This window comes from Dipodomys spectabilis, unplaced genomic scaffold, assembly GCF_019054845.1.
Source record: "Dipodomys spectabilis isolate Male_0828 unplaced genomic scaffold, ASM1905484v1 ptg000125l, whole genome shotgun sequence".
NCBI classification, from domain to species: Eukaryota; Metazoa; Chordata; class Mammalia; order Rodentia; family Heteromyidae; genus Dipodomys; species Dipodomys spectabilis.
In genome coordinates this window covers 9,566,659-9,710,837 of record NW_024870802.1, presented here as the reverse complement: position 1 = coordinate 9,710,837, position 144,179 = coordinate 9,566,659, and the positions used below count along the sequence as shown (strand labels likewise).

At 40.7% G+C, this 144,179-nt stretch overlaps 4 protein-coding genes across 5 annotated transcripts; 2 read left to right on the top strand and 2 right to left on the bottom strand.

The window, feature by feature from the left end:
• Positions 1 to 28,737: 28,737 nt before the first annotated feature.
• LOC122115862 (polyubiquitin-like) lies at positions 28,738 to 29,428 on the bottom strand. The gene is given in 1 exon segment (XM_042689433.1): positions 28,738 to 29,428. A coding segment is annotated over 1 exon segment (462 nt). The 5' UTR covers positions 29,346 to 29,428; the 3' UTR covers positions 28,738 to 28,883.
• A 9,043-nt stretch (positions 29,429 to 38,471) lies between these two features.
• On the top strand, positions 38,472 to 42,364 carry Sfr1 (SWI5 dependent homologous recombination repair protein 1). Of its 2 annotated transcripts, none has more exons than XM_042689636.1 (4): positions 38,472 to 38,520; positions 38,956 to 39,077; positions 39,879 to 40,265; positions 41,220 to 42,364. In XM_042689636.1, exons 1-4 carry the CDS (start codon positions 38,508 to 38,510, stop codon positions 41,409 to 41,411), a joined length of 714 nt encoding a protein of 237 aa, XP_042545570.1. In that variant the 5' UTR covers positions 38,472 to 38,507; the 3' UTR covers positions 41,412 to 42,364. The 2 variants fall into 2 exon arrangements, with proteins under 2 accessions (XP_042545570.1, XP_042545571.1); XM_042689637.1 differs by lacking the exon at positions 38,472 to 38,520 and adding an exon at positions 38,585 to 38,792 and having other exon boundaries at positions 41,220 to 42,363.
• Positions 42,203 to 117,008, bottom strand: Cfap43 (cilia and flagella associated protein 43). The gene is made up of 38 exons (XM_042689407.1): positions 116,944 to 117,008; positions 114,705 to 114,958; positions 111,476 to 111,572; positions 102,564 to 102,731; positions 100,022 to 100,172; positions 95,703 to 95,862; positions 92,406 to 92,476; positions 89,609 to 89,740; positions 87,628 to 87,744; positions 85,172 to 85,252; positions 83,458 to 83,606; positions 81,831 to 81,934; positions 78,310 to 78,450; positions 77,762 to 77,934; positions 76,177 to 76,326; positions 73,989 to 74,119; positions 72,985 to 73,129; positions 70,282 to 70,395; positions 69,515 to 69,592; positions 67,126 to 67,251; positions 66,282 to 66,386; positions 64,346 to 64,462; positions 63,001 to 63,234; positions 60,233 to 60,439; positions 59,216 to 59,305; positions 58,933 to 59,013; positions 58,565 to 58,690; positions 57,929 to 58,048; positions 56,799 to 56,906; positions 55,848 to 55,934; positions 54,528 to 54,616; positions 51,755 to 51,968; positions 50,528 to 50,640; positions 48,146 to 48,305; positions 45,578 to 45,742; positions 43,814 to 43,894; positions 42,960 to 43,113; positions 42,203 to 42,783 (listed from the first exon to the last, which is right to left on the bottom strand). Exons 1-38 carry the CDS (start codon positions 117,006 to 117,008, stop codon positions 42,617 to 42,619), a joined length of 5,025 nt encoding a protein of 1,674 aa, XP_042545341.1. The 3' UTR covers positions 42,203 to 42,616.
• Positions 117,009 to 122,767: 5,759 nt separating this feature from the next.
• Positions 122,768 to 131,565, top strand: Gsto1 (glutathione S-transferase omega 1). Its single transcript, XM_042689586.1, has 6 exons — positions 122,768 to 122,935; positions 123,079 to 123,187; positions 126,594 to 126,816; positions 127,809 to 127,907; positions 130,212 to 130,318; positions 131,097 to 131,565. The coding sequence occupies exons 1-6, from the start codon at positions 122,902 to 122,904 to the stop codon at positions 131,248 to 131,250; spliced, it is 726 nt and encodes a 241-aa protein (XP_042545520.1). The 5' UTR covers positions 122,768 to 122,901; the 3' UTR covers positions 131,251 to 131,565.
• The last annotated feature ends 12,614 nt before the right edge of the window (positions 131,566 to 144,179 follow it).

Genomic DNA, 144,179 nt, shown 5'->3' with positions numbered 1-144,179 from the left:
CATTAATAACATCAAATGAATCTAACAACGCCAATGCAGACTATATGGTCAGTCCTAAAGGAAGAATGAGGTTATCTCTTGGGTTGGATTCATTGCAGCAAAATAGAAGGTATTTCTGTACATGTGAGTAAGGGACTTTAATAGATCCATGCACACTGACCAGGCTCATGCAGAGAGTGGGCATGGGGGAATGAAGGACCTAAGAGCGAGGCAGACCCCTGATTCCTTGTGGGTGCCATCAGCCTACATGCTTTAGGTGAGCTCTGCCTTGGATCTGTGTCTCTGCTCTAGGAAAGAACACACAAGAGCTTACTGAAAAATACTTCCATTCCTTCAACAAAGACCTTGTAAGAATTTCACCACATTTAAAGACCTAACAAACTCCAGTTTGTTAGTCTTCCTGATGAACTGTTTCTCCAGAGTAATGAGGTGTCAGAGATGTGCCTCCACTTAAAACATTAACTGGGAAGTGAATATTTCTCAGTTAGAAGTTACTGTAGTCCAGTAAGTCTTACCCAAAGGGGTGTGTGTGTGTATGTGTGTGTCTGTCTGTCTGTGCGTGTCTGTGTGTGTCTGTGTGTGAGGGAAGGGTGAAGAGAAAGGGGCCAAGCTGGTCAGTGAGAGTATAAACACAGGAAAATGTTTCTCCCTGTCCCTCTCCCTCTCCCTGTCCCTCTTCCTCTCTCCCTCTCCCCCTCTCTCTGTCTCTGTCTCTCTGTCTGTCTCTCTCTCCTTCCCCCACTCCTTCCTCCAAGTTTGACTCCAAGAAAATTCTTGGATCAATGAGACCATTCAGAGATTTCACTTTACTTTAGAATATGGGCAGTAGAGGTTTTACAGCGTGATAAACAGCAATGTCTACCCAGCCTCACAGCTTCACTGGAACCTGCCAGCTTCGCTCCTACACTTGAACCTCACCCCTGAGCCATTCTCTGCTCTCCAGTGGGAAGAGGGAGACAGCCAGAGAGGAAATTGAGCTTGAGAGACAAGGAATTAACACGTTTGTATCATATTCTAAATAAAACAACTTTGCCAGAGACAATAACACAGAAAAATCGTGCCACTAAATCTCGGCTTCTCTGTCACATCCACGGACTTTTCTTGTTATTCTTTTCAAAAGACATGTCTTACGCAAAGTGCAGACACTAAAGTCATCAGTTATGCCAACTAATCACTTCAACCATATCTCTGGGGACTAAAGAGCTTCATCTTATTCATTTTCCCCCAATAAAGATTTAATTTAGAAGTGGCAAACCTAAAATCAAAGTTTCAGAAAAAAGGAGACAGGTCAGTCTTCCCGTTACTCACCTGGCTTGCGATTCTGAAGGAACTGAAAACACCTTCAACGAATGCCTTTTCTCTCACTTTCTTCCTCTGATGCTTTCTTCTAGAAATTTGCAGTGCCTACTTTTTTTTTTTTATCCAGATCCAGCCAAGGTGTGTTAAAGCTGAGTGATCTTCCAAAAATGTTCACTTCTCCTTCTCTTCCCACCCCCCTTCCCTTGTTTCTTTCAGCGCTTAGCTTCCAAACAAGTCCTGACAAAGGTGTGTCGTGGTTTACTGCCTTACTCCACCCTTCCAATTATCTGACACTTGCTGGATTAAAACAAAACAAAAAAAAATCTGCCTCCAGGAACCAAACTTTACAAGAAGCAAAAGTTTCTTCTGCCAGTTTAGGTAGATTAACCATTTCTAGCCCCATGGGAAAAGGAAACAAGAGGCCAGAACACAGGAAATGCCCTTCAGAACTTTTTACCTTCTACTGGAGAATTGCTCCAACTTGGCATTCCCCTACTCCAGCTGCGGGATACCCCAGCCCAGTGAGCGTGACTCACGGGGTACCTCAGGCACACCTTAGCCAGGAGATGAGGTCAAAGTGTCTGGAGCCCTAGAAAACTATGGATAATTAGTAGTCAACATTTGTTTTTTCCCTCTCCAAGCCTTAGCTATCCTTCCTTTGCCTCAAGCCAGGTCTTTTTTTCCATCTGAAGAGCAGTTAGTGAACTCTAATGCATAAGATGCTCATGACTGAAAAGGTTATGATGGATTAAGCATTCTAATTTGGGGAGAGGGGTAAGCAAGTAGGTGATACTGACCTAAACCAAGGTATGGACATTAGCCGCCGAATGGAGAAAGGTGCTGTTGTGGAGGGCTAAGACACTTTCTTATCCTTCTAGTCAGGTGATGGTGAAAATCAACAGACATCTAAAGACCTGTGGGGTTCCCAGATGCTCATAACTCCAAGTACATTCTGTGGAGCCTGCAGACCTCCCTAGGGGGTCAATTTGTGAAAGTCATAAAAATTATGACAAATACCTGGATAGCATCTGAATTTCTAGGATCCCTAAAGACTAGTTTGAGACTTTTGGCATTGGTAATATGGGAAATCTGAACCTGGTCCTTTGGGGCCATGTGCATATACCCAGCACCAGGTTTGAATGACTACTTTTGAGCTATCATTCTTAAATTCTGGAGGGGTCATAGAATCCAGTGATAAGCACAGAGGCATAGCACAGATGCATGTCTTTATTCTACACTCACATCCATGGAAGGGCAGCATCCTACTGGGAACCAGTTACCTTGCAGGGATTTTTCCATATAACTTTTTTATATTCTTTGCAGTAGTCACACATGTCTGGACTCTTGAAACAAGCTAGGATTTGACATTCACTTTTGGGGATGTTTTCATTTTCCCAAACAAATCTTAACAAAACTTAACATATCTGCTGTCAACCTCATAGAAGAACTCAGAAAATAGAGAACTTTTAGCATAAATCACTATGCGCTTACATCACATTCATTTATTTATAAATTAATGAATTAAAGAAAATGCTTTGTCTTCTAATTGGAGCCTAACATTGAGCTCTATGTTGGGAGTTTAGTGATGAAATACAATATATCCCCATCTAGTAGAGAGAGACAGGCATTTATTTATTTGTTTGTTTATTTATTTACTTTTGTCTGTCATGGGGCTTGAATTTGTGGCTTGGGTGCTGTCCCTGAGCTCTTCTGCTCAAGACTAGAGCTGTGCCACTTTGAACCACAGCTCTACTTCTGATTTTCTGGTGGCTAATTGGAGATGAGAGTCTCATGGATTTTTCTGTTGGAGCTGGCTTTGAACTGGAATCCTAAGATCCCAGCCTCCTGAAGAGCTAGGATTATAGGCATGAGCCACTAGCACCCATAGCAAGACAAGTTTTAAATGTATATTGGTCAGTTTTGGCTGCTGGAAAACAAAATACCACAGACCAGGTGGCTTATAGAATAGAATTGCTTCCTCATAGTCTTGGAGGTTGGAAGTCTAAAATCAAGGTGTCAGCAGGGTTGATTTCTTCTGTGGCCTCTCTCCTTAATGTGTACATGAGTCTTCATATGGTCTTTCTCCTTTCTCTGTTCACATGCATTCCTCACGTCTCATATGTGTTCTAATTTCATTTTCTTGTAAGGTCAGCAGTCAAATTGGGTCCCATTTTACTTTAATTTCTTTTTTTGGGGGGGGGAGTCCGGTCGTGGAGCCTGAACTCTGGGCCTGGGCACTGTCCCTCAGCTCTTCAGCTCAAGGCGAGCGCTCTACTACTTGAGCCACAGCACCACTTCCAGCTTTTTTTCTTTTTGCTTATGTGGTGCTGAGGAATCAAACCCAGGCCCTCAGCCATGCAAGGCAAGCGCTCTACCACTGAGCCACCTTCCCAGGCCTTAATTTAATTTCTTCTTTGAAGGTTCTGTTTCCAAATAACCATCTTCTGAGGTACTAGGGATCAGGGCTTTATGAATCTTAAGAGGACACAATTCAGTTTGTAATAGCGATTATGTAAAACTATATCATACGAAAGTGACAACTTTGAGGACACTATGAGGCAGTCTAAGAAGATGCATAAATCTTGAGGAGTGTGAGGAAAACAAGTGACATTTAATTTTCAGAGTAAAGGTTGAGTAGAGACTGCACAGGTGATCTGGAGTTGGACAGGGAAGAGAGCCTTTGAGAGTGTTCTCAGGTGTGAGAACATGGTGAGTTAGAGGGCCAGGGACGATGCCCATATGTTTAAGAACATTGGGTGAAGGGAAGACGGCAGGGAGGAGAGGCAGAAAAGATTCTTCTGTTAGCTTAGGCCTCACAGACTATGGTCGAGAAGTTTTGTTTTTGGTAGCTGGCAAACATTCTTCAATGGACACTATATAGAATGTTTGGATTATTAATCCTATGGAAGAAGGGAGTCTGAAACTAATGTTTTCTAAGGCCTATTACATGCCAGGTATTTTACGTGTATTATTTCACCTAATCCCTGTAGGTCTCAAAGAGGTGTGTGGTATTATTAGCTTCATTTTTTTTTTACCTGAGAAAAGTGAAGTTTGAAGAGACAGAGTAACCAGTGTCTCCTGAGTGGTGAAGCCTATTTTCAACTTGACTCTTAAAAAAAATACCTTTAAGTAGTTGTACAACCACATGACTTTTAACTCCTGTTTCCCATGTGCATTGTTCAAATTTGGGTACACCCATGACTTTAAATAGAAAAATAATAAGACAATATCAAAACAAATCAAATCAAGCTGAAAGTGAACATCAACCTAATAAAGAACTAAAACTGTATACATGGTGTGATGTTTTCTGTCAACTGCACTGTAGTGCTGATCTAATTTATTGATAATAAAAGATTGGATAGAAATTGATTAAGATATTAGTTATTTAACTACAGCTAATCAATACAACTGGTATAAGCATATTAAGCAACCATTGGAACAAGCATGAATAGGGTTTTCTTCCTCTAAGGTTTCTATAATACTACTGGGAAAGTATTTCAGTGGGAAAGTCAGACTTATTAATTAATGGAGGATCCTATAAGCTATAAACTTGGATCAGGGGTTATAAACCTGCATGTATGTGTATGTTTATGCATGTTCCTACATATTCACATATGCCTGTGTGAGTCTTGTCCACATAGCCCCATCAATTAGCACACTGAGGGAAGATAACAATAAGAATTCAACTATTCACATTCTGATTATCCAAGGTTCTCCAGTGTATTGTATTTGGCAAAACTGAGTGAGCTTAACTTGATACTCAGAACTTCTATTCCTATAATAATCTTAAATTCCTACAAAATGCTTGATACTAAGGGACTTACCTTTGAAGAGCTAAAGTAACATTTTAAGATCAAACCCCCTGAGCTATGCACCCTCAGAGTAACCCCCAAAGAGAAAATTAGTTCTTGGAAAAACGGCAGGTTGCCACCAACCCTGCCCACCCTTAAGTTGCATAAGTGTTCCATCAGAAAAAGGGAAGTGTGGTCAGGGTGGCCTTAAACCCCCTGAACTTGTGAACTTGTTTAATACTAAAAAAAGCTGTGCTGATTCTATGCTTGGGGCCTCTTAGCAACACCAGTTACCGAGTGCGCGGAGGACCAAGCCCGAGCTTGCAATAAACAACTCTTTACTGTTTGCATTGATCGTGGTCTCTGGTGGTCTGTGAGGGAACATCCGAAAACTGGGTACTTCAACCTTCTAAATGTTAAATTAGCCAGAAAACAACATTCCTGCTAAAATGAAGAAGCAGAAAAACTGAAGTGACTAAGACACCGGAAAGGTGTTTCTTGACTGCAGTTAGAATTGTGTTGATGAGTCACAGTGATTGATTTTTCACTGACTAGAAATAAAAGTTCCTTAAAAGGAGCTGGGCGAGGTGGTACATGTCTATAACCTCAGCCTTCAAGAGGACAAGTTAGGAGGATCTTTAGTTAGAGGCCAGGTTGGGCTACATAGTGAAACTCTGCTTCAAAAAGAAAAAAAAAATCTTAAAAGGCATTCAGAAAAGTAGTTGTATTTCCAAATGTCCATTGACTTTTAAGTAGGCTGAAGAGACTGGACGGAACAAGTGGCAGTTTTTACTGGCTGAGAGATGAAAGAACAATAGACTACTGTGTGTGGCTTGTGTGTTTCTGAAAAGTGCTGCGTAAAGCCAGGTTTGGTATCCTGAGTGAGTGCTTTTGTCAAATGACTACTCATTTCTTTGTAAATATACATTTCCCTTTACTTGTCTGGTTTGAAGGGATGTATCCTAGAGATGGAGTTCTACTTCTTCTGAGGCCTTCCTCTCATAAGAAAAACTAGCTCCACAGGATGTGATGTTGTTATGATATGATTTTTATACTTCATCTGGGGATCCTAAAGGTTTAGGACAAATTCACTCTCATTTTCTAAGATAATAAGATAGTAAGGAGTATAGTGTGAGATAAGTTAGTAAAGATAGTAAGATAGTAAGAAATGAATTTCACCAAAAGGATAAGAAAACACTATTTTATATTTTGTGAGATAATTACAGTATCTACAATAATTGATTCTGCCCTTCTTCGAACAGTAAATCCATGGATTCTTGTTCCTCAACTGATGCCTAAGTATATAAATAAAAATAATATAATAATTGCTCATTCTAAGACTTGAAGAGCGTATTTATGCCTGGTTTCCCTTGGTTAGTACATGCTCTTGAATAAGAGGGTTTGCCTATAAACAATTATGACAGCAGTTATGTTACAATTTTGTTTAGAAGGAGATAGTTGAGAAATAGCAACAACTCATGTCTGTCATGTGTAGGGTCAAGGTTTTCCTCTGCTTTTCCTGCCTATGATGTTTCTTGAATGTTCCCTAATTATAGTTCTTGTGTCTTTGTTATAATAGCAAACCAGCTAGATTAATTCCATCCATTTCCTACCTTACATCTATGGATTCATTTAACCAATTGAAATTCATACGTGTTTGTTGAATGGGTAAGCCAGCACCTGGTGTCTGTCATAAGCAAGGTACAGATACAATGGAAGTTGAGATGTAAAACCTACCTTCTAGGAAATTACAGTGTGACTATGGATATATTCACAACATATACAATTAAGGACAGCATGCAGAGAATGGAAACCAAATGAGAGTTAAGGACTATGGAGAATCCCTTCCAGCTGTGGGTGTCCTTAGAGCTGGGCCTTAAAAAAGATGGGTGGCATTCAGAAGCTGAGGGAATTTCAAGTCTAAGGTCCAGTGGGAGTGACAGAGACACAAGAAAGAGGAAGGCTTGGGTGGAGTATGGTAGGACACAGAATGAGCAAGCCCAGCAGGGTGGGGCTGGAAGGTTAGTATGTGCCAGCCCCATGACAGGCAATCTAAAATGCCCATTTGAGGAGTGGTGGTGTCATTCTAAAGGTGAGGGGAAGTTATCAAAGATAAGAAGAGAAAAGAAGAGCTTGAGAAAGAATTCATTTGGTGGCAACATAGTGAGATAGAACACAACACAATAAGACAGGATAGGGAGCCTCAAGCTACCATAGCCATAGTTTTGTGAAGGCCCTGAGCTTCAGCAAGTCAAAGATGAGAAAAAAAGGGCCAGGCACTGGTATAATCCTAGCTACTCAAGGGGCTGAGATCTGAAGATTAAGGTTTGAAGCCAGCCCAGGCAGGAAAGTCTGTGACACTCTTCTCTTTAATTAGCTACCAAAAAAAAAAAAAAAAAAGCAGAAAGTGGAGCTGTGGCTCTAGTGATAGAGCACTAGTCTTGAGCACAAAAGCTTAGTGACAGCACCCAGGCCCTGAGCTCAAGCTCAAAAATTAACACACACACATACATACACACACACACACCAAAAATAAAGTAGGAAGGAAAGGAAAGAAAGAAAGAAGGAAGGAAGGAAGGAAGGAAGGAAGGAAGGAAGGAAGGAAGGAAGGAAGGAAGGAAGGAAGGAAGGAAGGAAGGGGAGGAAGGGGAGGAAGGGAAGGAAGGAAGGAAGGAAGGAAGGAAGGAAGGAAGGAAGGAAGGAAGGAAGGAAGGGGAAGAAGGGAAGGAAGGGAAGGAAGGAAGGAAGGAAGGAAGGAAGAAACAAAGGAACGAAGAAAGAGAAAGAAACTGAGTGTGTGTGTGTGTGTGTGTGTGTGTGTGTGTGTGTGTGTGTGTGTATGGGGGTGGAGGGCAGTACCAGTCTGGACAAAGAATGCATTTAGTGATTGCTGTTAGATGAAAGAAATGGCAGGGATTCAGATGCTGCTGAGATTTTTCTAAGCCAACCACTGACCACAGCAATCTTCCTCTCTGCTAAGCTACATGTTAGAGTTTTTATTCCAGTGGAGGTTATGAAAACACACCAGGACTATTCTCTCTGGTTTGAACTCTTCCTGCCACCCCCCTCACCTTTTTTTGCCCTGTGTTCATGCCCTACCACATTATAAAAGGGAGATTTAAAACAAACGACTCAGTCAGGTGCCCTGGGGTCATGTCTATAATCCTAGCAGTTTAGGAAGCTGAGATTTGAGGATCTCTGTTCTAAGTCAGTCTAGGCAGGGAAGTCGATGAGACTAATCTCCAATCTTCAATTAACCACAAAAAGCTGGAAGTGAAGCTGTGGCTCAAATGGTAGAGTGTTAGCTTTGACCAAAAAAGCTAAAGGACAGTACCTAGGCCTTGAATTCAAGTTCCAGTACCTGCACAAACACACACACACACACACACACACACACACACACACACACACACACACACACACACACACACACACACACACACACACACACACCCCAAACACTTGGTTTTCTGTCTTGAATTTCGATGAAGACAACAGGATAATAGAATCAGCTATTAGAATATAATATCGGTGAGGGATACATTTAATTAGTTTAAAAATCTCATACCACATCTCAACTAAATTATCTGAAACTTGTTTCTAATTGTTCAACAAGTATAAATTAGTTTTATCGAAATACAACAGTGACCTAAGAGAATATGGGAGGCATTTATGCGAGCAGTTGCTCCTGTTTTGCTGTGGTTTGAATGGGCCTCACAAAGTTGTTGTGTTGGAAATTTAAGCTCTGGTGCCACAGGGTAGACAGAGAGGACCTTAAGAGCTATCAAGTCATGGAGGATTGTCTTTCACAAAGGGATAAGGCTGAGATCATGAAAGTAGCTTCTACTGTGTTGTGTTACTGCCAGAAAACTCTCATGGATGCTGGTCCCTCCATCTTGGGCTTCCCATATTAATTTTTTTTCTTTTTCTTTTAAGTTATTCACTTTCTGGTGTTCTTCTATAACAGCACAACACAAAATCAAAGGGTAATTTTTTTTCTTGGGTGCTAGAAGATTCTCCTTTAGTAGCAGAAGTAATGAAAATCCTCTGGTTGAGTGGGAAGTCACTTCCAGCTGAACTCCTAGCAATGTTTATCTGGTAAAATTAAGCTTCCTCAAGAACTGGGGCAAGCAAATCATCTGCACTTTATTTGTTCAAAAATGTCAAGGGAGGAATGTCAAAAGCATCAAGCAGAGGAAAGTTCAGTGTTGCTCGTGGAAAAAGGTGTGCTGCCTTAAGTGAATTATTAAAGTAGACCAATTGTTTGAAGTTTGTATTAGACTTGATCTCCATTAAAGAGCAAGAAAACCCAACTCAACCAAACAGTAGGAAGTCAGCTGACAGCTGGATTTATAACGGCATTTCAAGGGCTTTCAGGCCAAAGAGCTGCAGAATCTGTCAGGCGATGAATATTCTCTTGTGCTGTAGGCCATGATTCAGGAGATGGGCTTGGTTTTCACAAACGTGTTCACACAAAGACTAACTTCATTAACATGAAGACCGCACCCTATTATCTGGTTTGTGGTTGCCAGTATATTCCTCGCATATATGTCTTCGGCACATAGTTCACTCAGAGTTGGGTCCTCATGGCTACAGCTCATTAACTGAACATTCCAGTGATTATAATGCTCAGCTAAAGGTTTCTGAATCTTTTTTTGTTTTGTTTTGAGAGCCCTGGTGTTTTATCCACACACCAGAATGCATGCAAATCATATAATTTATGTTCAATAAAACCCTTTTGAATGTTGTAAGAGTGTGCTGTTGCTTTCTTGGTTATTTTCAGTGCTGGGAATAGACTGAGGGCCTCACACAAGCCAAGCAGGTGCTGTACCACTGAGTTCCACTTTCAGCCCTAGGAATTTTAACAAATGCATGTAGTTGAGTAATTTTCATCATAGTCAAGTATAGAACAAGCCCTTATACTTTAAAATTCCCTTGTGCTCATTTTGTCCTCTCTTATCAGCACTGGCTGATCTGTTTTTGGCTTTATAGTTTCTTGTTCTTTCCAGAATATTCTTTACATGGAATCATAAAATATGTGTAGCCTTTTTGAGTCTGGCTTTTCCCATTCAGTCTTTGAGATCTTTCTACATTGTTGTTGTACATTGTTAGTTTGACTTTTTGCCACTAATATTCCATTTTTGGTATGTGAATTTTATATGCTCATTTGTTGTTGATGAACATTTGGATTCTTCCTCATTTGTCAGTTATGAATACAGGATTTTTTTTTTTTGTCGATTGTGGGGCCTGAACTCTGGGCCTGGGCACTGTCCCTCAGCTCTTCAGCTCAAGGCTAGCTAGCACTCTACCACTTGAGCCACAGTGCCACTTCTGGCTTTATCTGCTTATGTGGTGCTGAGGAATCGAACCCAGGGCCTCATGCATGCAAGGCAAGCACTCTACCACTGAGCCACCTTTCCAGCCCGAATAAAGCAATGTTTATAGGCCAGTTTTACATGACTATAAGTTTTCATTTCTCTTGTACTTAGAGTGGAATGATAGCCTAGGTAAATATATATTTAACTTTATAAGAAGCTGACTAATTGTTTTCTAAACTATTTGTACTGTTAGGAATAAGAAAACCCTAAAGTACTCCAACATGTGCTACTTAGTGGAAAAATAGTCTTAGATCAAGGTCTCAGCCCCCACCCTCCCTCTTCTATTCATGAAGGCTTTACTGTGAGAACTCTTGGTATTTCCTCATCTATGTTTACCCACCAGATCCACTAAAGAGAACACAATTGGCTTCCATCTCTATGCTTAAATCTCACTGTAGAGTATAGAAAAAGACATGAGAATGCAAACACCCTTGGATGGGCTTTGTCATCCCCGCCCCCCAAATGTCTGTCATTTTGGCTCATCTAAATTCCCCCCCCTCCCCAAATCATTTTACAACCTAGTTTCTGTCTCCAGGTCCATTCATTCCCCTAACAATTATTACTCATCTCCCCAAATGTTCATTTCTCCGCTAGGGAGACAGTATATACACATCTGAGTCTCCCTGTCTAGGTAATCACAGACTTGTAATTTCCTCCTGTGAACGTTAATGCATTTGTGTGTCTTATCTCCTGGTAACCATCTACTATTAGCTTATTCCAGCGAACTTTCAGAGGCTAAAAGGAATCTCTTCCTTTGCTTTCTCTAGTACCACTTTATTTTGAGTTCCCAAGAGCAATGCATGAAAAGTTTAGTGTTCTGCTTCCTTGTCAGCTTTTTGTATGATCAGGTTGTCTCATGTTGGCCTTGAGCTGAAGAGCTGAGGGACAGCACCCAGGCCCAGACTTCAAGTCCCATAACCAACCAAAACAAAAGACAAACATTTTTTTTAATCTATGTGGGGTTACATTTGCCATTTTCTTAAGTCCAACTTTTTTTTTTTTTTTTTTTACTACGAATCATGTTTTTGGTTGCCGTGTCTAAAAAAATCTTTGTTTAATTCAAGTTCACAAGGATTTTCTTTTCTCCCTATCTCCTTCCCTCCTTTTCTTACTTTTTTTTGGGTAGTACTGTAAGGTGAATACTACCATCCCTTGCTCCTTCATCTGTCCATTTATTCTGGATTTATTGGTTGAAATCTTAACTTTTTTAGATTGAATTGCTTTTTCACATTTGCCAGAACTCAACTACTTGTATAAATATACATCTGCTCTAAGCTGTCTATTATGTCTCACTGGTTTGCATGTCTAAACTTCCTTAATAACATACTATCTTGATTACTGTAACTATACAGTAGGCCTGAAATCTGAAAGTGAAAATCATCCAAATTGTCAATTTTTTGTTATTTATTAAAATTACACAATTCTAAATTTTTATTGTGGGTAAATTGTATTGAATCTGGAAGCTTTTTATGAATTCTCTTCATTAATATTGTCTTTTTTGATGAGGTGCCATATTTGTATTCTTTTATTTAGACATGGTTTCTTTTAGCTCTTTCAATGTATTAAAAATAGCTGATTTAATGCTCTTGTTTAACAAATCTGATGTCTATGCTTCCTCAAGAGATACTTTATATTAATTGTGTGTGTGTGTGTGTGTGTGTGTGTGTGTGTATGTGTATTGGACTCATTGTCCATGGAGTAGCATACTTAGCAAAAGCTCTATATTAAAAACAAAAACTAGGGAAGGTGGCTCAGTGGTAGAGTGCTTGCCTCACACGCATGAGGCCCTGGGTTCAATTCCTCAGTACCACATAAGCAGAAAAAGCCAGAAGTGGCACTGTGGTTCAAGTGGTAGAGTGCTGGCCTTGAGCTGAAGGGCTCAGGGACAGTGCCCAGGCTGAGAGTTCAGGCCCATGACTGGCAAAAAAAACCAAAACAAACAAATAAAAACCTAAAACATGGGCTGGGAAGGTGGCTCAGTGGTAGAGCGCTTGCCTTGCATGCATGAGGCCCTGGGTTCCATTTCTCAGCACCACATAAGCAAAAAGAAAAAAGCCAGAAGTGGCGCTGTGGCTCAAGTGGTAGAATGCTAGCCTTGAGTTGAAGAGCTGAGGGACAGCACCCAGGCCCAGAGTTCAGGCCCCACGACCAGATCCCCCCCCCCCCAAAAAAACTCAAAAACTAGCCAGTGCTGGTGGCTTACACTTGCAATCTTAGCTACTCAGGAGGCTGAGAGCTGAGGATTGCAGTTTAAAACCAGCTAGGGCAGAAAAGTTTGTGAGACTCTTATCTCCAATTACTACTCAGAAAAAGCTGGAAGTGACACTGTGGCTCAAGTGGTAGAGCATTAGACTTGAGCAAAAAAAGCTTAGGGACAACACCTAGACCCTGAGTTCAAGCCCCAGGACCAGCAAAACAAACAAATAACAACACTCCCCAACTATATATGAATCATTATTTCTTGTTTCTTTGCATTCTCATAATTACCTTGATGGCTTTGAAAATTCAAAATTTTAAATAATAGTATTGCAATTCTAAAAATCAGATTTTCTTTCCTTCTGGAGAAGGTTTTGAGTGATATTTGTAACTATTCTTGCTCTGGGTGTATATGCTCACATTCCTGTTCATATACATAGCCTTCTAGATTCCCAGAAATAGGTTGGAACCTTCTGAAGCATGGGCATTATTTTTCTCTCCCGCTTTTCCTTTAAAGCTTTTTGGTGAGTCCATTTTTTTGTTGCAACTGTCACCTATTGCTTCATGCAGTTACAGTGTGGATAACTGTTTGTAAAGGGAAAAGGCTTCTCACATTGAATGAGCTCTGAGTCAGGTTAAATAAAAATCTTAGGGCTGGGAATGTAACAGTAGTAGAGTGCTTGTTCGCATGAACAAGGTCTTGGGTTTGATCACTATCATTGTAATAATAATAATAGTAATAATAACAGAAAAATAATACACAACAATCTCACAAGTAGAATGTTTCAAAGAACCACAAAACAAGTAAAAAAAAAAAAAAAAAAAAAAACTCTGTAAATAAGGCTTCCAATGAGCTCTAATCCCATTTTACACTTTCCAGTGGCTTCCAGACTTCTGATTTTCACCATGATTATGGGCTGTTGGTTTTTGAGGCTACCATAGGGTTGGGAGGGGGTGGAAGTAGGGGAAGTTAAAAATGCCACAAAACACGCTGTTTTTTTAAAGTCATTTTCTTGAATAAATGCTTCTAAGATTTGCCATAAGACTGATTAATTTCCTAAGTTCTAAAAAAATACATTGATTATGATATCCCTGTGTTCCCCAGTTACCACATTCCTGTATGGAAAATATTAAAAGGTTCTTATTTTGCCATCTTCGTGGATGTAACTCTTAGTTATAGGGGTAATAAGATGTATGCTGAAACTTGTATTCCCTGGGTAGGCTCCAGTTGTATGTTATATGACTTATTTTCCCTTTTATGTATAGTTAAATTCGATTATTAATATTGTATTAAATTTTTTTGTGTCCCTATTCCTGAGAAATAGCCATTTGCAGATTACTTTTATTGTAAAATTCTTTTTCTTTTTTTAAAAACAAGATAACAAGAGTACCCTAAAATAAGCTAACTAACAAGGATAATGGGAGATGATGAACAGTTTCGGAGATAAATGGGAAGGTATTCGCCATGACCACTTCAATGTGTAAAATATTCTCAGGTTACAGAAAGAATTTTGCACAGACCTCTTGTAATAATTCTACATATACTACCTATTTTTTTCTTTCTTTCTTTCTTTCTTTTTTTTGTCAATTGTGGGGCTTGAACTCAGGCCTGCGTGCTGTCCCTGAGCTCTTCAGCTTTATACTGCCTATTTCTGACTCCCAAATATTCTGAAAATTCTTGGTTAATTTTTCTCTACAAGACTAAAGTCAACTAACATTCACTACAGTAATAATGATTAGTATTCTTCCATGGGGAAATAACCAAGTTCTGATATGCCACCCTACAATTTGTCAGTACATGTTACCTAGAGAGCAAATATCTCAAATATTGTTGGATCTGACAATGGAAGCCCAAGCCTTGACCAAAGAGAACATATACTGTTTTCTTTTCTTTTTCTTTTTTGGTCTGGTCGTGGGGCCTGAACTCTGGGCCTGGGCGCTGTCCCTCAGCTCTTCAGCTCAAGGCTAGCGCTCTACCACTTGAGCCACAGCACCACTTCCGGCTTTTTTCTTTTTGCTTATGTGGTGCTGAGGAATGGAACCCAGGGCCTCAGGCATGCAAGGCAAGCGCTCTACCACTGAGCCACCTTCCCAGCCCCGTATACTGTTTTCTTATTATTTCATGATGCCACTAAAAGAAAAAAAATGATGGATTCTGTTTCAAATGAGATCAAAGACACCTGAGTTAGATTTCATCACTGCTAATCATTTCTCTGACAAAAGAAGTGCCATAAAATGAGTCAGAACTTGTTTTTATTGAAGCAGTTTCTGCATAACAGAAAAAACCCACTACATCTATTCTAGGGCAAAAAGTGGGCATTCCAGAGCAGTTAGGTCAGAAAAGAAGAAAACCCATTAATAGAGGGCTAAATTTGGAACATTCAAAAATATTATAGTATTTGGAGAAGAATGAACAAACAAAGGAAAACAACTTTTGCTTGTTTAAGCATGTAGATATCCTAAAATGGTCACACTATTGCTTTTTTTGAAGAATTTCCACATGTGAATGAGATGTAAAAAGCTGAAATAAGAATTTTCTCCCACAATAGCAACAATAAGAAGCCAGAGGACTGTGATAATAAAAAATTCCTTAAACATCATATATTTGAAAGACAGCATAATTAGAACAGAACAATACTTTATAATATTTTTACTAAAGCTTACATGATTAAAAGTTATACTTATTTAATCTATACTAGGCATATCAGCCACAGCAGGAAGAATACCTGAAATGAAGTATTAAAATTTGAAAGAAAATATGATCATTTCTGATTATTTCAAGTCTTGTACTTCTTTGACCTACAGGTACAGAGCTTAATTAACTCTTTTTTTTTTTTTTTGCCAGTTCTGGGGCTTGAAATCAGGGCCTGAGCATTGTCCCTGGACTTCCTGAGCTCAAGGCTAGTAATCTACCACTTGGGCCACAGCACCACTTCTGGCTTTTTCTGTATATGATACTGAGGAGTTGAACCCAGGGCTTCATGCATGCTAGGCAACCACTCTACCACTAAGCCACATTCCCAGCCAATTAAGAGTTTAAGTTGTAAGAAAAAAAAAGTTTAACTAGAGCCAAGAACATCCAATAGGTAATTATATATATATATATATATATATATATATATAATACTTCAATATAAGTATTTATAATAATTCAGTGTAACTTGCAAGATATACTAAGAAGTGATTGATAATATCTTACCATCATTTAAATTATAATGCTGTATAGATCATTTTGGAAGGAATACTTGGAATCCTTGAAGAATATCCCCAGACATCATTGAGAATAGCCAAGTTGATTACAGCCATCTAGATTTACAACATGGAAACTATCAGTGCTCAAGGGCTGCCTGTTTTTCTTAATGTTAACTTGTGGGTAGAAAGCAAGACTCCAACAGAAAAGCCCAAATGAGTACTTTGCTTTGTGGGAATGAAAAATGAAAGATGAGCCTTTTGATTTTCAATTTTCTGGTTTGTCTAGGTTCATTCAGGCATCTGAGAAAGGATGAGAAAAATCAAATTGCTTATGTAAATTTTAATTTACTTAATTACTTTCATGGGAATTTTCTTTTTTAGGTTTGAAGAGATGATGCCTGATGTAAGACATGGGAATTTTCTCTAATGCACAAACAAATGGAGTTAGAAAGGAGTGGAGTAGGAAGGAATTTTCATCAACTTGAAGATCTGGAAAGTCAATGGGCAAAAAGAATTGCAACACAAAACACTTGGAAGTGTTTCAGAAGAACATCTCTATTTACATTCTGTATTAGCTTTACATTATTGTGACAAATAGCCGGGAGAAACAAACTAAGGGAGGAAAGACTTTGGCTTAGGTTTCAGAGGTTTTGGCCTGTGGTCCGCTGGCTCTGTTGTTTCTTGGGGTCACCATGAGGCAGAACATTATGGGAAAAAGGGCAAGGCTTCATCTCATGAGCAGAGGCAGAAAGGGGTTGGGGAACAAGGTATATCTTTCCAGTATGAGACCCAACTGATCTACTTCCTTTAGCTAGACCACACCTCCCAATTATATCATCATATTATTAATCAATCAATGGATGAATCCAATAATTAGGTCACTTCTCAATAGTTGGATCCACCAGCTAGTCAGCAAACATTCAACACATGAACCTTTTGGGGGAACATTTTATAATCAAACCATGTGCAGACTAAGAAGAAAAAAAATTTGGTTGTTATTCATTTGTTCCCTTGTTGAGACAAAGTCTTACTATGTAGCTCAGGCTGCCCGTGAAATTTTGTTTCTTTAACCTTAGCTGAGATCGTAGGTCTGGGCCATCCTTCCCACTTTTATTCCCAGGAAATTCTTTGTTATTTGTTTGCTCGTTGAGACAAAGTCATGCTACACAACACACACCTGCATCAAACTTGCCAAGTAGCCCAGGCTGGCCTTGAACTTATAATCCTCCTATCTCAGCCTCCTGAGTGCTAGGATCATAGACAGGTGTCGTCATGCTGAGTTTTATTCTTACAGCCCATCAGATCGCACTTTGTTCAAATCTGTGAGCTCTCATCCTAATGAGCTTTTTCTGGGCCTACAAAATGCATGGGACGAAATTCAGAGATCACGGGCTTTTTGACAAGATCTGCATTTGTGTTAAACCTCAGAGCAATGAGTCCTTGAGATGGCTGTGGATTTCCCTTCCTCATATAGAGATGGACATATTCTGCTCCTGGAAGCTGGATAACCAGTTAGAGAAAGGAAAGCATGAATCAGAAAAAACACCACTCCATAAGCAAGACTAGGTGGAACAACTGGGCATAAACATAGTTTCAAGGGCCACCCACTTTTTTTTTTTGGGTCCGGTCGTGGGGCCTGAACTCTGGGCCTGGGCGCTGTCCCTCAGCTCTTCAGCTCAAGGCTAGCACTCTACCACTTGAGCCACAGCGCCACTTCCGGCTTTTTTCTTTTTGCTGATGTGGTGCTGAGGAATCGAACCCAGGGCCTCAGGCATGCAAGGCAAGCGCTCTACCACTGAGCCATCTTCCCAGCCCATGGGGCCGCCCACTTTTAATACCTGGCTGGTTTACTCTATGAAGCCAGGGTCTGATTGCTCTTATTTCTCTTCCTGGGGGAGATCTGACCACTTTCCTTTGTATCTCCTCCTTAGTACCTGGCCATATTATTATATCTCCACCTCTAACACCTTTAGTGCTCTTGTTTGTTTGCTTAACACCCTCAGAGAAATGGACTGTTTTTTTATTTTATAATTTCCTGTATTCTCAAATCCAGACACAGAACATAGAGCATTCTATAAAACTTCTTTACCGACTGGCATTCTCAACTTCTACTGTCCACCTCCATGGATTCCCTTTTGGTACTTCAAACTCAACATGTTGCAAATAAGCCTTGTTACTTCTCTCCTCTCTCTGTCCCCTCCACCTAGCCATGACTCCCGTAAGCCATCTCTGTATCTGTAGTGCCTGCTCTGCATGGAGCTCTTTATATCTTCATTGAAAATGGAATGAGGAGAGAGGAAAGGAAGAACAAGGAAGAAGAATGAGGAAAAATAGTAAAGAAGAAAATCATGAAAGCTGCAACAAAGAGAGGAGGAGGATAGGATGGAGGTGGTTCAGAGGGTGAGAGAGTCTCCCCAAATAGGGGAAGGAGAATGAGGATAAAGCCTGAAAAGGCGACTTCTAGCACGTTTCCATCTCCTTCCATTGACTCCCCAGTGTTTTCTTAACTGCATCCAATTTGGGTTAGAGTCTCAAAGTTTTGAAGGTGTGATGAGAAAACAGGCTTGTGGGACTGTTTCCACTTTATCGCCATTCCTGCAGATAGTATCAGCAGCTGGTTTCTTTTCCACTATGGAGTTAGTTTGACTTTATAGAATGAACAGCTGGCACAAGTTAAAAGTGTGATCAGACCTTGTGTTTTCAATCTCATTGTTTTTGTTTTTGTGGGCCTCACACATGATAGACAAAGGCTCTACCCCTGAGCTACCAGCTCTGTAGTTCTAAGACACATTCAGAACCAAGATGTAGATTCATTTGTTTTTCCTCATGGGGAACCATTCCTGTCTTGCCTGAAGAAGGTAGATGGACAAGTTCTTGCTTGCTCTTTGGGTCCTGGAGTTTTTACAGTCTTGTAACTTATTGTATGTTTTCTTTTAGGGGGTTCTGTTGCCAGCTTATTTTAAGTCTGATGCTCTAATCTCTTTGAATGATGACATGTCATAACTGTAACCCCAAGACATTTTCAGGTAAAGACAAGACACAGGCACTCCTTGATTTTATTTGTGGGAGGTACATTGAAGCCCACAAGGGAAGTATTAAGAATGGCTTTATCACAGACTTGGTGTATCCATTCTGACATCTGGTAGTTTTGAAGGGTGTTTAGATCTGTGGAAAGAACATTTTTCAGAGAAAAAAATGGTTTGCAACACTTGTTCTAGAGAGGCTTTGAGGACTCCTGTGAGATATATATATTTATATATTTACAACCAGTGAGAAGTACCCAAGGCAGCTGTCTTCACATACTGATATCAATCTGTACATAGCTTTCTGGGATCTCTGGGAAATTTTCTTTTCCTAATAGAAACTCCCACAGTCAGTACTTGAGGCATTTTGTGAAAATGAGCACAGTAAATCTTTGCCAGCTGAAACCTGGAACCTAAAACCAACCAACTTTCCTTCCTTCCTTCCTTCCTTCCTTCCTTCCTTCCTTCCTTCCTTCCTTCCTTCCTTCCTTCCTTCCTTCCTTCCTTCCTTCCTTCCTTCCTTCCTTCCTTCCTTCCTTCCTTTCCTTCTTTCCCTTCCATGAACCCTCATAGAAATAAATTATTTACACTGTAAAGCTCTATTAAAGGTTTTTTTTGTAGACTTTTAAGTATAACTGAATATTGAAAACACAACCTAGCCTGTTGCCTTTGGGCATGGTACTCAGAAGGAAACTAGGTGATAGTATAGATTAGGGCTCAGAACAGCCCCCATAAGATTCAAAGTATTATCCTAAAAAATAGAGCTCAGAGGCAAGAATCATTTTTTTCATGTAAGAAGAATAGTGCATTCATTCTCCTGCCCTCTTTTCTTCCTTTCTCTCACTCCCTGCCAGTTTTGAGACAGGGTCTTGGTATGTAGTCCAGCTGGCCTCAAGTCAATCCTGCTGAATCTGCCTCTGAAATGCTGGGATTTCAGATGTGTGTCACTATCCCTAGGAATATATCCATTCTTTTTTTTAATATCGTTATCTTTAAGTAGTTATACAAATATTTTGCCATTTAACAAAGCAGTTTATGAATATGATGCATCTTGATCAATGTCACCCCTTTCAACATTCTCACCCATCCCTCCCTTACCTACCCCTTTCCTCATTCTTAATTTTGTAACATCTATGAATTCTTTTTTTTTATTGTGAGAATACCATACAGAGGAGTTATAATTACATGGGCAAGATAATGAGTACATTTCTTATCAAGCATTGTTGCCTCCTCATTGTTTCCCCTTCCCATCCCTTCCCATACTCCTCCCCTCCCCCCACCCGATCCTCCCTCCATCCCCCACCAAAGTTGTTAAGTTTGTTTTTCGACATAATGACTTGTACATCTCATTGTTGCAATGGGTCCACCTGTATCCCTAGTTAAACGATTTGTTTTTTTCCCTTCCTCTCCACAAATTATACCAACATCAAAAACAGTGAAAGTAGGGGTTATACTGTGGGGGAGGGACATACAAAGCAACAAAGAAATCATCTTATAAATATGATAGAAACAATTGCATGAAATGAAAAACAAAAACAAAAAAAACATTTGAATACTTGTCTTGGGGTTAATTCCCCTAACATCAACTTATCTGACTTTTTCTGGTTGACTCAGACATATACTAATTATTGCAAATAAGGGAAACCATGGGACCTATGTTTCTCTGGGCCTGGTTTACTTCACTTAATATAATTTTTTTCCAAGTCTTTCCATTACCTAACAAATTGGGCAATGTCATTCTTTCTAATGGAGGCATAGAATTCCATTGTGTATATATACTACTTGATCCATTCATCTACTGAGGGGCATCTGGGTTGGTTCCATATCTTAGCTAAGGTAAATAATTCTGCAATAAACATAGTTGTGCTGGTAGCTTTAGTGTGGTCTTGTTTGTGATCATTTGGGTAAATGCCCAAAAGTGGGATTGCCGGGTCATAGGGGAGCTCTATGTGGAGTCTTTTGAGGAACCTCCATACTGCTTTCCAAAGTGGTTAAACAAGTTTACACTCCCACCGACAATGCAGTAAGGTTCCCTTCTGTCCACATCCCCTCCAGCATCTTTGTTATTAGAGTTCTTGATAATAGCCATTCTAACTGGGGTGAGGTGGTATCTCAATGTTGTTTTGATTTGCATTTCTTTTATGGCTAGAGAGGTTGAGCATTTCCTCATGTGTCTATTGGCCATCCTTCTTTCCTCTTCAGAGAGGTTTCTCTGTAAGTCTTTAGCCCACTCAGCATCTATGAATTCTTGACTCGTCTCATTCATCTACCCCTTTACCCCTTGACTCCACCTCACCTCTATTCCTTTTTTTTTTTTTTTTTTGCCCATCATGGATCCTGAACTCTGGGCCTGGGCGCTGTCCCTCAGCTCTTCAGCTCAAGGCTAGTGCTCTACCATTTGAACCACAGCACCACTTGCAGCTTTTTGTGCTTATGTGGTGCTGAGGAATCAAACCCAGGGTCTCATGCATGCAAGGCAAGCACTCTACCACTGAGCTACCTTCCCAGCCCCACCTCTATTCTTAATAAAGCAACTCAACCACCACCTCTATTCTTAATAAAGCAACTCAACAAATGGAATGGCTTTGAGATGGATTCTGATATTCCAGAACTCATGTTAACTCCATAGATAAGCCATGTGTTTGTTTTTAGAGTTGGTACTTGTGCAGCTCTATTTATCTAAACATTATCTGACAACTTCCTTTCAGAAAGCAGAGAACAGACCTGACTTGGACTCATGTGTAGGATGCCAATTGACATCTTTTTTTTTTTTGCTGGTCCTGGGGCTTGAACTCAGGGCCTGGGCTCTCTGTGCTCAATTCTAGTGCTCTACCACTTGAGCACAGTGTCACTTCCAGCTTTTTCTGAGTAGTTTATTGGAGGTAAGAGTCTTACAGGTTTTCTTGCCTAGCCTGGCTTTGAACCTGTATACTTAGATCTCAGACTCCTGAGTAGCTAAGATTACAGGTGTGAGCCACCAGCACCTGGCACCAATTGACATCTTAAAGCCTTTTTAAGCTTGCCCTAAATCCACAAGACATGATACAGCACTGGATAAGAATGTTTTCAGAAGGGAAGGATAATTTTATTCAGGATATTTTCTGTGTTTAAACAACACTTGTGATGCAACGATGGAAATCTTTAACAACAAAGGTGAATGCATAGGAAGGAAGCAGAATTCAGGCTCCTCTGAGAAGTGTGAGTTTTGTGCAGAGAAGCATGGAGTAGGAGAAGATCTGAGTTAACAAATGCAAACATTCACTTTTGTTTTGCAGTAACTCAAACTCAGCCAACACACATGCTGCTTTGTTTAGCTCCTGGAGGAGTCTTGTTGAGTAAGTAATCGTCATCATAATTATAGGTGCAAGAACAGATATTAAAATGTTTAACAATAACTTATTTCCTGGTAGTTCTAAATAATACCCCATGGTCACTGTTTTCATTTTTCTTTGGAGAAAAAGTTCACTAAATCCTGAATAAACAGGAATGTAATCTTTCCCAAGGCTTTGTTGAAATCCAAAGTCAAGAATATTATCAAAGCCAACTCCAGCATTTTATGATATGACTTTCCCAACCCTGCAAACCAGACAATTACAATGAGGTGATAATGTCAAAACTGTCTGGTTTTAAGTGTTGGGAAACCCCTTCCCTAACAACTTTGGGCTGTCTTTTCTTGGGTTGTTTTATTGTACTTGGGAGACTGAAGTGGGCCTCAGTACAGTGAGCAGTACCTGACTACTGAGTTACCTCCAGTCTCCAGGATATGTTTTGATGTCATTATTGGTGGTATTATTATTATTAATTATTTGTGCTGTTCCTGGGGCTTGAAATCAGAGCCTGGCCTGAGTTTTGTCCCTGAGCTTTTATGCTCAAGGCTAGCACTCTACTACTTGAGCTACATCTCCACTTTCAGCTCTTTTAAAATGATTAATTGGAGATAAGAATTTAATGAACTTTCCTACCTGGGCTGGCATTGAGCAATGAGCCTTATAATTCAGCCTCCTGAGTAGGACTGCAGGCATGGACCACCGTTTTCTGGATTGATATTATTCTTGACTTTGGACTTCTCTTCATGAACTATTTACATAGCAAAACTTTGGGTTTTTAAATTTTAATTTAATTTTTTACATGGTACTGAGGATTGAACCCAAGCCCTCATGCATGCTAAGCTAGCACTCTGTCATTAAGCCACATTCCAAGCCCAAAACTTTAGTTTTTTGGTTTTTTTGGGGTCTGGTCGTGAGGCCTGTACTATGGGCCTGGGTGCTGTCCCTCAGCTCTTCAGCTCAAGGTTAGCACTCTACCACTTGAGCCGCAGCACCACTTCCGGCTTTTTTCTTTTTGCTTATGTGGTACTGAGGAATCAAACCCAGGGCCTTAGGCATGCAAGGCAAGCACTCTACCACTGAGCCACCTTCCCAGACTTTAGGTTTTTAAAAGTAGACTTGAGGGGCTGGACACTGGTTGCTCATGCCTGCAATCCTAGCAGCTATTCAGGAGGCTGAGATCTGAGGATTGTGGCTCAAAGCAAGCCTGGGCAGGAAAGTCTGTGAGACTCATCTCTAATAAAACTACCCTGAAAAAGCCAGAAATAGTGCTGCAGCACAAGTGGCAGAGCACTAGCCTTGAGGAAAGAAAGCTCAGGGACAGCACCCAGGCCCTGAATTCAAGCCCCAGGACTGGCACCAAAATAAATACATAAATAAGTGGACTTGAGGAAGTGGCACTGTGGCTCTAAGTGGTAGAGCACTAGCCTTGAGCAAAAGAGCTCAGGGACAGTGTCTAGGACCTGAGTTAAAGTCCCACGATGGGCAAAAATAAAATAAAATGAAATAAATAAATAAAAATAGACGAGTGTATCTGGTGGTCTTTTTTTCTTCCAACATGTCATCCATACTCCTTACATGTTGTTCCATTCAATGACTTAAAAGTAAGTTGATCTCTTCTCCAGTGCTTATACCTTACACTTCTAACAAAGTTCCTTCCAGAGTCACAATGTAATCATTGTGACTCTTCCCTTGAGTCTTGCATACTTATGAAATGTGACCACTCGCTACCTGCTGTCTTCATGAGCCAGCCCTGGAGAACAGCTGTCATCCTTTCCCATCAGGTATTAGTCATTTCTGAGACACTTCCCTGAGGAACACAGGAAGGAGTAAGGAAAGAAACTGCCATATGGATCCTCTCCACATGGACTGCACCAAGGCAGGAACTAGCACATACTGTCCTGAGTCCTGGGTTAATCACTGCGTGACTCAGAAATCGTCTGTGTAGTGGCTGAGTGTAGAAGGGTGCATGGCAGGACATCACAAGAGGATCTTTCACTGGAATCTTGACACATCTTCCAATAGCCAGAGACAAGTGGAAGCTAGCCCTGAAAATTTAGGCCAAGGAGCCAACCATTACCCAATTATTTGGTCCTAAATTTTTATTTTAGTGTTCCTTAATCTATGCCATTGGTTCCTGTCATAAGAAGAACTTGTATCCTCTCCAGGAAATAGCTGGAGTTATAGAGAACACAAAATCAATTAGCAATGGGACAAAAAATAGAAACTCTGTGTTATAGAAACTCTATGAAGGGCTGGGAAGGTGGCTCAGTGGTAGAGTGCTTGCCTTGCATGCCTGAGGCCCTGGGTTCCATTCCTCAGCACCACATAAGCAAAAAGAAAAAAGCTGGAAATGGCACTGTGGCTCAAGGGGTAGAGCGCTAGCCTTGAGCTGAAGAGCTGAGGGACAGCGGCCAGGCCGAGTTCAGGCTCCACGACCAGACCCTCCCCCCCCAAAAAAATAACTAAATTCTATGAAGCTAAGAAACCAAAGACAACTTAAAGCTATCTATTCAAGTACAAAGTGAACAGTTGAATAAAGGAGGGTACTTACCACTATACAGCTGTCAAAAATCCACACAACAGTCAGACATCAGTGGCTCACATTTATAATCCGATACTCAGGAGGCTGAGACCTGAGACTAGAGGGGTTTAAAATCTACATTTGAAAAGAAATGTTTTCCTAAAATGAGAGGGAGAGACAGTTATGCTCTCTATGGATGTTGTAAGGTTTTCTTTCTTTCTTTCCTTCCTTCCTTCCTTCCTTCCTCCCTTCCTTCCCTTTCTCCCCCTTCCTGCCTCCCTTCCTTCTCTCCCTCCCACCCTCCCTCCCTTCTTCTCTCCTTTTCTTAGTGGTAATAGGGATTGGGCTCAGAGCATCACACTTTCTTTCTTTTTTTTTTTTTTGGTCCAGTTGTGGGGCCTGAACTCTGGGCCTGGGTGCTGTCCCTCAGCTCTTCAGCTCAAGGCGAGCGCTCTACCACTTTAGCCACAGCACCACTTCCGGTTTTCTGGTGGTTTTTTGGAGATAGGAGTCTCACAGTCTTTCCTGCCCGGGCTGGATTTGAACCACGATCCTCAGTTCTCAGCCTCCTGAGTAGCTAGGATTACAGGCATGAGCCACCAGCGCCCCAGCAGAGCATCACACTTTCTAGGCTAACATTCTACCTGGGACTGAACTGCAATCCTTTTACCTGTCTCCGGCATAGCTATGATGATAGGGGAGAACCATCACCACCATACTTCGATGAAGTCTCACTTTGTTCCTAGGCTTCCCTTGTAACTGTGTTCCCTCTCTGCTTCCCAAGTAGCTGAGATTACAAGAATACACTACCACATTTGGCCTGCAGTAAAATCTTAAGTTCCAAAGCTTCAGACAATGGGATATTGACAATAGTAGATCATGTACTGCTGGAAGCATTCTATACACACACACACACACACACACACACACACACACACACACACACAAACACACACATCTTAATTTTGAAAATGATGATTTTAATTGGCTTAACCTGTGAAACACCTTGAACCAACTCATAGAGCACCATTGTAGTACAGTGGAGAACAGTGTAGGAATATTTAGTGCCCTGAAAGAGATGAGAAAATCCTGTCATCAAGCATCTTGTTTTGCAGTGCTTCTGTCCACGGGTCTCTATCTGTGGCTTTGAGGTAAGCCTCAGAAATGTCACCATGAATTTTACCACTGGGATGAGTTGTCTGGGTTCTGTTAGTCACTTTATATGCAGCATCATATTTCATGAGTAGATGTCATGAGAAAACATTCAGTGGAATTATCATAGAGTTTGTCAGAGGGCAGAGTTAGAATGTGCAACCAGTTGTGTTTGATTTAATGTCTATTCTCTTAACTGCTGTTTTACATAGTACTGTCTTCTTCATATCCAAGAATGGAACAATCTCAAGCTTTGGTACTTTATATACATGGCAACTCTTAGGTAGTTGTTTAAAACTTGCCAATCATAGCCGGGTACTAGTGGCTCATGTCTGTAATCCTAGCAATTTAGGAGGCTGAGATCTGAGGATCATAGTTCCAAGCCAGCCTGGGCAGGAAAGTCTATGAGACTCTTATTGCCAATTAACCACCAGAAAACCGGAAGTAGTGCTATGGCTCAAGTGGTAGAGTGCTAGCTTTGAGCTAAAGAGCTGAGGGACAGTACCAAGGCCCAGATTTCAAGCCCCATGACCAACAAAATAAACAAACAAAAACCCAACAACAAAACTTGCCAATCATATTTATTCATCTGACAAGGGTCTGTATTCTATGGTCAGGTTACACAATTGGGGAATATTTTTCACAGAGTTAGTTTAACTAAATTTATAGACAATATTCCAGGTTCGCTATGCCATCCCATCCATTCTCATACCCATCCATTCTCTAAGTGCTGCCAGGATGACCTCTTTAGCCATCTTTATTTGTTTTTTTTTGGGGGGTGGGGGATCCGGTCGTGGGGCCTGAGCTCTGGGCCTGGGCGCTGTCCCTCAGCTCTTCAGCTCAAGGCTAGCGCTCTACCACATGAGCCATAGCGCCACTTCTGGCTTTTTTCTTTTTGCTTATGTGGTGCTGAGGAATGGAACCCAGGGCCTCAGACATGCAAGGCAAGTGCTCTACCACTGAGCCACCTTCCCAACCCCTTTAGCCACTTTTAAATCTTCCAGTACTTCCAGACTTCTTGAAAAACCCAAATCCTGATCTTCATCCATACCTCTCTAGCTTCATCCCACCCCACTCCTAGCATCGGCCTTACCAAATTACAGACTGGAATCCCCATAACAGGCCACCTCTCCTTATCATGTTACTTGGTTCTTTTTGCCTAGACAGGCATACACATGATTCTCTCTTTCTCTTTCTCTTTCACACACACACACACACACACACACACACACACATTCTCTATCTGGTTAATTCCTGCTCCCATCTCAAGACTACGATTTGGCCACATCCCCATTTCCTCTCACTGGCTCCCACTGGCACAGATTCTTTTATTCTCTTCCTCTTCAAAGTTCTCTAGTCCAGTTGGATGCTTTCTATTCTACCCTGAGGTGTCATAATACATGTTTTACTGTGAGTTACTTAAGAACAGGGACTGTCTCTCTGAGTTCTGTATCCCTAGCATTCCAACAAAAGGCTTTATAGGTTTGGGGTTCAGTTGGGAGGTGCTGTGCTAAGGGTTCATGGAAAGTGTGAAGGAAGTTCATAGAAGGCCTGGTCAAGGAAGGCTTCATGAGAAAAGTGCTATGTGAGGACTTTCCTGATGGAAACCTCTTGCTTTTCAGTCAATTAATCTGCATGTGTTTGGTCAGAGAAAGAGGGGGGAGGGGTGGCAGGCAGACAGACAGACAGGCAGACAGATAGCACATGCATGCGCATGCCTGTGTTGTCTAGGCAGAAAAAACCTGTAACGTGATAAGGAGAGGACCCACCTGTTCTGGGAATTTCAGCTCATAATTCAGCAAAGCTGAAGATACAGATGGCTGAAGAGGTCGTCCTGGCAGTACTCAGAGAGTGGATGGGTGTGGGACTGCAATGGCACAGAGAACGTGGCATGCAATTCAGAAATCAGACCAGCTGGATGGAGTGCAGCCTGGGGGCTGGGTAGCTTGGGTAGCTAATAGGATAGCTGGAGAGAAGTGACAAAAAGACAGACTTAGACAAATGAAGTGGATAAATGAGACAAATAATACAATGTATTTTTTTCCTAAGAAGTAAGACTTATGTCATCCTTTCATGTCATCTTTGAAAAGACTCATATTTCTGTACCTTTTGTAGATGTTGTACTATAGGTACAATTAGCAGAATTAACAAAATCACTATTCTTTTTCTAAGTTTTAAAAAAATTGATTATAATATTGCATATATTTATTGAGTACACTGTGGTGTTTGGGAGCACATATATTGTAGGATGAAAATCAATATGCTTTATATACTGCCTAACATGTACTGACTTCATCCTGTGTTATCTGACTTGTTTTCCTGGAGCTGAAATTATGGGATGTTTCTATGATTCTTGCTTACTTCCCCTCTCTTTTCTCTGCCCTAAAGTTGGTAAAGACCTCAGATCCAAACTCCTTCCTACCCCATGCTGCTGCCACCCTGATATCAGAATTAAGGAATCAGAGAAGAGACTTGTGACAGCAGCAAAGAACATTCACGTTCATCTTCAATGAAACTTGTATTCAAGCAAAATCTTGGAAGATTTTTTTCCCCAAATTTAATTACATCTTTATTAATTATAAAATATGTATTTTACAATCTTTTTTTATCCAACTGTATCCAAAGGCCTTAACAACAAGAAGTATGCATTCCTGATTAAGAAATCACAATTTTCCCAGAATCCAGCACAAAGAAAGTGTGCTCAGGATTCATGGTGTTTGGTTTGTTATTTATATCTCAAAACCCAGGTTGAATGTGAAAAACAATTAGTAGTATGGAGTGAATAAATCAGCAATTAGTTTTGGAAAATAGTATTTTAGAACACTGAATGATGTGTTTTTTGGTTTGTTTTTTTTTTTGCTATCATGCAACAAAACCTTTATTAACATTTTGAACAGGTTCAGCTAATACTGAAACTGGTTAATTTCTAAACTTAAATTGGGGCAAATGGCTACAGTGCTGAGTAATGCCATCTTTGGACACTGGGAGGGTAGACTGTAAAACTAATAGCCACCCCTGAGACGGAGAACCAGATGCAGGGTAGACTCTTTCTGGATGTTGTAATCAGAAAGAGTGTGGCCATCTTCCAGCTGCTTGCCTGTGAAGATCAGCCTCTGCTGGTCAGGAGGGATGCCCTCTTTATCCTGGATCTTGGCCTTCACTTTCTCAATGGTATCAATGGGCTCCACCTCCAGGGTAATGGTCTTGCCGGTCAGGGTCTTCACAAAGATCTGCATACCATCTCTCAGACGCAGGACCAGGTGCAGAGTGGACTCTTTCTGGATGTTGTAGTCAGAAAGAGTGCGGCCAACTTCCAGCTATTTGCCTGCGAAGATCAGCCTCTGCTGGTTGGGAGGGATGCCCTCTTTATCCTCAATCTTGGTCTTCACATTCTCAATGGTATCACTGGGCTCAACCTCTAGAATGATGGTCTTGCCAGTCAAGGTCTTCATGAAGATCTGCATTCTGGCCTGTTACCGAAGACAAAGAGGCTGAGAATTGCCAATTATTTGGACACAGCAGCGCAGTAGCTGCTCCTCACAGAGAAGTCGCCTTCTCTGAATGACGGTTTTGCTTAAGTGCAAAAATCATTGAGTAAAGACTACTTCCCCCTCTTTTCTCTCTTCTCCATTTCTTCTCTCTTTTCCTGAATACTTCTTGATAGAAAATAGTTGAAGACTCATGAGAACTCCAGTTATGAGTGTAGCAGTCCATAAATGTGTCTTGTAGTCTTAGCTTGAGAAGTTATTGATTGAAAGGAGATGGGTTTGTAAAGCTTGCCTTGATAGCTCTTAATTAGTATGCAAATGTTTATTTCTAGTCTCCTAAGTACTCTCATTGGTCCACATAATTCTTAGCTGTAGTCTTTCAAACCTGTAATAACATACCATCTTGCCCTCATCAAAATCCAGTCACTTTGGGTACACATCATCACATCATCTGCTCCTTGATATTCCTGATTTTGTTTTCTGAAATGATTTCTCTTGCTTAAATTTGTTTTTAGATCTTAATCTTATTGTCAGGAAGAAAATATTTGAAGTCAGACTAATTCTTACTGTCAAAATGCAAAATGTTGGGCAGATACTGGTGGCTCACACCTCAAATCCTAGCTACTCAGGAGTCTGAGATCTGAGGATTTCAGTTCAAAGCTAGCCTGGGCAAGAAAGTCTGTGAGACTTTTATCTCCACTTAACCACCAGAAAATGGGATTCTATGGCTCAAAGTAGTAGAGTGCTAGCCTTGAGTGAAAGAGCTCAGGGACAGCACCCAGCTCGGAGCTCAAGCCCTACAACTGGCGGGGAAAAAGGCAAAGTATTCATAGGAAGCAGAGGCGTACTGGTCAGTAAAACTTGTTGATTTATTTGGTTTGAAAACTAGTGGCTGAAAAAGTCTCTCCCTAGAAACAATTATTAGCATGAGGTGAAATCATCTTGACATCTCTTTAAAATCTCTGAGTAGAAATCTGAACTGACAACTGATAAGCTTCTCCATCTCCCTCCTTCTCTCTCTCTCCCTCTCTCTCTACTTCCCTCTCCTGCCTTTCTCCTTCCTTCCTTCCCTTCATCCTTCCTCCTCCCTTCTCTCTCAGGGACATTCTGCCAAAAATTCAAATTCACTTCTTTCTGGGTTGCTTAATTGCACCAGCTTTATGCTAATTATTGTTGTATTACAGATTTGGCAGCTCTACAAAAACTTCAACTTGTACATGCAAGTTCAAAAACTCTGTTTCAATGGTTCAGAGTTAAGCTGGGAAGGCATTTCAGCCAATGCCAACCTGGAGTGATGCATGCTTTTATTTTTTAACCTGTGAGTTGCTTATAACATACAGTTTCGTAGGAATTTGCTTAACAAATGTGGATGTGATTAGTTGTGGGCTCTCCAAAACCCCAGACTCTACTCCTTGGTATCCTGGGGTGCTGTCTGTGAGTGGCAAACTCAAGAGACTGAGAAGACCATCTTTGTTGGTGGGTGCTACCCTTGCCCTTGGCATGAATTCTACTCAGAGCAGATCTTTTTTTGGGGGCTCCAGTTGTGGGGCCTAAACTCTGGCCTGGGCACTGTCCCTCAGCTCTTCAGCTCAAGGCTAGTGCTCTACCACTTGAGCCATAGCGCCACTTCCGGCTTTTTTTCTTTTTGCTTATGTGGTGCTGAGGAATGGAACCCAGGGCCTCATGCATGCAAGGCAAGCGCTCTACCACTGAGCCACCTTCCCAGCCCCATCACAGCAGATATTCAGCAATAAAAGATCTTTCAATAGAAGATCATAGCAGATCATTTGCTAATAAAATTCTTGCATTTTCAATAGCAGGCATTCATATTCTCCTGTAATTCATTACAGGAGATATAGAAGAAAATAGACAGTACCTTGGAGATAGACTAACCCACTGTTACCATATATAAGGGAGGAGAAGGCTGGGAAGAGTTGTAACCGTAATCCTATTTATTTAAAAAAGTAGTTGAAGTTGACCATGATGGCTCATGCCTTTAATCCTAGCTACTTAAGAAATCAAGGGGATTATAGTGCCTAGCCAACCTAGGCAAAACAGTTAGGAAATCCCATTTTGACAGAAAAAAATCTGAACACGATTGGGAGTTTTTGGCATACTATCTCAAAAATAACCAAAGCAAAAAGGCTAGAGGTATGGCTTAAGCTGTAGAGCACCTGCCTAGCAAGTGCAAAATCCTGAGATGAAACTAGCACCACCAGAAAAAATATTTTAAAATAATAAAAAGAGTTGAAAGTACTTGTAAGAAAAGGACAATTTAGCTGGGCCCTAGTAGCTCATACTTGTAGTCCTAGCTATTCAAGAAGCGGAGATCTAGAGGATCATAGTTTAAGGCCAGTTAAAATAACTTGCTATTGAGAGCTATTGGCAGCATCATTAAACCTCATACATTACTTATTCATAGTCACAGAGTTAAAATGGAAGTGGCAAATTGGATGACATTGATGTTAGTAGGAAGTGGTATGATTTGAACAGAGCGGAGAATAAGTCTGGACACAACCTTTAAGATAGGTGGGAGATCAATGAGGAAATGACTTTGTTCTTTTCAGCTTGCCAACCTCTGATCATGCCTTACATTAGGTCTGTGAAAAACACATCCATCTAAGCTCAAAGAATGGATTCAGAGGCACAAAGTATAGTGAAAGGGAGACTTTAATGTTTATTGGTAGTCTTTCAAGATTTGGTATCTGGTGGGCAAAGACACCAAAAGCAGTTACAGCAAGCATTTTATCTTAGTGTACAGGCCCCTTCCCCCAGTTCCGCATTGGCTGAGTACTATGAAGTGTACAGTCTTCCTGGATGTTGCTTACATTTCATTATTTTCTATTGGGTAATTTTAACATCTGCATGCACCTCTTAAGATTTGTTGCATTTTAGAAGGGGTCTTTGGTTGTCTCCATCACCCTTTGATCTTTGTTGGTGAGGAAGGCTTTTCTGGCTATTTGCTTTGGGGCACATAAACAGTTTTGAGTTGCTTTCTGATTTCATTGTGGTCTACTTCCCACCTGCTAGTTGCCCCCTTCAAATGTTGTGTTTGCTTAGGGACTTTCCAGGTATTTGAACTTTATGGTTGCCACAATGAAGAGAGTCAGGCCAGATACCTAGCTTTGAAAATAGATCACCAGTAATTATTTCTTCACTGGTGATTCAAACCTCTTGGTCCAGGGCTCTGCAGTCAGTGTGTTTGACACGTAAAGGTTGATGGTGGGCATCTGTGACATTTTATATGGTCATAGGCAGTGGAGACCTTGTGTTTTCTCCTGATTGGAGGAGTGGTGGGAAAGGGATTAAGTTTTAGTCTAATCTCAGAGCCTGAACAGAGGCCAGACAATTTCTGTTTAAGCTAAATCCACTCATTTGATCTACTGTTCTACTTACCATAAAAGTTTTCCAAAGAATAGAAGAGTAGAAGCAAAATGCTTGTATTTACCCCTCCCCCTCCAACATGGTAGAATTATTGTGCCTGATTTGCTGGTACTATTAGATTCTTTTGCTCTTTCATCTAAAAAATGTTGTCAAGAAAAAAATTTAAAAATCCTCAGCACCAAAACAGTAATGAGAGGCAAAGGTAGAATACCGAGCTGACGTGTTTACCGGCACTTCAAACAGATTTCGATACTGTGAAATTATCATGGGGGTTGTTATCTCTCAAACTTCAAGGTGGTTAAAGATGATTATAAGACAAGTTCTGTTGCTGAAGAATTTGCTGACATCTAATGCTCTTTTTTTTTTCCTTCAAATGAATACAAGGGTGACACTTCTAATAAAAGATCTGAGAATGTGGCCCTGAGCAATGCTTTTATTCCCATTACTTTTTCCACAATCTAACTTCTGTTCTACTCTTCCCCTCACCCACCCAAATGCTTACCTCCTCTCTCACCATTATTAATCTCACCTGAATCACTCTATTCTTCTCCAAGTGAACACACCCAGGAATAGCAGTGAATCATAGACATTCTTGTTTCTCCAGTCTGTGGACTTGATAAAATGCCAAATCTGGTAGAATGAAAGGACAAGAATGTCAAGTGAAAGAAGCTCTTGAGGTTTTGTGTTCAGTGCATTATTCTGAATTTTAGTTATAAATTTTCTAGTTGTCTGGTGATGAAGTATTAGCGCATGATAATGTTGACCCTCCCTGTACTGCCACATTCCAAGTAACCATACTCTCAGTAAGTTAATCTCTCAACTAAATCAAGAGGTCTTCTATCTTTTTTCTTTTTTTGGGGTGAGGGGTCTGGTCGTGGGGCCTGAACTCTGGGCCTGGGTGCTGTCCCTCAGCTCTTCAGCTCAAGGCTAGCGCTCCACCACTTGAACCACAGCACCACTTCTGGCTTTTTTCTTTTTGCTTATGGGGTGCTGAGGAATGGAACCCAGGGCCTCATGCATGCAAGGCAAGCGCTCTACCACTGAGCCACCTTCTCAGCCCCAGGTCTTCTATCTTGGGATTTAAAATTCCATCTTTTTTGCTCACAGAGGTCATCCATTGATAACAAAGTATTCAGTAGCCCGTACAAATGAATTAATTGCACACTTGCAATGCCAGATGAGATTTTTGGGTAAAAGAGGAAATATTGTCAATTAATTATTCACAAGGGAAATCTCTGGAACAACAGAGCACTAAAATCTGTATACAATGGATCTGTCTGTAGGGTGCATCTGGAATTTATGACAAGGGAAACCTAGAGAAAAGTTTTTGAATGGGGTTTTCAATTCATGTGCAAATAAGAAAACTATTGGAAGAACTATCATAAGTCACTTAAGAAAATTAAGTGAATTTTCTCTAGACTATTATTAATTTGGATTATTTCATTTGTCCTAATGGATATTCAAAATAATTATGTAGATTTTACATTGTTCCTCCCCTAGGTGGATTTTAAATTTAGTTCATAGATATGTATGAACTCAAAATATATATTTATATATATATATAGTTTAAAAATACCTGTAGATATTAGCCATGTCTGTATGGAACACATTTCATTTTTGTCAATACAGAAAAGTCTGTGAATGGAGTTTAGATAATCTTGCAGTTAAGATTTAAAAATAGTGCTAAAGCTAAGAATTAACAAAATAAACCTACTGAAATTAAAATTTGATATTTATTTTTAGTAGCATCAATTAAAGAGGTTTCATCTTAACACTGAAATGAAAATTTCAATTGTGGCTAAAAAGTCTTCTGCATGTATGTGTGTGTGGTGGGGGAGAAGTAGGGAAAGAAAGACAATTCACTATTGTTTTCTTGCCATTAAAAATAATAAAGTAAATCTCATGAAGATTTTCAGGTCTATGTCATTATCCTCCCAACAATAATTATAGACTAGAATGTAAGAGCATTTTACCAGTCCCTGATGAATAACAAGGGAACCAGCAGTTGCCTTAGGTATTGAAGAAATTTAAAAACACAGAAAGCTTGACTTTGGTTCCTATTGTAACTGAGTTCTTTGTACTTAAATAGTTCTCTATGGTTGGGTAAGGAATCTGCTTTCTGGCTTACTATTAGAATCTCTGGCACTATTAGAATCCTTTCCTCTCTGCCTGCAGTTTCACATGAAACATATAATGTCTTATATCAGAAGCACCAACTCTTTTCAGACAATAGATTTCCAGTCACTAAAACCCTGAAATTATTTCCTAGGATTTAACTAAAGGTACATGAAACATATAGGTACTAGTTTTCAGTTTTTATTATTTTTGCACTGCTGGTGATCAAACCCTGGGCCTCGTGAATGCTAGGCAAGGACCCTGTCACGTACCTGTCTCCAGACCTACAGGGCCTATTTATATTCTAAATCTTTTGCATCAAATTGAGAGTGCAAGGTAGGTTTCTAATTTGGCAAGTAACAAATAAAACATAAACATATATGAGATCATAGAATTCTAAAATTCTAGTATGTCAATAAATACACATTTCTGAAAATACACATTTTCCTCAGTACTTGTTCTAAGTTCTTTGGAAATCTAGTTGAGCAATTCCATTTTAATGTACCAGGTCACCTAAAAAACAAGTCAGATCATTTGCAAGGCAAGATGTTGTTTTCCTTTCTCTAGCCAACAAAAACTGCCCTAAGCTTAGGTTGTGATGATAAAAAAGGATTTGGGAGCAGCTGATTTTTAGGGACTCATGAGAAAACTCATCCTTCTCCCCTGAGGCATAAAGAATACTGAGTCTGCATGGGCATCTAGTGTCAAGACAAATCATTTTAATTTTTTTTTAATTCCCAAGGAGATTAATTCATGCCAACTAAGAGGAAAAAGTAATGATACAAATTGTGATCTGTGGGTTTGTGAAGTGACTAACACCTGCATCATAAAATCATGAGTTTTAGCTTTGACTTTATAAATTCACAAGCACACATAATTTAGGAGTGGAATACATGTTATGACTTACGTGAAGGCTACAAGTTTTCAGCTATAGTTTAAATTGTGTGAGATTTTATGGATTTGGACATCATTTAGAAAAATTTCTGTGGTTGGGGGAGAGGAGGGCTACTTGTTGAATGGTGAATGGCATTGTTTGGGCAATTAGGGAATGCTGACTATACTTGACTATATAAACTAATGACTAAGTGCTATCTAGATATCTAGAATTGTTCTAATTGCCTTTCATCAATTCTCACTTAATTCTTCAATATGGTGTTGTAAGGTAAATCATTCCAGAAGCCACATTTTAAAATATAGAATATTAGAGTCTTTATTATACAGTTAACAGGCTGCAGGCTGCCAGTTGTTACAAAAGGCTGTAGCATGCAAATACACATAACACAGCTAGGAAACATGCTAAAGAGGAAAGAAATAACAAGAACAATACCAACAAGCCAATTCAGCTCCAATGGAGCGCTAAACTGGGACTCCATGATGACTGGAGAGGAGCTAGGAGACAGGACACAGGACAGGATCATAAAGACACACTTGGCATGGAGTCCAGTGGCTAGGCTGGTTGGGGCCTAAATAGGTCAGTGCAGGGGGCAAATCCTCAGAAAATTCCCAGTCCCAGGCACTGGACTAACAGATTCAGTAAACTATCAGCCAAGTGCCTGCCCTAGCCTCCAGGGGTCCAGGCACACCCATTAAGTGGGAGGCAGGTGATTGGGGGGGGGGGGGGGAGGGTCCTTCCCCCAGCATGAAGACAAGATGCCAGACTCTACAATCCACCATGTGGCCAATATGGCACCGACCAGACCTGGCCTCCTTACTTCAATGGGAGAAATAGGTGCTATTATCTCCATTTTACAGAGGAGGAAACAAATGCATGCAGACATTAAATTCCAAAATAGATACGCTTTTGTTGCCAGACATTTAGGTCAATTAAGTTTACCTTGATCCTTGTAGCTGGCAAGAGAATTCAGGGATGATAGGATCATAGTAAAGGTGAAAGTTCATTAGAAATGTGGCAGAGAAAGAGAGCATGTGGCATACACGTGCCACAAGAGAACAGTATTCCAGCCAAAGTTAGCAGCCAACTTGTGCCATTTTCTTTGTTATAGAGATTGGCCTCTGATTAAACAGGGAGAACTGGAGTTCTTGAAAATGGTTTTCTGGGCTGGGAATGTGGCCTAGTGGTAGAGTGCTTGCCTAGAATGCATGAAGCCCTGGGTTTAATTCCACATACACAGAAAAAGCCAGAAGTGCTGCTGTGGCTCAAGTAGTCGAGTGCTAACCTTGAGCAAAAAAAGCCCAGGGACAGTGCCTGGGCCTTGAGTTCAAGCTCCAGGACTGGCAAAAAAAAGAAAGAAAATGGCTGACTGGTGCATCTCATTTCTGTTTCCTCCAACAATGGTGATGCCAAAGACCAAAGATTGAGTGCGCTGTCCCTATTTCCTTATTATTATTATTAATTTGTCCTGTTCTTTAGCCGTCTCCTGTGCCTATTTCATTGTCAGGCAGGTTTTGGCCTATCATCTTGACACCTGCAAATTATATGGGTCAAAAGTTCCTGACTGCTTTTCTGTTAACTTAGTATCACTAGGCAGTTCAACACCAACACTGCATCGCGATGTCTTCAGGTTCTGTACTTATACCTGACTGAATGGACTCAACTTCCTTCTTTCTGGCTACTTCTGTGACTTGCAGATGTTAGTAGAGACCATGTCAATGCTTAAAAATGGCCATTCAATAAGAGCACGGAAAACACTGGCCCCCGAAAATGCCCAACTTCTAAGTGACGTCACTCAAATGCCTCGCCCTCGTCCCCACCTAAATTGGTTTACTTTGCTGCTGCCTAGCAACAGAACACAACACGGGAAGCGGAGGCTTCAGGCCGAGGCCCGAGCGGCTCCAGACATCTCAATTCCAGCAGTGAGCGCGGAGCTCCAACGCATGCCCGGCCCCTCCCGCCTCAGGCGTAACCCTGAAGCGCCAAGTCCAGCCAGGGGGCCGGAGAGTCGGCAAGGCAGGAATGGGGCCCAACAGGGGTGCGGGCGCAAAGAAGGCCAGATGTGTGCGGATCCTTGGGCGGATCCCCAACGTCTTTGGTTCCCAGCAGGCTGCTCGTTTGCGGCCTCTGCCTCGGGAGAGCGTACAGGCTTTACACCGCACTCGCCACCCGCCGCGCGGCCTGCGGGCCCGCCAGGTCCGCGCCGGGACCTCGGCTGTGGGAAGAGCGGAGAGCTGACTGACAGCAGCCGGGCGGAAGGGGCCGGACCTTCCTCAGGCGCACGCCACTGACGCACAACTCGGAAACCGGAAGAGGAGGCGGTAGACCAAGAAAGAAAGGAAGGGAAAGCCGCGAGCGGAAGGCGCGCCCCCCTCAGGAAGCTCAGTTCCCGCTCTTTCCAAACTGAGGTTTTGCGGCCGCGCGCGCCGTCCGGTCAGGTTCTAGGGGAGGGTGGGATAGAGTCGCGCGCGCGCGCCGATCTGACCAATCATTGGCTTCCACTGTCTCCCCGCGTGGTTCCGCCCTGACCCCGCCCGCTTGGCGGAGGCGGGAGGGCGTGCGCGCGCGCAGTCTCGTCTCTCTCTTGGATGCGGAGCAGAACCGAACCAATCCGAGCGTCTCTCCGCTTCCCGCGAGGCCCCGCCTCCCGCGCAGCCCCGCCTCCCGCGCAGCCCCGCCCCCTCGCGGCTCCGCCCTCTGGGGGGCTGTCCGGTCGCCCTAGCGCGCGCTTTTTGTACGCTGTGGGGATGGCGGAGGGAGGTATTGAGCCGGGCCTTCGCGGGTTGGCTGTGGAGTGGGATGGGGGAAGCTGGAGCCCAACCCGGGCCTGGAGCTCTGCGGGCCGCATCCGTGGTCGGGACGTCCTCTCACTGCTTGGTATTGCTCTGAGTTACGGGCGCTCCTCACGGAACGCTTGGCTGAAACCGTTCTGTCTTCCCAAGCTCCGAGCGGAAGGCGGTTTGAGGTGTTTTTTACAAGCTGGTTAATCTGGAAACAGCGTGCAGACCTCTCGGTGGTGCCCGTGTGCGACGGTAAATGCGGAGCGCGGACGGGGCCCCGCACCGGCCGCCTGGCTTAGCGAGGGTACTCCTGGACGCTAACGAAGCTTCTCTGATGTCAGCAGGACGTTTGGATACAGGAATGGTTAATTTCCATTTTGTAGTTCATTTTATAATTGCGTTTTTTTTTATTTAGACATACACCAAGACTTCCCTTTGAAGATGGAAAGCCCTTCAGACTCCGCCGTGGTTTTACCTACCACTCCTCAGACCCGTGGGATCCCACCATCTCCCCATACAAACAGTTTACGAAAACAAGTAGGAACATCTGTTGCTGCTTCTACTGGGTCTGTGTTTCAGAGTATGCTGGCAGGGGTGCTTTTAAGTAGATTGAAGAATTCGTAGCCTAACGTTCTCCCTGCCAGGTTGACATCTTGAACCAATAATTTCATTTAGTTTCACATCAGGTTCTTATAGGATACTCCAAATGTAGGAGGTTTTAATTTTGTAAATATTGTCCTTGAGAGCGCCAAACAAATGTTACTGGGATAAATGTCTCAGCACTTTCAGAAGCGTGTTAACCCTGCAAAAGTAAAGTGGAGTTAAAAAGAATGAATATCTGGACGTAACTTTTTGTGTGTGTCGGTTATGGGACTTGAACTCGGCTTGGGCACTGCCCTTGCGCTCTTCAGCTCAAGGCGAACGCTCTACCCCTTGAGCACAGGGCCACTTCTGGTTTTCTAGTGGTTTACTGGAGATCAGAGTCTCATGGACTTCCCTTCCCTGGGCTGGCTTTGAACCACTATCCTCAGATCTCAGCCTCCTGAGTAGCTAGGATTACAGGCGTGAGCCACCAGTGCCCGGCCTTGGACATTTTATGATGCTTTTTTATTCATTATTTAAAATTTACTTAGTTGTTCAAAGGGGTTTTCCGTTAAACCTAACAATTTTTTGAGTATAATGCATCTTGATTAATCAATGTTGTGGTACTTAAGATATATGAAAACCGGAAGCCATCTAGTAATACCTGCTATAGAGATGTAGAAATAAGTATTAGGCATTTATTAACATCAAGGGTTGTTTTTGATTGACAATTTTAATGTTATGTTCCATTTTCAGCCTATGAGTGCAACACTTAGAGAAAGATTAAGGAAAACAAGATCTTCATTTAGTTCCTATTGCAGTGTGGTGAAACGTCTTAAAGTAGAGAATGAAGAAAATGAGGCTGTTTTAGAAAAACAAGCATCTTCAGCAGGTGGAAACTCTTTTAAGCACATAGACAGTGAGTGTGAAGAAAATAAGTTTTTTGAAAATAACTTCAAGAATATCCATGCTTGTGAATCTAAGTTATTTGATACTGGGTCATACACTGCTCTCCAAAATGATTTTGTGGATGAGAATCCTAAAGAAGGATTAAAGGAAGAAAAAGCACAATTGGTGAAACAGATTCAGGAGAAAGAAGAACTTCTCCGGAGATTAAAACTAGTCAAAATGTATCGATCAAAGGTGAGAAGAATTTGAGAACCATTGCATAGTTTTATACAAATTACAAGAGATTAATTTCAGAAATAGAACATAAATTTAGCATAACAAGTAAGCCAAATTTTCAGAAACCTAGCTTCCAGCAGCTTTAACTGAAATATAAGTCATACATGTAGAATTAAGAAAAGGCCTGTCAACCCAAGATAAAGCTTTTTTACAAAATAAAGTCCTATGCAAATGAAGCTTTTCTCTCTGGTTTGTAACCTGTAGTACAGTTAAGAGTATTAAATGTTAGATGTATGTACAGTGGAAACAAATGAATAAAACTTAAAAAGATCACAATGTATAGGAAGTATTTTTAGTAATGGTCTCTTTTTCCTCCCAATAATTAAAATGTCTCAAGCATTTTGTTTGAGGAAACAACAAATATGTATTAGATTTTAGATTTCAGGCTACATTGGTTGAATTACATAGAACCTGGATGGTGGTGATAATCTCTATTAATAGTACATGCCCATGTAATAATAGCCCATTGTCCCAGAGAGGGAGAAGAAGAGTGTTTCATTTACTGTCTTGAACCTTTAGGATTTTTCTAAATATCACTTATAAGACAACAAATGTTGAAAAACAACAAATATTTTTACGTGCAGTTTTGGGTTCATGGCAGAACTGAGTAGGAGGTAGAGCATAGTGTCATCTCTTGAAAATACAGTGTAGTATAAAAACTGAATTTTCATGTAGTTTTTACCTTAATGGTGTGATTTTTCCCTGAGGGCGACACTGGCCTAGATTTGCGACCCAACAATAGCCACGGAACTGAAGTTGAGTGACATTCTTCTATTCACCCAGTTTTTTTTCCTAGGAAGAAGTTCTACTCATCATCTGATTTAGTAGCTTTGATGGTATAAGTTAAAATAGTATGACTATCTCCTTACTGACATACACTTATGGTTTATTTTTTCAACTTTTCTGTTTCAGAATGATCTGTCTCAGTTACAGTTGTTGATAAAGAAGTGGAGAAACTGTAGCCAGCTGTTACTTTATGAATTGCAGTCAGCTATGTCTGAAGAGAACAAGAAACTAAGCCTTACTCAATTGATTGACTACTATGGGTTAGATGATAAATTGCTACATTATAACAGAAGTGAAGAAGAATTTTTAGATGCTTGATTTTTTTTTAATCCTTCAGGATATACTATGTATACATATGTGTGTGTGGATATGTTTGTATAGTATTTTCTGACATGGGCTGCTTGGTTTGTTAAGACCTGGGAATCCACATTATCCAGTGAAATCTGTGGTATGCTCTTAGCAAGCAAACAGGAGTATCAAGGCAGTCAACTGGTGACATGGCATGTGTATTAACAGAAAACAGAAAAAGATGAAGTCTAGTACATCCCTGATTGACTTAGAGGAGAGAAAACTGGCAACCAGTCCTATGTTTTAAGTATTTGAAACCCTCGTACCCCTAATCTTGGGTCTGGGTCTGTCTTTCTGCTCCCCACAATTCCTGTCTCAGAAATAGCATAGGAAATGTTACCAATGGTCACTTCTCAGCCGAATTAACCAAGTTATTTCAGGAATCATTCTAGTACTAGGGTGGGGCGGGGAGAGGGTTGGTCAACAAAATGATGTTGGTCCTGTCATTAACCTTCACTCCCATTCACCATATCACTATATGGATGATCTATTAAAATCCACAGAGCTTTTCCTAAATGGAAGATTTTATAATAGCTCTCTTGTTTTACCTGCACCAGTGTATAATGGACATATTAATGTTTACAAATTGCAAAACAGTGACGCGTCAATATCACTTAGAGATTGTTGTCAGTAATCCCAACAATACCCCTGGTAATGCAGTCTGCAGGCTGTGGAAGGGCAAAGAGATTTCCTTATTGTAATTAACATCCTGTATATGAGTAGAACAATAAACTTCTTTAGAACTGGAAGGCACTTTTTTGTGTTTCCTAAACACTATTGATTAGGACACAAAATTGAGCTCTGTTAGAATAAGAACTGATTGTGTATTCAAAATATGTCATAATTTACAAATGATTTAAAGCACTGAAATAATTTACTTTGTTAAAATTGATAGAGATTAATGTTAAAAATTCTAGTATCAAGCAAATAAAGAATATTTTCTAATGGGTTGAAAATCTTGTTCTTTACTGAATAAAAACAATTCATGGTGCTTTACACATTTATGCAGGATACTAATTTGTTGATTAAGGCTAAAACTTAACGATTTGCTCTTAAAAACCTGCAACAGAGGTGATTACTTAGATTTCCTGATTCAAATAAACAAAAAAGAAATCATTTTAACCCAAAGGATTTTTCCAAAGGATTGTTTTGGCCTTGTGTTTTCTGCTGGGGTTTTACAATTGAACAAGAGCAGGAAATGTTCTCATCCTTAGTCTTTCAACTTCCGCTTGCAGTACTGAAATCTGTTCAGCTTGCTGTTTGGAAATGCTTGTCAGCTTCTGTTGTTGTAGCCTGCTTTCAAATTGTTCTTTGGCAATCTTTTCACAAGTCAGCATAGTCCCTACCCCAGAAATGAAGAAGAAAAGAATTGATTTATTGTCAGTGCTTTCAAATACAGAAGAAACACCCACAATCAATTGTGTGGAAGAAATACTAATTGCTATATTAACTATTGTACCAATTTCAAGAGAACAGATTCCTTTGAGAAACCTATGGTTGATGAAAGGAAAAGCTTACCAATTGAGTCACAGATTTCTTTTCTCTCAGAGACAGCTACCAGCTCGTTCTGTAGATTGCAGCTTAGATTATAATTGGCTGTATCTTTTTGATTGCTGACTTTTCCGAGTTTTCTGAGTAGCTTTTTGCAGTGCTCAACATTCTTTTTGTGGGTCTGAAATTTGTTTCCCACAAAACCCCAAGAAAAATAATTTTGAAACAAGTTTAAGTTACTTTATATAGATGTTATTATATTTTAAGTACATTATTGTCACCAACATCACACCCTATCTCTAGAGTCTGTCTGCCATGTGCTCTGTCCATAGTTTGTTGAAGGATTATATTTTAATACTACAAACAAAAGAAGCTAAAAATTAAATATCTAAAAAGCCTTGTGGTTACTTTGTTTAAATCTTATATATGCTATATAATCAAATTGAGCATTTGTTTTTCAGTTAGGATAAGACAAATACAATGCCAAGGAAAGATCAACACTTTTATTACATTAATATGAATATCCACTAGTACTGAGGTCTGGGACTTGAAGTTAGGCCTTTGTGCTTCTACTCTGCTTTTTTTGCTCACAGCTGGCACTTGAGCCATGTCTCTACTTCTCTGCTCTTTGTTAAGAGTCTGGGGCTTTATCTACCTAGGCTAGCTTTGAGCCTCAATCCTCAAATCTCAGCCTCTGAGATACCAGAGCCTGGCTTCCCAGAGGTTAAGTGTAGTATTTACTACATTAGTTAGGGTTGCACAAAGACAAAATTGAGAGACCTCTAATAAAAGTTTTTTGGGGGATCAGAGTTCATGGTTGAAACACTGAATGATTCAAAACTGTTGGGATTATAATGATACATATTTTTTTTGAGACTGACCTTATCTAGAACCTGGATTGTTTGCTCCATTATTCCAATCTGAAGAGCAATCAGACTCTCATAGTTTGGTTCATTTAGGTACTTTAGGAGAAAAAAAAAATGAGAACATATATAAGGATATTTTTCTTTCTTTCGATTGGTAACTTCATTGTTTTGGTTTTGAAAATTGTTTTTCATAACAAATATCTAAGATTCATTTGATTTTTGTCCTGTAATGGTTACTTGTATTTAGCCATCAATGTACTATATATTAATTACTACAAATTCCTAAAGTCTGTTTTCTTCATTTATTTAACTTTATGAAGTTTCACTTAAGTCTCACACTTACAATGTTCTAGACTGAGGTAGATAGAAGGATCGATAACATGAGCTAGACTTGAAGAAAAAGAAGTGATAGAAGTGACTCATTGCCAGAAGATAGATACATCAAGTGTTGGCAAATACAAAGGTAGTTTGTGATGGGGTGCAATGTCTTTAGGCTTAGGAAATCAAAGAAAGGCTTTGTGGAGAGGGGCTGTTTAATATTTAAACCAAATCTTGACAAACAGGTTTAGGGTGTGAAAAAAGAAAAGAGAATCAGAACTATGAACAAATTCTAATCCACTTGCTTTGGGAACGCTGACAATAAGAACACAAATATTCCTTTTCTTGACACAAAGTTAAGTTGGAAGATACCACCCAACTAAGGACTTGAAAGCTCATAAGAATTAAAATGTTGAAAAGGGCTGGGTGCCAGTGGCTCATGCTTGTAATCTTAGCTACTCAGGAGGCTGAGGTCTGAGGATCATGGTTCAAAGCTAGCCAGGACAGGAAAGTCCATGAGACTTATCTTCAATAAACTACTCAGAAAAAGCCAGAAGTGGCACTGTGGCTCAAGTGGTAGAGCCCTACCTTTGAGCATAACAAGGCTTAGGGACAGAGCCTACGCCTTGAGTCAAGCAAGCCTCTGAGTTCAAGCCCCAGGAATGGCCAAAAAAAAAAAAAAAGTTTAAACAGGGTACTCATGCAATTAGTCAATTAGGAAGAAAAATCTGACAGCAAATTACCAACCAATATAAAAATAAATGAATTTGGGAATTAAAGTGAGAGAGTTGGGGAAAAGGAGGGAGGGAAAAAGGAAGGAGGAGGTGTGGGGAAAACACAAGGTTATGAGACCATATGACCATCTACACCACTGAAAATGGAGATCTGAACTGGGATGGAGGCAGTGAGAAAGAGGAAATAAGTTGAGCCTAGGAAAGAAGACATAGGAAAGAGGGAAATCTTGGATTCGAATGGAATTGAATTGGAATCCAGAGATCTTGGATTAAACCTTCAGATGTGCTCATTTGTGTTACAGCTCAGGAAGAACCTTAAAAGTGGCTACATTTAAATGATCAAGCAAAGGGATTCCAGTTAAAGAGGCAGAGAGGTTTGATGTGGGAAGAAAACCAGGAGGAAAAGAGGAGCGATAAAGCTAGTCCAAAGAACGGGTAACTAAGATAGTCAAATGTGACAGAGAATTAAATAGGAAAAAGAGAACTGGGTGTCACAATTAAGAAATCCTCAAGAACTGTAAGCAATACATTACTGAGTCCTGAAGGCTGCAAATATAAACCAGGGCGGGTGGGAGAGGGAGAAATCAAACATATTCATATGTTTATTAGGAGATTCTTCTGGTTTATAATACGCTTGCATTATGAAGGTTTCTTACAGAAACCCTGGTTAAATGAATAGATCACATTAATAAATGAAATGAAAACTAAAGGAGAGGAGAGAACTTACCTTTTGACGATCTCTTGAAAAAAACAGCATCTGAATATCCCAAGCCTTCTGATTTAGATCTTCCATTTCCATCTCCATTTTCTTATGCTCCCATTCAATCTGATATATCCCTTTGTGTACGTCTTTACTTTCCATCATACTAGCTACTTTCTTTTGTCCTTGAGTCTGAAAAAAGACATCTAATACTTCTAAGATTTTTGTATACAGAATTATGAAACTTTTAAAGTTGAATGCTATTGTAAGACCACATGTGGGCCAGCAGAAATAATACTATTTCCATTTTTTAAATATAGCAAATAGTAACAAAAATGACCTCAGCAGAATCTGATCACTATGAAACATGATAGTCACTAAATAGGAGGGATTATCAGATGCACTTACATGACACGGCCAACTGACTATATGCCAAGGATTGGGCCGGAATACTGTTTGCCATCATCTAATCTAACCCACTGTGTGCATTTGAAAATGAACTCCTTGCTCTCCCACCTGATGCTATGGATAAAGCATTGGAGCTAACACAGACCATAGTATAATCTCTTTAACAGCTACTGGAAAAGCAAGAACACATTAGTGTTTTGCACTTCATTACATAAGCCATGAGATTTCTTGAGGCCACCTAGGAAGTAAATATACGAAAAGAAAGGTTCAGGGGAATTTGGGCCCACACCCCAAATCCAACTGTAAAAGGTCTAGCCGAGAAAGGAACTAGTAAAGAGACCATGGAGGAGCTTCCAGTAGAGTAGGAGGAAAACAAGGGGATGGTGTCCTAGAAAGATCCCCAAGGAGGAAGACGTGTACTGTATCAGTTGCTTAAAAAGAGGAGTTTCAGTGGAGGGTTGGAAAAGGACCTCCTTGGTGGAATCCAGTAATATGAAGTGGACTACAGCCTAGAAAAACAGTGAGGGAAAGGAAAGCGGAAGGAGATGCAGCTCTAAAACAGAATATTTCCCTGCACCTCAGTGCCTGGATCATCCGGGATTATTGATGAGGAGGTGGTGACCTGTGCTTTTGGAGGATACTTAGTGCCACTACTCTCTATATTCTGGATGCTGACAGTTACCTCTCTGCTTATTTTTCAATACTGCTTCCAAGAAAGCATTAGTGGCTTATGCCTGTAATCCTAGCTACTTGGCTGAGATTTAGGGATTGGGTTCCAAACCAGCCTGGGCAGGAAAGGTATGAGACCCTTACTTCCAATTAACCACCAAAGATCTGGAAGTAGAGCTGTGACTCAAGTGGTAGAGTGCTAGCCATAAGCAGAAAAAGCTCAGGAACATTGTCCAAGCTCCACATTCAAGCCCCAGGACCAGTACAAAAAGTCCCAGCATATTGACCTCTGCTGGGGCAATATATCCCTCCTCTCCCATAGTTGAGAACCATTGTTTTAGAGAAATGTTTGAAATTTAGGTTTTAGAGCTTTTAATGACAAGACCCACAGGAATGATCATGGGAGAGGGTGGCTGAAGTACAATGGATAAAAGATTAATGATAGAAGGAAATTCAAAGAGTTGAGACAGCAAGTTATGATCAGAAGGTGAAAATAATAGGGAAGAATAAGAAGTATGGTAATGTATAGTCTGGTAGCATGAACTTCAAAAAGCTACATTTTGTAAAAATTATAAAATGTTAACTAATGGAATTCTCATTAATAAATTTATATATTCATTCTTTAATTATCTATTCTCTCATAAATACCTTGATTTTATAGATAAAGTGGTTTCACTCTTATTAATCTAAAATAATTTTATAAAAATATTTCTGAATTCTTTTTTTTTCTTTTTGTTGGTTGTGGGCCTTGAACTCTGGGTTTGGGTGATATCCCTGCACTCTTCAGCTCAAGGTGAGCGCTCTGCCGCTTGAACCACACCACCTCTTCTGGTTTTCTGAGTGGTTAATTGTAGATAAGAGTCTCATAGACTTTTCTGCCAGGGCTGGCTTTGAACCGTGATCCTCAGATCTCAGCCTCCTCGGTATCTAGGATTACAGGCATGAGCCACCGGTGCCCAGCAATATTTCTGAATTCTAAGCCAGTGGCTCACACCTGTAATCCTAGCAGCTCAGGATCTTACTCAGTAGAGTAAGATTAAGAGACAAATGAAACAAAAAAACAGAAGGAAAATGGAAGCAAGGGCCAAAAAGTTCTTTGAAAAAAATCATCCAAATTGGCAAGGTTTAGCTAGACTAAAAAACAAAACAAAACAAAATGTCTAAAATCACTCAAATGTCTAAAATCAGAACTATACTCAGAGATACCATTACCAAATACTACATAAGCTAAAAGCCTTGTACACTGAAAAACCATATAAACAATGTATAAAACTATGCCAAATTAGAGTGAATATTTAACCCTATGGTCTTAAACTTTCTGTATCTTAGAATTATCTGGAAAGCTTTCAAAAAATGCCCATAAGCATGAGTATAAATGCACACATTGATACAGTTATTCAGAAGATTCAAATGTGTAGTTACTGTTAGGAATCACAGACTTAATTGAACTAAAGTGAGTTATCATGGGAATGAAAACATAATATTAAATATTTAATACATCATAGAAAGTCTAAGTACCCGAATCACAGAATTCAAGTCTTCAATTATGTTCTTATTTATGAGAATTGCATCTGAATACTCCAGAGTTAACTGGAAATTCTCCAATTCTATTTGTCCTTGCTTAAGAAGAATTTGGATGGTCAAGTCCAACTGGAATCTCACTTTGTCCTCCTGTAATCTAAATTGAAAAAGATATTAAAGCAAGTACTTGCAGTGTGTTTGTTATTAACAATAACTAAAAAATCACCTGTTAGCCAGGTGATGGTGACTCATGCCTGTAATCCTAGGTACTCAGGAGATTGAGACCTGAGGACTGTGGTTCAAAGCTAGCCCAGGGAAAGAAAATAGTGAGACTCTTATGACCACTAAAACTACCCAAAAAGTCAGAAGTAGAACTGTGGCTTAAGTGGTAGTAGGCTAGTACTAGCTTTGAGCACAAAAGGTCATGGACAGTACCCAGGCCCAGAGTTAGGCCCTAGGACCCAAGGGAAAGCGGGGAGGTGCGGGGAGTAGAAATGATACCAAATGGTGTTGAAGTTATTGGAAGCTATTGAATGTATTAAAAGGTATTGAACATATCAAATGGTATTAGCTATTGAAGTTTTGACCTTAGTTGTAGATTTCTGACACTATATTAAAAAATAATGCCCATAAACACGAGTATAAATGCACACATTGATAAAATTATTCAGAAGATTCTAATGTGTAGGTACTGCTAGGAATCACCGACTTTATTGAACTAAAGTGACTTATCATGGGAATGAAAACATAATATTAAATATTTAATACAACAGGCAATCGTTTATATCACAGAAAGTCTATGATATAGACTGACGCTAGTGGCTCATGCCTGTAACCCTAGCTACTTGGGAGGCTGAGGTCAGGTGGAATGTGCCTGTCATCCAAACAGCAGGAAGCATAAACAGGAGGATTAAAATCCAGGCCAACCCAAGGTAAAAAGCAAGATGCTCTTTCAAAAATAATCAGAGCAAAAAGGACTAGAAGTGTGGCTCTAGTTGTAGAGCACCAGCCTAATAAGAATAAAGCTCTGATTTCAAACCTTAGTTACACAAAAAACAAATCTATATGAGAATTACCAAATCTATATCTATTCATGTTCCCCTCTATGGCATATATCTGAAAATTATTTAGAATGATAAATTTTGGAACATCAAAAAGTATTTATCCATATGGCTATAAAAACAGCCTTATTGCTAGGTGCTGGTAGCTCAAGTCTGTAATCCTAGCTACTCAGGATACTAAGGTCTGAGGATTGTGGCTCAAAGACAGCCTAGTCAGAATAGTCCATAAGACTCTTATTTCTAATTAACCACCAAAAAGCCAGAAGTGGAGCTGGGGCTCAAGTGCCAGCCTTGAACATAAGAGCACAGGGATAGTACCTAGGCCATGAGTTCAAGTCCCAGGATTGCCACACACAAACAAAATGGCCTTGTTGAAGCCAAGACCATTCAGTAAAAAACCCAACACAATCCCTGAAGAGAAACCAGTAGCTGGTAAATGTCTACTTGGAAATTATAGCCATCTCCTGTTACCCATACAATAAACAGGGCTTGAGCCCCAAAGTAGAGGCAGATTTAACAAATATGATTGTTTTTCTAATACTTGCATCATTGTATTCAGAGCAATAGAACCCATGACAGATTCCATTGTAAAACAGTCTTATGAAACAGTAGTGTGTGTGTGTGTGTGTGTGTGTGTGTGTGTGTGTGTGTGTGTGTGTGTGTGTGTGTTGGTCCTGGGGCTTGAACTCAGGGGCCAGGCAGTCTCTCTGAGCTTTTTTTTTTTTCTCAAGGCTAGCACTCTAACAGTTGAGAGTTGAGTCACAGCTCCACTTCTGGCTTTTTTTGGAGGTTATTTAGAGATGAGTGTCTTATGGACTTTGCCATGTAGCTTCATCCCATGAACCTCAGATCTCAGCCTCATAAATAACTAGGATTACAGACATGAGCTGAAGGTGCCTGGCCAGAGTGCTTTTATTTGTTTGTTTATGTATGTCAGTTGTGGGGCTTGAACTCTTGTCCTGGGTGCTCTTAGGCTCAAGGCTAGGACTCTACCACTTGAGCCACAGTGCCACTTCCGGTTTTCTGGTGGTTAACTGGAGATAAGAGTCTCTCGGACTTTCCTGCCCAGGCTGGCTTTGAACTGTGATCCTCAGATCTCAGCCTCCCGAGTAGCTAGGATTACAGGTGTGAATCACTGGTGCCCAGCTTCAGAGTGCATTTTTTAAAGTAGGAAATTTCAGTGCAATAATGGGATTGAGACAGAGATGTCTGCCAGGTTTGACCCTGTAAGTCAGTAGGCATTCTCCCTTCATGACCCCACCACATAATGGAGCCCAGCTCAGGCTGGGAAGGAGTGAACCCCAGAGGTTGACATTACAGGATGAGTTCGCGTAATACTCTCTCAATCTCATGTTGAACACTTTCATCATCCTCAATTCTCTTCCGGAGGAAAGTTCCCATTTCGGTTAAGCCAGTTGACTTCTGCTTTACCTGAAGAAACCAAACAGCAGGTATCACAGAACACGGAGAAGCCTTTGTCTAGAGAAAACGTGTCTGCAGTTTTCTTTACACAACTATCACAAGCTTATTTTCCCAAGAGATTAAGAAAAATTTAAATCCCTGTCCATAGGTACTGTGAGCTATGTTCAATTTACATGTGGCCTTCGGTGAAAATTTTGAAAATCAAGAACATTAGCAACTAGGAATTCTTAGTATACCTTAGGTGAGATGATAGAATCAGAGATACTTGAACAAAAGCATGCTAATCTCTGAACAAAAAGCATGCCAGCCTAGTGTATAAAGACACTGAGTTTTGGGAGGGCATCTGAGCAGTGAACAAGAAGAGGCCAGAGGAAGGATTCTCTTCTCAACTGCACACATTCTCCCTTTTTACCTTGTGCCATGCTTTTTTCCCCCTTCTGTTTAAGCAAAAGTATATAGTTGGCTATGGAAAAGTAATTGCAATTCTAATCTGTGCATGATAAAATCATCTGTTTCAGCGATGTTCAAGAGAAATATAATCTAGGCCATGTTGATAATTATCCTATTTTTTAGCCTTTGAAATTGCACAAAGTAGTGGGTTTCATTGTGCCATATTTATACACTTGCCTCACATAATTTTAAATTTTGCACTCAGAAGTGAATTGAAGCAGAGGGGCTTAATTCTACTAATATATGTTACTGATTACAATATATCAAAAATATTATCACTCAAACTATAAGCAATATAAGAATATTAGTGAGACATTTTCCACTTTTTTCTTCATACTAAGTCTTCTAAGTCTATGTGTATTTTCAACTTATACCATATCTCAGTTAGGACTGCCCACATTCATTTCAAGTGGACAATAACCATGTCTCTGGAGACCATTTTAGGCAGTTCATATCTATAAGCATAGGCCTGTACTTGGCCTTCAGTAGCAGTAATCTTAATGGTTTATTTTACCATTTTATGATTAACATTACCAAGTGCATCTCTAAATAACTGGCCAAATAATTGGTTAGCTAAATAACTGGCTTTTCTGAATGCACCAATGAATATAACTATATATTTGACACCAGTACCTTAGTACATTAAGAAGAAAATAAAAATGATGTGACATACTTTAAACTCATTTTCTACTTTTATTCTTCTGGTTGCACAGAAATGTTCCCAGGTCGAAGGGTCCAAGCCTTCTGGCATATTAGTGATATTGTCTAAATCATCCATGGCTTTCATTAACTGGACAAAGGCATCCTTATTTAACTTGCCAGATTCTGGTCGCTCTCCAAAAGGGACAACACTGGCTGAATCTGGTTGTGTTTTATGCTTGTGAACCCTGGTTTAATCAAGAACAGCCCATCAACCTTTCACATTCTCACAATCACACAAAATCCAATATTAAACAACAATACCCTTCACCTGGGCATGACACATTATACAGCAATTTCCCTTGGCACCTGGGTGTTGGTGGTGGATTATTCCAAGGAGAGAGAAACACCCACTTTGACTTTCTTTTTTCCCTTTTTTTCTTCCACACACTCTAGCTCCACAGACATGATCTCTGGCTGTGGTTACATTAGTGCTGGAAGCTTTACGTAGGCTAGAAAACATCACACATCTTTAGATTGTGAGCAGGCAAATAAATTCCTAGAGAGGAGAAATGTGGGTGTTTGTCTGTCTGATATGTTCTCTCTGTGTCTGTCCCTTTAGCTCTCTGTCTCTCTCTGTCTCTCTGTCTCTGTCTCTCTCTCCAGTACTCTACCATCAAGCAGTGTCCTTTTTTGCTTTGGTTACTTCTGAGATAGGGTCTTACTTCCTGCCTGGGCATGCACCTGGACCACAGTCTGCCTATTTACGATTCTTTCAAAGCTAGGATGACAAACATTCAGTTTGGATGATGATCAAGGAAGAGCTCCCTCTCTCTCTCTCTCTCTCTCTCTGCCTATACTGGCCTTGAACCATGATCTTCTCTATTTCAGTCTCCTAAGCAACTAGGATTACAGGTATGGGTCACAGAGCAGCATTTACTGGTAGGTTTGTATCAGGATATACTAAGATGAATATGAAACTGGGGAAATGCTCTTTTACCTACACGAGCAGATGAATTTGTGTTTTGGGTTGTAGTTAAAAGGGCAGAAGGGCACCAAGGGCATGGCAAGCCCTTACTGTAGAGATGCTTTGCAAAGCACAGTTAAGAGTAATATTGCTATCCCTGTCTTAGGTCTGATGGGTGGTAGAGTCAGGATTTAAAGCTAGTTCTACTTGACAACAAAGCTTGGAAGATCTCACTTCTTTACTCAAGAAAAAGTATGTACATGGGCTTATAGTATTCTACTTTAAAAACACAGAAACCAGCCAGGTATCGGTCTCACATTAATAATCCTAGCTACTCAGGAGGCTGAGATTCGAGGATTGTGGTTCAAAGCCAGCCCAGGCAAGAAAGTCTGTGAGACTATTAACTCTAATTAACTACCAAAAAGCCAGAAATGGCACTATGGCTCAAAGTTGTAGAATGCTAGCCTTGAGCATAAAAGCTCAGGGACAGCACTCAGGCCCCGAGTTCAAGTCTCAAGACTGACAAAAAAATTTATAGAAAGCAAGACATGAGGCATGTTCTAGGTTTGTTTTTTTGGGTCGCATGCAACTTGTCAAAGTGAGTGCCTTTGTATCGCAGATACAAATAACCTACACTTTTTTTTTTTTACAATTTGCATAATTTCTAGGCTCCATTTAGCTAAAAATCTGAATTAATGATGCTGGAAATCAGCAAAATATCCTACTGCTACTCTTTGTAAAAGCAAAAGATATTTTAGAATTCTTTTGATAACCATTATTTCTAATCATTTATATGGGGATATTGTTCAAACTCTGTCTTGAGGTTAATCACATAAAATATTCAGAATCAACTTATGGTCAAATAAGTTTGGAAAACACTGCTTACTTTATTTTATTTATACATAAAGATTCTATTCTAAGAAGTTCTACAATACTGGGTGCTTGTTTTATACAGTATTTCCTCAAATTTATTTGGTCCTAGAATCCTACTTGATACAAATCTATAAATACTTAGGACTGTTTATAAATCTGCATGTCACTAGGATTTAAGAGAAAGTACTTCCACGTGTAAAACAGAAATAATAATAGCACTATAATTATTCATTTGACTTTTTTTTTGTCGGTTGTGAGACTTGAACTCTTCAGCTCTTCAGCTCAAGGCAAGCACTCTACCACTTGAGCCACTGTGCCACTTCCAGTTTTCTGATGGTTAACTAGAGATAAGAATCTCATGGACTTTCCTGCCTGGGCTGTCCCGGGCTGGCTTTGAACCTCGATCCTCAGATCTCAGCTTCCTGACTAGCTAGGATGACAGGTCACCAGCACCCGGCTTATTTTTTACTATTTTTAAATAATGAAATTATCACACTTCACTTCCTATCCTATAATATTGGCATAATCTCCAAACATATTGGTGTTTTATCTTGATGAGATTATGATTAAGACAATTTTTTTTTTGTTGTTGTTGGCCTTTGGGCTTGAACTCTGGGTCTGGGTGCTGTCCCTCAGCTCTTCAGCTCAAGGCGAGCACTCTACCACTTGAGCTACAGCGCCACTTCTGGTTTTCTGGTGGTTTATTGGAGATAGGAGTCTCACGGTCTCTCCTGCCCCGGGCTGGCTTTGAACCGCGATCCTCAGATCTCAGCCTCCTGAGTAGCTAGGAATACAGGCGTGAGCCACCAGGGCCCGGCAAGACAATTTTTTTTTATCTAAAAGTTGTGACACTATTTCCAGCCAAGTGGGGAGGGGGAGGTGAAAGCTTATAAATTATATCTTATAATGCTTTTCTTCACATACTGACTTATTTTCCCTCCAAAACATAATAGCAAAGGAAACAAACCTTGGCCGGCGTTTAAAAAGTTTGTAGAGTATTTCCACCTGATTACTGGGAATTTCAGAGAATTCTTTCTTAAAGCTGCGATCCAGAACCTAAGAATAAACACATTGTTGCCAGGATTGCAATTGTATTCAGATGGCTGTGTGTGTGTGTGTGTGTGTGTGTGTGTGTGTGTGTGTGTGTGTGTGTGTGTGTGTGTATGTGTGTGTGTGTGTGTGTGTGTGTGTGTGTGTGTGTGTGTGTGTGTGTGTGAATTCTGGGGCTTGAACTCAGGTCCTGAGCGCTATCCCTGAGTGTGTGTGTATGTGTGTGTATGTGTGTGTGTGTGTGTGTGAATTCTGGGGCTTGAACTCAGGTCCTGAGTGCTATCCCTGAGCTTCTCTGGCTCAAGGCTAGTGCTCTACCGCTTGAGCCACAGTACCACTTCCAGCTTTTTCTGAGTAGTTTATTGAAGATAAGAGTCTCAGGACATTCCTGCCTGGGTTGGCTTTAAACTATGATCCTCAGATCTCAGCCTCCTGAGTAGCTAGGATTACAGCCATTAGTGCCTGGCTTTCAGATGGCTTTTAGTTGTTGATAATACATTTATTTGTTAACAAAACTTTCATTTGTTGACAATACAGTAGTATTATTTTGATTTTTAAAAAATCCATAAAGAAGAGAATGATAGGAGGGTTGAGGTTGATTGGGATGCATTGTATGTCACAATGAACCTTTCCTTGTACAACTGATGTATGCTAATAAAAAAGAACTCACCACAACCTGGCTTATTAAGTTGTTAGAAGATAATCATTCACTGTGCAAAGATTTCTCAAAGTGTTGTTCTGAATAGGCAACATCGCAGTATATTATACATGCTATTTCATATGAGACATCTTAAACATTATCCAGAAGTTTCCCAAAATAAGATTTACTTACAAAACATACATGTTAACTCCATTCTTTTCTAGTCCCTCTGTTCTGTCTTCTCTATGTTATTCTACCCTATTATTTTAAATGATAGAATTACTGGTCATACCTACTAAATTGATTCATGTCCAACTCACAGGATCTACACTTGGGAGTCTGAAAAGCTTTAAAGGCTTGGTGATCTCCCCACTCTTTTGTACAAGAGGACGCTTAAACCAGAGAAGTTCACAAAAATTCCTTTTACACATAGTGTTACAGAAATTTATGACATAGAATGAAGCTCATTCATAACTGAGAATTATGGTAGAGAAAAAAGTCTATGAGGAAATTAAGCTATACCCCACTCACCCTTCTCCCAACCTCCCAAAGCAACAACTCTACTAGTTTGTCAAACTGTGAGAGGATGGCCCTCACCTTGTCTTCTGCCACTAAATTGTCATAGTGCTCCTTGTACATATCCAGGTCCTCTTTAGCTTTCCGGATGGCTTCTGTTGTCTGGCTCTATAATAACAGAAGGAATAGTTAATTTAATTTATTGATTTTTTTTGTTGGTCATGGGGCTTGAACTCAGGGCCTGAGCACTATCCCTCTGCTCTTCAGCTCAAGGCTAGCACTCTACCGCTTGAGCCACAGCACCACTTCCAGTTTTCTGGTGGTTAATTAGAGATAAGAGTCTCACTGACTTTCCTGCCCAGGCTGGCCCAGGCTGGCTTTGAACCTCGATCCTCAGATCTTAGCCTCTTGAGTAGCTAGGCGTGAGTCACTGGCATCTGGCTTGTAGACTCTTAAAATACATATGTCTCATGGCATATTAAGTATTCATTAATGAATATCCTTTACTAATTATATTAATAAAAGTTGAATCTATTGAAACTTACTTTGTAATGAGAGTTTGGAATTCACTGTCTCTAGGGAACCATGCTTGTCTATAATTACATTTTTATGGGTTGCAACATGATGTTTTCTTTCTATAAGCAAACCCATCGCTTCCATGTTTAGTAAAACTTAAAGAACAATATTCTCTAAAGAATGATTTACAATCTGCTTAAAAGGTTATGTTCCTTGTTCAGGTGTTCCAGGTTGTGCAGTTAAAGCTAGGGCTTTTAAGTATAAAGCTAATGTGGTCTCATTTATGTCATGTTCATACCAAAGTCACACAGTTCTTTTAACTAAATGACTACAGAAGCAGATCCACATAACTTTATTAACAGATCAGAAGGGGTGACCCTGCTGCAAAGTCCCAGACAGGAAACCAAGAAACACATGTGGCTGAGAGGAATGGCAGAAGGAAGGAAGGGAATCTAGATATGGAAGCTCTTGTGTGTCCAGAAAATCTGGAACTCAGCTATCAAGTATTATACTTACTTTCTCCTCCTGCTTCTTAGCACGGTAGTTATTCAAGAACTCTTCTCTGGAGTTTAATTCTTCTTCCAACAGTAAAGAAAAAACCAGATTATTTATTTTCAATTCTTCCTGTGGAAATATTTTTAAAAAAGAAATGTGTGTGCCAATACTTCTATGTAAGAAAAGAATTCTATCATTGGTCATAGGAGTAGATCTAATCAAGTTTATGACATACAAGTAAGAGAAACATTGCAAAGAAAAGGTGAATAGACTATAGACTATTGTAATAACTATTTGGTTATGTCACCTTTTGCAGGGGTGTGCTTACTGCTTACTTAATTGTAGATAATGGTTTTGTAGACTTTTGTACTTTTTTGCTTGGGCTAGCTGCTAACTATGGGTTTCAGCCTCCGGAGTAGCTCCTAGCCAGCATCTGGCTCTTTTTTTTTTTTTTTTTTAAATCAGTTTTTAGATAATGAATTTGTTGCCTTCCTCTGAAGGTGACTGACCAGTGGTTTCCTTTAGTACAAGTTCCTGAATTTTAGTAAAATTGATGAGTTCTAATTGTGGCAATTATTGTCCCTGTATCTTAAGTGGTCTTATTTAGAGTAGACCAAGGATGATATTACCTTGTAGTCTAAAAGTTCCTCATTATCTTGTACAAGATGTTCTAAGTATGTTTTCATTAGAGAATAACCTTGTAGGCTAAAAGTTCCTCATTATCTTGTACAAGATGTTCTAAGTATGTTTTCATTAGAGAATAACATCTTTATCAAGGTATATTTCACATGCTATCCAATTCACCATTTACAAAGTATACTTTGCTGTTTTTTTGCATATGCACAGTTGTATTATAACCAGCTTCACAATCAATCTGAGAATGTTTAATTACTTTGAAATGAAATCCTTTAGCAGTCACTTCTCATGTTACCTATACTTCCCAGAAGCCCCTTCCTCTCCGTCCTTATCTAGACCCTGTGATGGGAAGTGCAGCAAAAGAAGGGGAGGGGTTCGTGAGGTTGGAGAGGAAGCTGAGGTGCACCTGCAAGACCCTGGCACCAGGTAAGGGTGTGGGTCCACTCCCGAACAACAAAGGAAGATCCTTGAGGATTCTTAAAAGAACAAGCCACAGAAGTGAAACTCTTATTTACCTGGTTGACAACCATCTCTGCTTTCACCCTTCTTTCAAAGAGTCTTTTCAAATGGTCATCAAAACTCTGTGTGCTTTCTTGAATAGAGTTTTGCAATTTCTTCAATTCTGCTTCTAAGGACTGAATGGAGGGCACAGAAAATATAATGCTGGTTGAAAACAGTGTGTTTGTATTTTAACACATGGGAGAAGGAGGAAAGTGGACACCGAGAAGCCATTCTGGGCCCTTTGCCCCTTTAACAAGAGATTCCCCCTCCCCCATCCGTTTAAGATACCATGTATCTGGGCCTTTTGCTTTACGCATTAGAAAAAATAAAAAGGTTAAAAAGTCAGTGATCATGGCTAATGATGCAGCTAGAAGCAAGAGACAGAGCAATTTCTCACAGCGACTTGCATGTGGTCTGCTCTGAGCTCATTCAACAATGAGAATGAATGGAGGACAGTGAATGATGCTAATGTGGGAAGGATTGAAACCATTAAGGACTTTGAAAATGCATTGGTATATATTATTTGTTTTAAATTATTCCAACCCTTTACATTTCTCTTCTCCTATGTCTCCAATTTCTCTTGCAGATTTCAGCTAACACACTGTCTTTGAGCTATTAAGGATGGTTATATTAAGTTTTTCTTTTCCAACCTTTCTATACTTATCTCTTTCTTCATTTAACTCCTTGACTTTCTTCTCATACTCTTTAAATTGTTTCTTTTCATCTTCAGTCCACAAGTTATCAGATTTTGACATAAAAGGAGGCTCTGGGATCACCTGGAAACACAAAGGAGAGCATGTGCCATGGCCTACTCATAGATAGAACAGTAGAGGAAAAGCTCACAGCTGGGCCTCATTTGAAACATCTACATGTGGACCATACGTTCATAAGGAACTGGGAGGTTAACTATACCTCTATTGCTGTGGAATTTCTAAAACTGAAGTTCATGGAGGACAAACGTAAGCTACTTTAAGTAGCTCTTTCTAGCACCTTCTATAAGGGTGGTCAGAAACCTCACCATTCGCAAAATGTCTTCCTTCTTGACTTCGAGAACACCTCCCATCATGTCCATCAGGCCTCTTTGTCTGTCGTCGGAGCCCTGGGAAAGAGTCAGGATCAGAGAAGGCAGCTGAGACAGTGACCTAACAGCATGAACAGTCTCCTGCTTGGTGTTAGAATGTCTGCATTTAGGGGCAGGTTGGTGACAGTGGCTTGGAAGAATGAACTCACTTTTAGATGCTATGATCTAGTGTCTTAGTCTTAACACTAGAAGGCCTTGTTGTTTGAACAAAATCACATACCTGTGGATGAAGCCATTGGTCTGTATCCTGGTGCGTGAGCACATCTACTTTGTTTTTTTTCCGAGGCTTAATATATTTTTGGACTTCGATCTGAAAGAGAAAATACAGTTTCCTATTATTAAAGTTAAGACAAACTTCCTTTCTCATCTTGGGTGATTAAATTGTATTAAGGAAATTAGAAGGACAATCAAGCTTCACATCCAATTTCCTATTCTGGAATGAGTTCTAAAATTAGAGGATTAGAAAAAGAGATCCTCATTCCTTCTATTAACTCTTAAATCCTATCTCATCTCTAAAAGATTTTTTTTTTGTCAGTCGTGGGGCTTGAACTCTGGGCCTGGGCACTGTCCCTGAGCTCTTTAGCTCAAGGTGAGCACTTTACCACTTGAGCCACAGCACTACTTCTGGTTTTCTGGTGGTTTAGTGGAGATGAGAGTCTCACAGACTTTCCTGCCTGGGCTGACTTTGAACCATGATCCTCAAATCTCAGCATTCTGAGTAGCTAGGATTACAGGTGTGAGCCACTGGCGCCTGGCTCTAAAACAAATCTTAACAGGGGATTTGATTAAGGGACTTACAGAAATATCAAATTGAGTCAAATTGAGAAGAATGGTGGTCTTGCAAGGGCAAAATCTTGTGGCTTTTAAGGCACTTTTTGGAGCAAAGTATGGCCAAAACAGAGAGCAGCTAGACAAGGAGTCTGGGGCTGGGTGCTGGTAGGAGAGGAAGGAGGAGGACAAAAGGTGGAGGAGGGCAGAGGGAGGTAGAGGGACACCCCCAAAGGCTCCAGTCTTTGGTTCCCACTTCATCTTGCGCTCTGTGTTCAACTGGTCCCTGGACTGTGGGGGATATTCAGAAAAGAAGCCCTCACTCTTTCTGAGGCTATGCTACCTGAGTTCCCGACCTGAAACACAGTACTAAGCAGTAGAGTCACTTCTGGTAGTATAAACAGAAAGCTGAGTGGACAGGATCTGGGAACCGCCCTGAGAGGGGAAAGAACACATGGCTAGCCCGCACCTCGTGATCTTCCACAATGAGGGCTCTTTCTGGCTTCTCACAGTCTTCAAATTCTGGTTGCCAAACTATTTCTTCCAACTCCAGATCTAAAATGATTTCTTTGATTCTAACATTTCTTTCTTTCACACGTGCAATTTCAAACTCTTTTTGTTTATATGCAGCATTAAACTCATTATTGAAAGCAGTTTTTACCTTGTAAATAATATCCTGAAATACAAATAGGTTAATAAAAACATACCACATCTCATATCGTTAACTGGAAATGTGATCGGAATGTTATGTTTTCCCTTTAAGATCATTCTACAAATTAGCTGTTTTTTGTACTGTGGTTTCAACTCAGGGCTTTGAGCTTTCTAGACAGATTCTCTATTGCTTGAGCCATGCCTCTAACCTTTTTTGTTCTGACTATTTTTGAGATAGAGTCTTGCTTTCCTTTTGGGCTGGCCTGGACTGTGATCTTCCTATTTATGTTTCTTGTCACAGTTAGAATGACAGATGTGAGCTTTCCATACTAAGCTCTTATCTCTATTGAGATGGGGTCTCATGAACTTTTTGCCTGGTGTGGCCTTGAACCATGATCATTTCTATATCTGCTTTTTGAGTAGGTAGGATTATAGGTGTGAGGTAAGTGGTCAGAAATTTTCTAAAAAAGAACTATTTTCCTGAGATAATGTTTATATTGAGTCATTTATAGGTTTAATAATCTACAGTAGCATTCACTAGGGTAAGGGTAGGATGAAGTTAACAGTATAATTATGGTATCACAATGTATTTCCTTAAAGGCGATTTATAATTCAATCCTCCAATCTGATGATAACTGCGGTTGGCATTTGGAGGCCCAGTGGACAAGTCTTTCTACTTTTGTGCATGTTTAAGGAGCTGTAGGCATAGCTCCAATAAGAGCACTCACCTAGAGGCTCTGAGTTCAAACCCCAGTATTCCCCCCCCCCCCCCACGTACTTACACATTTTAAAAAAGCTACACAAAAAAGCCAAGTTTAGCCAAGGTGGCTCACATCTACGATCCTAGTTATTCAGGAGGCTGAGATGTGAGGATCATAGTTTGAAGCCAGCTTGGAGAAAAGTCTATGAGACCCTTATTTCCAATTAATCACTAAAAAAGCTGGAAGTGGAGCTGTGGCTCAAATGGTAGTGTTAGCCTTGAGCAAAAAAGCTCAAGGACAGTGACCAGACCCTGAGTTCAAGTCTCAGGACAGGCTTGTGTGCATGCATGCACATGCGCACATGTGCCAAGTTTGGTTATATATGCCTATAATCCCATTTACTCAGGAGGCAAGAGGAACTCAAGTTTGAGGCCAGCTCTGGTAAAAGTAGTGAGACACTATTTCAGAAGTGAAATATAAAACTAGAGGGGCGGGGGAAGGGTATAGCTTAAGGGCTAGACGTGCTTGCCTAGCCTGCATAAGGTCTTGGGTTCCATTTGCAGAACTGAAATGAAAAAACAATGTATGGGTCTTAAGTTGGGAAGCATCCATTCTTTGAAACCTTCTTGGGGGAGATGCAGAAAGATATAGCTAAGAGCGGTGTTAGAAGAATCTTTCAGTAAGGCATCTCATATACAATATTCCTCCTCTGCAGGTAGGAGATACTAATACCTATGTACTGGTATTGGAAACAGGTTTAAGTAGATTGCCCCCACTCAATTTAACTGCTACTGGCTCAATTTAAAGAGGTCTTTTTAGTTACATTTGAGTTAAAGGTATATATCTAGCCTACCAAAGATGAAACCATGAAGTAAGGTGGAAAAGGATGTGGCTAGCACTAGAATGACTTCCTTATAGACAAATGTCTTAGCCAGCAGCAAGAAGTTGAATCCCTGGAGCCTGAATTAGCAAGTTCAGCTGCAAAAGCTAACTTAAACAATGTGAGTACAAATGAGCTGGAACTCCAAGGGTTAGAGGAGAAAAGTATAGGGAGTAAAATCTAGAGCAGACATGGCTGAAGGACTTTCACGAACAGGAAGAGCCAACATTGCATTACAAACTAGCTACAATCTGGGACAAACCAAGAACTGAGAACCAGATCTCATGGCTTATTCCTGAAGCCCAGAATTTACAAAATCTTAGAGAAAAACTAACAAAAAACCCCAAAACCAAAAAAAAAAAAAAGCAAAAAACCAAACCCAAAATAAAACCAGATAGGTGATAATATCTTGACAATCCAAGGAAAGTTTAAATGGTGCTGGGAATATTAAAAAGATGAAATACAAGAATTTCTTTGAGTTGACTAAAAGTCTAAGCAGAAGATGGTCTGTGGTGTCAAACAGTTTAAAATATTCCTTAGAGAACTTATCTCACCAAATCCAGTTTGAATGGATGGAAACAAGTCTCTTTTGTTGTTGTTGCTGTCTGGTAGTATAGGGGTTAGTATATTGAGGCCTCACACTGGTTCAACTTGCTGCTGACATCTCACTATTTGAGCCATGCCTCAAGTCCAGCTTTCTTATTCAATTGGAAATGGAATCTCATTGACATTTCTGCCTGGGCTGACCTCAATCTGCTGTTCTCCCAATCACAGCTTCTTGAGTTGCAAGAATTACAGGTGTGAGCTCGCAGGGATCATTCAGAAGCCGCTCTTGTACATCAGCTCTGTCTAAAGGACACAGGTACTGGCCATCTGTATACTTCACCATGTACTTCAGAAACATCATTTGACTAGCATTAGATTTCAGTGTCATTTTAGAGACTCCTTATGGAGCTTCTCAAAAATCTTGAGAGATTTTCAAGGATAAAGAGAAAATTCACCCACTTTTAGCAATACAATTTGGTTGATTTTCTCCTCTCTGGAATGAAGTTCCAATTGGCTTGGCAAGAAAGAGGTATCCACCCCAAATTCAGAACTCAAACTGCCAAGCAAGTAATCAGGCAAGTTAGTTTCTTTTACTATCTTATTTTCTTCTTCTTCTTCTTCTTCATCATCCTCTTCATGAAGCTTTTTAACCAAGGTCATTGCAGACTGGGTCTCTATAATTTCTTTCCGTAGCTTAATATAGAAAAAGATATTGTGAAAGTTATGCATTAATAAGACTTACCTGGAGAACAATTTTGTGTGTCAACTTTAAGAGGTTAAATCATCTTGAAAACAACTTAATTCAGCTACTGTAGATGAAAATAAAAGCTCTTGAAACTGATAAATTGTCAATAGACCAAAAGAATAAAAATGGTCCTTGATTGTACATATGTGTACTTTTTGTGTCAGGATGATTCCTTCTTGTAAATTTTTTTTTACATTCAAAACTTGTTCCCATAATACTAGAGGATTTAAGTGTGCCATTACGTTGTGTTTCAGAAAAAAGAGAGAATACAAAGTCCTGGCCCAAACAATGCTATACCAAAGGGCCAATTTTATTTTTGTTTGCTGCTTTGAAAGAGATTCTTACTAAAATAAGTTGGAATTGCTTTAGGAAAACCATAATTTGATCAAAATAGACTACTTTATCTTTGTCTGTTATTGCTGATGGCTCATTCTGTAACCTTAGCTACTCACGAGGCTGAGATCTAAGGATAACAGGATGAAGCCAGACCATGCAGAAGTCTGTGAGCCTCTTTATCTCTAATTAAAGAGCTGGAAGTGAAGATATGGCTCAAGAACTAGAGCACCATCCTTAAGAGAAAAGGCCAATTGAGAGCTCAAGGCCCTGAGATTGAGCTCCAGCATTGCACAAAAATATAAAACAGAATTGCTGGTGGTAACAGGGAATAGAAGATGTGCAGGTAAGGACCACCTCTGATCAGGATAGGGATGAAATCTCATGTTAAGTGGTAAGGCCTTTTCCTGAAATGCAAATTCTGCTCTTAGCAGTACAAATGCAAACCAAAAAAAAATTCCAAATCTCATGAAATAAAAAGCATATTCTCATATTTAAGGACTAGCCAGGGTTGTATAGAATATAGACTCTTGATTTATTATATGGATATAAGATCCTATATTCATTAGAACATATTCTACAAATTAGCAAGAAATAAAAAATATAAATATTTGCAATATATAACTTATCTTAAATTGTATCCCAACTCAAATGTGCACGAAAGAGAACCTAAAGGATATCATTTATGTAAACACACCTACATATCTATTTATATTGATATCGTACTTTAAGGCACTCGGCTTCAATCTTCCTTTGCTGCAAAACTGTCTTCAATTCTTCTTCCTCCTCAGCTGTGCGTTCTTTCATTGGGAAGTTCTCAACTGTGCAGGGGATGTGAAAGCACTTGGGGAGAAAACCAAGATGAAATGAATCCATTTTTAATACAATTGTGGGTGCAACAGCACTGAGAGGATGCTTTCTGTGATTAAAATGAACTTAGAGATCATTGTGCTGGGAATCAAATTGACAATGGAAATCTTCAATAATAAAATTGTGGAGTGTTGGTTAGGTGGATAGAGCTTTAATATAACATGTGACATAACACATGACAGATAACATCCCATCATGTTGCTCCTTCTTCCCATAATGCTCTGGGTTCCTGCTGAACCAATCAGAAGAGCTGAGGCAGAGCATATACAAGTTATTAAGCACAAAGTCCAGGGGAGGAAGTTTCTATACTGTAATAACTGCTCTCTGAGAGAGGATCCCATTGGACTCTCAGATCCATGGACCCTCTCTATGGACTCTCTACTCTACTTTTGCTTTCAAACAAACTCGTTCTTAAATATATATGTATGTGTGCGTGTGTGTGTCCGTGTGTGTATAAAACATACATCTATGGATGCTATTAATATTGGTATGCACTTTGTGTGAAATACTGGGCTTTTGTGAAGGATTTCTTTTTTTTTTTTGTCGTGGGGCTTGAACTCTGGGCCTGGGCGCTGTCCCTCAACTCTTCAGCTCAAGGCGAGCGCTCTACCACTTGAACCACAGCGCCACTTCCGGTTTTCTGGTGGTTTATTGGAGATAGGAGTCTCACAGTTTCTCCTGCCTGGGCTGGCTTTGAACCACGATCCTCAGATCTCAGCCTCCTGAGTAGCTAGGATTACAGGCATGAGCCACCAGCACCTGGCGAGAAGGATTTATTTCTAAGTAAATCCTTGAGCAATAGTTCTCAACTAAGAGCAATTCTTCCCACTTACCCCCTTTCACTCAGACATCTGGCGATCTTGAGATTTATTTATTTATTTTTTGTTGGTCATGGGGCTTGAACTCTGAGCCTGGGCGCTATCCCTTAGCTCTTCAGCTCAAGGCTAGCACTCTACCACCTGAGCCACAGCGCCACTTCCAGTTTTCTGGTGGTTATTGGAGATAAGAGTCTCTTGGACTTTCCTGCCTGGGCTGGCTTTGAACTGCAATCCTCAGATCTCAGCCTTCTGAGTAGCTAGGATTACAGGTGTTAGCCACTGGCACCTGGATAGTCTTGAGACTTTTTAAAAAATAAAATTGTTATTAGTGAAGGTGTGGGATGTTGCTGTCCGGCAGATAAGAGGTCTAGGGTGTTGCTCAACATGCTACTGTGAATTGGGTAGCTTGCAGAACAAGAAATACTCAATCCAAGATATGCTATTCTTGGTAAACCCTATTTGAGGGCCATAAACATGTTAAAAAATGAAATCACATATTTTGTTATTCAAATGGGGGGCAGGGAAGCATATTTGAAAATGAAAAAGATGTTTCTAATAGTTATTTGAGGGACACAGGCATGAACAGTTTTGGTTACCCCAACTCAAAGAGAAATCGAAACAAGTCTTTGGAAAATGTGGAGGTGTAAATGTGAAGAATATTTTGCATACTTTCTAATCTGTGAGGTAACCTTTCAGAGTAGACAAGGTACTAAGACCCAGATGCTGGTGCATCACAGAGGAGCAAAGGAAAGGGAAGCTATGACCTAGCCCAAGAGATGCTGCCTTGGAAGCCATGGAAACCGGGAGGGAAGAATGACGAGAAATGGACACATCTAGGTGGAACTCCGTGTAGGAAAAGGCAAATCAGGCTCCCATTGCTTTGCTGGGTGTGGCTTTTCTTTAGATTAAAAAAGAATGAATGCCATGATGCTTCCAAGGAAAAAGTCTCAGCTGGCAAGGTTTTGACTGTTTACCTTCATAGCTCGTCCTTTCACAGCCATAGAATTCCAGCACTCTTCTTTGATCAGCTCAGTCAAATAGCTCTTGGCGAGGTTATGCAACTCAGCATCTTTCTTTATCTTATAGTGAAAAGACAAAATGAACATGTGAGCTCTTAACAAACATGATCTTGTATATACTCTAGCTAGTAAGAGCCACATGCTTGCAGGGCCAAGTTGACTGTTTTTTTCTTTTTTTTTCTTCAACCCTTTGCACTATCCCCCATTGAGATGAACATCTGGAGTATGCAGCCTTGCCTTTGAGAATGTTTCCTAAAGCTTATGTCTTGCAGGCTTAGATTCTCTGTTTTGAAGACTGGGGTGTTGTGTTCATGTCACACTGGGGAGCTCAGGGAGCTCTGAGGACAGATACCTTGCAGCAATGAGCATGAGGGAAATAACTAAATACACACAGCACCAGTGATTGGCATGGAAAAGAAGTGAAACCATAGTCCTTATCTTCCTGTTTTATCACAGAAGCCTGATATCTGTCTCTGTCTCTCTGTCTCTGTCTCTGTCTTTCTCTCTGTCTCTCTATCTCTGTCTCTGTCTGTCTCTCTGTCTCTGTCTGTCTCTCTGTCTCTGTCTCTCTTTATATATATATATATATATATATATATATATCTGTGTTGGTGCCAGTACTAGGGCTTGGACTCAGGGTCTGTGCCTTAGTTTTTTCTTCTCAAGGCTGGCATTCCACCTGAGCCATAGCTCTACTTCCAGCTTTTTTCCTTCCTGGGCTGGCCTTGAACTGAAATCCTCTCAGCCTCCTGAGCATCTGGTACCCAGCCTGATGGAATTTAAGTTAAATGTTCCTAACCTTTGCCACCTCCTCTTCACTTTGGTCTTGAAGCCTTTCCAGTTCCTCAAGATCCAAGGCAAATTCCTCTTCATCTAATTTTGCAATAGAATCTACTTCTTCATTTTCTTCCATCATACCCACAATCTGAAGTTTGAAGTAAAAAAAAGATGATAACAATTAGACCTCAAGGGAATATCTTTCTTGGTCTCTTTAGACAGCAATCAGTAGGAAGATGAATGTTCTGTTTATAGGCTTTTGTAATTATTGAAGCTTTAACATTTGACCCTTAAAACTCATACATGAGCTGGGCACCAGTGGCTCAGGCCTGTAATCCTAGCAACTCAGGAGGCTGAGATTTGAGGATAGAGGTTTGATGCCAGTCCAGGCAGGAAAGTCCATGAGACTTTTACTTTCAATCAAACACCAGAGAACTGGAAGTGGTGCTGTGGACTGAAAGTGGTAGAGAGCCAGCCTTGAGCAAAAAAGCTCAGGGATAGTGCCCAAGCCCTGAGTTCAAGTCCCATGACCGGCAAAACAACAACAAAAACTCATCCATTTAATACCAAGACAGCAAAACATATAAGTTCATCACAAACTGATTTTGTTTATTTTAGCAATACTAGAGTTTGAACCAGGGCCCTGCCGTGAAAACTTCATGAGTTGGGAGGCAGGTGTTATACCATTTCAGCAATACCACATAACCCTTTTGGGATTTAAGTTATTTTTCAGATAGGGTGTTTCATTTTTGTCTGCAGCCAGCCTGGATCATGATTCTTCTACCTAGGCCTCCTGTGTAGCTGGGATTATGAAGTAAGGACACTGGGTCTAAGCAATATGCTTTGTCCTTACAGCCATCCTGGTGCCTTGCTTGGTAGAGGGGCCTTTCCTCCCAGCTCTGAAAATCCTAGAACTGAGAGAGGCCATTCTTCGAATGCTGTTTAGCCTTAGGAGAGCTTTGCTACAGAGAATACTCTGGTTCTGCCCTGGTTATCTCCCTAAATGGTTTGATTCACTTGCCTCTGAGTAACCCCTAGGTAGGTTCCCATATGGAAAATTTGAGGCATATCCCCCTAAATGGACCATTTCTGGCCTCTGAGCTACTTCCCCAGATGGAACAGGTCTTCTGGTACCTAAGCTACTTCCCAATATGGTCTGCTTTTGTTGGGCTTGCGGGACTCCACCCCAAGCATGTGGATAAAGAGCGGATTCAGTAAGTCAGAAGACAATGGAACACACATTCCGAACTCTAAGGGGAAATCATTGCCCATGTAGGCAAACCATCAATGGAATGTGAGTCTAGGCTAGACATTTTAAGAAAAATCAGACATTAAAGTGTTGTATGACTCTAGGGGCAGGGACCATTCACCCTGGATTACATGTGAGTGATAGCCCATGACACAGCTGTGTAACAAAGGGTGTTCCCCAGCTTGGAGAGCAAGTGCTTAGACTAGACATGACAACAAACATGACAGATCTATTACGTCAGGTACTTGACTGAATTGAGAAATATTCTAGCATTTTGCTAGAGTCTGAGGAGGTGATAAGTGCAAAGGCAGTTATTTATTCCAAAAAAAATAAAGTTATAAAAAATAAATGTGTAATCAAAGTATCCGTGTAGCTCAGTTCTGAGGAGGGTCTGCACCATCCCAATGGCATGTAAACTGAGCATAGGATCTGTTGTGTGGTGGGGTATGTGAAAGAAAACTGATGTGCTCACATTTAATACTGGCAAACCCATAGTTAGCACAAGCACACAAAAACAAAACAAAACACAAAGAACAGTAGTAATAAGAAGACTAGTTAGCAAGATGAAGGTAAAGAGCCAAAAAGAAAAGGTTATGAAGTTATCCTATGAGCATAGGAATCAGAGAAGTAGGGCAGGGGTGGTTTTAAAAATATTCATTTCGGAGCTGGGCACTGGTGCCTCATGTCTGTAATCCTAGCTACTCAGAAGGGTGAGATCTGAGGGTCATGGTTTGATGCAGCCTGGGCAGGAAAGTCTAACCACCAAAAACTGGGAAGTAGTGCTGTGGCTCAAATGGTAGAGCGTTAGTGTTGAGTGAAAAAGCTGAGACTGGGTGCTCTGGCCCTGACTTCAAGCCCCTGTACCAATACAAAAAATAAAACATTAGTTTTTAGTTTATACAATTTAGTTTCATTTACAAAAGGTACATGTATAACTTGGTTAAGAGTATGAAAATACCATCTAAAGATGGATATTTGGGAAAATAGAGAGGAAAGCCACTGTTGACATAACACCAAGTATGATATGGAGAAGTTCCACCTTGCTACAGAGCCTTGGAAACGTCAGGGGGGTGCTTCCCCACACTCTGTAGAACAGAATAAAGTTCAAAAAGTAATAGGGCCGAGGGCAGAATGCATGCACATATAAAGTCCTAACACTTACTGTTTTAGTGAGCAGCTTGATTCCCATCTTTATGTCTTTTCTTTTCTGAGAAAACAGTTTAATCTCATTTTTGATTGCCTGAAATGAACAAAGTACATTACTGACCAGAGTAAGAGGACTGCAGGAAGATCTATCAGACATTCCTGTGCATGCATAGAGCAGTGCTCTAGAGACAGAAATAAACACTTCTAAGAGCATGAAGTGTCTGAAATAATGTCCCTGCGGATACTTTGCTTATATCTAACTGTAAGTGACCATGGAACTGATGTCACTTGTATAAGCCAATAGAAAGAAAATAAGGAGTGAAAAATGAAACAGTGAGTAACTGACAATGGGAAACCAGTGTGGCTTTTGATTTGAGAACTCAGGGGCAGGGGTTGCCATCAACATGCTGTCTGTGTCCCTTTCATTATGTCTGAAGCTAAAGCACCCATTCTGTTCCCAGATCTTTGTATTAAGATAAACATCCGAGCCAGACCCCTACAAAAAACAAAACCAAACAAAACAAAAAACAACTGACTTCAAAATGGGGCCACATCACAGCTTTTGGGCTTACCTGGACACTTTGGTTAGGTTTCATGGTAGCCTAAGTAAGTTCATACAGCTATTTAACTGAATGTGAAAGATTGGGCTATATTTTAGAAAGTTGCTTGCACAAATAGTATCCCATTAAACCATCTAACGTTCTACTAGGTTTCCATAGGAACGGAATCTAGTTGGTACACCACAGGGCAGGATTTTAAGCCTGTCCTACACTTTATAAATACCTCTTGGCTTTTTTGTTCAATCCAAGAACGTTCCTTCTGGTGACTTTCTTCAGGGATTTGCAAGTCCTCTTGTGATGAGTCAATATTTGGCTTAGGCTGAGATTGATTAGAACGCTACAGACATCAAATTAAAAATTTGTCAAGTTCTCTTTCCCTATCCTTTTAATCACACTAAGTCCTTTCACATTTGTTGTGTTGAAAAAAAAAACAGTATATATTTGTCTGCCCAAGATAAAATGCCTTATTAATTCTTTTTTCAATTTTCTTTTTTTTAATTGTCAAAGTGATATACCGAGGGGTAAATTAATTCTTATCAGTCTGTTCTTATAATAGAAATAAACCAGTTCTAATGACTGATAATATAAAGTTACATGAAATTGAACCATAGCAATACCTTGCTTCAATCTTGCTGGGCACTATGGGTCATAGTTAGTAATCCCAATACTTGTAAAGCAAAGAATTGACCATTAAGGTTTGTGACCAGCCCAGCTCCCCTAAATAATAGTGCAATATCATCTCTACACCAACAACAAAAGTCTAGGTGTGGTGGCTGACACCTGTCATCCCAGTGATGTGGGATGCATAAGCAGAAGGATAGAGGTCTAAGCAAGAATAGACGTCCCATCTCAAAATGGACTGCAGCAAAAAGTGATGAGGACTTGGCTCAAGTGATAGAGCATCTGCCTAGGAAGTGCAAAGCCATGAGTTCAACCCACCAAACAACAACAAAAACTAATTGCTACCTGGCAAGTGATCAAGAAAGTCACTAAACCAGGGGCCTGTGGGCTTACCCCTATAATTCTAGCTATTCAGGAGGCTGAGATTTGAGGGTCAAGGTTGAAGCTGGCCAGGGCAGGAAAGTCTGCAAGACTCTTTTCTCCAATAAATTGCCAGAAAAGCCAGAAGTGGAGCTGTGGCTCGAGTGGTAAAGTGCTAAAAGAAGATCAGGGACAGTGCCCAGGCCCAGAGTTCAAGCCCCATGACTGACAAAAAAAAAGTCAGAAATGATCACACAGGTCATATCACTACCAAATAATTCCTTCTGTTACTGTGGACCACATAATCTTGCCATCAAATTCTATCCTGTCACTGGTGCTTTCCACTCTATAGTATTTCCCTCTAGAGCATCTATTTCTCTCTTCTACTGCATCTCTCACAACAGTATCCAAATAGATACTAATCACAGAGGAAAAACCACTGACCCCTGACCACACATTTCCCTGTCACTTCTGCCTCATTTCTACGCTCCCCTTTTTAGCCAAGTGTTGTGGAAGGCTGTAGGATGTCACAGCCTCCTGGCTTCTCCTCACGCTCTTCTCTGCTTTCCTTAGTAGGAGTTGCTCTCTCTTGGTCTTTCTGCTTCTCCCCAGTCATTCTCTCATCACGACTCTATAGTCTTCTGGCTTTAAATCCATCCAGTCCACATGCCCTTCCCCCTCAAATCAGCATCTTCAGCAGCCTGTTCACTTGTTCAATGGGTGTCTGGAGCCCAGCATGGGTAAAACTGATTCGAGATCCCTTCTTTCTCCCCTACTTCCTCTTCTCTACTCCCCTACTTCCTCTCAAAAGGCGTTCCCCATCCCCATGCAGGATGCCAGCTTCTATACAGCTGCTTGGAGAAAAGAATCCAGGAGTCATCTGAAATCCTTTCTTGGCCTCTCCTTCTATGTTTAGTCCTAAATGACACTGACTTGGAATCCATCACCTCTGTCCTCCCCATCCCAGAACTGCTCCCCTATGTCTGTCATTGCCTCCTGAGCCATCTCTCTGCTTCCACTCTGGTCTCTACAGGAAACTTGGTCCATGGAGCAGAAAGTGATCATTTAAAAACCGTAAATAATACGTATTGTTAATCCTCTGCTCAGACTATTCCCATAGACTCTCCTTACTTGCAAAATAAAATCTAAGCTCTCGACCAAGCTCTTCCTCAGTTGTGCTTTTTCCTCCTTTGAGGATCTCACCTCTTACCACTCCCTTTCTGCCTTTTGTAGGTCCTCACACATCACATGCCACACCCGTTGCCCCTCTGCCTTTGGCTCACCTTCCCTCCATCTCATTTCTTTGCATAGTATCTTCTTTAGTTTAGATCTCAGCTACCCAGGCAACTATTGTTACATAAGCCAATTTAACAAAACATAGAATAAAATATAACTTTTCACTATCTTACCTTGAATTATTTATTTGCTTATGTTCCCATGTCTCTGCATATACCAACACTCTATTTTAGAATGTAAACACCTTGAAAATAGACACTTTTCCTTTCTCCTTTAACGTCTGTAACTCTACTCTCAGCCTACCATTTTGAAGGTACTCCATAGATATTTGTTGGTTGATTTACTGAATGAATGAATGTTGTTCTAGTCAGGACACTTTGCAAATCATGCATGTAATATGAAAAACATAGAGAGACAGTTTTGACCATGTACCAGTATTGGTAGTAGATTGATTATTCCCTCAACAAGATTAGGCCTTTTAGTAGGCTTTAAATAAGATCTCATATGATCTGACTCTTATATCCATCTCATCTACATATTCGTGACCACTTTAAGAAAGCCTGAATATTTTCAGTCTAGTGATTTGAAAAAAAAACCAAAACTATACCTAGATCAGAAGAAATATTGCTAAAAATGTACTTAAAGAAAACTTAATGGAAAACATCACATGATTTTCAAGGAAAGTAAACTAACTACAGTGGAACTCAACTGTGCGTTCAGGTTCGCTTGCCAAATCTATGGAACCATGGCGTGTAGTTAAATAATTATTCTCCTCTTCCATGGTGCCAATCATGAAAGTTAGTACATTCCGGCAATATGAGGTCATTTCAGTGGCTAAATTTCCTGCAAGCCGCCTATATTAAAAAAGACAAAAAATAACCAAAACCAAGAACCACAGACCCCAGCATCACATTAACAAAAGTATATTTAGCAGTATTATTTCCAGATGCCTACACAAAGAAATAGGTTGTATATTACTAATGCCTCTTTATGTTCTGTACTTTGATCTTTGATATCTGGGGCCTTGCTGACCCTCCCAGGGACAAGCCAGTTCCTAGAGATAGTAAAAGCTGGCTCTGGGACACTGGCTTTCAAATGCAGACACCATAACCCTAGCCTTCTCAAGACCATTATCTTCCCTTCCCTATAGTCTCAGGGTCAAGTCCTAGACAAGTAAAGATTGCTCCTGTGCTCCCAGAATCTGCTGAGCCCACGTGGTCCTTCCTTTGGAAACCAAGGTTATTTCTCACCTTTCCCTCCACTTTCCCAGTCTGATCTACCCTGGGGCTTCCACTGTGCCCTTTTCCCATAACATGGCACATCATCTACTTTCTGGACCTAGAAATATAACAGTCTTCTCAATAGCCATCTTTCTTCTAGAATGTTGGTTTTGCTAGTCTTTTTTTTTTTTCCCCCAGTGGGTCGTGGGGCTTGCACTCTGGGCCTGGATGCTGTCCCTGAGCTCTTCAGCTCAAAGCAAGTGTTCTACTGCTTGAGTCACAGCGTCACTTCCGGCTTTCTGGTCGTTAATTAGAGATAAGAATCTCATGGACTTTCCTGCCTGGGCTGCTTTAAATCTCAGCCTCTGAGTAGCTAGGATTACAGGCATGAGCCCCCACGCCCTGCTACTTCTGCTAGTCTTGAATAATGAAATCTCTATTTTAACATATCCTAGCACATGGTTGGGGGTGGCTTACTGTTTACTGTATGTACCTCCATTTTAGGTAGACAAGGGTGGCGTCATCTTTCCCAGATGCCAGAATATGTTGTCCATCCATGGAAATTCTCAAGGATTGAATTCCTTGTCCATGGTGAGAATGACTCCGATATCGAGAAAATGGTTCCTCAATAGTTGTAGAGACAAAGCAGAGAAATTACAAACACGATTTTGCCTTATCACTTTTCTAGCAAGGTTACATGTGCTTTTTCTTGCCAATAGGTTGCCTCCTATTTGCAGATGACATTTTTGCTGGTATGGAAGTAGTCTCAGCAATGTGCAGCATTTAAAATCTTTAGTTCCAAGCAATACTGACTTGCTCTCTTCTTTTGTGTCATGTGGAAGGAGAGGGGTTATTGTCATTGGCTTTTTTTTTTTTTTTTTTTTGGTCAGTTGTGGGGCTTGAACTCTGGGCCTGGGCACTGTCCCTGAGCTCTTCAGCTAGCTCAAGACTAGCTCTCTACTACTTGAGCCACAGCACCACTTCTGGTTTTCTGGTGGTTAATTGGAGATAAGAGTCCCAATGACTTTCCTGCCTGGGCTGGCTTTGAACCATTATCCTCATTTCTGAGCCTCTGAGTAGCTAGGATTACAGGAGTGAGCCCCCTATGCCTGGCTTATCATTGACTTTTGACAAGCAATCAGACACAAGGAAGTGAATGTCCTTGCTGAAGGCTAAGAGGCCTTGAGTAAGAAAAATTCAGAACCTGCCACCAAGAATCAGGCAGAGCAGCTGAGTGTAATGTGTAATCAGAGTGGAAAAGAAGGAAGACAATTTGTGTGTGTGTGTGTGTGTGTGGGTGTGTGCATGTGCATATATTGACCTGTATGCCAGTACTAGAGTTTGTGTGTGTGTGTGTGTGTGAGAGTGAGTGGGTGTGTGTGCATGTGCATATATTGACCTGTATGCCAGTACTAGAGTTTGAACTCAGAGCCTCATGCTCTCCTGTGGCTTTTTCATGAAAGGCTGGTGCTCTACTTCTTAAAGCATACCTCCACACTTTCACTTCTGGCTTTTTTTGTTGGCTAATTGGAGATACAAGCCTCTCAAATTTCTCTGCCCAAGCTGGTTTTAAACCTGGATCCTCATATCTCAGCCTCCTGAGTAGCTAGGATCACAGGCATGAGCCACCAAGGCCCACCGGAGAGGATAATTAAACCAATTCATCAAACCAAACAAAACATTGCATGAATGGGGTACATGTGGCAACAGGGTAAGCTCCTTGACTAAAACTATTACTTCTACCTATTCTGGTTCTCAAACGCAAGGCCTTACCTTTTAGAGTAGGACATATATTCAAATAGTTCAAAATAAAAAAAAAACCTATCAAACAACATGCCATGAAATCTCTCCCCTGTCCCTATGCCCCACTATAGGGTAGCTGAATTTGCAAATCATTCAAAAATAATCTCTAAGGGATTCATGTTCATTTGTTTTTTCCCTGTAGAGTAGCACCACCATTGCCCAAAGATTCCTTCTTCTAGAAGTGAGAAAAAGGGGCTAGGATGTTCCCAAATACATCTAGACCAGTGGAAATGTGTCATGTATAAAATGCCTGCAGTGTTCCAGGTGTGTGGGCAGAAAACTTAAGTATCACTGATTGAATTCAGTTATGCCACTGGCCAGCACTAGACAGTCCCTAAAACATTCCCACCTTTTGGGGAGAGCCAACTGTTCTCACTTTGTCAGATCAGAGCACAGTAGAAATCAGAATTGCTTCGTTGAGCAAGAGGTCACACTGAGCAAGAGACCAGGTGGGAAGGCCACAGCTGGGGGTGGGGGTAAGGACAGCATGTTGCAATGCAACCATTTCCAGAGCAGTTTCCCACATGTCCCCCAGGGTACAGAGGTGTTTCGCTAACTTGTTAGCTGAACATTTCAAGTGTAGTGCCTCTCAGCGAGTTTCCAAGTCATGCAACAAACTAGCAATGATGGAGCAGGGCTGGAACTCAACCACAGTACCCTGTCCAGTGCTCTGTATCTGCAGATCATGGCACAGAGATTCAAACCACTGCACATAAAACCACTGGTAAAAGAACATTAATGTCATTAATACCATCAGTGATAAGGAAATAGTTGAGTCAATTCACTTGAGAGAGAGTTGTGAATTCTTTCCTAAGGGCTTTTGTTTCTCATCTGAAAGCATTATACACATTTCATATTACTTTTAAAATGGTATTTACCAAAGTCACAGTATCTCGGATGCAGAGAATTCCACATTTAGCTATTGACATGAGCCACAATCCGTGTAAAGACAGAGAGAGCCTTCCTGGTCCATATTGTTTGCTTTGCATTTTTTGGAATGGCTTAAGAACACAAACACCAATATGTTCCTGCCAATAAAAGAAGAGAACTATGTTATAGAAAACATGAGGAGCAACTTTGGGTCTGCAGATGCACATAGATTATAGAATCCGAGAACACTGTCCATTGAAATGAACCAGGATCAAGTAGACACCTGTGTTTATGTCTTTGTTTGCAAATAAAAGTTTGTTTCTGCTAATGTATAAGAGCTCAACCTACACTGACAATCTTTAGTCTACAAATTATTTTAACACATCATGTGCAATGAAATGAAGCCATTACTAGCTCATTATGTATCTTATCCCTCTCCCTCCCCCCCCCCCCCCCATGTGTGGTCCTAGGACTTGAACTCAGGGACTAAGCACTGTCTCTGAGCTTTTTTGCTCAAAGCTAGTGCTTCACCATTTAAATCATAGCTCCACTTCTGGCTTTGTTTGAGTAATTTATTGGAGAATAGAGTCTCACAGACTTTTCTGATCTTTCTTACCCAGGCTGGCTTTGAATCTTGATCTTTAGATCTCAGCCTCGTGAATAGCTAGGATTACAGGTGTGAACCACCAGTGCTGGCCCTATCTTTATTTTTTAAGATAAGATCTCTCACTTTTGCCAAAGCCAGCCTTGGACCAAACTCTTATCTCTGCTCTGCCTCTTGAGCACCTCGGTTGGCAAGTGTGTACCACCATGGCCAGCCCTCCATGTTTATCTAGTCATCAAAGCTCAGTTTAAATATTCCTTCCTCCATCACACTTTTCTTGACTCTTTCCTGCCATAAACCATTTCTTTGCTTTCTCAATTTCAATGCTAAATGCCAGGTATTCTGAGATAGAAGGAGGTTTACTTTAGAATTTAGAGCAGACAGAGAGATACTGTTAGACCCAAGATAAGAATCAGTGAGATGCTGACTGGCTAAGGACAGTATGCAGAAGGCCATTGTGGAGGACCTTTGTGTACAAGAGGTGACACAACATGGAAGAAGTCTAAAGAAAGAGTGATGAAAGCATGTCAGAAACACAATTTAACTAGTTTACGCCATTTTGCTTGGGGCTAGAGTACAAAATTCCACCAAAAATCATCTATAGATGTTAATACCTATGGACTAGAGCTAATGCTAGAATTTTTCTTTAGACAAAGAAACCAATATTGTATCATCTGCATGACTATCTGACAAGTATGATATATGTCTTACAAGTGTTAAAGTCTTTTGAACGTATTTTATGATGGATTAACAAATAACACTGGGATATATCTAATTCAAGGGACTTATGTTAACATAATAAAGCCATTATCAATCGGACTATTCTGTGGAAGCAAATAGAGCATATATACATATATATATATAAAGATCGATCCTCAGAACTAAGCCTCCTGAATAGGTAGCACTACAGTCATGAGCCACTGGTGCCTGGCTCGGATCACTTTCAAATCTTGTAAGACAAATGGAAATGCAGTTCTGTTTTCACATACTGTTTCAGGAATAAGATAGCTACAGATGTATGGAACTTGACTACAGAAGCCATAGATGCGATTGTTTTGAAAGCCCAGGACCGCAGAGGACAGCGCGTGCTCCGTTTCATACAGGAACTTATGAACCAGCTCGTCTTGCAGCCTCCCCCTTTCATCGGAAAAGCCTGTAGAAACTGCAAGATTTGGGAAAGAAAAGAGATCGCTTGTGTCCAAAGTTAACTATATTTTACTTAAAGCAACAGAACAAGAGGTATCACAAAATGCCACACCAATTTGATATAGCATTGGATTCTATATTCCTTTTCTCTGATAATAATACAGACTTGTGAGTCACAAGGCCTAGAAAAAACTCCATGTTTCAAATTGTTTGACAACCACATCCGCTTTTCTTTGTAAAGATGTACATTTTTGCCTCTTCACATGCTAAGAAAAATAATGCTATGACTACAAAAACAAAAACAACAACAAGAAGAAAACCAGAAAATAACTAGAGCAAACAGCTTATTTAGGTCCAGGAAGAATGAGTTGGGTTGCTCCTTTTTCCTTACCTTCTGGTAATATTTTAGGCAGAGTAAATATTTCCAGCCTGCTGCTTCCTGTTTCTGGAAGTGGGGAGAGTACCATCACTTCTACTAAGTCTCTTTCCAGAATAGACACTGTGGATATCTGTAGGATTTCTTTACCTGACTCTGAAAGCAAATGGAAATCAATCCATAAGTTGTCACTGGTTAAATTTAGGAAATCTTTTAATCTGGGTATGATTATACACCCCTCTAATCCCTGTAATTGGGAGACTGACACAGGAAAATCTCAAGTTCCTGGCCAAGAAGTTCTTGGGAGACCCTGCTTCAAAACTTCCTAACTTTAAGAACTTTTTCCCATTTCAATTAAGATATCATATAATAGCTAGGTGCCAGTGACTCATGTCTGTAATCCTAGCTACTCAAGGGGCTGAGATCTAAGGATCATGGTTCAAACTAGCCCAGGCAGAAAAGTCCATGAGGCTCTTATCTCCATTTAAACTTGCAAAAGCTCAAAGCAGAGCTGTGGCTCAAGTGTTAGAGTGTTAGCTTTGAGTCCAAAAATCTCAGGGACAGCACTCAAACTGAGTTCAAGCTTCAGAACCAGCATATCCACACGCAAATATGTATCACATAATACACTTGCCTTCACTTAGTCTCTAGTACCAAATTTGTTTACTGACATTTAAAAAGGACCCTTTAAAAGATAAAGTACAAAAGGAATGGTTTTGAGGAACTGATTAGGGCTATTTTTCCTGCTTTAGTGTCTGGACTGACATTTCCAAACAGCTTGGTTTGGCTCAGGCTCTTTCCCAATTAGGGTGCTTTCTAAAGCCCACCATATCTGATGAGAATCTGAACTGTTCTCAACCCAATTCTGCCTTCATGATCCACTCATCCCCACCCCCTTGAGGCCAGTTCTTAGATAAACATTATCACTGGCTCTTTCTAAAAGTGCACATTGCCCCTGGACTGTCTGTGGTCATTGCTTGATTTCACAACTTAAAAGTTTCCTCATTTTACTATACTTAGACCCTGACCCCCTTCCCTCTGCGCTCCTAGTATCTGTAACTCTGCTTGGTTGTGCCTGATGCCCCTCTCCAGCGATGATTAAAGTCTGATCTGATCTGTTCAGGCCTCTGTCTCCTTCCTATCATTTCGTCCACTTGATCGTTCCTGACAATATCTACCCTGCTCATCTATATGCTTTAGAACCTCACATGCCAACTACAGACCATCCCACCACTGTTTCTTTTTTTCTTTTTTTTCTTGGAATACCATGGCTTGGAACTTAGGACTTTGTGTTCTTACACAGCTTTCATGCTCCTGGCTGGCGCTCTTACCTACTTGAACCATAGTTTCACTCTGATATTTTGCTGATTATTTGGAGTCTCATAGGCCTTTCTTCCTGTACTGGCTATGAATGGAAATTCTCCAGGTCTCAGCCTCCTGAGGAGCTAGGATTTCAGATATGAGCCATTGGCACTGAGCTTGCATGCCAGTTCCCCTACTATAACACTGGATGTTAAACTCAGACAGCAATATTCTTTGCATCAGTGATCAAGGGACTGCAGATGTGCTGGAAGTATACATGATTAGCAGTTGGCTCCTCTTAGAATCCAGCTAGTCTGACCTTGGCCAGGGGCGCCATGCCTGGAGCTCACCATAGGTTCATTTCATACTTACCTGGCATCCTAGACAGTGCTATTTGCCTACTCAGCCTTCTCCAGGTATTCAGTTGATTGCACTCCTCCTTCTTTATAAAAGGAGGCCCAAGGGCATATCACAGAAAGTCAGCCTTGATGGCTTTATCCAGAAACACATACTTTCTCAGTTTTTAATCCTCTTTTGTTTCTTCATATTAATGTAGCAATCAGTCTCAGGTCCTAAATGTGGTTTTTTTTTTAGCCCATTATTATAATCTTCAATTGGACCACACACTATCTCTTAACCATCTTTTATTTTTACTTTTTAGTTTTCAGAGCTGGTGATTAACTCAGTTTTATGCCAACACTCTTCAATAGTAAGTCATATTCCCAATCCTCGATCACCTCTTTTTTTTGAGGGGGGGGGCTGGTTGTGGGTTTGAACTCTGGGCCTGGGCACTGTCCCTCAGCTCTTCAGCTTAAGGCTAGTACTCTACAACTTGAGCCACAATGCCACTTCCGGCTTTTTCTGGTGTTAAGGAATCGAACCCAGGGCCTCATGCATGCGAGGCAAGCACTTTACCACTGAGCCAGCTTTCCAGCACATCAATCACCTCTTTTTATGTTCGGTGTTCCTTATGGCTTCTTATATTCTTCCTGAAGGATGCCTAGCTCTTCAGCTAAGAACTTTCCTTTCCTTTCTGCCTCCTCTCAGCCATTACCATCTGATCCTCTTCCCTCCTGCAAACTTCTGAAAACAAACTTGCCACTTAACTAACTTTATTTTCTTACCTCCATTCCCTCTCTAAGCTCTTTCAAGGAGCACCCACTGATTGGCAAATACACAAGGACATCTGCCCAGTCCTCATCCTACTCATTCTTTGGTCACTGTATCTCATCTAGCCTTTTTTCTTTGAGCTCTTTCTGGCGGTGTTGCTAGCCCTCCCTTAGTTGCCTCATTACTTGTGCTCATCCTTGGTTTTTCTTGCCTCATTATCTCTCTGCCCACAGCTTCAGCATAAAACATGAATCAGTGTTCTATTCTCAGCTTCTCCCATCCTAATCACTAACCATGAGATAGGTTAAAAAATGGCAGGCTCTACATTTACTTCAAGGTCTGGCACAGGGTCTACTCCACTAGGTTCATTAATGTACATATTTAGGTTACCTGTTTGGCCCCAGGTAGCATGTAAATGTACTTCTCCTCTGTCTTCTTGGGCCATCTTATTGGCTTTCATGTTTTCAAGATCATAATTCTATCACTGAATAGCTTGAATACAAAATTTCCCCTACAGGACTCATGTGTTGCACACTTGGTCTTCAGCTGGTGGTACTATTTTGGGAGATACTGGAAAGTTTAGGAAATGGGGGCCCAGTCACAGGAAGAAGGTCACTGGGGGTGTTCCTTTGAGGGTTGTGGCAGGTACCTGTTCCCCTCCCCGTTCTCTGCTTCCTGTTCAACCTAAGGTGAAGAAGACCCTCCACCTTAAGTTCCAGTCATCATAATGTTCTAGTCAAGTGTACAGGGAAAACAGCCATGGATGGACTTCTTGTAACCGTGAGCCAAAATAACTCTCAGCCAGGCATGGAAGCTCACCCTCATAACACAGCTACCAAGGAGGTGGAGATCAGGACAACTTTGGCTTAAGGTAGCCCAGGCAAAAATTTTGTAAGATCCCCATATCGACCAACAAAAGCTGGATATGGTGGTACCTGTGATCTAACTAGAATGGCATGCATGTACCATCACACCCAATGTAATTTGAGATGGAGTCTCTTAGACTTTTCTGCCCCGACTCTCACGGAATCATGATCTTCCAGATTACAGCTAAGACTACAGTTATGAACTATAATAAAATACTGATTATAATACGTTAAATACACATACATTCTGTGTTGTACCTGTGAATCCAAGAATCTTAAATAAACTTGAGGGCTTGGCATTGATAATAAACAGTTTTCCTTCTGCTGTTCCAGCAAAAAGAAACAGTCCTAGCTGGTCAAAACTAGAAAAGAAGAAATTTGATGATTGTCAGATCCTACTCATTTCCCTAGCTACATAGCAAGCTAGTTTATTGGATGAATGGCAAAGGAGTACATTAAAACTAAACAAAACAAAAATCCAAACCTTTTTTAGGGGCATTGTGGGGAGGGGGAGAAGAAGCAGTACTAAGCTTTTAGAGTCAGGGCCTCTCCCTTGCTCGGCAAACACCATGCCAGAGTGCCTCCAGACTATTTTCACACTGGTTAGTTTGGGAATAGGCTCTTAATTTTTATCAGGTCTGGTACCTGGACTGCAATCCTCCTATTTTATGTTTTCAGATGTAACTTGGATGACTTGCGTGCACCACCATAAGCAGCGGTTTCTCTTGAGAAGACTTATGAGCAATTTTTTTTTTTGCCTGGGATGGCTGCAAACTACTATCTTACCAATCTCAGCCTTCTGAGTAGCTGGGATTATAGGTATAAGCTACCGTACCTGCTTCAAATCAGTCATTCTCTTGGTTTGTGATTGTTAATGTTCTCTGATTTTGTGAATCTCAAGTGATGACATGTAGGTGGACTCATTATACTTGAGGCTAGTCTAATCACAGTGGCTAAGTACACAATCAGGGTGATACAGGAAAGTCAGGCAGGCAACTGTTTCTTTATAAATGAGTGAAAATGTTTTGGAGAGTTGCCTCAATGTTTCAAGGGGAAATAAGGGATTCTGGAAATGGATGATGGGTGTGATGTTTCAAAATGCTGTGACTGGTACCTGGCAAGAGGAGAAAGAATTTAGTGCGAGGTTTTTCTCCCTCTGAGAACAGTGGCAGTGGTGGCCAGCACACATGCAATGCTAGCTATGGGTCTGAAGCTATGGAGTCTGAAGCCAGCCTGGACAGACAAATCCAACAGACTCATCTCCAGTTAACCAGCAAAAAGCTGAATGTAGAGGCAAGGCTCAAGAGGTAGTATATCAGGATTGAGTGAAAAAAAACCAAGTGAGAAGTTAAAGCCTTGCATTCAAGCCCCAATACTGGTGCGTACACACACACACACACACACACACACACACACACACACACACACACACACACACACACACACACACACACACACACACACACACAATGTCAGCAAGTTATTTATACTCTTTGTGCCTTACTGTCCTCATCTGTCAAATGAGAACAGAGTCTTTGCTTCATGGAACTAACAACAGAAATGCCTGTGTCACTCTGAGCGCTGAAAGATCACTGAAAGATTATTTGCATAAGTGAAAGGAAGTATATGTGTTGATGCTTGAGTAAGGATAAGATGTCTTTGGAAAGACACACAAGAAATTGGTAACAGGCTTCTAGGGAGAGAATTGGATGCGTATGGATTTCCCACTGCACAGTCCTCTGTAGGTTCTGATTGCTGAATGGAATGACTATGTTAATATTCAAAACAAGTGAAATATATAAAACATTAAAGCAATCAATGGCTTCACAAGAACCCTCCACAGATAGGCCTGGCTAAAGTGCTCCCAGAAGCAGGAGGTGCTTACACAAGGTGGTGCACGGGCGACTCGGAGAGGAAGGACTTGTGAACCACTTCTGGGTATTCCTCGTCCTGGATGTCCAGGAAGTACACACAGCCGTCCATAGTCCCCACGGCAGCAGAGAAAGAAGAGGGAGAGCATGCCACAGTTGTTGTCTGTTAAAGATGAAAGCCCAGACAATGAAAGCTGCTCTCCTGCATACAAGGAGCCTGTTGGGCTGGGGAGGCAGCTGAATGGCAGAGCATGCACTTAGTAAATATGAGGCCCTGGGTTCCAAACTCTGCAGGAAAAAAATGTCTTCAAGGGTTTGAAAGAATGAGAAGACTGGCAACTGTGTTCTGCTAAGGATCTCAAATGACCCACTCTACACTCTTGACAAAAGAAATGCATAAGCAGTCACAGGAATCTGTACCTTTTATTTTCCTTTCTTTTCTGTCTTGGGGTTTGAACCCAGGCTTTCCACTTCTAGGTAGACTCTCTAGCCCTTGAGCCATGCCCCTAAACCTGTTATTCTCTTAACCAAAATTTGGATTGATAGAATATCCGTAGAATCATGTTTATCCCTAAATGACAATGAAATGGCTATGGCAATAGTCTATCTAAACAATTACAAAACAGACTAAGTAATGAAAATAAAATAAGAATCTTTATATTTCAAACATGTTCACAGAATATTAGTGATTTTTAAAATCAGCATCATCTTTTGAGGTGTTTGTGCAACTGAGGAAGAATTAGAAATTGGACCATGTATGCAGTTATTAAAGAGATTCACAGCTGAGCCAGTTGTGCTGAACACCTATAATCACAGCTTTTGGGAAACTGCTTCAAGAGAAAGGGGCCTGGGCCAAATAGAAAACTGCAGATCATCCTGAGCTATATTGTCAGGCAGGGAAGGAAAGAGGGAGGGAGGGAGATAGGGAAGGAGGGAAGGAAGGAGGGAAGGAGGGAAGGAAGGAAGGAAGGAAGGAAGGAAGGAAGGAAGGAAGGAAGGAAGGAAGGAAGGAAGGAAGGAAGGAAGGAAGGCAGGCAGGAAGGCAAGCAGATTCGTGTTTAGCTAATAATTATTCATAGGGAATACATCTAAGAAAATGAATTCACTGCATTAATACTTAATGGTTCCTTCCTCTTGAACCATCTAGAGCTGTGTAATGCAGTATCTGACAATAATATAAACACTTAGCATTACTACTGCTTCTTGGTCCTTTAATTTTGTGACATTATTAGCATGCAAGAGGTACTATGTACATGGCAAAAGTAATAGCACAGACTACTGGAAATGTAAAAATGTAGTCAGATTGGATTAGAATTGTGTGTGTGTGTGTGTTCAAGCCTCAGTCCTGGGACCTAGAAACTGTCCTTGAGTTTTTGTTCTTAAGGCTAGTAGTCTACCACTTGAGTCACAGCTCTACTTCTGGCATTTTGGGTACTTAATTGCAGATAATTACACATCGATTTTCCTGCCTAGGCTGGCTTTAAACTATGATCCTCATATCTCATCCTCCTGAGCAGCTAGGATTACAGACATGAGCCACTGGCACTCAGCTTCTTCCTGGCTCAATTAAATTTTTTTTTAAAAAAAATTATACTTAATTAGTTGTACAAAGGAGAGTTGCCATTCTCTACAAATCAGTCCATTTCAATCTATGTCACCCCTTCAACATTCTCACCCATCCCTCCCACAGATCAATTTTTTAAAAATAATTTATCTGGGTACACTTACTGCGGTTTTCAGATAAAGCTTGCTTAGACAAGTACAATCCTCCATGGACCAAATATTAACTTCTCCAGAAGCTGTGATTGTCTGCAAAAGAAAAAGAAAAAGAAAGAAACTGAATGGAAACCAAAACTGTCACATGCAAAATGTTCTAAGCTACAGACTGATGAGTCAGAAAAAATGTTCACTGCAGTTGTGTAGGTTATAAACAATTGTTTTATAATGTCAACATCAACATAAGTAACATGTAACTAAGTAGGATTAGAAAATAATATAAAGAATTTTTGCACTGGGCACTGGTGGCTCAGGAGACTGAGATCCGAGGATCATGGTTTGAAACCAGCGTGGGCAGGAAAGTCCATGAGACTCTTATCTCCAATTAATCACCAGAAAACCAAAAATGGATTTGTGGCTCAAAGCAAAAAAGCTCAGGAACAGCACCCAGGCTCTGAGTTCAATCTCATGACTGACAAAATAAAAAGATTTTTGCGTGAAAATATTTAACATAAAGGTTACAAGGAAGTCTTAAGTTACAAGGTGAAAGTTACGAGGAAAGCCTAGCAATAGGGAATTATATATAGTTCTTTTTAAAATTAGATTTATTTTTAGAGTAGTTTGAAGACTAGAAAAATAGAGCAGAGCATAAATTCCCTTTTCCTTCCATGGGTACATAGTCCAAGGTTATTTAAATTTTCTCTTATGTTTTATAATTTTGCATTTTACATTATATCTAGCTATGATCCATTTTGAATTTTGTCTTATGAAAGGTTTAAGATTGTGAGATTTTTTTGCATGTCATGTCCAACTTGTTTTAGGCCTATTTGTTGGAGAGACATAGTGAAAATAGTATTTTTGATCTCTTTTCAAATATCAGCTTACTATATCTATACAGGCTTATTTTTGGCTTTCTGTTCTGTTCCATTGATCTTTTTGCAGTTTATTCTTTCACCAGTACCACACTACCTTAATATTATAGTTTTATATTGTCTTCAAGTCATATTTATGTCAATCTCTGACTCCATACTTTAACATTGTATTGATTATTTGGGGTCTTTTGCATATCTCTACAAATTTTAGAAGTAGTTAATCCATTTTCACCAAATAACTTGCTGAGATTTTGTTTTGAATGCTATTGAATCTATAGATTAGGATAGGAAGAACTGACATATTGACACTATTGAACCTTTCAGCAATGCTTGAATCTTTCTCCATTGATTTCGATCTTTGAATTTTCTCCTTAGGGTTTTGTACTTTATTCATAGAGAGCTTATACATCTGTTGTTAGACTTATACTGAGCTTATCTTCTTAGTGTGATGTAAATAGTATTGTAGCTTTAATTTCAAATTTGCTACAGATACAGAAGAACACAGTCGACTTTTCTGTATATCAAACTTTCATCAAGCAACCTTGCTGCAATCACACTGTTCTGTGGAGGCCAGTCATCTGAGAACAAAGATACTTTTGCTTCTTCCTTCGCAGTCTGTATACCTTTTACTCCTGTCTTATTGCATTAGTTCAGACTTGCAGGCTGATGATGAATGTAAGTATATACCTTAACTATGATGTCACAAATGTGTAGATGTTCTTTCAGGTCTTGAACTCAGGGCCTTAAACTCCTGTCAGATTTTGGTTTTTTGCTTCTTTTTTTTTTTTTTTTTTTTGCTCATGATTAGCTCTATTTCTGGTATTTGATTGGCTGCTTGTAGGTGGAATGTGGCAACACATCAAAACTCAGAGCTTGGTTGGCAAATATAAAGTGGGTGGCTTCTAAGATCTTACTGCTTTGCTATTTTTCAGGAGGCAAAACTATGAGGTCATAATGTGATGATGTCACTCTAACAGAAGAGGAGATTTAACGATGGATGTGCTTGCTATTCCTGCTGTTATTTTCAAACATACCCTCTGACTCTCATTTGCATTGCTTTTGCAAATTCCAAAGTTATGCAATTACATGTGGACAGAATGTAAATCTTGAAACATTATATTTTCTTTTTTTTTAACAGTATATTGCAGTTTATTCACCCTTACATTTTTATTTCTTTACTGGATACCAATGTCAATATTGACTTTCATAAAGCAGTGAATAATATTTCCACTGGGAAGAAGTAAAGAGAGAAGAGGATATTTCCAGGTCAACAAGTGACAGTGAAATTGATGTACAAGGGTACAAATGATAAGAAGTAAAAAAAAAAAATCAGTATTTATTTGGTTATTTATAGGATATAAATTAAATTAGAAAATATCTGTTAAAATGTCCTGCAAAGTGAAGAATATAGTATTTGATGTCCTTGGAATCATGTTTGACATTATGGACAAAAACATCCAATGTAATATCTAGTCCCTGCTTTTAGAGATCTCATGGTCATATTCAAAGATTGAATTAGTATGTAACAGCGCAAGAGCCATTAGGAGAAGAGACATTATATTTTCAATCTTATTGTTTGCAATAAAATATTTTTACCATGAAGAATTTGTTTCCAGGAGTGATAAAGTCAAGCGCCTGAAAATTCCCATCACAAGCAACTAGGATCTTATTTAATGGTGTCTTCTCATCAAAAGTGTAGCCATAAATAGATCCCTGAAGCACAGAGAGAAAAGAAACACATTACAATTATTGCATATTGAGTTCAAGAAATATTTATTATATGCTTACTGCAAGACACTTAAAATCTAGATACGAGAAGGGTGCTGGTGACTCATCCCTGTAATCCTAGCTACTCAGGAAGCTGAGATCTGAGGATTATGATTTGAAGCCAGTCAGGGTGGGAAAGTATGTGAGACTCTTATCTCCAATAAGCTACCAGAAAAGGCCAGAAGTGGTTCCATAGAGCAAGTGGCAGAGTGCCAGCCTTGAGCAAAAGAAGCTCAGGGACAGTGTCCAGGCCCAGTGGAAGCCCCAGAACTGGCAATCAATCAATCAATCAATCGACAAAATAATAATAATCTACGGGCTGGGAAGATGGGTCAGTGGTAGAGGGCTTGCCTTGTGTGCATGAGGCCCTGGGTTTGATTCCTCAGCACCACATAAGCAGAAAAAGCTGGAAGTGGCAGAAAAAGCTGGAAGTGGCAGAGTGCTCACCTTGGTGTTCAACCAACAAAAAAAATAAAAAAAATAATAATGTAGATACTCAAATTCTTTGTTTATTGATTGCTGTTCATTCATTCAACATTCATTCCTGGTGGATTTAACCATTTATTTCAAAATAATACTATTCATCTTAGTATATTTTTTGCCTTAAAAACTATTTTGTCTAAAATAATTCAAGATAAATTTTTTCCATCTTTTTTGCTTTCGATATTAAAACACATAGTTTGTTATTGTTGCTGTTGTTGTGCATGTGCATGAACGCACACACATGCTCCTGTGTGCGTGTGTATTTGTGTACAGTTCCTGGGGCCTGAACTCAGGAACTGTACACCGTCCCTGAGTTTTTTTTTTTTGCTCAAGGCTAGCACTCTACCACTTAAGCCACAGCTCTATGTCTAGCCTATTGGTGGTTAAGACTGGGTAAGATTGTCATGGACTTTCCTGCCCAGGCTGGCTTTGAACTATGATCAACAGATCTCAGCCTTCTAAGTAGCTAGTACAGGCTTGAGCCACTAGAGCCCAGCTTGCAGTTGAATTTAAAAAATAGAATATAGTAATCTCTGCCTGTTGATTTGACACTTATTAAAATTACTAATATACGTTAGTTCAAATGTAATATCTTAAGCTTCCTAGTTACTCATCTGTTTTTCTTTTTTTAACCTTTTGGATTTTTTTCTTTATTAAACATTTCACCTTTTCTTTCTATAGTTTGAAAACATCATCTATTGGTTTCATTCTTTAAATGGTTATCTTAGAAGTCACAACACTCATATTTAATTTGTCAACATCAAAAATTACTTTAAGTAAACTTTACTGTCCTCCTTGGTAATACGAGAGCTTTGGAGTATTTTGTTTCACTTATTCTCCTCCTCTTCCTCCTTCTTTTTCTTCATCCTCAAGCTTGGTAAGTAGGTGATCTACCACTTGAGCTTCTATACGTCCAGCCCTTTGTTTCCTTTGATTATTTTTGAGATTGGGTCTTATTTTTTTCCTCTCGCCAATTTGGATTACAGTCATTCTATTTATGTTTTCTATCATACCTGGGGTGTGACAAGTGCACAGGAATCTACCCAGCTTTTTCTTTTGAGATACAGAAGCAGGGGAGGGGGAAGGAGTCTCATAAACTTTTTTCTCAGGCTGGCTTAGAACCATGACCCTCCTGATCTCAAACTCTTAAGTAGCTGGAATTATATGTATTGATACAAGATGCGGATCTCACAAACTGAACTAGCCTGGGCACAATCCTCCCAAATGCCTACCAGGTATAACAGGCAAGAGCCTGTTGAGCAATGCTGATAATAATATTATCTGAACATTGTTTGTCAAGGAAAAAAAAGAAACTTCTCTAACATACCTTTTCTGTTTGAATCAGCAATGTTTTATAATTGGGAGAAAATACCAAATGTTCCACAGGTTCCTTCATGGTGAGAAGATTCTCTACGCTGTATTTTGAATCTTTAACAATGAAAGAGTACAACACACCATCCTACAGACCAAACACAATGAGGTAAGTGTACAAAGCCAGTCTTGGTCAATGCATTCTCATCAGACAAGCAGAGCCTCATGGGTAACCATTTATTGCTTATTTGGGATCACCATCTGTGTTGTCATTACTAGAACACATTTTCCCTCCATCTTTAAGCAACTTTAAACCATATTCCTTTGTCAGAGCTTCAGTGTTAGGCCTTTGTGACCCATGTTTCAATGACCTAAGATTTTGCTGGTCATTCCTTTCTTTGAGTGTGGGAGCCCTAGAGCCCTGGGTGGACTGTGACCAGCTGCAGGAGATATGATAGGTGTGGTTGGAGGGAAACCCTGGCTGTGTAACTGCAGAATGTTTGACCTTCTGCAGTAATCCTGTCAAAAGACAGGAATGTGTGCCTGGATGTGAACCCATTTTACTGCTTCCTGACATCCTGGATCTGTTACCCAAAGTACTTATCTTTCTGTATCCTAATATCCTGTTATCTACCTCTTGGAATATGCCCTTCTGATCTGTGCTCTTAAACTAGCCCTGGGACAATCCACCCTATAAAAGCAGAGGGTGAGGGAGACTTCTTCAGTTTAAGCATGTCTGTCAGTTAAACTCATTCTTCACCCCATGGTGTTATTTAGATTATGAAATGGGATTGCAGGCCATTTCTTTACCTGTCACCTCTGTATCTGCTGGATGGAACTGGCATTTGAGCATCTTTAACATCTACTTCCTCAACACATTCTTTACCATTCAGGAAGTAGGACAAATGAGGCAGTGTGTGTGGCTTCTGTATGGAAGTCTCCTTAATTCAAAGGATCCCTAAGAATATCCATTAATCATTATGTATATATATATATATATATATATATATATATATATATATATATATACTCATACATACATATATATAATCAGCTGTGGGCCTAGAACTCAGGGCCTGGGCACCGTCCCTGAGCATTTTTGCTCAAGGCTCTACCACTTTGACGCACAGCACCATTTCTAGTTTTCTGGTGGTTAATTGGAGATAAGAGTCTCATGGACTTTTCTGTCCAGGCTGGCTTCAAACTATGATTCTCAGATCTCAGCCTCCTGAGTAACTAAGATTACAGGTGTGAGCCACCAGCACCCAGCTAACATGTGCATTTCTTATCTCCCTACATGACATAAGAATAGGATGCCTTTGTTTTCTTTGTATCCTCTTCTCTAGTTCTGCACATAGTATTAAGACATGGTAGGTGTCAAAAATATGCCAATCATTTGGTTGGCTGTAAATAGATTTATGTTAGTTTTAAATCCCAAGAAGACATGGAATTATTTTTAAAGTAGTTAAGAAGGGTTTTATTCTAGATAAAACCCTATTATAACTAAGAATAGATATTTATGAAATGTTGGATACAGATTCTTGGCACTTGGGAAGGTGGGGAAGAAACATAAGGTGTTATCTCCAAGCTATTATCCATCCCTCACCAGAGCAAGTGCTACAACCACTTAAGTTAAAACAAACACTGAAGGTGGCCTTGAAGAGGAGAAGAGTCACAAAGATCACAAGTAGAGACTAAATGTAAAAAAAAGAGGAGGGTATTTTCCACTGCCAAATTGGGAGAGGGATATGGGAGCCGAGTGTAGGCATACGGGCTCAAGACAACTTCTGGTTGGCTTTCATCCTAGTCATGAACTAGGGATGGCTAGTACTATACTTGAGACTTTAGTGCAAGTCATTTACAGACCTTAGCATTGATTCCAGCAACATGAAAACACCATTTTCTACCTATTAGGGCTCTGTGTTCTAATAAATGAGAGAATAGACTTTTAAAGGTGACACCATTGGGCCCAAGCCTAGCTCCTCAACTTTGCTGGTGGCCTCTGAGACTTTACCAATGAGAGCATAAGGAAGAGGCCAAACTTCTACCTGATAAAATTGTTATGAGAACCAATAAAACAACAGAATTAAAGCAAAGTGCTAAGTAACTAACACATCAATGGGGGGGCATTAATTCTATTTCTAATTCTACTGTCAACAGTAACAATATGATATGTATAAGCTTTATAATCATGCACAAGAGCCTAAGCTGAAGTGTAGATAAAAGGTCTAAGTTCACACCTGACAGTAAATTGCTACAAAAAAATGGAAAACAAGCTGGGCGGCGAGGGGGGGGGGGCTCACACTTGTAATCCTAGCTAATCAGGAGGCTGAGATCTGAGGATTGTGGTTTGAAACCAGCCAGGGCAGGAAAGTCTGTAAGACTTGTATCTCCAATAAACTACTCAGAAAAAGCTAGAAGTGGTGCTATGGCTCCAGTGGTAGAGTGCTAGCCTTGAGCACAAAGAGGTTCGGAGTTGAAGAACCAGGACTTGCAAAAAAGGAAGAAGCTATTTCCTAATGATTATAGGCTGAAAGCATTTCTTACAGATAGGGTAAGAATGACTGTTTTAGAATGACTCTATTTTTATTTACAAACAAACCTGTGGTAGTCCATTACCTGTCTTTTCTACTTTTGTATATAATTGAAATTTTTCATAATAAATTTTATAAAAGCATCTAATGAGAAAACATTTTAATTAATAATCTGGCAGTACTTGACATCCCAAAATATACCTCATAATGGTAACTGGCAATACATGGAAATTGTGTTTTTTCATGAAAGTAATTCACTTTGAAAATAAGATACATTACAATTCCAGAAGCAATGATGCCATCCTTCTGATATACCAAGATGCTTGGACTGATAAGTTTTACTCCATCCTCTTGGAAAAGAAAAAATAGATATAACATGATTAGAAGAACAATATACCAATGAATAATCAAAACTGCTTAGTAACATTCACTATATTAATGAAACAAGTTGTTTTGAATTTCAGAACCATCAGATCTATGCAACTAACATTAAGAATTAGATGGTGGGTATATTCCACTTTTTAGGAAAGTATTGTGAGAGGTTTGAAGAAGCTGAGGTACAAAAACCCAACACACCAAAACCATACTACTATTATCAAGCAATATACTAAAGAGGTATGCATTTTGTGACATGTAAGTTTATATATTAACAAGTTAAAGCACAGAGGTAGAAACAACAGTAAAAAGGGGAAAACTTTTCCATAAGATCATGTGTTATTAATATCATCCTTAGGGAAATATAAAAAGTATAGTGTCTTCTTATGTAGACAAGCAATGAGAATTACAAAGGCTCAAATATTTACTGCATACTTTGTGTCTGACATTTTGCTGGGTGCTATGCTAAGTGGTACACTGGAGTGCTCATTTCCCAGCAATCCCTTCTTCTCCAATCTAAGTGCCATTGGAATCTAGGTTTTTAGAGCTCCTTGCCTGGTCTAGGTGCTTGCTACTTATAGTCACCTATTTATCTAAGTTTATTCTGAAACTGTGGCTAAATTAATTTGCTAAAGCACAATTCCAATGGGAGGGTCATCCACATTCAGTACTTTTTTATATCTGTCCATGATCAGGTGAAGAAAGTACAAATGCTTTGGCTAGATATGACAAGTGAGATATGGTAAGATGACCCTATGTTCTTTTGTAACAATGATCCAGACAAACTAGTTCAGTTCTTGTTCCTTATCCATCCCATGTTTACTTGGCCATACAGATACCATGTCAAGATTCCACTCACTCTTGGGCTGGGAAGGAGGCTCAGTGGTAGAGTGCTTGCTTTGCATGCATGAGGGACCCTGGGTTCAATTCTTCAGCACCACATAAACTGAAAAAGCTGGAAGTGGTGCTGTGGATCAAGTGGTAGAGTGCTAGCCTTGAGCTGAAGAGCTGAGGGACAGTGCCCAGGCCCAGAGTTCCAGCCCTACTACCGACAAAAAAAACTCCACTCACCCACATTTCTGCCTGTGAACCCCTTTCCTAAAAGCCAGTCCAACTGCCACTTTCAAGATGACTTAGTTTTGGATGTCTTCTCTCATCTGAACCCCTCCAATGCTATATGATTCTCTCTTAATGAAATCATACTCATGTTAAACTTCCTGTCTGTTAATTATTTATCTTTTGGCATTACTACAACCTAAGTCTCTTAAGAATGGAAATTATGTGGCAATGCAGTTGTCATGGATGTAACCTTGAATGCACCTTGCTTTGTATCTTCCATAGTGTAGAGGCTTGATCAATATGTGCTTGAAAGCACATATTTGTAATAGGATTCAGCAAAGAAATAGTGAACAAAATAAGACAATGTGTGATTAAGTTCTAAATTGTGTAAAATGTGCTAGATTGTAGATGTAAAGTATGGATAGGAATTTGGAAATGAGCAACACAATTTAAAAATTCAATGTACAAACAGTTGTAGGTGTTAGCTCATTGTGTAATAATATCTAAGATTAGATTTCAGAGCAAAAAAACCCAGCCATTCAGAATGCCCTCAGATTGCTGCTGATTAATAGGGCAGACAGACAGATGACCACAGACATACGTGAGGCCCCAGTGAAGAAGAGGAGCACACCCAACTCCAGACAGGGGCATCTAATTGCACCAAAGGTTGGGGCAAGGCTAGGTGGGCTCCACACGTAACAAGAAAGACAGCAGCATCCCAGACATGGGTAACTATAAAAGACAACCAATAAAATTTATAGAGTCAGCACAGGAAGAATGAGAAATTTTTGAGAGTTTGGAGTGGGAGATGCTGCAGCCAGAAAAATATAAAGAGTCTTCAGAGGGCTGGCACTGCCTATGCTGGATTAGAGGGAGGCCCACCTCTGCCCAGGGTGGCTGGCAGTCAGAGAAAATGGTGAGGAAGTATGGATCAGGCAATGGTTAGGGAGCAGACAAGACCCATTGCAGGTAGGGAGGTTACGCTGGAAGGGGAGGTATCTGAGCTGAGCAAAGGAACCAGTGAGGAGGTATGTTTGTGCACTGAAAGGAAGGAATAGTCCCTAGATGAGAAAGCTAATACTAGGGAAGGATAGGAACTAATGGTAAGGGAGAAAATAGGACCAGAATAAGGAGGGATTGAGATCAAGGTAGTTCAGCCTTTGACTTCTGTGTTGGAAATGGGCAGGTAGATAAAGGGCAAGAAGGTTGGACACAGATGACTTAAACCTGGAATCAATCCTAGCTACTCAGGAGACTGAGATCTGAGTATCCTGGGCAGCCCGGGCAGACAAATCAAAGAGACTCATCTCCAGTTAACCAGAAAAAAACTGGAAGTAGAGGTGTGGCTCAAGTGGTAAAGTACCAGCTTTGGGTGAAAAAGCTAGGTGAAAACATGAGGCCCTCTATTTGTACCAAAAAAGAGACTCAATACTGGCACTGAGAGAGGGGAAAGAAGGGGGGAGGAGGAGGAAGGGAGAGGGAGAGAGAGACAAAGAGAGGGAGAAAAGGAGGGAGCAAGAGGGAGGAAGAGGGGGAGGGAGGGAGAGGAAGAAAAGAAGAAGGAAATGGGCAGATGGGCCGGGATAAGCTGCCTGGTTTGGTCAGGTGTGCTAAAGTCAGTTCTGGTGTTGTTACAGAGGTTGATGCATAAAGTTCATGAGTAACTGGAATGAAGAGGGCATTGGAAAAGTTCGGGGACCCTGGCACTGGGCTCCCTCCTCAAAGAATCAACATTAACCTCTAGTGAGTGGATATTGGCCCTTGTGACCCTAGCCACACTGTGGCTACACCCTGAGATCAGAGACGGACAGTGGGTCTAAGGGAGAGTAATAGATCAGGTTCTCTCTGAAATCCAGTCAGGTAGCACATAGGTCATTTTCAAGATGGCAGCTGAAAGTAAAACAAACAACGGTCAAGAAGAAAGGGATTGAAGGAATGGGGGGACAGGAAAAGGTGTGACTAGTTGATGAAATAGAACAAACATATTATGGGAAGAGCTAGCAATAGCTAGCAGTAGGAAGCATCCATAGGAACTTGGTAAATAAGCAGAGGATAGAGGGAAGGAGGAGATGTCTCCAGACAGCCATCTTCAAGTGTACGCACAACTGCATTCATGGGAGGTGTTGCAGAACTTTGTCTCACCCAATAGCGTTGCGTCTTCCCTCTTCTGCAGCACTGTCACCTTCAAGGTCTCTGCGTTAATCATCAGGAGATGACCCTCCTCACAGCCCACATACAAGTCACTTGTTGGAGTCCAGCAATGCATAGTGGGGTGAAGCAAAGGATACACATCATCTTTTGGCTTTGGAGAGAAAATAACCTTGTGTTAAGACAGCAAATACAGGGAAGAATCGGAGAAGCACTCACTCAAAACAACACCAAAAAGAAACGGATGCCTGTGGTAAAAATAAAAATTAAAAAAAAAATCCATTGGACCTGCCATTTGCCAACAGCTAAGTGAACTTCTTCCTCATACCATTTCTGCTCCATTCTAATTCATTAAGAAAAAAAAGAAGACGCCCCTGCCAACACAGTCAGAGCTCTTCTGCAGTCAGATCCTCGTGATAGTTTTGAGTAACAAGTTCTAAACTATTTCTTTGTGGACTTTTTCAGTATCTTAAGCCTAAGAAAGTCATAATGTGGCTAAGAGCATTTGCAGGAGTCACTTGGGTGGGAGGTAGGTGGGGCTGTAGACTGCTTAATCAGCTCACAAAGGGACTGAAGGGTCGACTCTCTTCAGAGCACTGTGATCCATCTAATGTGGGTCGGCGGTAGCTATGCTGTGTGGCGTTAGAATGCTCAGCAGTACCTGATCATTCCACTAAGCTGTACTATTTAGAGTGGCACTGGACCCGACACAATGCCTTTGTTTTCTTTAAGGCATCCTTGTATTCATTGATACAGAAAGCATTTCTGGTAAGCTATTGTTCCAATTCATAGAATTCTTACATTCCTTAAGAGTTCCATGCTTATTTCCTTGTTTTACTCAGGCATTCATTCCTTGAACAAAATGTTATTAGACATTTACTATAGTCTAGACAAGGTTCTAGGCATAGGAGTATAACAGCAAAAAAACAGATTAAAAATATCCATGGGGCTGGGAAAGTGGCTTAGTGGCACAGTGCTTGCCTAGCATGCATGAACCCTGGGTTCAATTCCTCAGTACTACATAAACAGAAAAAGCCAGAAGTGGCACTATGGCTCAAGTGGTAGAGTGCTAGCCTTGAGCAAGAGAGCCTTGGGGGCAGTACCCAGGCCTTGAATTCAAGCCCCAGGCTGGCCAAAATAAATACAAAAATAAATAAAATAAAAAATCCATTCCTTCACAGAGCTTACATCTGATGAAGGAAATAGTAGAAAGTGATGATGTGGAATAGAGGGAATGTGACTGCTGGAAAGCAAAGCAGGGCAAGCAGGCCCAGGGTTCTGGTGAACCTATACTGTACAAATACTTAGGTCTTTGTTCAAAACACCCAGATCTGTGCATGCCAGCCTTCTAATAAATACCCAGTTATTTGGTAATATAGCTACTGTTTTAATCTATGAAAAGCTTGTAGATTCAAGAGAGTGACAAGTGTGGCTCTGCTAAGTATTTTTACCAGGTTCTAAAGTTATTGTATAACTGACAGCTCAGAAAATATGTACTGGGTGTTGGCTATATACCAGACATTGTGGCATAACTTGAATAGTTTATCTACATAATATATATACATATATATTATATATATATATTGGGTGACCACCTAATGAAGTCTAATTTTTTTTTTGTCGGTTGTGAGGCTTGAACTCTGGGCTTGGGCACTGTCCCTGTGCTCTTCAGTTCAAAGTGAGTGCTCTACCGCTTGAGCCACAGCACCACTTCCAGTTTTATAGTGGTTTATTGGAGATAAGACTCGCACAGACTTTTCTGCCCAGGCTTATTTTGAACCGTGATCCTTAGATCTCAGCTTCCTTAGTAGCTAGGATTACAGGCGTGAGTCACTGGTGCCCGGCGAACTCTAATTTTTTTAAAGGCAAAACTCCCCAAAAGGTTAAAACTTCTACTAACTAATGACATTCCTATGGTGTCTGACAGAAGGGTGGATCTTAGGGAAAAGAGTTATTCACTAAGTCACCATTATTTAAAACTTCTCATGGTAACATTTAATCTTCTGCTATAAAACATACAAAAAAAAGAAATTTGATGGCAGAATCTTCTTTTATTCTTGAGATAGGGTCTTGCTGTGTCACTTAGGCTGGCTTTAAACTTGAGATCCTCCTATATTATGATGCCTGGATCTCAAAATCGGTTTTTAAAAATCCATAAAACAAAGAACCCCATTACCAATCCGGTTCTCCCAACAGCAATGAATCTGTGCATATGAAACAGAATGAGAGGATTAAAACTTGGAATTTTCTGGATGTGTATATGGTCTTTCTGTCCTATTTAAGACAAATGTGAGTTTGCCCTTGTATTATCTTCTTTAATAAACATGTAACTTATAATTTAAAAAGAAATTTGATATTATATGGATTCTGTGGGCAGACAATTTCAATTCAGAGAATTTTAAAACTATTTGCTAAACATACTACCTCCTACTTCTAGGATCACAAACATTTTTGTCAAGAAAAAATTAGATTCCAATTTAGTACTTCCTTAGAAAATAGAAATTTGCAAATATGTGTAGGGATACTTGAGATATGTCTATTTAGGAAATGAGTGATAAAGGAACTTGGACCTTTGAGATTAAATTCATCATTTTGGATGCAGTTACTGCCCATATGACATCTGCCTTTGATTTTCCCCACTCCACAACGGACTATGTTTTTAATTTCTTAAATAAATTGTGTAATGTTTCTCAGGCCTATTTATAGGCCCATAATGTGCCCTTCTAGCATTAGCTACAAGAAAGATAAAGGGCTGTTTTCATGTTTGCAATCTCATAAAAGTCTCATCTTACCAATTTGCAAGTCTCTTGCATAGACCAAGTCATTACTGCTTGCTTTGCCATTGTACCCAAGTCCAAGACAGAACATGTAAAGATGGTGATGAAATCAAGACATTGAGATCTATCTTTGGTTATAATCTCAAATTTATTGTATAACAATTAATCTGTTAGCTATTTCTTCCACCTTATTTCCCTATAAAACAAAAAGATAAACTAGCGGGAAATTAATTTCCAACTTAAATGGAAAGTACATTCCTTCATTAATATTCCCAGTGTGATTTGGGTTGTCATTCTCTAATATTAATTTTTTTCTTTTTCTTCCTTTTTTTTAAGCCAGTGCTGGGCTTGAGTTCAGGGCCTGTGTACTGTCCCTGAGCTTCCTGCGCTCAAGGCTAGCACTCTACCACTTGAGCCACAGAAACACTTCTGGCTTTTTCTGTTTATGTGGTGCTGAGGAATCGAACCCAGGGCTTCATGCATGCTAGGCAAGCATTCTACCACTAAGCCACATTTCCAGACTTCTTACATTAAATTTCTGACTCAGGAAAATGGTTAAAATGTACCGAGAGAAATATCCTAAGAAGTAAAGACATTTACTCTTATATGCATTTTTTTAAAAAATGGTAATTCCATATGTGTTTAAAGGAATACATCACAGCATTTTCCAAAATGGCAAGAACAATTTGCCCGAATCTTCAATGTTTTATGTATAACTTATCATGTTGGTACAATACATGAAAGGCAAGGCTCTTACAGAAATTTACTGCAGCAGAAAAGACTTAGGACGCAAAAATTAGGAGTTCTAAGCACCAACTACTAAAGAAGAGTGGCAACCTGGTGGATCATCTGTTTTTACGTTGCTGCCCCCTTGCGGTTATGTGTGGTCCACCTTTCCAAGACTATAAAATGGGTCTTTTTCTATAACTCAAGAAAGCAAATCATTGCCATCTATTAGGGAAATATTAAGGGCTTGAATCTGTTCTTTTGCTTGTCACATAGATTTTTCTTAATAAGCCAATAATCAAATTGGATTTTTAAAAACATGTATAGCTTCATCCTCTGCAGTGTTTTAAAGCATCTGTTTAGAGCTTAACATGAACATCAGCATAACATAGACCCATAGGCTCAAAGAATAATGCTCTTTACCTGCAGGGTCTTGCCCTGCTACTCTGTGCCTGGTCCTCCTACTGAACATCCCACTGTCAATATTTATCACTTTGCCCTTACTGATTGTGCCTTATGAACCTATCTTCTCACCCTGGCTCTTCTTGCTAACTTCCACCCAGCATCTCTACCTGATGCTTCCTGGCCCCTTGACTTCAGTGTGTCCAAAACTGAAAACACATCTGGGCTTCCCATTCCTGCCATAATCCTCTAGCCTTCCAAACTCAAAAGTCTGGAGGTTGCTTGTAGTTGCCATAGCTAACATGTATTAAAAATCTTGTACTCCCTATCTTCAATGGCTCATAAACAATCAAGTGAGGTCATACTTCCTAGACCTCCACCCCTTAGGCCAACAATGCAATCACTTACCCTGAAAGTTTCTGCCTCTTCACCTACTAGCCCAGCAATGGCAGACAGGGGCATCACAGGCCCATAGACAGGATCCTTGAGCAACGAACTAGGGAAAAGTATATCTGTTTCATTAAAAAATGTCCCATCTTCTTGAGGTAGCTTTACTGACCTGGAATAAAAAAAGACATCAGAAAAACTGGATTAACAGAAACTAATTACTGGCATAGCTGCTGCATATTAGTGGTACACAGGTGGAAAGATGTTGCAACACAAAAACATAAAAACCGCATAGGAGGTCTTAAAATATGTCTTAATAGGACACATTGTGAATAGTTATAAATTAGGTGTACAAGGATTATCAAATTGTTCCAGGCAGGAACTTGTAAAGTTGAATGTTGATGGGAGATCAGGCAGATAATTTGGGGGATAAGGACTGTAACCAATCAGGAAGTTAAAGTTTGCAGGTACCAACTATTTGCAACCAAGAGGGTTCTAGACATGAGAATTTTGGTTCCAAAATTTTAATTTAATACTATAATCTGGATTATTTACGAGAATTGTCTCAAATTTTAAATGTTCACAATTAATTTAAATATTAAAAAACTATGAGTTAAAATCAATAAAGCTGGTACCAAGAGGTAATTTCTATAATCATAGCTACTCAGGAGGTTGAGATCAAAGGTGATTCAAATCCATCCCAGGTAGAAAACTTTTAGAGACTCTTATCTCCAATTCAACACCAAAAGAAATTGGAGGTGTGGCTCAAGGGATAAGAGTGATAGTCTTGAGCAAAAAAAGATGAGAGATAGCACTCTGGCCCTGAGTTCAACTCCTAGTACTGGCACCAAAAAAAAGTCAACATTTATGTATGCCATATTCAGCTACCTTTGTGATTTCTGCTGCCAATAATTCATCTTCAAACACCATGTAGTAGTCCATATGGTCGTAAAGGTGAGCTAAATTCATGACTTCATTCATTATATCCCCAACCTCCTTGTCTGTGTTTTATGGATGATAAATAATTTTGGAAAATGATCACATAAACCAACTTAAATGTGAAGCTTAACTGTTTTTTTTAATCCTGATTGCTTAATGAATCAGACAATTTACTCAGTGTCTCTCTTACTTTCTTAGCTTATAGAAAAAAATCATGTAAGTCAACATTCAGAACTAGAGTAGTAGACTGGAGAGGAGCAAAGGAAGACATAGATGTGGTCAATAATCAAGTAGGGACTTCGTTGACCTTGTTAAAAGACACAATGTTGTCAACTCTGACTAGAGAGAGATTTGGGTATTTGATGAGTTCTTGTAAGAATGATCTTGAGATTTTAGGTTTCTCCAGTCTGAAAAATTATTAAGAACTGGCTTTACATTTTGCTAAAGGCAATAATTTTTTTTAAAAAAAACTTAAAATATTAAGGGTATGCCTGTCCAACAACTTGGCCTTTGACTTTGTGGAGGAGACTGAAAATGGGCAGTTTGGTGGCATTTTGAGTCTTTAAACTCTTTCACAACAAAGGCACCTATAATCAAATATTACTATTACTGACCATTTCTCTTTGACTCATTTTTTTCTTTGTTGGAACCAGAGTTTGACCTCAAGGGCTTGTGCTTCCTTGGCTTGCTGGCTTGGCTGATACTCTACCACTTGACACATGCCTGTAGCCCAACTTTTTGCTGATTACTTTGGAGATGGGAGTCTCATAGACTTTACTACCCATACTGGCTTCAAACTACAGTCCTCCAGAGCTCATCCTCCTGAGTAGTTAAGATCACAGGTATAAGCCACCAGTGCCTAGCATACGTTTTCCTTTTTAAATAAGCAACCCCCATCACTCTGCTGAGCAACTACTCTTGTTTGCTGATAATGAAGCTGACTTATACACTCTGATCTGAAACACATTTTTTAATATGTAACGCTTTTTTATTTCTGAGCTTTTTACCCAGGCATTAAAGACATAAGCACAAATGTCACTTTGATACAACAGTTATCTTTTTTTGTTTGTGTATGTGTGTGCTGGTCTTAGGGATTAAACTCAGAGCCCAGGCACTGTCCCAAAGCCTTTTTAGTCAAAGCTAATACTCTACCACTTGAGCCACAGCTTTACTTCCAGCTTTTTGTTGGGTAATTTGAGATAAGAGTTTCGCATCTTTTCTTGCTTGGAGTGGCTTTGAACCATAATCCTCAGAACTCAATCACCCGAGTAGCTCTGATTACAGGCATGAGCCACTGGCATCCAGCACAAAAGTCATCTTTTAAAATAGCAAGAATATGCCTACTTTTGCAAAATCAAACCATGTTGGAAAAAGCTCTCTTGAGGATTTGATATTTAAATGAAATTTATCCGGAACTCATGTCAATGAGAATCTATCTGAATTGCCAACAATTGCTCTAGGTAATTATAGACCTAGAAAGATGTTATACCTTAGTATGAGCTGTATGTATATACATGTGTACAAATCTACTTAATCTTATTAAGTTAACCCCACCCCATTACATGAATGCAAATGGATAGCTATCACGTTCACATTGACATTTTATAGTAGCAAAATCTCCTACTTTGCTTTTAAATAATGCTCCTGGTTGCTTCTTTCAATGGTCCACACGCTCACTGAACTTGAACTTGATAAGCACAGTTGGTGCCAGTTCATGGGGTTGAAAGTCATCTGGCTCATATCCAAACCAAGCTGTGATTTCTTGCACAAAATGACATTTAATTCCCAGTTCCTTAGAGGAAAAGAGCATTGAGGGGAAAATTAATGAGTTAAATTTTATGGTATTGTGAATATTTATCTCATTAAGATAATTTACACAAATTGGGACATATTTATGATACAATTTATAGACTTAATTATATTAACATCATATTTATTCATAAGTATGCTTAACTGAGTCCCTCTAGGACACAGAATATTACATATTTAAAAAAAATTATGACATCATATACTTCACCAAAGGTCATTTTGTCCTCCTTATTCAATTGAAATTCAGACAAAACTAGAAAATAGAATATATTATAACATTTTCTGAAAACCCTATGTTGAGTCTAAATCTCTAAGCACTAGGCTTAGTATTCCATATGGATCAGGGTTTCCTGTACTCACTGATACCAGTTGCTTATTTACTGAGGTTTTGTGGGGTTTTTTTTTTTTTTGGTTGGTTGGTTTTTTTGGTTGTGGGGCTTGAACTCTCAGCCTGGGTGCTGTCCCTGAGCTCTTTAGCTCAAGGTGAGCACTCTACCAGTTGAGCCCCAGCAGCACTTCTGGTTTTCTGATGATTAATTGGAAGTATTATTAATTGGAAGTAAGACTCTCATGGCTTTTCCTGCCTGGGCTGTCTTTGATCCTCAAATCTCAGCCTCCTGAGTAGCTAGGATGAAAGGTGTGAGCCACGGGTGCCCAGCTTTCCTGAGACTTTTTAAAATAAATGGTATCTGATTTAATTATTCTTAGCATACATTACTTGTCCAAGAGGGATTTAACTCTAACATTTCCATACATATAAACAACATATCCCGATCAACTTCACCCTCTCTACTACTTCCCCCCATCCCACTCCTTCTTCTTAAACAATTTCAGCAGGTTTCCATGTTCTGTTTTCATCCATGCCAATAAACTATGTCCATCAAGCTCAGCCCATTCACTCAGTTTGTGAGCCCTCCTCCTGCTGGGCCTACCTCCCGCCATCTGAGGCTTTTTCACTTTTTTATCATTCATTTGAAAACGGTAGCCTTCTACATTTGGTGTAAAATATTACTCATGTGCGAGGCCATCGTTCAGCCCTCTTGTGAGCTAAGGACTCTGATGAGTGGAAAGAAAAACTGAGAATGTAAAGGAAGCAACCCGCATTTCAGGTAGCCAGCAGAGCTGCCATTAGGAAACGGCCTGATGTTTACGAGCCTGTCTCAGCCCCCTCCTGCTCCCACTGGCTTCCACCCCCCCTCACCAATGCCTCATTCTCCGCAACAGCAGTTCTCTCCCTGGGATCTTTGGTTCCCTCATCCTTTGACTTTCTGCCTCAGATACTGGGCAACTCTTATCAGTCCTGGATGGATTTAACTAAAGCTTGGGCTGCTTGGGACATAGGAACTAAGATGACTGTCCAGTGGCACATGCAGCTTTCCAAGGAAGTCTGTGTCCTCACTCATCCTCCTTTCTGCCTCCCCAACACACATGGGTGATACAACATTTTAGACTAGAGATGACAACAACATAGGGTAACAGGAAAGTGGGAGAGCTGTCACAGTAACCAAGGACCCACCATGCTATCCGTGGGCACCTGACATCCAGTGACTGGCTGTGAAGGACACCATGTTTGTGATTTCAATTTCTATTACAGCTAGTGAACCTAAATCCCAACTGCTAGGACAATGACCCAGTAGACATCTCCACTTATTTTAGACACTGTAAATTTAGCTTGACCCTTATCTCATCTTTTCCACTGCTTCCTTCAACTTCCTTCCTCACATACCCTCAATAATTTTTTTTATTCCTTTATTTTCTTCTCTTTTTTCCCCCCTCTCTTCCTCCCACCTTCTCCTCTTTTCCTTCCTTTTGTTATTGATTTTGTGGGGGGGGGTTGTCGGTTATGGGGCTTGAACTGAGCGCTGTCCCTAAGCTCTTCAGCTCAAGGCTAGCACTCTACCACTTGAGCTACAGCGCCAGTTTTCTGGTGGCTTATTGGAGATCAGAGTTTCACGGACTTTCCTGCCTAGGCTGGCTTTGAACCATGATCCTCAGATCTCAGCCTTCTAAGTAGCTAGGATTACAGGCGTGAGCTACCAGTGCCTGGCTTGTTACTGATTTTTTTTTTGGGGGGGGGGGGTCCGGTCGTGGGGCCTGAACTCTGGGCCTGGGCGCTGTCCCTCAGCTCTTCAGCTCAAGGCTAGCGCTCTACCACTTGAGCCACAGCGCCATTTCCGGCTTTTATTTTTCTTTTTGCTTATGTGGTGCTGAGGAATGGAACCCAGGGCCTCATGCATTGCAAGGCAAGCGCTTTACCACTGAACCACCTTCCCAGCCCCTTGTTACCGATTTTTAAAGACAAAAATCCTACTATGTAGCTCAGATTGGACTTTGAATTTATAATCCTCTCACCTCAGCCTCCTGAGTGCTGGAATTACAGGTGTGTACTACTATGTTCAGTTTTCCTTCAATATTTTTCTTAACAAATGTCCCTCAAGTTTTCAAGTCAAAACTCTAGGTTTAACCCTGAATGCATCCATCTCCATCAGCTGCACATTCTACATTCAGTTACCACGTCTTTTGATCCTACCTTCTAAACACCTCCCAAATATCTCCACTCCCAGCCTACACTACAATCATCTATCTCCCTTCTGTACCATCACAGCCTCCAATCTGAAGTCTACATTTAGTTTCCTCTAATATAGCTTCCACAGGACACCTGGTTGATGTCACATCCCTGCTTAAAACCTTTTAATAGCTTCTGATTGCCTTTAGGATAAATGATGTTCCTTCAGCATGGCTTATATGTAGGGTTACCTCTCCCTCCCCCAATTCACCTGCTTGCTAATATGTCCAGGAGAACTTATGTTTAGGTCTGTCACTCTACACTAATGAATAACAGCAACCCTCTTCAACGCACAGAGGTGTCCTGGTTTGGCTGATCAAGGCCATCTATTTATAAGCCTTTTCATCAGCAGCCTTAGACTATCCCCTCCAGATTTGCCTCTCTTGTGGCTAGTTTCTTTTCCCTCTTAATCACCTCTTAATCAAAACCCAATGTGTTCTCAGGACCCACAGCCTTTGCACATGCCATGCTCCTGCTTGGACTCCTGCTCTTTCAACTCTTCTCAAGGCCAATTGCTCCTCAGCTTTTAGATACTGATGCGGAGTAAATTGAGCCCTGTTCATCCATGGATGATGCCCTTATCCCTAATATTGTATTTGGAAACAGGGTAAAAAGTTTAAAAAAATGAGATTGGACCTTAATCCAACATGACAGGTGTCCATATAAAAAAAGGAGACATTAGGAGACAGAGCCATACACACAGGCAAAATTCCATGTGAAGCTGAAGATACAGATAATGGGCGGAACAGCTCTAGGCCAAGATCGACAATGATTTTCCACAGGCCAGCAGAAGCTGGTGAGAGGCATGGAACAGATCCTTTCTCACAATCTACAGAAGGCACCACCCCCTTAATTCCTTGGTTTTGGGATTCTTGTCTTCAGACCTGGGGACAATGAATTTCTATTGTTTAAGCCACCTACACTTTTTGCAACCGTTCTAGCAAAATAATGCAGGTTATCACTTAAACATTACCTCCCCTGTCCAAGAAACACTTCCTGACCATCTCAGTGCACCCGGATTAGATAAGGTGCCCCTGCTAAGTGCTCCCTGTGTGACACAGATCCTAAAAGGTCTTAAAAAACTAAGTCCTTCAGGTTTGAACCCCAACCAGCAACTCACCAACTACATAAATTTGGACATGTAGTTGTAAGAACAATAATAAAAAAAAAATCAAGCTTGGGGGGAAAAAAAGAACAATTTCTCATAGTATATTGGAAAACATTTCCCAGTATACCCCTAGAAACAAAAAATGAACTTTGTACCTTGCTTTGAACCTGCCTGACACTCCCATGGAACGTAATTTTGTTGTCCCAGTGATAAAGGTGGGTGTGATTTTATAGGTTAGAGTTTAACTCTGACACATAAAATGCTGTTTTGCCCAACAGATTATTTCAATTTAAGTTACTGTGGTATGGATATCTCTGGAAAGTTAGCCTTTGTCTTATTTTCTACTGCCAATGCTGGGGTTTGAATGTAAGTCCTCGTGTCCTTTGTTTTTTCTTGACTTTCCTGCCATGTTCATCTGGTGCTCTATCACTTGAGTCATGCCTCCAAGACAGCATTTTTCTGGCTAATTGTAGATAAGAGACTCTTATTTTGCAAAAGACTTTCTGCTCAAGCTGTCTGTGAACCAAGATCCTCCAGGTCTCAGTCTCCTGAGTAGATAGGATTACAGGTGTGAGCCCCACGCCTGGCCAAGTTAATCACCTTTGTATCCAACCTAGAAATTCTGTTCAGTCATTCTGTTTTCTAACTATGTGTGTGTATGATTTGTGTTCTGAATGTTTTAATCACATGAAAACAGAGTCCTCAAGAAGGAGGTCCTTACCCTGACTTACAAAAAGAAAAAAAGTTGGGCACCAGGGCTCATGCCTGTAATCCTAGCTACTCAGGAGGCTTGAGATCTGAGAATCACGGTTCAAAGCCAGCCCGGGCAGGAAAGTCCATGAGACTCTTATCTCCAATTAACCACCAGAAAACTGGAAGTGGTGCTGTGGCTCAAGTGGTAGAGTGCTAGCCTTGAGCTGAAGAGCTGAGGGAAAGCGCCCAGGCCCAGAGTTCAAGCCCCACAACTGACAAAAAAAGCAAAAAAGCAAAAAAGACTCCTTACAGATAGCCTCTCCCTCCTACTACATGAGGACTTGGGAGAAGGCATCTGTCAATCAGGATGTGCCAAAGCTACAGGTGTCTTGATTTTGAATTTCCCTTTCTCCAAAACAGGGAAAGCTGTCTTTTGGTTATCAGTCACCTGGGCATTTTGTTATAAAATCCTGAGTGAACTATGACAGGAACCAGATTCTTCTTCTTCCTGTGTGTCCTATTATTAGGAGATTACACAAAACTTACCATATGCATACAACCTGTTTGAATATTCTGCTCTAAAATATCTGATCACTTTAAGGCTTTTTTTTTTCTTAAAAATGAGGACCATCTGGGTGATTTTTTAAAAACTAGAAAGGAGTTGTCCAAAGAGGTGACAATTCCATAAGTTAGGTTCTGAGTACAGTGCTTCTTGATTGATGTCACTCCTTCCATTGTTCTCCCCTGGTGATTTTTTTAAGTATAGAATGAATGAGCTGACCATTTGAATGCCAGCAAACTCTTCTCTGATAAAACTGGTGATGATGCTGAGCAGTTAGCCTATTTATTCCCTTGACCATGGACTCCAGATGTTCCAGACACCCAGCATGGAGCTACAAGTACGAGAACACCCTTATCTTTTCTATAAAATATTTTCTTCCGAACTGCCATTTGTAATTATACAAGTAACGTATGAATCAATTCTGCTCTCTTCAGATGTTAGAACATAAAGGTAATATTTCCTTGGGCCTGTTTCCATTATGGATTTGAATCCTGGCCTGTGAGTGCCTGCTGGTCTGACTTGTAGAACGGAGACTAAAAGCCTGTGCTCCAATACTCCCAGGCTAGCTGCTGTCACCAGCTTGAATCCTTCTCCCTATTGACCTTCCGACTCTCCTGTGTCCTCCCTGCTGCCAGCAAAGCACTTCATGAAGGACTAATTCTCACGCTCACTTTCTACACAGCGCCCAAGGATGCCACAGGACTGTTCTCAGAGCTTCCAAAAAGCTGGAATGCCAGAGTAGAGGCAGGAGGGGGCTCTGCCTCCCAGCTCTGTTCGTGATCATTCATGAGGCCCAGAGGCACCTCTGCCAGTGCAGAACCTCATAGAGACTCTTCTCACCCCAGAGTCATTTCTGGTCCCTTGTCTCTCTCCAACTCAAGATTTCCTAAACAGAAGTGATCATGAATATTAAGATGTACAAACACACACAGGGGGATAAATGGGGTACAGGGGAGATACTGTCTACCCTTAACCCCGCCTCAACCTATCCAAAATGCCTAGTTACAGAAGTCGGGCTTGCCCTCTGTGCTGTAAGATGCCTAAGAAGAGACACATTTGCTATCCAGCAGAAACCGAAGGATAAAGATTTACTAGCTAAATTAATTTTAATGTCCATGGAGGCCAGGAAGCTAAGGTCAATGAATTAAACATCCTGAATGTATACTTCTAGGTCAGAGGGTGGCCAACTCCCTCTATAAAGGACCACATGGTACTTTCAGCTTTGCAGTCTACATATATAGTCCCTAACAAGTATTCTGATCTTAAAGAACAAAAGCAGCCATAGACTATATGTAGATAAATAAGCATGACTGTGTTCCAATAAAACTTTACTTATAAAACCAAGAGGAAGACAAGCTCTGGCTTTACCAATCCCTGTTCAGGATAGGTGAAGCCACTGAGGGCTTTTCCACGCTGTTGCCCTGTGGTAATAGAGGTCCATGGTTCCTCCTAGCTGAGAGAGGTCAAAGAGATAATTTTTTTTCCTAAAACCTCTCAATTAAAAAATATTTTATGGCCCAAATAGACAGACATTGTGGCCCAAAGATCATCACTTTTGAACCTCTGACTTAAACAAATAAATACCATGTAGCTCCTTGTTAGGTGCTGTGCATATTTGTACTTAATGAATTCTTTTTTTTTTTTGCTGGTCATAGGGCCTGAACTCTGGGCCTGGGCGCTGTCCCTCAGCTCTTCAGCTCAAGGCTAGCGCTCTACCACTGGAGCCACAATGCCACTTCCGGCTTTTGCTGTTTATGTGGTGCTGAGGAATCGAACCCAGGGCCTCATGATTGCAAGGCATGCACTCTACCACTGAGCTACCTTCCCAGCCTCACTTAATGAATTCTTAAAGGAGATATTGTGATATGATTTTACAGAGGAGGAAACAGGTTTGGCCTCCCCAAGATGACACAGCTGGAAATTTGAGGGCCAGGATTCAACTTAATCTCAAACACCAGTACTCATTCCTCTTCAGTGCTACATGTTCACATGTTGCACCTAGGAGAGGTGAGAAGAGTCTACTGCATTTGGAACCATCAGAACTTGTGCACCTGCCTGTCTTTTCCAAGGGCTTTCTGTCCTGTGCCTCCAGACCTGTTGGTTAAGCCCCTCAACTTGTAGTACTTTCTGAAAGCCCCCAGAGCAAACCAGTGCATCCATCAGTAGGTAACTAGATCTACAGAAGCTGCTATACCCATATCTTGCACTAGCAGGGAATGCCTACTAATAAATAATACAAGCAATTTACAGAACAATTAGGCTATATGAAAGTAAACAGACAAAACAGACTATATAGTATATAATTGCCTGCATATGAAATTCTAGATCAGGGTACATTGTATTTATAAACTGCTTTGTTGAATTGCAACTCCTTTGTACAAGAATTTAAAGATAATTTTTCTTAAAGTAATACTGGTGTGAAGGGCTATCCTCAATTATTCATAATTTATGCTTTCCTTTATTAAAACAAATTTCTTTCTGAAGAGGTTTATATCATAGACAGAAGAGCGAACGTAGCAGTGACATTGGCCTGCACTGACCAGAGCTGTGTCTAATTCATAGATATTCCCTACAAAGCTGTCAAGTGTGGGATACAGTTCCAATGTTTCTAAAGACAATTACTTCGATACTCTAACACAGTCTTAATGTCAATGTTAAGGAAGCATGCTAACAACTTACAAGAACTATTTTTGAAAAGATGAAACTTTATGCACTTATAATTGTTTTTGTTACTTGTACTCTTTATTCTTTCCTTACTGTAAAGGAAGCATTGCATCATGTTCATAAAAATTCAAAGATAAGCCCATTGCTGGTGGCTCACATCTGTAATCCTTGCTATTTAGGAGGCTGAGAACTGAGGATCATGGATAGAAGTCAGCCTGGGCAGGAAATCCTGTGAGACTCATCTCCAATCAATTAACCACCAAAAAGCTAGAAGTGAATCTGTAGCTCAAGTAGTAGTGAGTTGGCCTTTTCTTTTCATTTTTTTTTAGGTGTGAAATAAGAACTCAAACTCGGTATCTGATGCTTTTACTCATTTGCTAGTGCTCTACCAACTGAGCCATACCTCCAACTCCATAAAACCTCCGTCTTGTGTGTGTGTGTGTGTGTGTCTGTGTGTGTGTGTGTGTGTGTGTGTGTGTGGTGACTTGAACTCAGGGCCTGGGCGCTGTCTCTGAGCTTTTTTGCTCCTGTCTATGTTCTACCACTTGAGCAACACCTTTGGCTTTGAGTTTTAAAAAAAAAAAAAAAAAAAAGCTCAAGGACAGTGCCCAGACTCTAGTTCAAGAACCAGGACCATTACCACCAAAATGAAACAAAAGACAATAATGTAGTTCTCATATAAGTGTGTGTGTGTGTGTGTGTGTGTGTGTGTGCATGTGTGTGTACTGAGGCTTGAAATCAGGGCTCAGTGCTCTTACTTGGCTTTTCTGCTCAAGGCTGGTCCTCTTATCACTTGAACCACACCTCCACTTCTGAGTTTTTCTGGTTAGCTGGCAATAAGAGTCATGGACTTGTCTGCTTGGGATGGCTTCAAGCACAGAGTCTCAGATCTCAGACTCTTGAACAGCGAGGATGACAGGTGTGAGCCACTGGCATGCCACTTCATATAGTTGTATGCCACTTCATATAGTTGTATGCCTAAGCATAACAACTGTATTATCCCTTACAACGAGGGTTTCTTTTGTTTCTGTGATTCTTTATTTCAGATTTTTATGTCTATTTTCTTTTATCAAACCTGGGGTAAGATTCAAATGGAACTCAGCAAAAGGGCAGCTGGAGGAGGCTGATACTTACCAGAGAGCCAGTTCAAATTCTGGGAGAGAAGAGTAACTAGCCAGGTAGGTACCACAGTAACTGAATGAAAGCAAAGTGTAGTCCAGAAGAATGCTGCCTAAAATATAAAATCCATTATGTGAATTCCATGATCATATTCAGTTCTGCTATATGGACTTACAGTTTATTCTCCTTTTCTAGTGATATTTTTACATAATCCTAAAGCTTTGAACTACCAGAGTAAAAGATCTCCTGCTGAATTCTAAGTCTGAACAGAAATCCAAGATCCAAGCTAAGATCCATTTTTAAAAGATAGTGCAGTGAATTAAGACCATTAGTTGCTGTATCTAAACTTCAACACAGAGAATACTCTGCATAATAAATGCCCCAGCATGGTTTAAAATGACCTGAGAACCATAGAGTATCTTGTAAACACATGACATTGTAATTATAACAGTTAGTTAAATTTCAAGTACTTTGGACAGCTGTAATAATTGTAGATTACTTCCTTGTTTTATTCTTAGGTCTTATTCCGGTCCTCAGCTTAACATCTTCCATTTCTTGAGACTATAGAATGCCTGTGATCCTAACTGCTCAGGAGGCTGAGATCGGAGGATCACAATTTGAAGGCAGCCAAGGCAGGAAAGTCTGGAAGATTCTTATCTCAAATTAACTACCAAGAAGCTAGAAGTATAGCTGTAGCTTGAGTGGTAGAGTACTAAACATAAACAAAAAAGCTAAGGGACAAGGATCTAGACCTGAGTTCAAACCTCAGTATTGACACGCTTGCGCATGCACAAACATACATACACACACACACACACACACACACACACACACACACACAACCTCATTTGAACAGAGTGTAATTTAACCCTTAAAAGACTTGGTTATTGGATATCCAATGTAAGGATAGAAATAATTTCTCTGTAGGATAAGGCCTTAATAGAATGGTTTAATATCCTTGCTATATGTACTGTTCCCTTCAAAATAGACAATATTAACATTGTTATTATATAATAATTACATACAATAGTATATGATAACTAGCATATAAAACTAAGTAATATTACTATAAGTAGTTATTTATATATTCTTTAAATTTAAAAACTATATTGTTTTTGAAGAAAATACTCCCCCCCCCAAAAAAGAGAAATTTATAACCACCAAATTTGGAAAATTTCTTCCTAGTATTTTCTTCTGTGGTTATGCTTGTGAAAATACAACAAATGCAACTTTGCTTTTTATACTTATATAACCATGGATTAAATATTACATACATAAGCACTCCATTTTAAAAGTGGAATTTTGGGAGCTATTGAGTCCTGTTAGATTTTTGTTTTAAATCATTTTGAGCACTTTATCATCTAATATTTCTTTAAGCTGTGATTTTTAAAAATATTTACAGTAATACCCCTTTATGGAATATTTGAACTTACTTAACCATATCTGGGATACTGGGAATGTGGGCATATAAATATATGCTTTCCAGAAGCCAGCCATCAGTTAATACTCCTACTTCCTTTCAGGAAATGAGAATGTTACCAATTTCACCACACACTGTCTAGAAATCAGGAGTTCAAAAATTCTGACTTTGATAGGAAGAAAAATGACACCTCAGTTTAACTACACTCCCAAAGTGATTACTGAGATGAATTTTTTATGTCATTTGCCATTTAAAATTTTGTGACTTGTCTGTCAATTACTTCTTTTTCCTTTCTAGGATATTTTATCTGTTATTTTTCTAACTGCTTCATAAATACTGTGATGATATTTGATCAGATTCGTTCCAAACATTTCTTTTATTCAGTTTGTTATTTTGCCTGTTTCTATGGATTTTGTGTGTATGTGGTGTGTGTGTGTGAGAGAAGGGGGGCAGGGAGGGAGGGAAGAGGAGAGAGAATATAGTTCCTGGGGCTTGAACCCAGGGTCTCAGACTGCTAGGCAAGTGTCCTATCACTGAATTACATCTTTAGCTCTATAGTGTGTGTGTGTGTGTTTGTGTGTGTGGTGTATGTGTGTGTGTGTGTGTGTGTGTGTAATTTTTCTGGCCCATATTGTGGTTTGAACTCAAGATGTCTAGCTTATTTGGCTTGCTTTGAATGACTAGAACTTGAGGCATGCCTCCAGCCCAACTTTTTGCTGGAATTTTGATTCTTCTGCCACAGCTGGCTTTGAACCTCAATCCTTTGGATCTCAGTCTCTTGGATAGCTAGGAGTACAAGTGTGTGCCCCCAGCCCCCAGCTCTACATGGTATTTTTGCTGTGCTTAGTATTAAATTTATATGCAATTGAATTTGTCAATCATTACAGTTTTTGTTTGGAAAGTTCTTCCCAGTCTTGAAATCTCAATATTCTACTTATCAAATGATCTGCTTATATTTAATATACAGTGTAATGTGTGCATGTGTATATTCATATGTCACCATCAATCTTAGCATTATATACTATTATTCCTATTCTGTGTGTAAATAAAAGGTTCAGCCTTGTCATTATAAATTATAAAAACATCAGTTGACCTAGATTTTTAAAAATCATTAGGAAAAATAATCATTGCTCTGAAAAATGTCAGTCCAATGCTTCTCAGAGTTTAGTGGGTATGTGAATCACTTGGGAAATCTTGTTAAAATGCAGATTTCTGGACAGGTACTGATGGTTCATTCCTATAATCCCAGCTAATCAGGAGGTTGAGAGCTGAGGATCATGGTTCAAAGCCAGCCTGCAAGGCACTTATCTCCAAGTAAGCACCAAAAAGCCAGAAGTGGAGCTGTGGCCCAATTGGTATAGCACCATCCTTTAGCAGAAAAAGCTAAGGGACAGTACCCAGGACCTGAGTTTAAGCCCTAGTACCCCCATCCCCCAACACACACATACACAAGCAGATTCCTATGCATATATCTGGCTTAGCAGGGAGATTCTACACTGTTTTGCTTGGAAGGGATAATATATAATGCTATACAGGCTGTTCTCAAACTCGTAGAGTCAAAGAGCCTCCCAACTGGGTAGGATTACAGGTGTGTGTCATCATGCCTGGCTTAGTTTCTGCATTTTAAAAGGTAGATCAATACTGGCAGCAAGGGATCCACCCTTTTTAATAGTAAGACTTAACCTCCTTAATCAAATATTCTGTGATTTTTTTATTTACAACAAAAATCTTCAAACATACAAACCATCTTCATTTATTGGAACTAGATTTGGTCACATCTCACCACAAAATCATTATGAGCAGAGGAAGGGTCCCCCAAGTTACCTTTTAATTTGTTCTTTCTCATCAATTCAGGAAAGCTGTATATGTGGATAAGGGGTTTTAATTTCCGGTCAGAAAAAGCCACAACTTCATACGGAACATTAGTTGCCACAGCGCCCACAATTCCATTAGCACATGAGAGCAGAGTCCTTTTCTTGGTTTCGAGGTTAATAAATATTATGTAATTTCCAGAAGGGTAGCAAATGGTGTTGTCATTCACAAAATGAATATTCTGCTTAGGAAATCCTTGCACCCATCTTTAGGAAAAGATATATCAGCATCAGCACATTTCATATATTTCACATCATTCTTGTCTTTTTTTGGGGGGGGGAGTCCGGTCGTGGGGCCTGAACTCTGGGCCTGGGCGCTGTCCCTCAGCTCTTCAGCTCAAGGCTAGTGCTCTACCACGTAAGCCACAGCGCCACTTCCGGCTTTTTCCTTTTTGCTTATGTGGCGCTGAGGAATCGAACCCAAGGCCTCATGCATGCAAGGCAAGCGCTCTACCACTGAGCCACCTTCCCAGCCCCTTCTTGTCTTTCTTTAAACAAAGTAAACAGGTGATCAAAATCTTTGAAATGTGTGTTCTGTTTTCACTCTTTTTCTGTCTCAATCACTAAGATAAACATATAGGCTGGCTATAAGACTAGTTTGAGTAATAAGCTAAAGACATTTAAATATAAACCTAAATTTCAAAATCATTGAAGTCTCAAGATCATTGTTCAGAGAAACAAAATTCTGAAATTTATGAAAGGCTCAGAGGGATTAATGGGGTCTCCTACACTTGAAAATGTGATAAAGAGTTTGATTTTAATAGAAAGCAGGGCATGTAAAGGATTGATTGCTTCATCTTTAAAATGCTGTGTTTGTGTGTGTGTGCGCACACAAACACGCTTGAACTCAGGACCTCACACTCTTGATTACCTTTTTCTGCTTAAGGGCTGACCTCTACCTCCACTTCCAGCTTTTTAGGTGATTAATTGGAAATAAGAGTCTCATGGACTTTCCTGCCATATGCTGACTTCCAACCACAATCTTCAGAACACAGCCTCCTGAGTAACTAGTATTACAGATAAGACCTTCTGGCTCCTAGCTTTAAAAACAAAAAAATTGGGAATGGGAAAGCATGCTTTGTGATTGTAAGCCAAACAGGAAAGCTGCTTCTTTACCCAGCTGAGGAGTTTGTGGCCATATTTCTGACCGAAAACATGGATAAATGCAGAAAGCAAGAGGAATGAAATAGACATGAATGGAAAGGCTCCAGCAAAAATTAAAAAGGTACATGAGAAATGTGAGGTAGATCAATGCAAGAAGGAAGGAGATGATGAGATGAAGGAGATTCAGTTTTTATTTAAATATTAAAGACTCTTGGAAGACGGCAGGGAAGGCCAGTGAAGGACCCTGGTTTGAGGAGTACCCCCGAAAGATGTTGAGTACAACAGGGCTGGCAGAGGGTGGTACTGCATTCACAGGCCGAGGCTAACTAACATCTTCGAATGTGGAAATAAAGAAATACCACCTACATCTGTGACATGAAAATAAACCCTAAGTGAGTAGATGCGAGTTAGAAGGAAGGGGAACATGGGTGCCAATGTTGCAGGCAATCGCCAAAGAGAAGAACCGGATAGGGGCTATCCCTGGGATGTGAGGCGGGCATTACAGAGCCAGGAAGAGGAAGAGCTAGGTAATCCGAGATACCCAGGCCGGGGTGGGGGTGTAGGGGTGTAGGATGAGATCTGACCATCGCGGTTCAAAGCCAGCCCCGGGCAGGAAAGTACATGATGCTCGTACTTCCAACTAACCACCCAGAAGTCGGAAGTGAAGGTGTGAAGGAGGAGCCCGGGGGGAGGGGGACAGAGCGGCCACTCGGGGAGGGGGGCAAGGGCCACCGGGGAGGGGGGCAAGGGCCACCGGGGAGCGGGACAAGGGCCACCGGGGAGGGGGACAAGAGCCACCGGGGAGGGGGGCAAGGGCCACCGGGGAGCGGGACAAGAGCCACCCGGGGAAGGGGGGCAAGGGCCACCGGGGAGGGGGGCAAGGGCCACCGGGGAGCGGGACAAGGGCCACCGAGGAGGGGGGCGCGGGTCCACAGCAGGGGAGGGGGGCAAGGGCCACCGGGGAGGGGGCAAGGGCCACCGGGGAGGGGGGCGCGGGTCCACAGCAGGGGAGAAGCAGGGGTGCGGGGGGGGGGGGGGGAGCGTGAAGTCCCAGACCCAAGTGAGAGGCCGGGCAGCGGCCGCCGCACCTCACGGACAGGGCCGAGGAGCCGCCCTGGTGGGAGGCCTCGTCTCGCTCCCGGGTTTGCGCCATACGTCGTGTTTCTTTCGGCCGGGCGGCAGGCAGCGGACGCGGGGCCCGGCTCCGGTCTGTAACGGCGTCTCCGCCGCCCCGCCAGCGTGGCTCTGGACGCCGCCGATGTTTCCTCGGGTATCCAAGAGACTGCAAGCCCGGCGCCCATTGGCTCTGCCTTTGGCCGGCACGCTGTCCGTCTCTCCCTATCGTCAAGCGGATTGGTCAACAGCTTCCAGACCTCAGCCAATGGGAGAACCGTACGCGAAGCGAAGGGCGGACTCTTCCCAACTGAGTAGTAGGTGTATTAGCCCCAGACAAGTAATTATAATATTAATAAATGTATTATAGTATTAATAAATATCTACTCAGGGCTGGTAGGAACAACCATTGTTAAACGCCATGTACGCAACATTTCACTTAAGCTTCCTTCCTGTACCCCATCAATCTCATTTTAGCCATGAGGAAAGTGAGCAGTAACTTGCCCAAGGTTACAAAGCTTCAAGGGACTTAAAATCCAGGTCCAATCTAAACCCAGAGCTCCAAGTCCTTAATTACTGTATAACCCCCTTTTCCCTCACTCCACTTCGCCCCTTTCCCCCTTCTTTTTCCCTTTTCCTCCTTTTCTCCTCCCCTCCTTCTTCTCCCTTCCCCCTTTCCCCTTTCCTTTCTTTTTCTTTTCCTTTTGTATATTTTGTATTAAATAACCTAGCTAGCTCTCAGGTTTCTAGACCCACCTCCGCCCCCTCCTGGGGTTTGAACTCAGGACCTAGGCACTATCCCTGAGCTTTTATACTTTAGGCTAGCCCTCTCTCAAGACATGAGCCCCCAGCGCCTCCAGCTACAGACACACAGACACCCACACAGACAGACACAGACAGACACACACACACACAGACACCCACCCACCCACACAGACAGACAGACAGACACACACACAGACACTCCCCCACACACAGACACAGACAGACAGACTGACACACACACACACACACACACACACACACACACACACACACACACACACACACACACACACACACACACACACACACACACACACCCTTTTAAAGAAAGATTCAGTCTGTAATTCCAGACACTGACACTTTTAGCCCCTGGGAAAGTGACTTCAATTTTGGGCAGAGGCAGGAAGTTGGAAATCATGAGGCATTAGAGCCCAGGAGCCTGGGGACCAGGAAGGTTGCAAACTTAGAAGACTAGGTAGCTGTGAGACAGAGAGAGTGGTAGCCCCAGGAGTGAAGGAAATTTTATTTCACTTCTGAATTTTATTTTGGAAGGAAACTCTTCATACTGAGAATACCAGGCAGCAACAATATCTATTTAATTGGGCACTGAAGGAAATTCTTAGGCCCAGTAAGCTCTATATCAGTGTTCTAAAAGAGTCCAACTATTTGGATGACCCGAATTTAAGTGAAAGAAAGCTCCACAAGAGCCACCACATCTGGAGTAGAGATAAAATGAGAGGCTCAGGAGGCTCAGTGAAGCCTCAGCTCACACTTAGAGCTGCTCTGATTTCCTCAGAACCCAAAGGGAGGTTGAACAAAACACATGGGTAACACTTTTGAACGCACCCTTTGCCACATCAAGGAAATGTATAGTTGCAGGAAGTGACCTAATCAAATGGTCAACTGCTTGTCTATTGCCTTTCCTCTTGTGTCCTCCTATCCATTCCCTGTTCTTTCTTCCTTATTCTCTCCTTCCTTCTACTCCACTCATTTCCTCTTCCTTTCTCTTCTCCTCCTTTCTTCAATTTTCTCCTTCCAGGCTTGCCATTGTCAAGCCAAAAAACACGTGGAAAGGTCTGGTGCTGTAGCTCAGTGGTAGAGAGATTGCCTGGAATCCACTTGAAAAAGAGGAAAAGACATTTATTTGGAGCTTTGCGTGCCAGAATAAACTAAGGGCATATTCAAACAGGTTAAGGCAAAGATAATTTTTAAGTTAAAAAATAAATTTACATCATATATTCTGAAACACTAAACCTTGGCTAGAATGATTATCCCACAAGAATGTTGTCATTCTATGGAGGACAGACAGTTGATTGACAGATGTCTTGTAGAGATGCTCTTGAATCAGGTCACAGGTGACTTCTATGCAAATCTGTAGTCTGGCAGAATATATATCTTAGGGTAGTTACCACCAGGCCATCATGTGCACAAAAACTCTTCCTTTATAACGTCTTGCCTTTATTTATTTTTTGGGTTAGGGAGGTCAAGGTGAATACAAAGGACTCCATTTTGGTTCTGACAACTTTTACACTTGTTTTATGTCATCATCTTTCCTACATTTCCTTTTTTTTTTTATTGTGAAAATACCGTACAGAGGGGTTACAATTACATGGGCAAGGTAATGAGTACATTACCTCCTCCTCCTTTGTTTCCCCTTCCCATCCCTTCCCATCTCCTACATTTCTTTTGAAAGTATTTACTGAAACTCTCTAATATATTCATCGATGGTGCTAGGCACTAGGGAAAAATAGTGAACAAAAACAAATATAATTCCTCTCTTCTTGGTGAGGCCCAAGAAGGAGGGAAATGCTTTACTTCCTCTCTAATATATTCATCGATGGTGCTAGGCACTAGGGAAAAATAGTGAACAAAAACAAATATAATTCCTCTCCTCTTGATGGGGCCCAAGAAGGAAGGAAATGCTTTACTTCATTACACAACTTTTGAATTGTAAATGAAAAAGAAGTCCAATAAAGACTGTGACTCTCAGGAAGCAGAGTGACAAAACAAAGAGTTTTATAAATAACAAACCAGCTTGGAAGATGATGAGAAATTCCAAATACGAACCCTTTATGTGATTTATTTTTTATTTTTTATTTTTTTGCAGGGGAAGTAGTACAGGTCACAGATGGGTGGACACCAAAGTGATTTATAATATTCTTGCTTTTGCAAAGGCCAGTGAATGCCTCAACCCTGTGAATCTATAGGAAAGCATAAATGATTTTTCAGAGTGTGTTGATCCGTGTCTGTTCCCCCCCCTGCCCTGTTCCCCCCCCCCTCCCCCGACCACTTCATATAGTGCATTCCTTGCTAGGCTTGATGGACAGTTAAATCAGTCAAGAAGGAAGAAAACAAATCAAAGTCAGGAGAAAGAGCTTAGCTTGGACAGTTTCAGCATTATAGGTTGTAATAGGAAGAGAGGGGATATGATGTTCTGAGTATATACATTGACATCCTCACCTACTGACAAAGATTTTTTTGGGCTAAATTTTAGCTAGCCTCTCAAATCTGAGAAGTCTAGGAGCCTAGGCCACTGTGTATACTTCCTTGAATACTTAAGTTTTTAACAAAGATTCCTGCTTAATCAGCGGGCCATTTCTATTGATACTCCCTCATTAACTTTGCTTGTTTGTGTTTTGTCCAAGCCCTCTTCCTCTTACTACAACCAGAGCATTTCCAAGCCAGCTCCAGAGAGGAATGTGAAGAGACCAGTCCTGCCCTGCTCCTGAAAGAAGTGGTTGGTAAAGGAATGTAAGTTAGGCAGGAAACTTGGGCCTCGGGGGAGTGGGGGGTGAAGGATGGGAAGTTGGGGGTGGGAGGCGTGGTGCTGGAATCAGTCCTGGCAAGGGAAAGCCAAACTTTCCCTCCATTGGAGCAAAAGAAGACTGAATATGATTTAAATTAAAAAGTAGTCTTCTGTATTTTATTTCTTGAAACATAACTTTGGGGTTTAAATGTAAAAGGAGGTCTCTGTCTGGGATTCTGGTAGTATTTCTGGCTGATTCTCATCATAAGATGACTTGCCCTCTACCTTGTTCAAGGTCATGGAAGGCAGACTGGTCTTTCTTAGTCTAGAAAAGGGCATATAGATCTTCCCAGAGAACTGACAAAGCAGGAAGGTTTATAAATATTGGAACAGAATCTGACACCTACAAATTCTTCCCCTAATTAGAAATCTTAGGAGCAGTCTTCCTGAGATGATAACCAGCGTGTCCTAACCAGCATATCTCAAACTCCTTATATCCACCCCCTCTCCACCTCCTACTGATGATCTACCTCAGGCTGGGGACATGGCTCAAGTGATAGACCATAGAGTCTTAAGTTCAAACTCTAGTACCATAAAAATAAATACATACATATCTAATCCTCAGCATGGAGTGTTAATTATCAAATACAATTGAAAACTATACATTGAAAAACTCAAGTACTATATTGAATGTTATTATTCAAAATATTGAATAATAAGTATATTGAATGCCCTTGGCTTTTTGAGTTTAGTGGGATTTTCATTTTCCCCAGTTAGTATAATGTTGGCTATAGGTTTACCATGTATACCCTTTATTATGTTCTATTCCTGCTTTCTTGAGAGCTTTTATTATGAAGGGATGTTAAATTTTGTCAAATGTTTTGTTCTGGATCTATTGAAATGATCATGAGACTTTTGTCCTTTAAGTGTTGTATTATGTTCATTTCTTTCCATGTGTTGAACCATCCTTGTACTCATGGAATGACACCCACTTGATCATGGTGTATGATGTTTTTTGCGGGTGTACCAGTCCTGGGGCTTGAAGTCAGGGCACTGTCTCTGAGCTTCTTTTGCTCAAGGCTAGTGCTTTCTGGTTTGAGCCACAGCTCCACTTCTGGCTTTTATTTGGGGGTGGGGGGATAGTTTATTGGAGATAAAAAAATCTCATGGATTTTCTTGCTTAGGCTGGCTTTGAACTGTGATCCTCAGATCTCAGCCTCCTGAGTAGCTAGGATACAGGCATGAGCCCCTGGTGCTTGGCCTGATCTGAAATTGTTATTATGGCCAATTGTGGATATACTGGCCAAGCTTACATTTGTAAGCTTATTTAAATGAAGCCATTGATGTATTACAAGTCTCCTAAGAAGCTTATTTCCTAAAAAGAGTTAAGCAAGGCCCATGTTTTTAAAAACAACAAACAATTTCTTTCATTTCGTATCCATTTGTTGCCTATTTACTAAGCTAAACTGAAAGAAATACTACTACTACTATTACTACTAATATAACACTTATTCTATGCCAAGTAATAGTCAAATGCTTCTATATATTAACTAATTTAATCTTTTCTCAAACTCTAAGGGAGGGAGGGACTGGGAGAGGGACCGGGACAGGGACCGGGAGAGAGAGAACATATTAGAAAAATGATGGAAGCAAAAGGACTGGGGGTAATGGCAAACAACAAAACACGGAGAAACAGACAAACAAAAATCCAATTGATGATTGATAGATTTTTGAAAGCAGCACCACCATTATGAGGTTAAAATGTACTTTGCTATGGTTAGAAATGTGTCCTGACAGAAAAAAGAAACAGCAAGCCAGGATGGGAACAGGAGCCCTTGAAATGTTCACAGGTCCCGTGAAGTCTGGGAAGGGCATTGCCACCAGCCCACGCAAAGTCCTGTTATCTATCTATGCAGGCAGTCTGTTGATGTGTTAGGGAGATCGGGGCTGGGGCCGGGTAGTCTGGAGACCACCTTCCATGGGGGGAGGGGGGAGATCGTTGGGTGGGTCTGAATTTCTTTTGTGCATTTCCTTCAGGACCACTTTCCCTGGGCCAGCAGGAGGCCCAGGCACGACCGTCCCCTGTGGTGTCTCAAGGGCTGTCCCACAAAGCCTTGGAGGGCGTGACTCCATTGCGGGGGGGTGGGAGTGGGGGAGGAGGGTGGGGTCCTCCACGCCCACGCCGTGGCCAGTCCCGCGCTCAGGTTTGCCGCGCTGCCCTGGTTCTGGGGACAGCGAGTGGTGCGCGCGCGCGCGTTCTCTTTAAGCGCTGGGACCACATTTTGGGTGGAGCTGGCAGCAGCCCCGGACGGAACTCCGGAGTGACTTTCGGAGGAGGGAGACTCCCAGATACCGGGAGAGGGAGCAGCGGCGACTGCCATCCTAGAATCGCGGGCGGCTGCTGCGTGCTTGCTGCGCAGAGATGTCCGCGGCGTCAGCGCGGAGCCAGGGGAAGGGTGAGGCCTGCGCCCAGCACCGGGACGGGTGGTCCCGGTGTCCCGAGGCCTCTCTAGTGGGGAACCGGGCTGTTGAGGGCTCCGGGGAGTGGGGGGAAGTCACCCCCTTCCCCGATCGTCACCTGTTCTCTTCTCCCTGGCAGGCAGCGCGCCCCCGGGGCCTGTCCCCAATGGCAAGATCCGCCTGTACAGCATGCGTTTCTGCCCGTACGCTCAGAGGATCCTGCTGGTCCTGCAGGCCCGGGGAATCGGGTGAGGACTGAGCGGTGGGACCCCTCCCTCCACCCCAAGCCGTCAGTCAGCCTGGGCAGTGGGCTGGGATCTCGCAATAGGGCCCTTGGAAGTTGGGGTTGTTTGCTTTGTTTGTAGGAGAAGTGTCTCAGCCCTGTGTGGGAAACAGCAAGTTACACATCCGCAGACTCCAGCAGACTACGACAGACAGGGTGTTTTAGATTACCCAACCATTTGGGGGAAGGAGGAGGGAGGTTGTTTTTGCCTTATTAATGTCGGTTCTGAACTAGAGGCCTGGGCTTTTGTGCTCAAGGCTATAGCACTCTACCACTTGAGCCACAGTTCCACTTCCTGTCCAACCTTTTATGAATTAGAAATCAACTGACGTTGGGAGGAAAGTTAGTGACTGGCTCAAGATCACTCTTGGGTTAAGACCACCAGTGATAGTTATCCCAGTGGCTTCTCTGTTCTTCTCTGCTGTTGCTTTGTGGGTGTATGGCCTGTCCTAAGTGTAGACTCTCAGTAGAGTTGGGACGTAATCCTCCTGGCAGTGTACCCAGTTGTCCTGTGCACTTCCTGGCAGATGGGCTTGTTGCATTAGTTACATGAAAGGTGTCTGTGTTTAGAAAGTTGTCTGTCGGAAAACCCCATTATTGGAAATTGTTGAACAGTGGGTTACCCACACTGGCTTTTCCTTGGCTTTTCTCTGATATCCAGGATCCAATGGAACCACTTCCCTTCCTCATGACCCTGGGAATCTGAGATACTAGTGGTCGTAGAAGGCTCTGTAGAAGTTTCAAATATCCCATTCTTAGGGAATTTTCTATGTGCTTAGAGTGGAGGAGACTAATTTTAGCCTTCTAAAGAGAGAAGTATGCAGTCATTTCTTTTCTCTAAATGCAAGATGCAGTCAAGGCTTCACTGACTTGCATCTCACTTGGATGGAAGTATGCTTCTGAATGTATATAAAACATTCACTGCCTAGTAATGTGTATCTAAAGCAGTTTTCTTAGTTGTGGGGCTTGCACTGGGACCTGGGAGGTCTCTGAGCCTCTTTGTGCTCAAGGCTAGTGATAGGATAAATTAGACTTTGCAAGAGAACCATGCAGACATCTAGGTACAGAGAACAAAGGATGGTTTATTGCTGGGAAAGGGGGCTGGCAGGACCCCTTCTCAAAAGGGAGAAGTGAGAAGAAGCACCAGCTATAGTCTGAGGTGACATATAACTTCGGAGGCCTAGGGACTTCATAGTGGACTAGGATTTATGGCTGATGTGCAAATAGTAGATAAGGGGCCCTGCAACTGCTCAGACCTGAAGGTCACTCTAAAGGGCTCTTGTTGCTCTACCTGCCCCAGAGAAGTACCATCCCAAGGTAAAGGGGGTTGAAGGCTGATTATTTACTGCTTGTACTAAATGGGCCTAGTATTGCCTAGGAAGGGAGCTAAGCTGTGGAGAGGGGAAGGAGTGTGCTAAGCTATGGGAAGGGAGCTCATTTCGCCAACAGCTAGTGCTCTACCACTTGAGCCACAGCCACTTTCAGGTTTTGAGTGGTTACCTGGAATGAGTCTCATGGGGGAGTTTTCTGCCTGGGCTGGCTTTGAATGGCAATCCTTAGAACTCAGACTCCTGAGTAGCTATGATTAGAGGCTGTGAGCCACCAGCACCTGAAAAACACTAAGATTTGTGGCATTAGTCAAAACTGATATTGCAATGAGAAGAAATTCAAATAGGATTTTTGTTTTCAAAAGACATTTCTTATACTCATGAAATGACAAAGTCCAGGAGTAGGGCAGGGCTGGAGTCAGAGGTACAAAGTCCTAGGTTATGTCCCTCTCTCTGGATCTCTAGGTTGAAGTTACCAGTCTCACTTGGACAGTCTTTTAAAGGAAAATAGAATTTATATTACCACAACCATGTGGAGGGCTCCTGTGGGGGAAATAGTACCTTTCAGATAATGGCAGTCCTTCTATGTTCATGGATCAGTTTTAACTTTGAAACTCAGAACACCTTGGTGGATGAAGTACTATAAGTTTACTACATGTTGTAACCTAGCCAAGCAGTTTTCTGAACATGGTGTGTCTTTTAGCTCTTTGGAGCAGGTATGCTGGTCACTGGCTCCCAATGCTAAACTGCATCAAAATGTGTACTGAGAGGCTTTGATTGAAAAACTCCACAAACTACATTCAGTTTTCAGGCTATAAATTTTCAGAAATGTTGATCATTTGGCAGGGGGAGGTCTTGTGGGGTTTTTTTTTGTGGTTATTTTTTCTTTTTTTTTTGTAGTGGCTGGGTTGTATCTAGTATTCAAACTGGCTAGCCATTTGTTTCCAGGAGGGATTATGTATTTAAATTCTCAAAGTAAATGTCATAGCTACCATTGTAGATGAGAAATAGGAAAGACCAGGTGTCGGTATAGATTACACTTAAGGAATCTGTTCCATTGGACATTATTCCAGCTTGGGCAATTTTACAGCTTCAATTTAAGAATTATGTAACACTCTTGATTTCCTGTGTAATCATCCAGGAAAGATACAGGAAGATATAATTACAGTTGAAACATAGCCTAACTTCAGTTGTTTTTTTTTTTTCCTTTTTTCTTTTTTGGCTTACTTTGTAATTTTTTTTAAAAAAAATTATGCAACACTTAAAGAACACATCAACACTTAAGGATTTAATTTGAAACTATTTTGTGAATGGCTTTTTGAAAAAAATATTTTCTTACTATCCTTATGAAAATCTGGGCTTTTTAAAAGTCATATTCTCAAAGTGAATCAAATTGAAATAAATTTCACATTGATGTTCATATAGTGGGTAAAATTCATGTTGCTTCATATGAAGAGCTTATGAGATAATAGCACTCTTGTGTTCAATACAGCAGTATTCACAATAGTGTAATGTCACTATCCATTGGTGTTAAAGAAACATACTATTTCCTCTATAAAAAGCAAGAAATTCTGTAATATGTGGCAACATATATGGACTTTGAGGACATTATGCTAGGTGAAACAATCACACTTGAAATATAAATGTGGCACGATACTAGAGGTATCTAAAATAGTCAAATTCTTAAAATAGAAAACTAATATCGAGAGAAGCAAGGCAGAGATTAATTGAGTGGATGATTTCTTCAGAAGTTCAGGCAGTGGACTGGGCATGGTGGTATACACTTATAATCTCAGCACTCAGGAGATGGAGGCAGGAGAATTTTGAATCCATGGCCAGCCTAGACTGCATAGCAAGACCTCCTCTCATAACTACAGAAAAAAAGTACATATCACCCAATGTGGAAGAAATAACTATATTGTCAAAGCTCATAGAACTCATAAACTTTATAGACCACGATAAAAAAATCATATACTTTCATATAAATCTTTGATTCACAAAATACAGAAAAAAAGAGATGATTCTCTTGTATGTGCCTTTTAGGCATGAAGTCATCAATATCAACCTGAAAAATAAGCCTGAATGGTTCTTCACGAAGAGTCCTCTTGGTCTGGTGCCAGTTCTGGAAACCAGTCAGGGTCAATTGATCTATGAGTCTAACATCATTTGTGAGTACCTGGATGAGGCATTTCCTGGGAAGAAGCTGTTGCCAGAAGACCCGTATGAGAAAGCATGCCAAAAGATGACTCTTGAGTTATTTTCCAAGGTATATGTGTGTGTGCGTATGTAAGAAATGTCACTCCTATTTGAAAAAGTGTTTTTTTTTTTTTTTTTTTAAATCTTCCTGCCTCATCTTTTGCTAGGAGAAAAGTCTTGGCCTGATTATCAACAAGGCATAGTTGATATGTCTGTTCTAGTACTGCTGTCTTCCAAGAGCTTGCTGGAGCCGGTCAGTGCTCTAGATCTGTGTTCTCAGATGTGGTAATTTTATATAAATATTCTATATGTAATGTATAATATATAATAAGTATGTAATAAATAATTATGCTATGATATATAATTGGATGTTTGAAAAATGAAGCTTATGTAAACATACATTATAAGGGGAAGCAGAAACTACTACAGGGAAAGTGGAGCAGTACTTAAGCTGGGGTAAGAAACTAGACAAAGATGGAAATGTGCATAGAAGGGCTGCTTGCAAACCTTCAGTTCCATTGAAGGCAAACCATACTGACATGGATGGGTTTTACAAGTACCTGTGAACTTAAGATGGAATGAATGGTCTTCTCTTACAAGGTGATCTCAAAGAACTATCAGAACACAAAACCACCTCCACCACAGTGATGATGGCGGATGATGGTTAGGTGATTTAATAATCATCTGACAGCACATCTGTCAGGTCTTCAGGTAGTCAGTCCCTTTTAAATAGTCCTTCTGTATCCTCTTCAAGGCAGAATTCAGAAAAATTCCCAATCACCCTTTGCAGCTGGGTCCAGGCCTGTGACCTGGGCTTTTGTCATAGCTATTCATTCCCTCAGTGTGTAATTAAGAAACTTTTTGGCTTAAAGATTCCAGTGACTTCTGTTACCACATCTTAGTTCTAAAAGCATTCCATGTCTTCTGTGAATACAGGGGACTGGGTGCACCCTGCACTTTGGCAAAAGCTTCATGCCAGTGCTACTAGGGTTCTGTCATGTTTCAGTGGAAGTGAGCTGATGTCAGCCTCAAACTACTATATTATGATATTATTCTTTCTAGGTACCATCTTTGATAGTAAGCTTTGTTAGAGGGCAAAATAAAGAAGACTGCTCTGGCCTAAAAGAAGAATTGCGGAAAGAATTCAGCAAGTTAGATGAGGTAAAGTTTTCTGTCCCAGTTTTCATCACAGTAAATGATTTATGTTGACTTACTTTCTTCATCTTCCCATTTCCCAAGTTACTTTATGGCAGTTAAAATTCCTAATGTCTGGGTGTGGTGGCATATGCATGTAATCTCAGGTACTTGAGAGGCACAAGTAAGAGGAGGTCAGAGGCTGCCTGGGCAAAAAAGCAAAACCCTATCTGAAAAATAAAGCAAAAAGGGCTGAGATGTGAGTCAAGTGGTTATAGCACCTGTCTAGCAAGTGCAAGCTATCACTATTAAAAACTAAAAAAAATAAGCAATGCCAAACAAAATTTGGACTTACAATAGATTGTTATGAGCCATTCTGCTTATGACACAAATTAGAAGACTTGGAAGAACTCTATCATGAGCTTGTTTGTATTTATTTTTATTTTGAGATGAGGTTTTGCTGGGGAATTCAAGCAGGCCTCAAACTCTTGATCCTCCTGCCTTAGCCAGTGCTGGGATACTGTTGTGCACCAACATGCACAGAGCATAGCCTTGTCTTAAAATCTGGTTGCATTACTTAAAATAATGACAAATGAAAATATTATCTACAAAAAAAAAAAAAGAAAATATTATCTACACTTCCACAACTGGTCACCTGTTGAATTTGTTTGGTATCTACTATAGCTATGACCTTTTCCCCTTTAATCCAGATATGGTGTTATTGGTATTTGGGGTGTTGAACTATCCTAAGGTTACTGGCATAAAACCTACTTAATCTCAGTGGACTTTTATATGTATTATAGAATTAGTTAATAGTTAAACGATTTCTGAGTGTTTTCCTAAATGAAACCAACACACAATTTCCTGTTCCGATAGCAGCTATTTGTTTTGCATCAAGGATTACCTAATTTCTTAAATGAGTTGGACAAGTTCCCTTATTTTTTGAATCTCCATTTGATAGCGATTGGCTGTTTCTGTAAAACAGTCAATGCTGGTGTCTTTTGCAGATTTTTCATTACCAGTTCAATTTCTTTACTGGTAACTTGATTTTTTTTGTTCTGGGGGGAAGGTTGTATTTCTTCTTGAATCAACTTTGGTAACATATTTTTTTCTCCTGGACAGTATGGTATCTAGAAAGTAAGATGCACACATATTCTTCCAATGGTAATAAGTTTAGTAGCAGACAGAAAGCCATTAGTCCTGCACTTATACACAACCAATCTCCAATGCAGAATGTTCCATGGGCCCCGAGGAAAACTATGGAGGTGATGCTTGATGGTCTTCTCCTTCTCTCTTCTCTTTAAGCATTTTTGGGTTCTCTTAATAAAAATATATTTTGGTAATGCATCTGCAAGAAACTGAAGAATTTGTAATTGCTCTGCAGTATTTTCCAAATCACTGTGAGTCAGTGCTTTCTTTTCAACTGTCAGATCTGCAGGAATGGGTGGCTACATATTAAAGAGATCCATGTGCTTACCTATGAACACCAGAACCTCCCGGTTGACGCTGGATAGTTTTTCATGATGACTCAGATATGGACCAGGGCAGTGACACTAGCTGCTGCTATCCACACTTGTCCTTGGCCATAGCCAGGTCCTCAATCTTCTTCTTCCCCCACACTTGTCATTTTTCTTATTGATTCCCAGGAATTCTTTGTATATTTGGTCCTTTGTATCTTACTTGTCCTTTGTTGCTTATTTATCTTTGTCAATTTCCTTGTTTGTCTATTTGTCAGTCATGGGGCCTGAGCACTGTCCTTCAGCTCTTTAGCTCAAGGCAAGCACTCTACCACTTGAGCCACAGTGCCACTTCTGGTTTTCTGGTGTTTTACTGGAGATAAGAGTTTTGTTTTTGCCAGTCATGGGGCCTGAACTCTGGGCCTGGGACTGTCCCTCAGCTCTTCAGCTCAAGGCTAGAGCTCTACCACTTGAGCCACGGCGCCACTTCTGGCTTTTTCTGCTTATGTGGTGCTGAGGAATTGAACCCAGGGCCTCATGCATGCAAGGCAAGCACTCTACCACTGAGCCACCTTCCCAGCCCACTTCTAGCTTTTTCTGCTTATGTAGTACTGAGGAACTGAACCCAGGGCTTCATGAATGCTAGGCAAGCACTCTACCATTAAGCCACATTCCCAGCCCCTTAGTTTATTTCTATTTATTTACTTTATGTTAGTCAAACAGGTTCTGAAGCTGTTTACAATCAACTAGACAAAAGTCCAACTTGAATATGTAAGGATAAAAGCTTTTGCTTATTCCTGTTCTATTAATTGGTTTTCATCATTTCTAACAGTGATTCTTATTACATGCACAAGTTCTGTTGTTTAATGTTCAGGTCCTGATTAACAAGAAGACAACTTTCTTTGGTGGAAATTCTATCTCCATGATTGACTACCTCATTTGGCCCTGGTTTGAACGCCTGGAACCACTGGAACTAACCGAGTAAGACCTCTGAATATTTTTGTGCATAATTTAGGACAATAGGCATGCTACTGTATATTAAATTTTTTTTCTGGAGAAAATTGGCATGAATGAAGATAAGCAGATTGGAGAGTCCTGGGCTATCCAGGGCACCATATTCCTCTATTCACTACATCTCTTCCTCCCTGGAGGGGATTTCTGTGACATGGATTAAAATGTTTTAAGATTTACTCCTTCTACTGGTTACAAATTTATAATGCTAAACATTTTTCTCTAAGTTTCTTGTTATAGAATTCTATGAACAGGATCACTTCCCATCTACTAGTAAGATTTCCCAGGTCATTTTTGAAAGCTCTGTATTTTAAGTTTGGCAGCTAGTCATCTTGGCTTACTTCCTTTTTCTGTAAAAAAAAAAAATCAGTCTCACAATTTGCACAATTTTGGTCCCCTCCCCCCACTTACTCAGCAGCTCAGGCTGGCCTCAAACTCACAAGCTCCCTTCCTCAGCTTCCTGAACGCTGGGGTAATACAGGCCTGCATTATCATACCCAGTGGGACAGTACTAACTGAAGCAAGTCACTTATCTCACCTTTGATCCCTCTTCTGTAAAACAAATATCTCTATACCTTTCAAATGCAATATTCTATGATTACATGCATATTTTAAAGAAATATTTAAAAAGTAACCCTTTTAAAAAGTTAGGAAAAACAATGAAAACCAGTGATACGATGATCCGTGGGAGACTTCGCAATGCCATTCTAGTTAATGTAGCTTACAACTGTAATTCTTCCTCCTACAGATGTGTCTCCCACACTCCCAAACTGAAGCTGTGGATGACAGCCACGAGGAAAGATCCCATAGTAACAACCTTCTTCATTGACCCGAAGAGCTATCGAAGCTTCTTCAATCTCTATTTACAGAACAGCATTGAGGCCTGCGACTATGGACTCTGAATTCAGGGCACAGGATTCATTGTGAAGCTATGTCTGATAGTTTCTATCACTGACAGGAATACTGATTTCAGGACTTGATTTCATTTCACCAAGTAGTCTCAATCTCATTGGCTCATCTCTGATTTGATATCCTGGCTTAACAGGGACTCCACAGGTTACTCAAATAACTTTTTAGGTTTTATAGTTTTTGCTGTAACACCCCTACCCCAACATCTCTGCTAAGACCTAGACTCTATTCTAGATGGCTAACTTCTTACAGAAAATACTCACTGTGATATTTTGTGTGATCATTCCAGGAAATTAATGTTCTCTCAAGTTGTGTTTTGTTGTTTTCTCTTCTGGCTTTTGAATTGGGAAACTATCAAGTGAATCGCACCCTTTGAAGAGCAGGTCGAAATCTCCTTAAAACTTGGTGGCTAGTGATCTACGGTTTGGTATCCCAGCCTCCAATCTCATAATCACTTCATATCTTTCCTTCAAATCTCATGCCAGGCACATTAGTTATCTCTTCTAGATAGTTAAATACTGCGGAGAACAACCACATTCGCTATATAAGGCTGGATTAAAAAAAAATCGGTAATAGCTCAGTGAGAAATATATATATATATATATATATATATGTATGTATGTATATGTATATGTATATATTAGATCACCTCCACCAAGAGAAGGTAGGTCAGAAAGGCTCTTTTCTGATGCGACAGATCCCAAGGTTAGGCGAGGCCTTCGGATGTAGGTAGAAAGTTCTAGAGAACATATCCAAGATGCCATCCGCCAGGTTCAGAGTTTAGAGAATCACACATAGTGATGAGAGTCTGGCTTCCTGGATTTCCAGGGAGGATCAACGTAGCATGATTATTTCTTCAGCGTGCATAACAATCGCCGAAGGCTGGGCCCCAATGCGTGGCTGATTTAGGGGACACCCCCACCCCCACCCGGAATCCTTGGTGATGTGCACGCCTCACCCTGGAGGCAGCCAAGAACCGGTTGACTTCACAAACGGCTTCGTTTGCCCATCCCTGGCTATCCCTCGATGCCCCGGCTTCCCTGGCGAGCCCGTCTGTGAGGCCGTCCGCCCGCCAGCCCCCGGCGGCTCCCGCCGGACTTCCGATTGGGTGCGGGGTCCCGGTGAGGCGGGACCACCGCCAACCCTTACCCACCTCCCTCGTTCTTCCGCTTTCTCGCCATTGACTCAGGCTCGGACTCAGCACTTCGATACACCGGAGCTGTAACGCGGCTGCCCATTGGCTCCACTCTGCGCAAGCGCTTCCAAACGCCTTGGGGATTGGTTGAAGCTCAGGTCGCTGTGGCCAGTTGCCGGGTAGGATGGAGGGTGGTGGTGGATCAGGCCCCGCCCCACCCTTCCCGGCCCCGCCTCCCTCTGTTGCCCCCACCCTCCACTTCCTTGTAAAGGTTCTAAGTGTCCAGACCCTTGGGAGTTCTCCCCGGGACGTCTCTTCTGTCACCTCGGCTGAATGGATCAGTGTGCCCTTGTACTGTATTGGGAGGTGGAAAAGAGGACTCTAAGGTTAATTCTGACTTTGGGGGAAGTTCATGAAGTCTTGACTTTTGCATTCTAATTTTTACATTTGAAGACAAAGCCCCAATCTTTAACCTAAGTTTCATCTAATAATTTAACATTAAAACAAAACAAATCTAGGGGAGTGTGATTCAAATGGTAGAACGTTTGCCTAGCAAGCTTGAGGCCCTAAATTCAGTCTCCAACACAGCCAAGGAGGGGGGTAGGGGGGAGGTGGTGGGAAACCAAATGGAAACCAAGTCAAACCAATACAAGGGGCTGGGATGTAGCTCGCTGGTTTGAAAAAGAGCAATAACCCAACACTGGGGGGGGGGGGGGAAGGCGGGGGGGGGGGGGGAGGAGAGTTCCTAGAAAGAAAAGGAGAATGGCTACCATATTAATAAAGAACAGGCCTTTAAACTGAAACAAGTCTTTTAACTCAAATTGTTTTAATTTTTCTGATTTGTCTGTGGACAGTCAAGAACCCATCCCTCAGGTCATCAGTTATTGGGGTCCCCATGGGGTACTTCCAGCTCCACCACATGATTAGGGCACAGGCGGCGAGGGGAAGTTGATCTGCTGGAATGTCTTTTCTTTTTGAAGACTGAAAGTCTAACCTGCTGCATTTGTAGTAAAATTAAAAGCTAGTGTTGAACATTTACTAGGTGACTGCCAGACACGTACCAGTTGCTTCTCATCTGGGTCTGAATGAAAACTTCCAACACTATGTGATGTACTGGAACTATTACCACCAAATCATAGTATAGGACATCAGGGCAGAGAGTTTTTATAATTTCTGCAAAGCTGCCCAGCTATTAAATGTTGAGCGAAGCTTCAAATGTATTCCTGCTCTGAATAAGAAAGCTGTGGCCCAGATTATTATTCAACAAATCTTAGTAATTGAAGATTAATCAGCACAGTACAGCATAGTCCTCCTCATGACAAAATAGTTGAAAAAAAGAATTTCATCTGTACTGAAGAAATATAGGCTTTCCTTGTCATTATTTCCTAATCCATACGAGAATTATTTACTAGCATTCAAATTGTATTAGGTATTGCAAGTAATCTAGAGATCATTTAATATATATGGGAGGATACCCTTAGGTTGCAAATGCTACACTATTTCTATTAAGGTTTTTATTAGCATACATTAATTGTCCAAGAGATTTATTGTGACATTTCCCTTCATGCATGCAATGCACCTCAAGCAAAATCAGTCTCCTTTTCACACACTCCCTCATCCCTTCTCCCTTTCTCTTTCTTCCTTTCTTTTTCTTTCCTTCCTTCCTCCTTATCTTCCTTCCTCTCATTTTCTTCCTTTATTTCTTCCCTTCCTCCTTTCCTTCTTTTTTCTTTCTTTCTCTCTTTCCTTCTTTCCTTCCCTTCCTTCCTTTCTCTCTCTTTCTTTCTTTCTTCTTTCTCTCTTTCTTTTCTTTCTTTCTCTCTCTTTTTCTTTCTTTCTTTTCTCTCTCTCTCTCTCTCTCTCTCTTTCTCCCCCCCTCCTTCCTTCCTTTCTTTCGTCATTGGGCCTGGGAACTGTCCCTAAGGTCTTTTGCTCAGGGCTAGCACTTCCAGCCACAGCACTGCTTCTGGTTTTCTGGTGGTTGCTTGGAAATACAAGTCTCATGAACTTTCCTGCTGGGTCTGGCTTTGAATCACGATCTTCAGATCTCAGCTTCCTGAGTAGCTAGGATTACAGTTCCTTCTCCTTTTCTTAAAATAATTCCAACAAGTTTCCTAGTTCTATTTTCCTATACATTGCTATATATACCATTTTACATTCATGGAGTTGGGTGTACAAAGGGAGTCCTTGAACCAATTCTGAACCAGATGGCTGTATCCCCCTTTTTCTAACCATATCACTATTTTTTCGGTGGGGAGGGGAGGGTCGGTCGTGGGGTTTGAACTCTAGGCCTGGGTACTGTCCCTCAACTCTTCAGCTCAAGGCAAGCACCACTTCCATTTTCCTGAGTGGTTTATTGGAGATAAGAGTCCTCACTGACTTTCCTGCCTGGGCTGTCTTTGAACTGCGATCCTCAGATCTAGGATTACAGGTGTGAGCTCCTGGTGCCTGGTTTGACCATATCACTATTAAGCCTGGAAATTAACAGGAATTATTGATGCTGCTTTTCTAAACTGTGTATTTTATTTGATTTTTATTAATATTTGACTTTGCAGTGTCAGGAGTCTTAACATTTTGCCTTTGTTTATCCATATTCAATTGTATAGACTTTTTTTTTGATCTTTGATTCTTCAAGTAGTAAATAGAAATGGGGGTAGGAAAACAGAAATAAGTACTTTAAATGAAACTTTTCTTTGACCCTAGTGGAAAATTGAAATTCCTTCCTCTGGTGATTTTAGAAATTTTATTTAATATGTCTCCCAAACATTTTCATTAAAATGCAAGATTCCCTATGATCTTCAATTGCCGGAAACAAGTCCTAAAAACAGACTTATTTGAGAATGGAGCATACACCTCCCCATTTATAGTATTCTTTAAATTCAGTGAGCAAAAAAAAAAAAAAAAGTTCAGTGAGCAATAAACAGAACACCCACAAATATAATCTTCGAAATAAAGTGGGTTTCTGAAATATTGTCTGATGTAATCAAGGAAAAATTGCAAATAGAAATTTCATTTCTTCTCCTCAACACAAACTTACATAAATGCAGAAAGAAATTACTCTTGTGGTGGGACTGTTTTCCTAAAAAGCTTAGGGCACTAATCACCCAGAACTAAGACCTCTATATTTTCAAAATAGATCCGATTGTAATTCAAGTGACTGGAAACTGACTGATTTGGACTAGTCTCACATGACCTTATTAGAATTTTTGTGCTTGAGCAGGTCAGTATAATAGAGGTATAAACATGAAATAATAACACTGAAGGAAAGTTTGTAAAGAGGATTTTAGAAGTACCTCTTGGGCCTTCGAAGGGAAATAGGGATGAGCTTAAAAGGTCATCATTAAAATCTTGCTAGGGAAACCTTAGCATTCAGTGATAAGCTGTGAAACCACATTACTGAAATGTAGCCTGCAGCATTCAGCTGGCATTTAGCCGGGAACTGGTGGAATCAGTATTTTGAATTGAATTTTATCTAATATGCTTGGTGAAGCTGAACAGCAGTGTGTTTCATAGATCGAAAATGAGAATTCACTAGGCTATTAAAAACATGTCTCAATTCACTAGTGGTATTCATCAGTTTTGAGGTACACTGAGTTTTTACTATGCTGATGATACCTGAATTATTTTCTTCTGTACTTACAATGAACCCATCAAATAGGTTGTCACTTTACAGAGGAGGAAAACAAAGGTCAGAGAGGTTTAATTTTTGCCTCAGTGACAAAACCAGGTTGCGAAATTAGCCCATCTCTTATCTTTTTTCTAATGTCACCAAATAGACTTGTGTTCTAGAACTTGACTTCTCAACATTCAGATTAACTTGTTATTTTGAGACAAGATCTCACTGTCCAAACAGGTCCTCACAAATATAAAACTTTTTTATGTATATATTGTTTTGTGCTGGTACTGGGGCTTGAACTCAGAGCCTCACACTCTCTTGGTTAGCTTTTCTTTTTTTCCTCAAAGTTGATGCCCTAACATTTGGGCCACCCCTTTACTTCTAGCTTTTTGCTACTTAATTGGAGAGAAGAGTCTTATGGATTTTTTGGGCCAGGATTGGCTTTGAACTGGGATCCTCAAATGTCAGCCTCCTGAGTAGTTAGGACTACAGGCATGAACCACCAGTGTGCCTGGCAGTTTTTATTTTTTTAAATGGTTGGGAAAAAAAAAACATCAAAATACAAATCATAACTGTGACATGAAAATTATCAGGAATTCTTGGGAAATAGAGGCTAATGTAAATGATAAACTTTGTCCATTAATGTGTACAATGTTTGGTGATTGTTAACAAAGATAGCAATCTGCGTTGAGGGTGTAGGGGCATGTGGGAAGTCTCTGTATATTCTGCTCAATGTTGCTGTGAACCTAAAGCTGTCTAACAGGCTATTAAAATATATACAAAATTCAAATTCAGTGTCCATAAATAAAGTTTTACTGTCACACAGTGACATCCATTTCTTCGTATTGGACCCATGGCTATTTTTACCCTATAAGGGTAGAACTGAGCAGTTAAGACCAAGAGGCTTGAAAAGACAGGAATTTTTCTAGCTGGAGAAAACTTCTGATCTTCAGTCCATCGTATCTGGTGGATGACTGTGACCCTGGAGTCAGACTTCAAAGTTCCTAATCCTCCTGCTTCTTCCTTCTAGGTTGTGAGATAAACATGCTTAATCTTTTTTATTGTTGCTGTTGCTGTTGCTGTTGGCTTGAACTCAGGGCGGCTCTGTCCCTGAGCCTCTTTTGCTCAAGGATAAGTAACGTTCTACCACTTTGAGCCACAGCGCCACTTCCGGGTTTTGAGTGGTTAATTGGAGATAAGAGTCTCATGGGGACTTTTCTTTCTGCTTGGGCTGGCGTCAAACCACAATCCTCAGATCTCAGCCTCCTGAATAGTTAGGATTACAGGTGTGAGCCACTGGTGTCTGGATCATCTTTTAAAGCGGGGATAGTAAGTGATTATTTGCAGTACCATTTTACACATAAAGCATCAAATATATGTTAAGTAATACTTTATTGTCATCTTGAGATTCTGCTTTCCTTTAAAGACCTTCCTTTTTAGAATCTGGATATTTTTTTTACAGCTACTTAAATTTGCTTTACTTATGTGTAGGACACATTTGGCTTCCCAGATTCCCTCTCTTTATCTACCAGGAGTTCTAACATGACATGGTTAGGTTCCTTGCTTCTATTTTGCCATTCAGTTTGTTCTTCTCAGTATTAGCTCCAGGGTAGTAGTAGTTAGTTATAGCCTTAGCTTTCAAAATGAAACATGCCAGTATAGCAAGTCAAGAACTGATTTGCCTTTTCCAACACCTAATTTGGCTTTGCAAACTGCCACCGATGCATTTTTAGGCATCTGTGCCATTAGCCAGACGTTTCCATTATTCCCCAATTCATATGAAGCAACCCCAAGTTCTGTATTGTTATCTCAGCTTATCGCACATGAAACCACTAAATGACTTTGTGAAAAATGTAATCGAGTCACTGTTGTATGTTTTCTTTTTTTAAGATTCTTATACTGAAGGGGGAAAAACCCCCACAAAACATTAAGACTATTAACCAAGGCCAAAAGGTGCCCATTCATAAACCCCATAACAAGCCTCCATTGTTTTAATAAAAGATATTTAAATTCAGCTAACCACTTTTTTTTTTTTTTATTATTTTATTTTTTTATTGTAAAGCTACTATACAGAGGGTCACAGTTACATGAGTGAGGTTATGAGTACACTTCCTCTTGAACATTGTTACCCCCTCCATTGTTTTCCCCCTACCATCCCCTCCCTCCCTCCCTTCCCCGAGGTTCTTTTTTTTTTTTTTTTTGATTGTGATTAAATGATTACATAATTTCAAAGTCACAAGTTCATTCTAACTTCCCTGGAGCAAATTGTCTACCACAGTCTGTAATATATAACAGTGTTCACATGTTATATACCATATTTGTGATCAGCAGCATGAGGATATTTAGTAGTGGTTCAACCAGATGAGCGGGAGTTCTTTGTTTCTTAAGTCCTGTTAGTTTTGTCGTATCACTAACCCTTTGGATTTAGCATCCACTTATGAGGGAGACCATGTACCGTTTGTCTCTTCGTTCTTGGCTTACCTCGCTCAACATGATTCCTTCTAGCTCCATCCATTTCCCTGCAAATGCCATTATTTTGTCATTTCTAATGGCTGCATAATATTCCATTGTGTATAGATACCACAATTTTTGGATCCATTCATCTGTGGTGGGGCACCTAGGTTGTTTCCATATCCTAGCTATTGCGAACAGTGCTGCAATAAACATGGAGGTGCACGTGTCCTTGTATATTGGTTCCTGTTGTTCAGGGTAGATGCCTAGAAGTGGTATGACTGGGTCGTAAGGGAGGTCAATCTTTAGCTTTCTAAGGACCCTCCAGACTGCTTTCCAAAGTGGTTGTATAAGTGTACATTCCCACCAGCAGTGTAATAGGGTTCCTCTTTCTCCACATCCCCTCCAGCATTTGTCGTTGGCTGATTTGTGGATGTGGGACATTCTGACTGGGGTAAGGTGGTATCTCAGGGTTGTCTTTATTTGCATTTCCTTCACCACCAGGGATGATGAACATTTCCTCATGTGTTTCTTTGCCATTTTTATTTCTTCATTTGAGAAGTCCCTCTTTAGTTCCCTTGCCCATTTAGTAATTGGTTTGTTAGGTTTGGGAGGGATTAGTTTCTTGAGTTCCCTGTATATACAGGATGTTAACCCCTTGTCTGATATATTGCTGGTAAATATTTTTTCCCAATTAGTTGGTTGTCTTTCTAGCTTAGTTGCGATAGATTTAGCTGTGCAGAAGCTTTTTATTTTAAGGTAGTCCCATTTGTCGAGTCTCTCTCCAACTTGTTGTGACCCTGGGACTCTGTTCAGGAAGTTCCTTCCTGTGCCTATTAGTTCAAGTGTCTCTCCTACTCTGTCCTGCAGTAGTTTCAGAGATTCAGGTTTAATGTTAAGGTCTTTAATCCATTTTGAGTTGATGTTGGTGCATGGTGATAGGCTGGGGTCCACTTTTAGTTTTCTGCATGTGGCTGCCCAGTTTTCCCAGCACCAGCGGTTGAAGAGGCTGTGTTTCTTCCATTGTATGTCTTTGGCTCCTTTGTCGAATATCAGCTGGCTGTAGGCCTGTGGATTTATATCTGGATCTTCTATTCTGTTCCATTGGTCTTCGGGTCTGTTTTTGTGCCAGTACCATGCTGTCTTTGTGATTATAGCTCTGTAGTAGAGTTTGAAGTTCGGCATGGATAGCCCTCCCATATTGTCTTTATCCCCTAGAATTGTTTTGGCTATTCTAGGTCTTTTGTTGTTCCATATAAATTTTTGGACTGTTTTCTGTATTTCAGTGATGTACGTCATTGGGATTTTAATAGGAATTGCATTGAATTTGTATATTAATTTTGGAAGTATCACCATCTTTACTATATTAAGTCGGCCTATCCAGGAGCATGGGAGGTCTTTCCATTTCCTAGTGTCTTCTGCAATTTCTTTCTTTAACTTTTTATAGTTCTCATTAAATAGTTCTTTTACATCTTTGGTTAGGTTAATTCCTAAATATTTTATTTTTTGGGAGGTTATTGTGAATGGGGTTGCTCCCTTTATTTCCCTCTCTTCCTGTGCGTTATCAGTGTATAGGAAGGCAACTGATTTTTGTGGGTTTATTTTGTATCCTGCTATTTTGCCGAAGTGACTTATGATTTCTAAAAGTTTGGGGATGGAGTTTTTGGGATCGTGGAGGTATAGTATCATGTCGTCTGCAAAAAGGGATAGTTTCACTTCTTCTTTCCCTATGCGGATCCCTTTAATGTCTTTTTCTTGCCTTATTGCCCTGGCTAAGGGTTCTAGGACTATGTTGAAGAGGAGTGGAGACAGTGGACATCCTTGCCTTGTTCCTGTTTTTAGGAGGATTGGTTGTAGCTTTTCCCCATTAAGTATAATATTGGCTATTGGTCTGTCATAAATGGCTTTTATTGTTTTTAGAAATGTTCCTTCTATTCCTATTTTCTCCAGAGCTTTTAGCATGAATGAATGTTGAATTTTATCAAAGGCCTTTTCTGCATCTGTGGCGATAATCATGTGATTCTTGACCTTGGCTCTGTTGATATGCTGGATTACATTTATTGACTTACGTATGTTAAACCATCCCTGTGTCTCTGGGATGAAGCCTACCTGATCATAGTGTATTATTTTTTTTATGTGTTTCTGGATTCTGTTAGCTAGAATCTTGTTAAGGATCTTTGCATCTGTGTTCATCAAGGAGATTGGCCTGTAATTCTCCTTTTTGGTTGGGTCTTTGCCTGGTTTGGGGATGAGTGTGATATTGGCTTCGTAGAATGAGTTTGGGATAGCTCCCTCCTTCTCTGTTTCTCTGAAGAGCTTGAGGAGTATGGGTATTAGTTCTTCTTTAAAGGTCTTATAGAATTCTGCTGTGAATCCATCTGGTCCTGGGCTTTTTTTTGTTGGAAGACTTTTGATAGCTTCCTGTATCTCATTATAGGATATTGGCTTATTTAATTGGTTAACTTCTTCTTTGCTCAGTTTGGGTAACTTGTATTTCTCTAAAAATGCATCCATTTCCGCCAGATTTTCTTCCTTTAGAGAGTATAGCTTTTGAAAGTAGTCTGTTAGAATTGTTTGGATATCTTGGGTACGTGTTGTGATGTTTCCCGTGGCATCCCTAATCCTATTAATATGGGTTTCCTCTCTTCTTTTTTTAATTAATCTTGCCAACGGGCCATCAATTTTGTTTATTTTTTCAAAGAACCAGCTTTTTGTTTGGTTTATTTTGGTTATGGTTTTCTGATTTTCTAATTGGTTAATCTCTGCTCTCAATTTGGTTATCTGGCTTCGTCTAGTAGCTTTAGGTCCCATTTTTTCTTGTTTTTCTAGCTGTTTTAGTTGCAACATGAGATTATTTACTTGGTCTGTCTCCATTCTCTTGATGTGGGCACTGAGGGCAATAAATTTGCCCCTCAGGACTGCTTTTGCTGTGTCCCACAAGTTTCTTTGTGAGGTGTTTTCATTTTCATTGAGTTCTAGGAAATGCTTTATTTCTTCTCTGATCTCTTCTGTTACCCAGGCCTTGTTAAGGAGTGTGCTGTTCAATTTCCATGTATTAGAGAAATTTCTGCGGTATGCTTTGTTATTGAGAGCTAGCTTGATTCCACTGTGGTCAGATAGGATACAGGGGATTATGTCGATCCCTTTGTATTTGCTTAAGTTCCTTGAATGAACTATGATATGGTCTATTTTGGAGAAAGTTCCATGAGCTGCTGAGAAGAATGTGTACTGTGTTGTTTTAGGGTGAAATACTCGGTAGATGTCAGTTAATTCCGCTTGAAGTATGGCCTCACTTAATTCGGTAGCTTCTTTGCCAATCCTCTGGTTGGTAGACCTGTCCTTTGGTGAGAGTGGCGTGTTAAAGTCTCCTAGTATTATCGTATTGGGATCTATTTTATTCTGTAAGTTTGAGAGCATTTGTTTAACATATCTGGGTGCACTGATATTTGGGGCATATAAGTTGATGATGGTTATATCCTCCTCTTGGATTGTTCCCTTTATTAATATGTAATGTCCGTCCTTGTCTTTCTGTACTGATTTTAATGAAAAGTTTATTTTGTCAGATATCAGGATAGCTACACCTGCTTTCTTATTGGGGGAATTTGATTGGTAGATCCTTTTCCACCCCTTCACTCTGAGTTTGTTTGTATGTTTGGCTGAGAGGTGGGTCTCCTGAAGGCAACAGATGGATGGGTCTTGTTTTCTGATCCAGTCCTCAGTTCGTTTTCTTTTAATTGGCGAATTCAGCCCATTTATATTAAGAGAAAGTATAGAGAGATGCATTGTTGTCCCTGCCATTCCGTTTTCCTAAGTTTTTCTTCTTTCCTTTCCTCCTGTGCTTGCTCAGTTAGACTTTGAGTAATGCCTGTTTGGGGCAGGTCCCAGTTCCTGGTTGCTTTCTTCAGGTTGTGTCCCCCCTCTTAGAATTCTTTGTAATGCTGGCTTAATGTTTATGTATTCATTTAGTTTTTCTTTGCTATTAAAAGTTTTCAGTTCTCCATCGAATGTGAATGCTAGCTTTGCCGGGTATATCAGTCTGGGTTGGCAGTTATTGGCTCTCAGGGCTCGTATGGTGCTTTCCCAGGCTTTTCTTGCATTCATTGTTTGTGTGGAGAGATCTGCAGTGATTCTAATTTTTTTCCCGTTGTAGTATAGCTCCTTCTTCATTTTTGCTGCATGCAGGATTGTTTCCTTATTATTCAGATCCATCATTGTTACTATTATGTGCCTAGAAGTGTTTCTCCTGGGATCTTGCTTGTTGGGTGTTCGATAAGCTTTTGTGATGTAGTTAAGATGGTCGTTTTTGAGGTGGGGAAAATTTTCATTGACTATCTTGTTAAATAGGTGTTGCATTCCCTTGCTCTGGAATTCCTCACCTTCGTCCACTCCGATTATGCGAAGGTTAAATTTTTTAGCATTATCTGCTTGCTCTTGAATTTCCCTTTGGTTTAATTTGAGTGATTTTTCCATATCTGTCACTTTTTGGTCCAGTTGGTGTATTCTGTCTTCTGTATCTGACACTCTACCTTCCATTTCATTCACTCTGTTGACCGTGGCTTCTATTGTGGTTTGCATGGTGGAAATGGATCCCTTTTTGGATTCAATGTTGGTTCTCAGAGTACTGATCTCACCTCTCAATGAGGTGATATCAGTATGCATTACCTCTAATTTGGCGTTTATCTCACTTCTTACTGAGGTTTGTGCAGCTTCTATTTTTGCATCCAATTTTTGTTTGATATCCTGTATATCTTTTGATAGTTCATCCTTGTGCTCTTTCAATTTCTGATCCATTTCTCGCTTTATTTCTTGAGTCATTGCCTCCAGCAACCCTTGGATGTAGTTTTTGTCTTCCATTCCTGCTTTGCTCCCACTGGGGCTCTCCCCTGCGTGGCTGCTGGCTTTTGAGGTGAGCTTGCTGTCCTGGGTAGTGGTAAACCTTGTGATTTTTCTCTGTGATTTTCGCATGGGGGTTCAGGAGACTGCTCTTCAATCTTGTTTTGGTGTGTCTGTCTTTGCTTGGTTGCTGATTCTCTATTGGTAGAGAGAGTCTGTGTCTGATCTGGATTCTGTTGGGAGCCTATTTCCAGCTGCTATTCACTTAGGATTCTCAGCTCTCTGCTGTAGCAATTCCCGCCTTTGGAAGGGTTGAGCAGCCTAGACTGCTTGTGTTTGCTCCTGCGGGTGCTCTTGGGAAGATCAGATGCTCTGGATGCACTCTCCCAAATACTGGAGTCTGCTATGGGCTCCTGATGTGTTTTTGTTTGTTTGTTTTGGGCTGGTTGTGGGCTTGAACTCTAGGTTTGGGTGCTGTCCCTCAGCTCTTCAGCTCAGGGCTGGCACCCTACCATTTGAGCCACAGCCCCACTTCTGACCCTTTTTGCTTTGTTCAGGCGCCGGTCCCCTGGCCTGGTTCCGGCCCCAGCCTGGAGCGCGCACGTTAGGCCTGTGCTAATGTGTATACCACCTTGGTTATGCAGCCTGGAGGACACAGTTCAAATTTCTTCTACTGTTGGTAGTCTTGACCCAGGGGCACTGTTCCTGGCTTGAGCATTTAAGCTCCCTTCCCGGGGCGCTCTTGCTCTGGCCTGGCCAGCAGAGTGTGCTCCACCGGCTGGTGGGGCTCTCGAACAGTTCCCAGTTTTAGTGGGTCCTGTGGTCCGGGTGTTGGGGTAGGGAGTCTAGGTCAGGGTCTGGGGATTCCCTCCAGCTCTGGTCTCCCT

Bases quoted from the DNA above. Each gene is read 5' to 3' on its own strand.
- Sfr1 (XM_042689636.1), top strand. The intron at 39,078-39,878 runs GTAGGAACATCT...TTCCATTTTCAG, and splicing joins CAAACAGTTTACGAAAACAA to CCTATGAGTGCAACACTTAG. The intron at 40,266-41,219 runs GTGAGAAGAATT...TTTCTGTTTCAG, and splicing joins TCAAAATGTATCGATCAAAG to AATGATCTGTCTCAGTTACA.
- Cfap43 (XM_042689407.1), bottom strand. From the start codon at position 117,008: ATGGCGCAAACCCGGGAGCGAGACGAGGCCTCCCACCAGGGCGGCTCC. The intron at 85,253-87,627 runs GTAAAAATATTT...TTTCTTTTGCAG, and splicing joins CTGGAAACAAATTCTTCATG to ACAATCACAGCTTCTGGAGA. The intron at 81,935-83,457 runs GTAAGCACCTCC...CTTCTTTTCTAG, and splicing joins TCGCCCGTGCACCACCTTGT to TTTTGACCAGCTAGGACTGT.
- Gsto1 (XM_042689586.1), top strand. From the start codon at position 122,902: ATGTCCGCGGCGTCAGCGCGGAGCCAGGGGAAGG. The intron at 127,908-130,211 runs GTAAAGTTTTCT...TTTAATGTTCAG, and splicing joins AATTCAGCAAGTTAGATGAG to GTCCTGATTAACAAGAAGAC. The intron at 130,319-131,096 runs GTAAGACCTCTG...TTCCTCCTACAG, and splicing joins GAACCACTGGAACTAACCGA to ATGTGTCTCCCACACTCCCA.